At 37.0% G+C, this 121896-nt stretch overlaps 10 protein-coding genes and 1 long non-coding RNA gene across 12 annotated transcripts; 10 read left to right on the forward strand and 1 right to left on the reverse strand.

Moving 5' to 3' along the window:
- Positions 1-10614: 10614 nt before the first annotated feature.
- LOC143465304 (Golgi phosphoprotein 3-like) lies at positions 10615-18106 on the forward strand. Its single transcript, XM_076963529.1, has 4 exons — positions 10615-10787; positions 12622-12832; positions 13403-13495; positions 16627-18106. Exons 1-4 carry the CDS (start codon positions 10666-10668, stop codon positions 17071-17073), a joined length of 873 nt encoding a protein of 290 aa, XP_076819644.1. The 5' UTR covers positions 10615-10665; the 3' UTR covers positions 17074-18106.
- An 8331-nt stretch (positions 18107-26437) lies between these two features.
- LOC143465618 (H(+)/Cl(-) exchange transporter 6-like) lies at positions 26438-48260 on the forward strand. The gene is made up of 21 exons (XM_076964006.1): positions 26438-26640; positions 27166-27228; positions 28159-28239; positions 30880-30946; positions 32653-32762; positions 33394-33520; positions 36853-36979; positions 38374-38506; positions 39906-40019; positions 40536-40702; positions 41291-41375; positions 42541-42685; positions 43903-44056; positions 45036-45195; positions 45471-45577; positions 45745-45943; positions 46093-46223; positions 46453-46579; positions 46932-47039; positions 47194-47319; positions 47618-48260. The coding sequence occupies exons 1-21, from the start codon at positions 26515-26517 to the stop codon at positions 47732-47734; spliced, it is 2574 nt and encodes an 857-aa protein (XP_076820121.1). The 5' UTR covers positions 26438-26514; the 3' UTR covers positions 47735-48260.
- A 1564-nt stretch (positions 48261-49824) lies between these two features.
- Positions 49825-74041, reverse strand: LOC143466109 (complement receptor type 1-like). 2 transcript variants are annotated; one of them, XM_076964724.1, is made up of 16 exons: positions 73893-74041; positions 70210-70401; positions 68923-69105; positions 68654-68836; positions 65653-65697; positions 63035-63079; positions 61953-62146; positions 61163-61391; positions 60467-60625; positions 60150-60341; positions 58870-59061; positions 57517-57711; positions 54294-54514; positions 51456-51678; positions 50845-50997; positions 49825-50492 (listed from the first exon to the last, which is right to left on the reverse strand). In XM_076964724.1, the coding sequence occupies exons 1-16, from the start codon at positions 73942-73944 to the stop codon at positions 50413-50415; spliced, it is 2538 nt and encodes an 845-aa protein (XP_076820839.1). In that variant the 5' UTR covers positions 73945-74041; the 3' UTR covers positions 49825-50412. The 2 variants fall into 2 exon arrangements, with proteins under 2 accessions (XP_076820839.1, XP_076820840.1); XM_076964725.1 differs by having other exon boundaries at positions 50822-50997.
- A 3592-nt stretch (positions 74042-77633) lies between these two features.
- Positions 77634-78702, forward strand: LOC143465821 (uncharacterized). The gene is made up of 3 exons (XR_013118665.1): positions 77634-77944; positions 78049-78437; positions 78546-78702. It is a non-coding gene; the product is annotated as an uncharacterized LOC143465821 (long non-coding RNA).
- A 7234-nt stretch (positions 78703-85936) lies between these two features.
- LOC143465226 (uncharacterized) lies at positions 85937-87160 on the forward strand. Its single transcript, XM_076963416.1, has 5 exons — positions 85937-85973; positions 86123-86303; positions 86428-86654; positions 86802-86967; positions 87064-87160. Exons 1-5 carry the CDS (start codon positions 85937-85939, stop codon positions 87158-87160), a joined length of 708 nt encoding a protein of 235 aa, XP_076819531.1.
- Positions 87161-90064: 2904 nt separating this feature from the next.
- LOC143465228 (uncharacterized) lies at positions 90065-91288 on the forward strand. The gene is made up of 5 exons (XM_076963417.1): positions 90065-90101; positions 90251-90431; positions 90556-90782; positions 90930-91095; positions 91192-91288. The coding sequence occupies exons 1-5, from the start codon at positions 90065-90067 to the stop codon at positions 91286-91288; spliced, it is 708 nt and encodes a 235-aa protein (XP_076819532.1).
- Positions 91289-94192: 2904 nt separating this feature from the next.
- Positions 94193-95416, forward strand: LOC143465230 (uncharacterized). The gene is made up of 5 exons (XM_076963421.1): positions 94193-94229; positions 94379-94559; positions 94684-94910; positions 95058-95223; positions 95320-95416. Exons 1-5 carry the CDS (start codon positions 94193-94195, stop codon positions 95414-95416), a joined length of 708 nt encoding a protein of 235 aa, XP_076819536.1.
- A 2904-nt stretch (positions 95417-98320) lies between these two features.
- LOC143465231 (uncharacterized) lies at positions 98321-99544 on the forward strand. The gene is made up of 5 exons (XM_076963422.1): positions 98321-98357; positions 98507-98687; positions 98812-99038; positions 99186-99351; positions 99448-99544. The coding sequence occupies exons 1-5, from the start codon at positions 98321-98323 to the stop codon at positions 99542-99544; spliced, it is 708 nt and encodes a 235-aa protein (XP_076819537.1).
- A 2904-nt stretch (positions 99545-102448) lies between these two features.
- On the forward strand, positions 102449-103672 carry LOC143465232 (uncharacterized). The gene is made up of 5 exons (XM_076963423.1): positions 102449-102485; positions 102635-102815; positions 102940-103166; positions 103314-103479; positions 103576-103672. The coding sequence occupies exons 1-5, from the start codon at positions 102449-102451 to the stop codon at positions 103670-103672; spliced, it is 708 nt and encodes a 235-aa protein (XP_076819538.1).
- A 2904-nt stretch (positions 103673-106576) lies between these two features.
- LOC143465234 (uncharacterized) lies at positions 106577-107800 on the forward strand. Its single transcript, XM_076963424.1, has 5 exons — positions 106577-106613; positions 106763-106943; positions 107068-107294; positions 107442-107607; positions 107704-107800. The coding sequence occupies exons 1-5, from the start codon at positions 106577-106579 to the stop codon at positions 107798-107800; spliced, it is 708 nt and encodes a 235-aa protein (XP_076819539.1).
- A 7032-nt stretch (positions 107801-114832) lies between these two features.
- Positions 114833-116056, forward strand: LOC143465236 (uncharacterized). The gene is made up of 5 exons (XM_076963428.1): positions 114833-114869; positions 115019-115199; positions 115324-115550; positions 115698-115863; positions 115960-116056. The coding sequence occupies exons 1-5, from the start codon at positions 114833-114835 to the stop codon at positions 116054-116056; spliced, it is 708 nt and encodes a 235-aa protein (XP_076819543.1).
- Positions 116057-121896: the final 5840 nt, after the last annotated feature.

A 121896-nucleotide genomic window follows, 5' to 3' on the forward strand; every position in this document is an offset into this window, starting at 1 on the left:
GCAAATTATTTGGGACTTATGTGAAAATTTGCAAACATAAGCGAAGCCGAGATATCTTTCATCATACAAAACGTACACTTGATTTACTTTGTTGACATATTACTTCAGAAAATCCTGTTTGTAGCAGTAAAATAACGGGCACATAATCACGAAAAACTTGAAAGTGCGTTATGAAAGATATACTTAAACATAAGTATATTGCAGTTTTAAGTTGAATACAGTATATTGAAATATTGCCATCTTGATACTTAATAAATAACTTAAAGTTAGTAAAATAGCTAAAACAAATACACGCAACCCAAGGAGATAATGTTTATGTAAAAATATGGACACCTCTATCACATTAAAGAATAAAATGAAATGCAGACAAAATCACAGAAATTAAAAAGCGAAACTGGTATAATTAAATATCAGTTTAATGCAGCAACCACTTATATTCTATATACTTATTACATAAAAGCTCAAAGTTATTGAATTAGAAAATGGAAATTTTTGCTATACTTGCGACTCTAAATATTTTTTTAAACTATTAAACTAATGCTGTCTTCGCAAACCAACCCGAAGCTATAAAGTTGAATATGACATTGAACTTTGGATGTCCGACATATTATTTAAAAACTGAGAAGAACTCTGTATTGTACATCACCAAAACAGAAACAGAATTAAGAAACTGGAAAGTATAATTACCAAATGCTATTTACCAACCACAACAATGCAAAGCTGTATTTTACTTTAATGGAAAATACGATGTTGAAAAAGGTAAAAATGGAAATCCAAAACAATATTTACACGGATACAGAATCAGGGTGAGAAGCTCCTAAACATTTTCTATGAGCGCCACTTAGTAAAGGCTTTCTCACAATACTCGCATAATTATGTGATCGTGACCAAGGTTTTCAGGAAAGTAAGCCTAATCTAAATGATTTTTCAGAAAATGGAGCTTTATGCTCATATTGCATTTCATCTCTTGCATGCTGGACAACATTTCTTTTACGAGGTCTCGATAGTTCTCTGCCTTTCTGTTGCCAAAGAAGTTACTAACAACTAAAGAAAAAGCATTCCATGCCCTTGCTTCTAATGTGTTCATTGATGCAGCAAAATTTGGATCTCTGAGCAACTGCCTTATTTGTGGGCCGTTAAAAACTCCAGCCTTTTTTTTTCTTCACTAAGACTTGGGAAGGCTTGGCATATGTACTTAAAGCAATCTCCATTGTGATCAAGGGCTTTAACATACTGTTTCATTGCGCCAAGTTTGATGTGAAGTGGCGGCAGGATGATCTTCTTGGTATCCACTAACGGGTTATGAATGATACTTTTTTCTCCAGGTGTTATACTGCTCCTTTCTGGCCACTTATCTTTTATCCAATGCTCATCTTTGGCTCTGCTATCCCAGTATCAAAGAAAACAAGGGTATTTGGTGTAACCACCTTGCTGTCCTAACAGAAAGTTCATCATTTTTATGTCTACACATAATCTCCAGCCATGATCACTGTACTTCAGTGTTTCCAGCACATTCTCAATGTTTTCATACGTCTCTTTGAGTGTCACATAATGTCCTCCTGGAATCGATGCATAATTATTTTCATTGTGAAGTAACACACACTTCAGGCTTCGTTTTGAGCTGTCAATAAACAGTCTCCACTCCTCTGGTTGATATTTGGCTATTCCTTATTGCAATAGAAGACCTTCAATATCATGGCAATAAACCAAAGATCTTTTAGAGGAAAAATAGTTCAGAAATAGCTTTTCTCGATTCCGGTAAAACGTGACAGAACATCCAAGCTGGAGAAGGTTTTTTTCCTGGAGCCGTGAAGCTAGCAGTTCTGAGGCTTGTTTGGAAAGATTTAAATCACGGATTAAATCGTTCAGTTCCGACTGATTGAACAATAAGAGTTGCTCAGAAAAGGAGCTCAAGGGTTGAAAATCTAAATCTGAAACTTCTTTATCAGTTTGTGAAGAATCAGAGGATAACCTAAGCTCTTCTTCACTACTTTCGGGCAGATGAGTAAAGGTAGGCACAGGTATTTCGTCACTGTGTGCAATAGGACGCAAAGCAAAGGCAAGATTTGGATATTGCAGCTTGTGCTTGTTCCTCTTGTTGTAACCTTTCACACTGACACGACAAAAGTAGCAATCATCGAGATGATTTTTTTGTTCTCGCCAGACCATTGGTATACCAAACTTCAGATGTTTGTCCTTGCCCTGAGACCAAGATCTCAAACTCTCCAAGCAACTTCTGCATACTTTATGAGGGGCCCAACTTTTATCTTGGTCCCCTAACTTCACCTTAAAGTAAGCGAAATAAGACCTTTTCACAAAATCGGTAATTTCATGTCGTTGAGAAGAGACAGTGAAGCAACCATAAATGTAGCAAAAAATATTGGGGTCATTGGCGCATGTACGCTTTTTGACAGCTAGATGACATAGTATTTAATACAATCCAAAATTACAGCTCAATAACACAAACTGACTCCATAAAGTCAATGAAAGTATACTGCGAAAATTACACCCTGTCTTTCGTTTGGTTTCAAGTTAGCAGGGTAAGCAGAATTAGCACGATATGCACATTAAGCATAAGCAGATTAAGCATGATAAGCACGATAAGCAATTTGGTTCTTTGGATAAGCAGACATCCTGTGTCTTTTAATGTTTCAAAACAAGCTTATATGATCACACATTTAGGTTATTTGCCAAAGCGCATAATTTTATGTTGTACCTTCTGTACTACCTTGTAAGAACAATGTTATGTTTATTGTTTACAATGTTCATGTTTTACTAAAGAGCAAGGTGCTGTCATAAAAAGCATTTATAAAGCCGATTAAGTCTGCATGGCAGATGTATAAAGATAAAGATGGTAACTAAGTAATGAACTACCAAAGAAAAATGAATGCGTCCGCATATATTTTCGAAATACGAAAAGAGGTCCGTGATTGAAAAAGATTGAGAACCATTGGATTAAAGTTAATCGAAATCTCTGTCATTCAGTACTGCAACAAAACTTTCAGCCGAGGTTTCATTATAGGTGATTTCAATAACAATATTTGATCTGTTGCTGTTATACGCTCACCGTACCGTCGCTAATGAAAGTCAAAATTTGATCAATTTATGAAATTGGGGAAAATGCGCTGCGAAAAAACCTGACGTGATAGAGCAATTCTGAGCTCAGAATTGGATTCAACAACCAAAACTTATCCTAAATCAATCATCAAAGTTCATGCAACTAAAAATTGTTTTGTTTTTGTAGACCAGTGCAATCAATGAGCGAGTAAATGCGGCAAAGCCCTGAGGGCTTATGAAATGCAAAATGTTTATTAGAGTGGTGCTACAAGGATGGAAGGTGAGCAAGGCAACCAAAATCAAAATGATATTATGTTAAAATATACCAAAACTAAATCAAAACCAAAAAACACATTTCTGTCTGTAAAACTGTTGAGATACGATGAAAGAAACGAGAGTTTGTTTTCAACGGCAGGCAGCATCTGATTTCGGTTATCGGATGTCTATGAACATGTAAACGGGTACCCACGTAGCTAGGATTGTTTTATTGTTTGATTCGTTGTTGTTCTGGAGGTCTGAAGTATTTACCGTACGTTTGGTATAGATCTGTAGATTCAAGCTGATGATAGTTGATGCATACAGTAGATACGTTAACGTGTGCTATCGTAGTTTACGTTAAGCCAGCAATGTCGCTCTTTACGTCGTAACACCAGATTTGATGTGTGAAATGGATCTAGTGCTGAAGTATGGAACCGCAGACATAGCCTATAGACAGGATGCATTTTGAATTTACAGTACTGTACCCCAGTTGCTCAATTCATTACGTCATTTGGTTGTGCACTTGTGCGCTAGACCCAAATAACTTTTTACTTTTGATGTGGGAAAGTTGATAGTGGCCACTCCCAGTGCTTTCGAGCAATTTTGCACACCCGCGCTTGTCAGTTTTGGCACACGCAGGATCTTGCTGAAATTTATACTCTGCATTTCGAGCTACCAGTAGGCTTTTCATCTACCATTCCCAAAGCAAATTGTGTCGCTGTTGAGAATAGTGTGGTGCAACTTGCTCATCAACGTTCATGCCATATTATAATAGATAAACCAAGCAAATTTGTTTGCTTGAATGCCGATATAAAAGGAATAAAAAAGAATTAAGGCTTCAGTGCACACCGTCATCCCGAAAATTGTGTCTTTTCACAATTGTATGCACGATTTGTTAATGAAAACTACAACACTTGGGCCTTTGCGTGGTTAAAGTTTTTAGGGCCATGCAACTTGTTATCAGCAAGTTAATACCATTAATATTATGTTGCATGTTTTAAGCGTTTCTGGTTTTGTAACTATTTTCTCGAGCAATAGCACATGCTAATAGCAACTAGCTTTGTGTTTGGTCCCCACCGTGGTAATGACAAAAACTAAAAATGACGATGAATTTTAGCATCATGTCCGGGAATTGTATGGATGTTATTAACCATGGTCTATGCAACAAATTTATTTTTTATGCATGATGCTACATAACTGGGTGGTTTTCAATAGTAGTTGGTGCGATGCTTTCACAATTATCTGATCTGGTTTAGACAATGTTTGTAGAAATTTAAGCGTATAAGAAAAAAATTGGATAATTAAAATGTTATATAGTCTATTAAAGAGATAAAACAATTCTGGGTCTAGTGCAAAAGTGCTTAACCAAATGATGTCACAATTTGTGTAGCTGGGGTCTAGTATACAAAGGCATTCTGTGGTTGTGCACTTCTGCACTAGACCCACCATTCAAAGGATGCCAGTCTGGTTGCACCCTGTTTACCTGTTAGAGATAGAGAAAAAAGCATGCCACCACGGCATTGTGCTAACCGCTCTGTCATAGTTACTAACACTTTACGATCGTACAAAGTTTTGGATATTTTAACAACAACAAAGCAATTACATTAAACACAAGTTTTTTCTTTGAACTAATGTTTATTTAGTTTGGTACGACCATACTGATACAACCAGCTGGCATCCTTTTTCGACATGAAGCCATCTCAAAATTTTAAGATGCAGTATAAATTTTAGTTTTTAACAATGAACTGCAAACTGAAACCGAACTGAACAAACTGAAATTCGAGTGGATAAGCAAATATGCTGGATAATTGAATTCTTATGTGTATTTAAGAGATAAAGCAAGTTTTTAGCATTTCAATTTGCTGTTAGAGTATGAAGTCATGTCGAGTTTTTTAGATACAGTATAGGATTTAGTTTTTAACAATGAACTGCAAGTACAATGACATTAAAGGGAATTGGCTATATCAGACACACCGTGTAGTCATAGCTGCTGGAAGGTTCACAGTTTTCTTTGGTTTATACTGTATTGTTGCATTAAAAAGCTGCTTCATCAGGTGACTGGATAATTGAATGCCGGGTAAATGAGGTACAGATAATCGAGGAAGCACTGTAGTAGGATGAAGTTACATATCCTGGATCTTTTTTTTAGGGTTATGCAATGCTTTCGTGTTATTAAGATCACTCCATATTGTGTTACTTTTCGTTAATAAAATTTAATCCCACTGTGTAATTGTAGTGTGTATAAGTGACGCCATAAATTACAGTTTGACGTCACAGCTAAGTGATCTTTAATTACTCAGGTCTGACGAGACCAAGCAAATTTGTTTCATCCCTATTGGTAATCCCATAAAGGCCTTCTTTTCAAACTTGTATCTTTTCAAGCTTAACTGACATTTAATGCTTAGCAGAAATGTGGCTGTTCTGTTCTTCGGAAGAGAACAATTCCGCTAAAAGATATCATAAATGAGCAGTTTTTGTTTGTATCAATCAATCTTGTCTTGTTAAAACAAAAATACCATTTGCTACACTTTTTATTTCTTTCTCTTGTATCACAAGCAAAGCTGCAAATGATGTATGGTGAAATTTTTTACACATCTTGGATAGAATGTGTTTGGAGCATTATAGAAAGAGAAACAAATAAGTTTTAGTGTGTTTGTGAAGCCATGTGCTAAACCAGAGGTAACGAACACGCGGCTCGCTTACTCAGCTGTAACTGAGAAAGTGACCTGCAACAGCGAATAGGTTCGTTACCCCTGTACTAAACATTGGAAAAAGCATTTGCAAGGGAACATTTCACAACCAGCCAAAATATTAAACTTTCTGCAGTCATTTCAGTGTTAAGAATCAATGAAAGTCAGACTTGCGTACCTATTTTTAATGGTTTGTTATTTGATCTTTTTCCCACATAGCACTATGCATTCAGTCATGTTTACACCCACTTCCGCTTATGGTTTTCATCTCTTCATTATTTGTTTAATAAAGATTTATCCTTTCGTATGTATTGACTTTGCTTGTTTTGTGCTTGCCGAGAAGAATATGCAACTCTCATGTAGCAATCACATACTTCTAACACTAGTTGACATCTGTTAGTCCATCTGTTAGCTTCTCAAACTGTGGGCCGCAGCCCTGTTTGAAGTTTGCAAAATGTAATTTTGGGTTGTGAAACAAATTAAATTGTAATAGGTTGCATTATTTTTTTGTTGATTCTTTATTCACTTTGCTGTTTCCATTATGTGGTTCTTTTATTACTGTAGGTTACAGCTTCTGTACTTTGTTGGATTGTGTAAATTTGTATGATTTTGCCAGAGATAAAAATACCACTTGAGGTTTGTAATTAGACGTTTATTGTTTTATTATCTCATACAACGTTTAGGCTACTCATCAAGGGGTCGCGTAGCTTTTTGTTTCTAAAATGGGATCGCAGAACTAAAAAGTTTTAGAAGCCCTGTGTGAATCATTTGTCCAATACCTCATGTGATGCTGGTGTCAAAAATCTACTTGTAGACATTCACCACTGCAGACATAGCCACATGGTTAATCTTCATGGACTCATACAGACTCATTATTAAAAGAATATGATACCTATTATGTATTTGTGGTACTGTATAATATTCCATTACGATACAACTTGTGAATCCCCTCATCCACTGCATGCTTTAAGTTTTTCGATACAGTAAAGTTTGAATGTGAAGTAATCTTGGATCAGGTTTTTAGACTGCAACTAAGTTACTGCAACACGATACTGATTATATTATTATTTGAAAGTTTCTTGAACTGTTTACCATTTATAGGTATTTTAAACATTGTTCGATTTAGACACAATGTGTATTTTTGGAGCACATGCACGTTTGGAAAAATGCTGTGCTTGTGACAGGCCTATATATACCAAAATGAGTTAGGTTTGTTTTGCTTTCGCACTCAAACAAAAAACATAGTTTGAAAGCTCTTGTCATCATAGGGATAGTCATAGGATTGTCATAATGTCAACATAATTACGCTTACATCTTCTGGCAATACTCTAGCACTGTAAGCAGCCTACTTTGAAGCCATAAACAATATGGTTTTAAATAGTGTATTGCAAGAGTAAAAGTGACCACTAAAGCACAGGCTTTTCCTTTTTCCTTTTCCTTTTACTTTCTGAAGGCGGAAAAGGGCCAAGATGCCGTCCATTTGTAGAAATTTGATAAAAATATTTTATATTCATAGTGAATAAGTGGCTCTTTTTGGGATACTTTTGTATTGTGTTGTTTTGCTTAAAAGTCCACTTACGTTTTTTACTGTGGAATGGAATAATAGTTTGCCCAATATTGTGCGAACATAACATTCTAACTTAAGGCTTTGTGTACACAAATACTTAGCACAACAGTATGACATCATTACTTTATTTTTGCAGTGAATTATGTTAATGATCAATGTTGAAATGCCTTGTCATAAAAACTTATTTTTGAATTAAGTGATGCTGTTCTTTGTTTGAATGTGTATGTGTAACACCCATCATCGTTTATTCTCCAAATACCGTCATGGTGTATGTTGGTTTTAAAATAGAGAGTTAAACTTATCTTCCTTCAGCCAAGTTTACTGAACCGTGAAACCACTTACTTTTAACTTACCATCATTTTCTTTCAAGTATGCAAATTGAAGTATACCTAAATGTTTGGTAGTCCATTAAAATTCAGTGTTTATATTTTATCATACTGAAAATAATGTTTGGAATACTACAAACACCCACTTTTAAGGTAGGCTGTTGTTTTAACCATATGCTTGTTTAACTTGCTTGTCTTTGTAAGAACTTGTTTGACAGGTCGTTAGGTTGAACTTGTTTTTGTTCTTTCTTATGTCATAAAACAAGTTGTCTAGCGCACTGCAAATTCTCAGATATTTAATGCTAAGCCTATTGAATCATGCTATTTGGTAACTTTTGGTTATTCCATATTATGCCACAGTCTTTTTAACATGCCAGTTATTGAAACTAAGAGTTGTAGCAATTTCACATCATTATTTGTGCACCTTGGTTTTTATATGTTTTTAAAGATGTTTCACTAGTCAAAAAGCGTTCAATTCACAAGTTACTTACAATTATGCAATTCAAATTCGACACTCAGCAGTGCTTTATTATCTTTGTAACTCGTTTGTGCAAGGTATCAACGACACCTGACCTTGTTTTAATGGTTCAACAGGGTCAAATATGGCCAAGATCAAACAAAAACTAAAAAATCAAACAGAATTTGCATTTTTTGTCTCCATTGGAAAACTGGAAATATGTTTGAAAAATCTCATTTTCCTTTACAGTTAAGATACCCAAGTTAACCAGAACTTCAGTATCTTGCACATGAAATGAAATATATTAGTATATGTAGTGGGCATTTAATGTGAACATTTTAAAATTGAGACTTGGAAGTTGGAATGCTCCGTCTTTTCGAAACATAATTACATTTTGTAAAAATAGTTATATTTTAAGCTGAAGGAACCCATTAACTTACTTTCAGTTAACAAAGTTTGAAATTGCTATTTAGCAATTTTGCTTGGGCGGCTTGACCTGTTTACAGCTGCTTTGAGTTATCTATTTTTAATTAAGCAGAGTTGAGTTAGCGACCTTCTACTCAATCTGCTGCTTATACTAAAGGTAACCAAGAATAGGCTACTAAATTAAACGAGAAACTAAAAAGTTAGAGCCTTGTCATTCAGCACGGATAAAAACACATGTTAAGCGGACAGAAATGTCGCATAAATTCACTAAATTGATTGCCATCAAAATGATAGTTTATAGGATATGTTTTTAAAAAACTTTTCAGTACAACTTTGTAATAGGGGTAATTCAGTTGAGATTAAACCATGAGTAATCTGTTCAAAACTTCTGTATTGTGTGATGTATGACAGTATCATATAATTATGTCAACAGAAATTGGAAAGGTTTCCTGAATAATGTGTGTGTTGATATTGAGCACACGTGCAAGTGAAATAAACGTTTTACATTAACTTTAACACTTCATGCCTGAGTCATGCTGAAAAGTTCTATTTTGCCTCAGGCAATTTTTTCATTTGTAAGAAACCAGTGTGACATGTTTGACTGCTCAATGTTCGCCATTTTTTCTTTTCCTTAAAAAACAAAGCATGACTTATATGATAAAGTACTTGAATATCAATTAGTTTTGAAGTTATCTTCTTTTTATAAAGAAAAATTGCTTGATTTGTGTATGAGTAAAAACTTGTAACAGGGCATGACTGTATTGTATTAATCATTGTCAATATACTTCTGCATATCTAGGTCAAGTATATAATTTTAACACATTTACTGTAACGATTCATGCAATTGCACTTTTGCATATTTTTGTAGGATTTTGTAGTTACTCTATTTAGCAATTAGTAATGTGCAAATGCATTGACTAGCTATCTTGCTCTGAATTGACAAATTACAATACTGCATTTTACTTTGGTGGTTTATCTGAAATCATGTTTATTTTTTGTTAACACCAATACAGAGGTTTAAAAAGTTTTGTCGTTAGCTACATGTAGCTATATTTTACAGTGCAAAGTTGGTATTTGTATTAAAATCAAATATGTTACTATACACCATCCACATGGTTTACTGTTTTGTGTCTATTTTTCTCAGTGAAAGTCGTTGGTAAAGTCTTAAAGTTTACATTGATAAAATTCATGCTCTGTACTGTGGCCCAACTGCTAAACTATATATATCATTGTCAACAGTACCACCTTCTTGGCCTCATCTCAATAATATAATATTACAGATCTTTACCAACGCCAAGTATCATATTTTGTTTTGTAGTTTACCCAGCAGTGCTAATCAATTAACGATCGGATTCATATACAGGTTAGGTTACTGGTAACAAAATTGACTGTGAATATGTCACATCAGATGACTTTTGTTTGCAATAAATCGCTTCAAACTTCATAAAATCAGTTTGTAGTTGCTGATATATCATAAAATGCAGCATGGGATATTTTTGTGCTAGTAATGTACAGTATTAGATGTAACAATAGTTTTCTCATATTGTGCTTTCATCACTCTGTAATGGTAATGGATAATTTTACAGAAGTTATAACGTTCATTTAAGTTTGAAATAAACTTAACGCTTGCGTGTTGGAGTACTTCCAGATCACAAAAAAAACATTTTTTACCCAATTTTTGTTCATACAACACTAAGAGCAGACACATTTTTGCACGCCTGTGCTAACTTATAATCAACAGTAAATAATGGACTAACAGGTCTGAATATTCCCGTGCTTGCCTGACTGATTATTTTCACCAAGATGTGAAAGCAAGTTTACATTACACTCAATCTATGGTTTTCTCTTTTAGGTTGTGTGCTTCTAGGGGTTTAATTTAGTAGAATGTCGTTGTACAGAAATAGCACTTCTGGTTTAACTCAACGCCGAACAGAAGCTACTATTGCTGCTGCATCACACTCTAAAAATAAGAGTGATGTTGAAAACAGCAGTGATGATGATCACCTGTAAGTAGCTTAACTGAAATTCGTATTTTTAGAAGCATGTTCTGTATGTTAGTGTATTATTTAGATATCAAATTGGGTTTAAACCAATTCATTGGTATGTATGAAATGTGCTATGTAAGCCCTATCAACATTGTATATCGACTTGTTATATCTGGTGACTCGTATCGACTGTTTTTCATTCAGAGTTGTTTATACTCCGTTTGATAATCCAATAATTTGATTACTTTTAATTTGTTTTAGTTGCACAATGCACAGTTATGGCGGTCATTAATAATCCTTACACAGTAATTTTTTATTGTTACCATTGAAGAAATTAGGCTTTTTCAAACATTTTTGTTGCAACCACCTTTCAATTGAAATTTCAGTGCAGCTGGCTGAAATTTTATGTGATCTTTCCATCGGGTATAAATAAATAAAAGTGTAATATATTCCATACAAGCAAAAATGTTGCATAACCACTTATTTCAATAAAATTGCAGTGTAATTGATTTGCTTTTTACGCGAATCTTTCAATCTTGATAATGCAAGATAAAGGACATTTGTTATATTCTTAAAAAAAATAGACAACTGGTATTATGGGTTAGTGCAAAAGTTGTTAGATTTTTTTGTTCTTATCCTGATCATAGAAAGATTCAATCAGTAAAAATTTCGTGGTAAATTCTAATGTCAAGTAATTCATACCAAGGGAGCAGTGGGTATTTAACATTTTTTGTTGAGTTATGTACTTGAGCTTTTTATCTGTTATGCATTTAGTTAAAAAAAGTTACTCAAAATGGTTTAATTCTTACACGATAAAGTCAATGGACGAAATGAAAAATTAACAACTGCCTCACGAAGTTAAGGATAAGAAGCTTTTCTGCAGCTCTGAAATTAAGCTTTGGAATTCTATTTTCTTTGAGGTGGGAACCTCTTCTAGAAAAGTAGCAGCACTACTACCATGGCTATACAATGAAAACCTATCAAACTTTTTTGCTACTAGCCCTACTTTCGTCTTACTGGTTTCGGTTGTGGCAAAGCGGATGATGCAAATGTTTGTTTAAAATAATTTAATGCTACTTCATTGGAGTTTGATTGAGTGCAGGTTTTATAAGTTCCTTAAAACTCTTTAAGGCATAAATTATAACTATTCATCTATCTTAGGAACAATAGAATTGCTGAAATTGGAGTTGTATAACTTGTATTAATGGAAGTAATTGCCATTCACACCATCTCGTTATTATGTTGTTAATGATATGTCATAGAAAAGCTTCTGTGCTATATAAGTTGCCCTAATACATTAAATGGTCCCAGTCTCACTCTTACCAGTAGGATATATAACAACTGGCAATTAATTTCTGACTGACACCCACTATTAGGTATTTGCAGTTGCAACTATTATCATCTGGACAGTGAGAGTTATCTTCATTGATGCCCTGTATGTGAAAAAGCTAATTAATATAATTGATAAAAGTAGTTATATGCCATTGTGTCCACAAGTCTTTTTGGTTTGCTTGGACATTTTGTGCAAATTCATGTTACTATGCTGTCCATTGAGTGACCTCAATATGAATACACAAATACACAGTCACATTGTGAGGTATCCCTGATTTCTTAAGCCAACCAAGAAATTTTCATGGCATGCACTTGATATACAAACCGTCCTTTAATCATATCAATATCTGCATAGGATGTATTGTTTTTCAACCATTGCTTGCAATGTCTACCTTTTCTGAATAAAGTTGAAAATAGTAGTATAGTGAAAACCCTATTAGTAGAAATTATACACTATGCAGTAAGAACTCACTTATTTTTGCCTCAAGTAATAGCAATGTTTACGTTTTTCTTTCTGTTGCAGCCAAGCTGACTCGTCGGATAAGGATATGAGACTAACTTTGATGGAGGAAGTTCTTTTGCTTGGGTTAAAAGATCGGGAAGGTTATACTTCGTTTTGGAATGACTGCATTTCTTCAGGTCTGCGAGGCTGCATTCTTGTTGAGTTAACGTTGAGAGGTCGCATTCAATTAGAGAAACAACCGGCTCGCCGCAAATCTCTTCTTCTACGAAAGGTGCATCTTATTTATATAATTCTTTGAGTCTTTGAATTATTTTAGATGCACGTGGGTAAGGCTGATTGCCAACATTTGATATATATATATGTATTTTGCGAATTTACTGCATAATCTGTGATTTTGTGTTTGTTCATGTTACTGAATTCTTAGATTTCTCATTTACTTGTAGTGAGATAAGTCAGCCTTAAACTTATTATTTAGTACAGTAGAAGCTGTTCAACATAATTTCGGATAGTGTGACCACCTGGCTGCCTTTTGTGATCATTTTAATATGGCCCTAATTTCTTCGTTCGACAAGACCTTACTTAGATATATATTAACCACCTTTTCTATTTCTCCCACATTTTCTTCTTAAACAAATTGCATTGTTTAACTTGGGGTTATTGACTTATCATGTACTAACAGATTGAAATACTATTTTTGGAGGTTTTAAAATGTTCCAAACTTGTGGCACATTTGTACTTTTTTGTCTACGTTACCCAGCTGCCAATCACAAAAAGTGATTAAAATATGTTAATTTTGTATTGCATGTTACAGCTTGTCATAGTTTAAACATTTATATGATAGGTTCGCTGTAAGAATGAGGCACCTACTGGAGATGTTTTGCTCGACGAGGCTCTAAATCATATTCGTCGCATTGGTACAGATGAAAGTGTCCAGGTAAAGACATCTTTGGTTTGGTTGTACTGCTGTAGCATCTTAATAACAATATCAGTGAAGGGTCAATCCGCATCAGAGCAACCAAAAATTAAGTTTTAACCCCAAGTTTTATATTTTGCTGAAAATAAGCTTAAAGAAAGAGAATTTGATACTGAACAAATTGAATTTTTTATCACAATCGGAAAAGTGATAGCAGAGTTAGAGCATTTTTACAAGTTTTAACAACTTTTGCTCTATCACTATCAGACAATAATTTTGCAATGATTTGCTGCTGTTTCACTGACTTTGCTTAGGAGAGGAGATCAACCGTAAAACCAAGCTCTATGTTTAGCTTAAGCTGTGACAACAGGACAATGAGCAGAAGCCCAAAGCATTTAAACACATTCAAAGTAGAAGAAACAATATTCATGCTTTTAATGAATCGTTTATTGATTAATCAATTAAAAAAATTCTGTTGAACACTGAACATACGAAAAACAACATGTATTTGAATAATTTTCTTAGTTTCTGTTGTGTCCTTCTTACACGAACAAGCTAATATTACTTATAAAACTAATCTAAATAAATTCTATCTAAAAAAAGCCTTTATAATGATACCTTGCTTGAAAAAAATAAACTACTGTATCTGTATAAACTTAAGTTATTTGAAGTTCTGTTATGCTTGACTGATTGTGAAAAGTTGATGTTGTTTTGCTGCCATATGTAATCTTAGATCCCGGAAAGTAATGGACAAAAGTTTAATTTTAGGTGAAGATTAACCGATATAAGCTCGTCAAAGACCTTGGTTCCAACTTCCAGGTCATATCTGCCTCACCATTAGCAAAGTTGTGCCTGTTTTAATGCAACTTGCGTCAAAACATCACTGCGTGTCATAGTTGAACGAGTACAAACAGTGCTGTTTTGAAAAACACTTTACTCTGTAATTGTTTGTCCGATGTAGACGTAACAACTCAAAAATAGATATTCTTTAAAGCGTAATTTCAAGAAATCTGAGACTCTTAGAGTTAAGAGGCCTTGTTGATTTGACAAAGAATGGCTCAAAACGTTTAGCACAAATCCTTCAGACAGCCTACATTTAAAGATTTAAGCTTGTAACTTGCTAGCATGCTTTTGAGGTTTATGCAGACTGTATATTGGTTTTGCACTAGAATTGAAACACTGTGCTCTGTTATCATTATGTGCTACATGTCACAGTGTAGCTTTTGTCTTGATAATTATGTCTTTAGTTAAATCATGAAATAATACATTCTGCCTGTCTGTGAATTCGCAAACATCAGGCAAGACCCCCTATGACGCTATATTGCTATTTACAACCACTATTTCATCAAATCACAGTAGGGGACGACAGTAGCACTTGTTATTTCCTTCTGCTGCAGCCATTTAGGCCTACCCTTAGCCTCGCCTACGGCCCACAGTAGATTATAAAGTATTGCAACATTTTAAGAACCATACTAACTGCTTTTATCTTGGTTTAGTTGGTTTATTTGTTCACGTTACACTTGTTACACTTACAGGCTTGTGACAGCCTTGGCTTGTTTTTTTTTCAAGTTTTATAAGCAAGAGTTGTTATGAGAGGTAACCATGGCAACAAAGGTTACCTAGTTGCCTATACTTTCACCAGCACAGTGGACTGCATGGTGTGCTGTTACATATTGCACCATACCATTGGGACTCAATTTGATGAGTCGACACTGCTATGCATTTCTTCAAACCTGGAACATGTATTTATTTCTATTTATTGTCAAACCGAGTAGGTTGAGTGCTTGATACAATCAACAGCTTTGTTTTCAAACAATACTGACGATTCTTCCCTGTCATACACAATATAAAGCATTGGTTGTTATCAGCATTGTCGGAAGAGAGGGTTGTAGTTGAATAACTTATTTTCCAGAGAAGTACAATCAAATATAACCTAGAGTGTTCAACTGTTGCAGCACAATGAATAAACATTGTAACAAGTCATCATTAGGGCAACCAGTTTTTTGACCTAAAAAGTTTAAATTTTGACCTTAAAATTTGCAAATTTTGACCTTATTTTGACCTAAAAAGTTTAAATTCTGACCTTATTTTGAAAAACGCTATACTGATAGTCTCTACATTGTCTACGGCAACTTTCTAATCTAAAGCTGCATTTAAAATTGATAAAACGCTTTTCTAGTGTTGACTTTTTTTCGTTTCTGCGTATTAAGATTGACAACTTGCAGTTTCAAATGCAATGCATTCACATCGTGACGTCACCAGACGCGCTGCAAGGCCTTCCCTCTCTTTGTGGCTTTGGTTCTAAGTATAATTTGGGGCACTGGAATTGTTTGCGGTACAAGAAAAGAGAAAAGCGGAAGAATAATATTATAAAATTACAAGTTTAATAGATTTTGACCTAAAAAGAAGACCTAAAGAAACAATTTGACCGTATTTTGACCTAACGTAACATTTTGACTTTATTTGACCTAATAACTTCTATACCACACGTTGTACAAAGCTGAAATTTGTTTTGTGCTTGTTTCATAGCATTCTGAGCAGGTTAAAAAAAATTGACCATATTGACTTTTGGTTGCCCTAGTCATCATATAATTATGACCTGACCTAGAATGTTAAACTGATGAAACGATATTTCGATAAACTGTAGTATTCCTAAAGACTGACAAAAGGTATAGAGCAGGCAGGGCTGCCCAAAGTGCGGCCCTCAACCATTTTCACAACTAGGCTTGATGTAATTGTGTGGAACGGTTCGCGGCTAGTTCCATCAGGCTTCCCGGTTTAAACTGTAAAACAGCAAGGAAATAAGTAATATTACCAATTTGATAAGTCATTAGCTTAAGCCAAGGCTTTTAATAGGAAATTTTAAGATGTAAAATTTGAACAATAATTGTTTGCGGTCCCCCAAGGCATAAGAATAATGTGAGGTGGCAAACACACTTAAAATTTTGGGAACTCCTGGAATCCTGGTATAGGATATAGGAAAACTTTCTTCCTGTCCATGGTCGCAAAATGATGAAAACCGACATTGCAACATTACAAATGCCACAGTTGTACTACAGCACTAATAAGTTTGCGAATTCAATGATCTTCCAAAAAATGACAATTTTCAGTTGTCGATAGTTATATTGATTAATTTTGTTTTCTCTTGTTAGGTTTGGATCGATCTTTTGTCTGGTGAAACTTGGAATCCACTTAAACTTCAGTATCAACTCCGAAATGTTAGAGAGAGAATTGCTAAGAATCTTGTAGAAAAAGGAGTTTTAACTACTGGAAAGCAGAACTTTGTGCTGTTTGACATGACTACTCATCCTTTGTGTGACGAGAATATCAAGTCACGACTGGTAAAGCGTGTTCAAGACGCCGTGCTTTCAAAATGGCCCAATGATGTTACGAAAATGGAACCCCGCACTTTAGCTTTGATATACCTAGCCCACGCTAGCGATGTTTTAGAAAATGCCTTTCAACCACTATCAGATGAAGATTATGACATTGCCATGCGTAGGGTGCGATACCTTCTCGACATAGACGTGGATGAGCAAGTATCACAAACTAACACAATGGAACTGCTTTGGGCAGTGATTTCTGTGTACCTGAAGTAAGATACACATTTTTCAATTGCGAGTCAGTTGTATGTATGTATATTTAACTCTTGTTCCATATGCTACGTTGATACTTACATATATCTAAGCAAGTTGCGTCAACTGTCGTGTGGCCAGATAACTGACCGATATTACACGGATCGGTGATTTTAGATATTATACCTTTGGTCAGTTTTACTTTGCTCAAATGATAGATATTCCCTCCAGCCTTTCTATTCAGCAATGCAATAACAACTACATATAAACCTGTTACAAGCAGCACTGTAGCGGTAAACAGCCTTAGTGCTCAACATTCCCACGTTGAAGTGTGATATGTTCTTATGAAATATCTTGATTGATCTGTGTTGTAAATAGTCACCGTTTCTATTGCTTTACACTTACAGCTGTAGATCTGGCTTACTGCTTCATGTAATGTGCACAACAGTTTGTGAAAGCTTAAGTGTGCACATTTAGAATATACCTGTCTTTCTCTGTAAGATGTTAAAACATTTCAAAGTGCTTGTTTAGTGTCCGGCAGTGGTGTTCTAATCAAGGTTTAAATGATACATATTTTGTGTTTTTTTGGTTTGAAATTGTGTAGTTTACATACATATACTAGATGAGGCAAAGAACAGTTATTTTTAGTACGGACCTTCACATGCTGGTCAGTGCCATTTGGTGTGAGAAAAAAAATATTGTGACCATTTAGGACATCAATCATATGATATAGTAATAGTATCACACTGTTTCGACACATACTTTAACGACATGCTGATTGTTAACATAACAATATGTGACATAATATTCCCTGCAGATTGTTGCTGTATTTTAAGGGTAACAAAAGCAGTGAGAACTGCTGGAATTGAAGCATAATGTAACAGTACTTGCTTTTGATTTGTTTCAATGCTGTGTGATTTGAGAACCTCATGAAGAGCGACCAACGACGTAATGGATCGTAGGGAATGGTTAACTGCATTTTTGGTAGCTATTACATTTTTATGTAGCGCATTTATCATTAAAGTGGAAACAAAATAAACAGTTTGTGTGCAGTGGTCAGCTTGATAATGCTATTGTACGCCACTCCATATTAAGAACTAGCAATGCTGAGAAGTACTAGCAAACAGTTTGCATCTCTCGGTGGCACAGACACGTTTTTCTCAAGATAGCTCTAGTTAGTTGGAATTAAGTGGTGAAACTTTTTTGTCATAGCCAACGATAAAGCAAGTCACCAATGATATTGACGAAGCCATGTTTTTCCTTACAGCTCACTTCAGTTGAATTTTATCTAATCCATTTTGTAATCGGATAATTGCAAATTCGTTTGATCATGAAATCTTGTAACTTGCATCTGTCAAGAACGTGACGATAGTTACTTTACTGCTGCTGCGGTCCTTGCCGTGTTATTCGAAGTTACACCAACAGAGCCTGGATAGCAACAATGCATGTACTTGCTGTTTTATTTAAGTAATTAAAAATTGTTGTTGGTAAGTGGCCCATGGGGACCGGTAGCCTTGAATATATTTTGTCGTGTTGTTTTTCTTTTTTAGTTGCGATGTGTGCAAGTACCCTGCAAATTATTCACATACATTTACAATGCTTTTAACTCAACAACGCAACAAGATCCATCGGAATTTAAACTGAACAATTCAACAATGCAGGTTTTGTAAGCTGTTTCCGTTCTAGTTATATTGTCGATAATAATAGCTTGTGCGGTCTATCGACACCGGCAAATTTACAAAGCATTACGTATGGTTCGTTGAAAATCAGTAACATTGACAACCAAATTTTCTGCTGAAGTGCGTAACATTGCCTGCTTTAAAACGTCGCCTTCTGTAGCAAGGACAATTGCATGTACTGGGCCAACTAGTGTTGAGGTAACAAAATTCACGAAACACTTTTGACCATTCGGTTCAAAGAATAGTTCTTAAAAACCGCCCCGCACGAAAACACCGCCTGCGTCTTCCTATAATAATAAGGGGTTAATACGAAGTAGGGATAAAGAAATTCGAATAGCTTTACTGCGTAAGCGTAACAAAAGGTTTCATTTTTTCTGTGTCAACCGGTTCGTTTGCCTCGTAACACTGCGATGCTGATTTTCATAACCCATTGTTTCATTTCAAAGTTGCATCTGTGTAGTTAAAGTAGCCCGTAGGTCACCGTTTATCTTGGTGTGAGATAATGCATTAATGTACGTAATACGCAAAGCGCATTCCCAAAATGCCAAAATTTTAACGTTTGTGAAGCTACAGCTGCTACACACCCCTGTACAATGCTTCCTTAACACGATTTTACTCCATTTATGATTCGGTTGTTTATCCCCCAATGTGATGAGCCTTGGGCTGTACCACAGAACTGCGCAGTGCAAGTCGATGATGGCCTTTCAAGAGATGTGATGATTGTAGCGTTCACCACCCTGTCCGCTAGGTGGCGACAGGACACCACGGTCATTTGCCCAAAGAATTGTAATTAATCTTTATACTCGGACTGAAGAAAGTCTTTGCACGACTTAAACCCGGTTACCAAGCTAGTATTGGTATTATTATATTGATCGTAATGCTTGAATTTAGAACTGTCTATCCACTCTATCGTAGGCCTACCATATTTTCAACACCCAAAAAGAGGACAATTTTTGACGGCAAGTACAGTAGAATTCGCACGATTTTTAACAAGATCAAGAAAGTAGGGCTGGTAGGGCAATTTGTTGGAAAACCTTTTTTCAAACAGCAATTCAGCATGTTTCATGGCTACAGTAGGCCTAATGTTTTGGAAATAAATACAACGTCTCGCCTAAAAGTCCTGTTGAAAGTATAAGCAACTAACTCGAAATGCGAAAAAAGAGGACATTTGGGCATTTTTGAGCGTCCTCGGAGGACCATTTACTTTTCTTGAGAAAAGAGGACAAATCCTCTTAAAAGAGGACGTATGGTAGGCCTACTCTATCGGATCCACTGAACAGGAACCTTGCCTTGCGCAAGGTCATTTCGACGGTATAGCGTGACTGGGTATCGAACGCAGGCCGCTTTTTTGCAGTTGAACGAATTTGTCAAATATCAGTGAAAAGCTTTCTACTTTCTTGAACTAGTAAAAACCGGATTGATAAAGTAGTCCATCAAGATTTAATAAATAGCGGCAAACACTATGTTTTTTCGAAAGTTTAGTGGAAATTTGTGGCAGGCAACCAATTAAGCAACAGGATCTATTGATCAATATATGCTTAAATCCGCAATCCCTGGAAAACTTAGAATTTAAAGTATAAAATTAAGCCGTCCTTGGAGCAAATTAAAAAAGCGCCTATTTGTCAAATGAAAACCAACTAAAGAATTTTACCAATTCACAAGCTAAAAGATATAAAATCAAATGTGAAGCTATAGAAGCTGTAGAGTGTAGAGTGTAGAAGTTAGGAAAAATAGGAAAACGTTTTAGAAATTTCCATAACAGAATCCTTTTAAACGGCTTTGTATGTTGACAATTGCATTTTTACAGTGGAAACAAAATTAAAAGCCTTGCGAACATTGTTCGACGTAAAGAGCGTTAAAAAATTAAAAACTAAAAAATTTCTTCACTGTTTCTGCTAGGTTGATAATGACAGATGCGTTTTGTCACAAGTCACGCCCTGAAACGTCGATGTGTTTGTTTAATATCACATTCATCAAATATCCTTGTTTTTTCAAAAATTATGTAAATGTTCCTGTTGTTGTCTATTAAGTTTACGTTTATAATATTATTTATTACTGTCTCCATCGTAACTAACTTCTGTTGCACATTTTCCTGGAAAAAAATTTTCAAATTGTTTAAAATTTAAACTGACCAATTACACAGGTCAACACGGTTTTTGCGGCAGATTGTGTTTGGGTCTTTTTTATCTAATTTGAGGGCACTGAATCCGAATCTGGCATTATTTTGTTTCTATCACATCACGTTTTTGAGATAATATATATGTTCATTATAAAATAATACTGCAAATCAGAAACCGCATTGAAATGTAGAGATTGTTTTAATCAGAACTGCTGGAACGTTTAATCATGCAAAACACGAACACAGCTTCGAAATCATTTAAAAATCATCACTAGAAACTAACTGTTCAACGATCAATGTAATCATATCATCATCAAATCATCAAATATATCAAATATCATCAAATCATAGAAACTAACCGTTGAACAATCAATGTAATGATACAGAAATGCCACAATCTTTAAGAACTAAAAAATTTTCGTTTTAATAGCTTTCGTTTGTGGGTAGTGGTGTAACTTTCTTTCTTCAAGTTGCAGCAGTAATCTGCCATCATGTGACAGTCCCATCGGCCCTGGTAGCGCTCTTCCATAACTCTAATGTCTTGGTGAAAGCGCTCACCTTATTTTTCACTGATGTCCCCAAGGTTTTCAGAAAAGTAATCTAAATGATTTTTTAGAAAATGTAGCTTTATGGTCATATTGCATTTCATCTCTTGCATGCTGGGCAACATTTCTTTTACGAGATCTCGATAGTTCTCTGCCTTTCTGTTGCCAAAGAATTTACTGACAACTAAAGAAAAAGTATTCCAATCCCTTGCTTCAACTGTGTTCATTGATGCTGCAAAGTTTGGATCTTTGAGCAGCTTCCTTATTTGTGGGCCACTAAATACTCCAGCCTTTTTCTTTCTTTTCTTCACTGAGACTTGGAAGGCTTAGCAGATGTACTTAAAGCAATCTCCATTGTGATCAATTAAGGGCCTTAACATACCATTTCATTGCCCCAAGTTTGATGGGAAGTAGCAGCAGGATGATCTTCTTGGTATCTACTAACGGGTTATGAATGATATTTTTCTATCCAGGTGCTAAAGTGCTCCTGTCTGGCCACTTATCTTTTATACAATGCTCATCTTTGGCTCTGCTATCCAAGTAGTAGAGAAAACAAGGGTATTTGGTGTAACCACCTTGCTGTCCTAACAGAAAGTTCATTGTTTTTATTTCTACACATAATTCCCAGCCATGATCACTGTAGCCTACTTCAGTGTTGCCAGCACATCCTTAATGTTTTCATACGTTTCTTTGAGTGTCACAGAATGTCCTACTGGAATCGATGCATATTTATTTCCATTGTGAAGTAACACGCACTTCAGTCTTCGTTTTGAGCTGTCAATTTTCTTTTACATTATACGAACAATGTTATGTTCATCGTTGACAATGTTTACGTTTTACTAAAGCGCAGGGTGCTGTCACAAAAAGCATTGGCCTTTTAAGTCTGCAGGGCAGATGTATAAAGATAAAGATGGTAACTAAGTAATGAGCTACCAAATGCGATGTATAAACCAAGTGCGATGTATAAAGATGGTAACTAAGTAATGAGCTACCAAAGAAAAAATAAGTGTGTCCACATATATTTTCGAAATTCGAAAAGAGGTCCGTGATTGAAAAAAGATTGAGAACCACTGGATTAAAGTTAACCGAAAACTCTGTCATTCTGTGCTACAACAAAACTTTCAGCCGAGGTTTCATCATAGGTGATTTCTATAACAGTATTTGATCTGTTGCTGGTATACGCTCACCCTACCGTCACTAACGAAAGTCAAAATTTAAGCAGTTTATGAAATTGGGGAAAATGCACAGCGAAAAAACCTGACGTGATAGAGCAATTCTGAGCTCAGAAGTGGATTGAGCAACCAAAACCCAAGCCTAAATCAATCATCAAAGTTCATGTCGCAAAATGTTTTTTTGTTTTTGTAGACCAGTGTTATTTTTTCTCTTATATTTATACGCTATTTATACGCTATTACGTTTTTATATTATACCGATATATCACATCTTTCTTGGTCTTTACATATGAGGGCTTTATTTTCTGTAGTTTATGGCTGAATTTAACCTTATGGCCTTGTTGTAAAGTCATTCGCCCGTTATGTTTTAGCTGGCATGAATACTTAGTCAGAGTCCATACTTTTTGGAAGGTTTGAAAATTATTCAATTGTATTTTTATGCAGAAGCTGTAGGCAACTAGATTAAAATTATATACAGTTAGGTCTAAACCGAAATTAAGCAAAACAAGCCCACGCTTTACTGCAAGTTTCTATTAGTATTACGTTTATCTCCGATACTAAACAAACGAATTATTAAAAAAGAAAAAAGAAAAAAAGAAGAAAGAAGAAAAGAAAGTAAACCTATAGAGAGGCATTTTGAGAAGTGGTCGACACAGTAACTGTAACTAATAGCGTGTCAATATGCTGCAATGCATGCCCCTGCTATGTCACCTATGCGCTTACTACATCGGAGTGTTCTTTTGGCTTACTTCAAAGGTTTGCTTCAAAATTTAATTGCGATAAAATTTGATTTTTCAAAATATATGCAATCGATTTTAGTTACAAAATGTACGTAGTTTACAAGTACAAGGGAAACACTCACAAAACCCATTTTTGCAGCCATATAAGCGTTTTTACGTCTTTATTTCTTTTCGTTCAATGTATTTTCGTGGTTGCCACCTTTACGAAAGCTCCAAACAGTAAGCTATTGTTATGATTTATCAGGAACATATATCACTGAGCTACGCTTGCAAGTTGTTTGTCGTTCTGATTGTCAAGAATTAAGAGAAAGTTTTCGATGGCTTACTTTCCAGAAAGGAAATTGCGCATTGCAGTCTTTGATACGGAGACATTTAGTTACAAAACTCATTATGACGTGTGTACGGATACTGTCCTTACGGAATACAAACTTTAACAGTTAACCTCAAGACTAATTTTAACAAAAATTGTAGGCTATAAGTTACGTCTTTTCAAAATTTCACTCCATAATAATTTGCCTCCTACTGATCACTGTACGTATAAACATGACAATATATTTCGTTTCAATAGGTTTTGTGGCTAGCGTTGATTCATCGGACGTAGAGCATAATCTTAAATGCGCTTTTGTCGACAACAATTGGTTAAATGTGTTATATTGTGTACTGTGGTCCTGCATCTCCTAGCTACATGATTATGTAATGAGTACTAATGACTCATTGTCTGTAAATTAGTAAGTTGGTTGGTGATATTCAGTCTTTTCGGTGCTTGCCTTATTCCTTTTCTGATCTGCAATTCGATGCGTGTCAACTGTCAATCCTTCAAGGCATATGTGGCCAGTACTACGGTACTATAGTACCGAATTACTGTACCGCGGTACTTTTTCAGTACCAATACTGGTACCATGGGTACTTTTTGAAAAAAAGTATCGAATCTGCGTACCGAGTTACTTTTTTCAAGAAATTTCAGTCAGTCCCGGTACTCGGTACTTTTCGTGTGATTAGTTCAAAATTTCAGCAAGTATGTGTGTGACGATTACGTCACGAATCACGAGTTGTTTTCCAAGATGTTTGAAATTTAATTTAGAATCCTATAATTCAGTTGTTTATCAGACTTGCGTTTTCCTTAATGACGTCAGTAAGGAAAACGCAAGTCTGATAAACAACTGAATTATAGGATTCTAAATTAAATTTCAAACATCTTGGAAAACAACTCGTGATTCGTGACGTAATCGTCACATGTGTTCAAAAACACATGTTAATTAATCCTTAATATCGATTGTAGCATCTGTTGATCTTTTTAAATCTAGGAATGTCAAGTAAAGTTGCGAACGAGTAACGTCTCTTATGTTTTGACCTCGAGTAATCTGTACCGGGGGCACAATAACGGGAAATATTGCATTTGCTACAGCATCTTTTACACAAAAAATACCGGTACCGAGTACCGAACTACTTTCTTAAAACTGTACCGAATACCGGAACCGTCGGTACATTTTGTGCCAAGTACCGGTACCCTTACCGACTGTATTTTCAAAGTACCGACTACCCACCTCTGTCCTCTGCCAAGGTGCTCGTTTCCTTAAGTTCAGGGAACTTTTTCTGAAGTTGCTCCAAGCAAGTCAATATATATAAGATATCTATATACACAACAATTCCCTTTTTGATTTAGGGACTTTCCCACATTGGATTTCCTATTTTATCCGCTGATTTCAATAAAAAGTGTTTGCAATATAGACCAGTAGCTTTACTGTCGTACATGTAAAATCATAACAAGTGATTGTTTGATTTGCGTAGCCGACATCCTTAAATTTTGAAAGCAATAATTAATTAGCTAATAGCCCACCGCTCATTTTGATTAACGTTGCAGCACTGATGGAAACAAGTCTTAATGGTCGTGACCCAACTTAAGTCAAGTCGAGTCAGTTAATTACATTCCCAATTTGAGTCAGTAACGTTAATCAAGTCAAGTCACCTTCACTCACCATTTACGATTTATTTTTCGTTTTACGTCGATAATAAACAGCTTTTTGAATATTCGTAACCTAAATACAAGTATAAAATCTGATTTTATTTGTCTCTGACACTTTTACACATTCAATAAAATGTCAGAATGTATTGTGTAGTGATTTTGGAAAAAATTCTTCCACAGATATAAAAACTGATTTTACAACGATTTGAAAAAATTTGTTTTACAACTCAGTCGTCAAGGACTGAGTCAAATCAATCGAAATTTCCACATTAACACGAGTCAAGTCGAGTTTTTTAAGTACTAAAACACAAGTCAAGTTTTTCAAAATATCTGATTCGAGTCTTTCCATGATAAAACGATGAAAAACCCCAACTCCAGAAAAATACCAAATATTGATCCAACTACTTTGCTGATTATGATACCTGTTTTTGCTACAATCCAAGTCTTATCAAATAGGCAATAACGGTTGAGCATTCTTAGTTATGGAATGTATTGACTGTTTTTTCGAAGCGTGCGTGTAGACGTAACAAAAGTTTAAGTTTACATTGAATGCAATGAAAGCAAACTTTAATACCCCATACACATAGCAAACTTCTCAATCTGGGTCTTAGTTTTCAGCCCTGGACGACCTGCGAACTTTTTGATCAGAAACCAGAAGCTAGCTGATATAATTTGTTCAGGCTTATTGCTTCTTACAATGCAGAAGATTTAAACAATTTTTACAAGAAGATCCACCACTCAGGGAAGACAAATCGTTCAGGAAGACAAACTTCAGAGAAGATAGACCATTTAGAGAAGATAAATTGTTCAGGAAAACAGACTTTAGGGAAGACAGATCATTTAGGCCGAAGACTAATTCCCCTTCCGTAATAGATGACATGATAACTGGTTCGAATTTGCCAAGGTGGGCTGGTACAACAAACTTTAGAAGGTCAACACAAAACATGCTATTCATCTGAAGTCAATAGCCTGACAAAATCACTTCTGAAACTGCGTGCAGTAAGCTTATCTTTATGGTTTTATTAGATGAAAGATAGGGCAAGAAAAGTAAATAATGTTCTTGTTTATTTTTTTATAATGACGGACCATACAGATTTTTACACGCAAATTTGTGTTAAGAAAAAAGACCCCGGCTAACTATGCGGATTGATTTTTCTCATTTCAGCTTAATTATTGGTTGAAGTAAGCAGTTTTTGAAATATTAGACTAAAAATTTGGCTTGCCTTTGTTTAGCTTTAACCTGCAGTATGTCTGAAAGAAATGCATTGTGTTGTATGCCACACTCATCATGCTGTAGAAGAAGACAATCTGACAGCTTAATTCAGCCACTAACTCACTTTCGGCGTCATGCACCATGTGGTAAGGATTATGAGGTAGGTAAATTTTGCAGTTTGTAACAGTTGAGTAACAGAACAAATGTAAAATTTTAGCGTAAAATAGTATTTCTTAACCCTTGTCAGTCGCAACCTAGCCACCTAAAATTAAAAAAAAACATTGACGACCTCACCATACTGATTGTTAAACAATTGCATTTGTAACATTTCAGAAGTATATATGTTACCATACCATACCAACTTTTTATCTTTATCAAATAACTATACAATGTTTACGCCTGAAATGAGACTAGCAAACCTTAGCCCTCCTGACCCTGCATAGCAGTTAGTCTTGTGAATCTTGGGTGAATATGGACTTGAGAAGCACTAGTGTAAAAATGCATTACCATTTGCTACTAAATCACATTCTAAATTCATTTTCGTAAGCACTCTTGATAACGCTAACTCCAAAATAGCTAAAAATAAACTAAAATAGCAGTCATACAATTTTGTTACAACTTTGGTTTGTAACTTTGTCTAACTAACTTTGTTTCTCCAAACTGGGGAATGTTTTTGTTTCAATAGAGTTTGGATTATGACCAGTGCTACAACAAACCTTATCGAAAAATGACTGAAGATTTGATTCAGGTAAAGCTCTATGTTCTTATTACTTTACACGCAGTAAAAGATGCTGAATGTGACTACATTGGGATTGGGCCATTTTTATCAAAATACTTGATTGGTCACTAAAACCCAAGTCGCTACAATCAGATCTGGGTCGACACAGTTAGCAAAAAAGGACCAGAAAACCACGTTTATTGTTCATCTGCAGCTTAGCTTCATATTTTATGCCAGGAATTTAAATTCAAACTTAAAAGTAGCTTCACAAGAAAAAACAGTTGACTTTGTTAAATATCACCATCAACTGTCGCTCTCAGAGAAACTTGCTTATAAATGCAGCATGCAGGTATAGCAGTCAAGTCGCAGGAAATGCACCTGGCTGACAGGTATAGACATCAAGCATGTAGAAAAGGCGAAGTAAGGATTGGAGAGGAATGAACCTGAAAATTACCACTAAAGTGGATAACACCCAAACATAACAAGACAGTGCATGTCGATAAGGAATTAGCTTGAGCGAAAAGTGAAGAAACAGTCACAATTTTCAAAATTTGACCATAATTAATGGATTTCTATATGGAAGAAATTGAAATTTTACGAAAATGGTTAAAAAGTGGCTGGTCATATAATTTGATGGTATTTGGAAAATTATATTACCATATAATTTGAGTTATATTAAACTGCTTTTACCAAACTTGGTTTGGAAATCCACATAACAAGCGATAAAAACTGCAATAGAATAATATTTTCTTTTTTGTCCACCTGTAATATTACACATATTTATTCAACTTTGTTGCTTTAATGGTAAGCTATTTCTATTTAAAAAAGATCAGCACAAGTGGAATTATTACTTTATGTGTAACAGTGATTTTAAAATGTTTATTGCGCTGAGTTTTAGTTAGATTTATTTTTATATAATTCATTTTTGTAATGATAGTTTATATCTTGTATGCTCATTAGCAAGGGTCCAAGTGGTACAGCATGAAAAAAGAAGCTTTGTCTTGGCTTTCCATATTTTTCGTCGGATTCTTTACTGCTCTTGTAAGTGTCTGTCAGCATTAAAATGTAAGAAACTTTATACATTAATGCAGATTTATTCTGGATGAGCCAATTAAAGCCTTGTTAAAATATTTTACAATTTTTTTTGCTGTTTCACAACTTTGTATCGCACTGAACCTTTGTGATATCTTTTGAAATTGGACAGTCGCCTTTGGACTTTAAGCACACTTATAGTTTGATACATGGTCCCGAGGTTTTATTTGAAAAAGTTTTATCAAGTCATTCTCCTCGCAAATTTGTCAAATATAAACCATTCGAGAGGTAACAGCAATAGCCTTTGGATCTCTGCACATAGCAAAATGCAGATAGCAAAAAATGATTTAAGGTAAAAAGTACAATACATATTACGTAGGCACAACTAGCAGGACCAATAGGCACAATGACTTGTATTATAGCTAACTTTGTGGATTTAGTTTTGTCGTTACGAATGTGAGATGCTGGGGTCATTGAATTCCTAAATCACTCCACAACTGTATGCATCATGGCTTGGCATATGTAAATATGGTACGATTTTACGGCACATCGACACGATTTTACCACGATCTTTACACATTATTCATATTTCAATAATTTGTATAGGAAATAATATACATGATAAGTCGATAAGCACTATAGCGGGACAAATTTCAAAAACCAGATCAAGCTACTCATAAAATGTTATTTATGCAGCAGCAAGCTTTAAGCAGAAATTTGAGTTTGCTTTTTGCCTTTTCTGTCGCGAATCAAATTAAAAATTACTACGTAACATTGTCTATTTGATTCCAAAATATTATGAATATTTTAATCATTAATTTAAGAAAAGACACTAAAATTGGTATAGTAGCTGCTATACAACACATCTTTCATCTAAACATGGTGTGACAATTTGAGTGTTAAATTTCAGTTATTTTAAACAATTATTCAATACTGAATTTTTCAAATCTAGTGCTGTATATCAGAACCACATTTTCAGGAAAAATCATGACCAATAGTATTTATTTCCAGCTGGCACATCTGTGAGATTGGCGTGTTTGTACAAATTATGCTGTATTATTATATATCACTGGCAGGCTACGTATATGTATAGAAATTATCTTATTTATGTAAATGTGTTTATCAATTTTGTAAAATAATTTAGTTGATGTATGTGTGAAACCTGTGTGAAACCATGTTGAGCCAGTCTATTTTTGTGTGAAATCTTGTAGTGTTTTAATTTTAAAGACTATGTAATTATTTCACCAGAAGAATTTGTTTGTTCGAAACTGTTTTTGTCATTTATATGTTAATCTCACGTGAAAGTTATCAAACATGGTACTAATCTAAGGTTTATCAATCCATCTTTTGTACTAAATTTATTTACAGTTCCATTTTAAAGAGAATAACTTAAACAACTTAAAGATTCTCCCAAGTAACCCAGATGTATTTGATAATTAATTATTAATTAAATGGGTTCCAGGATTTATAATAAAATGGTTTCTTTATAAGTTGCCACTATTTCAACGGAAAAATTCATGCCTTCAAAGCTATTTTCACTTTTTCTTGTCAACTTAAATTAAATGTTATAAAATGGTTACCTAAACCTGATCTAAATATACCTTTCAATCTAAATTTAACTATAATAAAACCTTAAATAGCTAAAATTAATTTCTTGCGTATCAATTCTCCTAACCTATCTTTAACAACAGGCTGCGTGACCTAAATACGGTGAAATAGTCACTTCGATTTTTAATTAATTTCCTAATCCAAGCATTCAGTGTCCTGCTCAAGAATTGCAATAAACAACAGTATAATTAAAATTTTATTATTTACAAGGAATCTAATTTGAGGTTTCAATCAAACTAAGAGTGGAGTAGGTTAAGCATAAAATGATTCTTTCAAACATCAATCTTGCATATTTAAACCCAATCATGTGTGTAATTAATTAATTTCATTAAATAGTATTTTTCTGGACAATATTTTGTATTATAATCAAAACTGTCTGCATATCTGCAACTGTCAAAAATTGTGCTGCTTTTCTAGAACGAATGAACTTTTCCTGCAAACCTTATTTATCCCCTCGTACAACCATTATCAAGTTGAATTAAAAAAGAAAAAAGATAACAATTACGAAAAATCAGAGCCTTAACTTTGCTGAGTATTTTGCAATTGACACAGATCATCTTATTTTACGCCTTGAGATGACGCAGAATGTCATTTGGTTTATCAGTTTATTCTTGTTATTTTTATCAGTGATAGCTTGTGAAAAATAATTTTCTAGGACAGCATCACTTCAATTTTATTTCCATTATGATATTACTTGCAACTAAATACAGTACAATTTACGTAATTTTACCACTGATAATATGAATAGCTGATTTTTGTGACTATTTTATTGATCACCAATTTTTTCGATACAAAAATCATCGTTAATCCATACAACCTTGTATGTATTTTTTTCTAAATTAAAATAAACTGGTTGAAGATTTATTGGCAGGTTATTTTTAGGTTTTATGGCAGGTTTTTTCTAACTGAATGTTTTTTGAGGTTGTATTAAAATGCAATCTATTTAGAATTTGTGTTTGTATTAATACATTATCACAGCAGAGAACGTTTTATCTTTATAGATTTTAAGAACAAAAACAGACTTGATTTATTTATTTTCAGGTTGCTTTCTTCATAGATGCGATCACACGCTTATTGACTGAATGGAAATTGTCTACTGTTACAAACAGTGAGTTATCCATTTTGCATAAATACATGTTAACATTGAGAAAGAAGTAGTTTTTAATGGCCCATTTTTTCAGCGTTTGTGACCGTTATGTTCAATTACCAATTGTTTTATGTAATGTACTTTGTAGAAATGTTTCGAAACAATTATTCTCAGTTCCTAACCGAGAATATAACAATATTAAAGAAAATAACGTTAATAAACAAAGTAAATATTCTGCAGACGTTGTGTTAAGCAGTTATTGCCGTAAATCTGTCTATTACTATTTTTGTACTATCTGCTGAACCACTACATATTATTAAAAATCCTTTCACCGGGATGTGGCAACTACTCTATGATTTAAAGCAGACTTGTATTCGAACTTGATTCACTTTAAATCTATTTTCTTTCACTTGATAAAGATGAATGCAAAAGTAACTAAACTGCTTTATGGTTGACTTGATTTGATGGGGTCATTAAGTCAACCAAGTGCTATATGCAGCATTTTGAGAGCGCATACGATACACACACATTTGTATTTTAAGTTCAAAAGAGAAAAAGTTGAAAAGAAGTTCAAAAGAGAAGTTCATTCTTTGCTTTGTCTTTTAAAAATAACTACTAATGCCATTATTTAAAAGGAGTTAATGGCAGTTAAATTAACTTGTGCACATTGCGAAGAAAGTGCACAGAGCAATGGATCTTATCAAATATAAGGGATGGGCCGATACGAACCCAAACCCGAATAGATTCGCCGAATGTCGTTTTCATGGAAGATTCGGGCGAACACGAATATCAGCAATGGTGAACCCGAATACAATATTACTTATGAATTTACTGACTTTTGTTAAAAATTATGATCTAGTTTCCCGACAATGCTAAACTAGAGTCAGCAGTACTTACAATGAAGGTTGTTTTCCTAACGATTTTGCTTTTTCAATCGTTTTTTAAACACTATTTTTCGAAAGAAAGCGATTTGCCTATCGATTACGTCATTTTAAAAGCAAGACTTGACAACTTTTGGAGGAAATTTTATTGTTTGGTTCTAATACGACTAGATTCGGCGTTTGTTCGTGTCGACCTTCATGATAATTTTCCTCGCGGCACATCCCTAGTAAATATATGACTTATGAAGATACAGACACTAACTCAAATGCTATGCTTTGTTCTATTATTTGCCTTCAGCTTATATATAAGTTGCCCTGTACCCCCAAGTTGTCTTTGCTTTTTCTTAGTTATAGAATTGTGACTTGAAACTTAATTGTATGTGATACTAAATGGACAAACTTTATTCAATATTAAAATTATACCAAATCTGTAGGAATCACACCAGATTCGTTAAAATCTAAACAAAATCAATATAGAGTTATATTTACAGTGCCTTTGAAACCTTTGGCAGATGACACCTTTGCTATAAGGCAATAATATACTAATATTTTTTCTGGTTTTAACCCAATTGCTTATTTTGATCTAAATCCTGTGAATGTTTTAATCCTGCTGTAGCTATTTTTTTTTGTTTTTTTTTTGAAGGCATTTGCATGAAACAATGAACTGGTATCTTTTTTTCATAATAATAATTAATCAATGTTGCATAACGCTTTCATTTTTCTTGTACAATACAATCAAGTCTGAAACATTTAGTTAAGGAAAAGTAGTCAGAAGGATATAAATGTTACTTGTGTATACCTGCTTGTGTTCTATTGTTAAATGTAATACAATTGCTTATGTTTTAGCTATGGAAACTTGCAGTCACTGGGGATGCTTGTCAAATTCGTTAGGAATTCTCATCCTTTTCAATGCTTCATTTGTTTTGGTTGCTGCTGCCTTGGTAGTTTTTGGCGAGGTAAATCACATAATTTACTAGTGCATTGTTACGAAGTTTGACAAAATGTCTGGCAAGTGATATATACTTAAAATGGCATTACAGACATTCCCAGCCCAATTATTTTTGTGAGTTTTTTCTGTGAGTTATCTTGTCTGTGGTTATTCATATCTCGAAATTGTTTTAATGTCCTTATAATTTATTTTTAGAGTGCAGTATGGCACATTTGCACTATTATTTTGCGTGTATATATAACACATAGCTGTCAGACATTCTTACTTATATTGAGAAGTATCTTTACTTTATATCACATAATGGATATATCAGTTTTTGCAATATGCTTAAAAGTAATGCGCATAAAAAGTATAAAATACGTATAACTCCTTCCTGTGTAACATTGGCATTGTATTGTACATTGTATTTTCTAAAACAATTTTTGATGTTTGCAAAATAAAAAAATAAAAATTGGACAAATCTGCTCTGAAATAGTTTGCCAATTAAATAAAAATTGATATTTTCTGAAAAAGTATTATCTTTTATGTGAGAAGTTGATTATTCGTTTAAAGTTTATTTCTTGTTGTGGCATGTATGGCAAACTTAAGCATACTGTATAGGCAACGTGTTAGAAGTTATGTCAACATGTCACTTTTAGCCACTTGCTGCTGGGTCAGGAATTCCAGAAATCAAATGCTATTTGAATGGCGTAAAAGTTCAACATGTCATAAGGCTTTGGACACTCTTTTGTAAAGCTGTTGGTGTCCTGTTCAGTGTTTCCGGAGGTAAGTCATGAGCTAGCTATATTCACATATATCTGGAATATGCATGTTTTTGTATGGATATTTAAACAAGTATATTTATATGTTCACCATACTGTTTTCTTTAGTCTTTTCTGTACTTTTACGTCTCAAGTAAATAGCTTAGGGTCACATAATTTCCATTAATTATTGTTTTTGTTGCATATATCTCGATTTTTTTAATTTTAAAGTTTGATGAAACTAATTTATCAATTGATGAAATTTTTGTTGTTCTACGTAACTGTAATATAATGTCTGTTGTATGGAACTGTACCAAATAGCCAGAGGTGTGCTGATACAAAAAATGAAAAAGATCAGACTTCCACGAACAGATATCCAAGTACCAGCTCATTGTCTTTATGAAAATGGATCTTGAGTGAATCTATTTGTATCTCTGCATAATGATCAGATCTTTTCATAAGATAACTCTATTTGTGCTTTTACATGTTGTAGTTGCTTAATTATTTTTTTTAACAAATCATTCCATTCCCCAATGAGTACTCTTGTCACTTGTAATCACTGTTTTAATTGCTTTGTTTTCCTTTATCTTTTACAACACGTTTTTTGTACCCACTTAATTTACTACTCTTGTTCCAGCTGGACACAGCTGTTTAGTTAACTAATGGAGAATAGTGCAGTTTATTTATAGCTTTGGCTTTACCTATTTATTGATTCTAGTTTTTATAATTTTTAGTTATGGACGTGTTTTATGTTATTTTATTTATTTTAACAGATTGATGATGCTTATAGCCATTTCTTTCAGTTTTCACATTTTTTTCTCAAAAATATGTTTAAAAAGCAAAATCAAAGCTACTGTATAAGTAAATTTGTCATAATATAAAGTATGTTATACATACTGTAATTATACATGTATTTCACCCCTGTCAAGCTTTGTATTTAAATTAACATCCCTCATATAACTGAAGAATATATTTTCCTTGTTAACTCACAACATGCACAGTTAAAAAAGTATTTTAAACATGGAATTTTTCACTCTCCAACTACTTTGTATGATAAATAATTTTAACATCAAGCCATTCAAGATACTTTCTCATGCAAATAATACAATGACTTCTACCCTTTTTGCTATAAAGGCCATTTGTAACGGTACTATGACACTTTATCGAAAGACACTTTATCGAAGGACACTTTATCGAACGACAGCTGATCGAAACGACAGATGATCGAACGACTCTTTATCGAACGACAGTTAATCGAACCGACAGTTGATCGAACGACACTTTATCGAACCGACAGCTGATCGAACGACACTTTATCGAACCGACAGTTGATCGAACGACACTTTATCGAACCGACAGTTCAAGCAAGATTTTTGCGTGTTTCTCAAACATTGAGACAATAAGCCATTGTGATGTGCGGTCTTTGTAATGGTGTACATTAATGAATTGTGATGTATATACCGCTGGTGCTCTCCCTAAAGCAACATCATTAAAGCGGATGATACAGCGAAAGCACGTATGTCCAGAAGGAAACGGCTTGATGGATGAAATCCGCGTGACACCGATGGGAGAAGCCTTCGTTGTCGAGGAAGACGATGAGAACGAATTCTATATGTTTGCGTCTCAAAAGAATCTGGATATACTGAGCAACTGCGCTAATTGGTTTTGTGACGGTACATTTGATGTTGCCCCACTTGGATACCAGCTGTACACGATACACGCGCTGGTCGATGAAAATCGCACGGTGCCACTCGTATACACCGTTACCGAGAACTTCGCATAAAATGCTTCCAGGCACTGGCATTCGTTCCGCCTGAAGACGTTGTACAACGGTTCGAGGACTTCCTGGCCACGTTCAGTGACGACGATGAGCAGCACTTGTCTGAATACATTGACTATTTCGAAACTACTTGGATTGGACGATTGTGTCGCAGGAATCGTCGTCAACCTCTATTTCCTATCCGGTGTTGGAATGTCTTCCACCGGGTTCAAGATGACCTTCCACGAACGAATAATAGTATTGAAGGATGGCACAATGCGTTCAGCAAGCGTGTCTCATTATCCCATCCGACGCTTCGCAGACTCGTCAAAAAAATTAAGCGGGAACAAGGTTCCAACGAAATGTTAATTGAGCAATTTAGTGTTGGAATTGATGGCCCACCTCGGAAGAAGCACTACGACGCTGTCAACCAACGGCTGAAGAGCATAGTCGAAAATTATGACTCAACAAATATTGACATAAAAAGTTATCTTCGAGCAATTGCACACAACTTGTAATTAAATGAATGCGATTGAAATGTGCACTTCGTCAGTTGTTGTGCTTTTAACAGTGCATATCGTCAGTTGTTTCGATAAATTGTGGATCTTTTAACCCTATCCTAACCAGGCTCGCGAGTTTACTAAAAAAACTAGGTGTGGCCAACCCCGCACACACATTTGCAATCGTTATCGTCATACTAGAAAACTATGCGTCGTAGACTGATGAGATTTTTACAGGTTAGTAGAAACATCATCTGGCTTCCTGTATACATCATAATTGTAAAACTAAAGAAAGTGAATTTAGTGTAAATTAGGTATTTCTAAAAGTGACACATTTCTAGAAATTCTTCTTGTTACGCCGCGCCCCCGCTGTGAGAAGAGAACGAAAGAGAATAGTTAGTCAAGTTATTGGTGCGTAAATGAGTAAACGAAAACGTTACGCTTCAATGCGGAGAGAGCAAAATTATATAAATATCACAATATCTCAAAAATTACAAAATCCAACTTTATCAAACAAACATGGACAGATAGCTGAACATTTTTTATGAAAAGTCACCAAATTTTAATTTTCTACAGCAAACAATGCAACTGTACGCCACGTTTTGCTATGACTGTGTGCGGGAGAAGCAACAGTCGATTCGATCAACTGTCGCTTTGATCAGCTGTCGGTTCGATAAAGTGTCGTTTGATCAACTGTCGGTTCGATAAAGTGTCGTTCGATCAACTGTCGTTTCGATCAGCTGTCGTTCGATTAAGTGTCGTTCGATAAACTGTCGTTCGATTAAGTGTCGTTCGATAAAGTGTCTTTCGATCAGGTGTCGCGTCACGATTTGTAACATGTAATAACAATAAAGGTCTATGGTAAAGGGTACTTGCTAGTAAATCACAGATAGTTTAAAAAACAAGCGGAATTTCACTTATGTGTTGCCACTGGCGATGGAATAATTTAACAGCTACCTTGATGTAGAGCCCAAAGTATGCTTCTTGCCAGGACTTGCTATAGTTATATTGTCGGATAGTACTGTAATAGCTGAAGGGCTTTGAAATCATCATATTCATAGTTATTGCACTGGTGTAATTATAAACTCTTGATTACAGGGCTATTAGTTGGCAAAGAAGGTCCTATGATCCATAGTGGTGGAGTGATTGGTGCTGGTGTGCCACAATTTGAAAGTCTTTCCTTCAGGAAATTTAAGTTAAAGATTCCATTTTTTCGATCTGATAGGTAGGTTGTGTTCCAACTTTACTAATTTCGCTTCATCTATATACTTCACAAGCAAGGAAGTCTTGTTAAAACCCGCCACCTTGTTGGCGAATAAGAGTATTCGACTTGTTTTTGGTTGATACGAAATTATTAAGAATACTTGCATCTATTCCACTGTCCTTGCTGTTTATCACAGGGGTGTGCTGAATGAAAAAAATATTTGGATTTGCGAAAATACAAATAATTGATTTTGATATTTTCGCAAATCTAGGTTGAATCCCAATCTGCCAGCTATTACATGGCTTCGTATTTTCTTTCGTTCTTTCTGAGTCTTGAGTGTCACATGTTCAAATACAATTTGTCCCGCATGTATAAGGTGGCTTTCATTTGTGACCCATGGTAAATTTAACTTCGACCATCCTGGATGTGGATAATATACCTTTAACAATAAAAAACTTCAACTGCCAATACACTAGTTCGAAATTTTTTTAGCAAGACAACTATTAATCTGATGCTCAAGACACAGTATAACAGCGATGTCAAACAAACACTTCAATTGTTTGTGCTGTTGCATTGTGTTCATTTTCAGCATTTGCTCCCAATTATGCAAATGGTCTCAGTCTAAATGAAATGCCTTGACGAAATGCATCTATGTCTCAAAAAAACTTTATGTCATAGAATAACTCTCCTGAAAATTTGTTGCCTTTATCACTAAGTACACAATCATTTTTCCTATCCGATCTACAAATGATGTATGCAGCATTTGACACTCATATATGTGATCGGATTTATCTTAAATGTCGTCTAAATTCATTTTCACGTGAGCGGGTCAATTTTCCAGGGTGGACTTTTGTTGTGTTACTGTTAGGGCTATACATTGCTAGGTGTCTTTAAAACCATGATTTAACATATGGTATGGTATGGTACGGTTTTGTATGATAATACTTTTTTTTCGGACTGAGGAAAATCTTTGCACGGCTAGCAGCCTTTGTGCAAGTTTCTATTTTCACAAATTTCTGTTTTCTGTTTTTTATGTAGTGTTTTCCTAAATTAGAACTGTCCACCAGGTTCAGGCAAGTGTCATTAATGCCTTGCCCAAGGTCATTACAACGGTATAGCACCACTTGGTATCAAATATGGAACACAACCCACATTTATTGTTAGGTCAGCGCACGAACCTCTCGGCTACGGACTCGACAATGTACAGTAAAATACCAATGGCATAATGGTTGTAAAAAGCAGATAGTTGAATATTCTAGTTGCTTTCTAAGTGATATCGTGGTTGGCTAATTTACAAAACCTAGCTTCGCCAATGACGGTGATTTGTTATTGTAAATGTTTTTTTTGTTTAAAAGTTCCTTGTCAAAGGTCATGTTTTAAGATTTTTTGCATGCTTTGTAATTTTGTTTCTGAAGAGAAAAGAGAGATTTTGTATCTGCCGGTGCTGCTGCGGGCGTGGCGGCTGCCTTTGGCGCACCTATTGGAGGAGTTCTTTTCAGTTTGGAAGAAGGTTCATCTTTCTGGAACCAATCATTAACTTGGAAAACTGTAAGTTTTTGTTGTAAATAACCAGGTTGGTTGGTTGGTTGGTTGGTTGGTTGTCTTACCTAGACATAGAAAAATTTTATATATTGCACTTTGATTTTTTTCCTCATCAATTTACCATCATGAAGACACAAGTTCCAAAACTTGATATTGAAGCACCAGATGAGTTTTAGATTTTCATTCCCATGACAGTCCTAATTTCAAAATAAGTTAAAACCCATTTATGTATTTCATTTTTTATTTTACTTTTCAATAATTTGGCCTTTCATTTTTGTGCAAATCTCAATCCTAAATTACTCAATTGATGTTATATGCTAATCTATATCCTCGGATAAAGAAAAGAATAAGACAAAATTTTATGGTACAGCCCTCCTTGATTATCCGGTCTATGTTTTTAGAAATCTGAGCAAATAAACAAAAATGCGGATAAATAATTGAATTTGTATATTTAAGAGAAGAAACCATTGTTGTTACTTTGCCTTTCGAATATAAGTCATCTCAAAAATTTAAGATACAGTATAAATTTTAGTTTTTAACAATGAACTGCAAGTACAGTGACATTAACGAGAATGGGCTATATCAGACACACTGTGTAGCAGGAAGCCACAGGAAGGCTTTACACTTTTTTGTTTTACTGTATTGTTACATCATAAACATAAACCAAATAATCAAATGCTGGTTAAATGAGATACGGATAATCGAAAAAGCTTTGTATGTCGCCACTGGGTATTGAACACAGAACAAGATTATATTATTACATTATTGCGAGAACAAGATTACATTATTGCGAGGCCAGGATAAACAAGCATGTCGTTACATTGGCATTTAATTTGGTCCTGAAATCCCAAGTTTACTGCCAATTCTTGGGAGAAAACTGGCTTCCACTGCCAACTATGTATCTTCTAGTTATGGTAGTCTTGTTAGCTAATCTGTACTGTTGCTACAAATTTACGGGCTGTTTTTTGTGTGAATTAGCTTAACCTCACCTCTGGGAGAGCATGTCGAATTCATATTGTCAACTGAAGTTACTACGTATTTTGTTTTTTAAATCAACTTTATTTAAGATTCACTAAGCACGTGTAACATTGTGCAATTGAAACTAGTTCCACTGAAAGCTTCAGCTTCGGTGTGAAGCTTTTTAAACCATGTAAGCATGCATTGGAATTGCTTTTCCACCCAATTGTACAAACATGTCATGTTTTAAAATACCTTCAAACTGTTTAAGTTTTCACAAAATGCCATCACCTAAAGTTGACATCTGAAGCTAAACTTCACAGAATACCTGTGGCAGTCAACGTGTTAATATATTTGGACTTGAGTCTTCACCTTAAAATTTACTGTCAACATGAAATAAGCCATCAAGTATATTGATACTTCTTCTGAAATATTTTTTCATTTACAGCTTTTCTGCACCATGACATCTACCTTCACCCTCAACTTTTTCCTTTCTGGAACTGAATATAGTTCATGGGGTTCCTTTTATCAAAATGGCCTTTTAACATTTGGTTTGTTTCAGGTAATGCTAAATAGTGTTTATATTAGGCAAGTGTATCCTTTTACGTGTGATTTTATTCGTCAGTTTGATGTGTCTGATATGACATAGAAAACAGGGCATTGTTAATGAAGATAATATTTGTGGAGGAAACTGAGTCATAAAATGAGTCGGTCAACTTAACTGTTATCTATGAATGTAATAAGCTATGAACATCCCAAAGTTGTTGTTGTTGATGCAGGATTTTCAAATTTTTTAGTGACAAGATAAAAGCTAGTTTTCCTCTGTAATGTAATAACAGCAGAGATACCGTTGGTTTACATATCTACCAACCAATTTATTTTGGATCTTAGATATGTCTCTGTTAATGGACCAAGAAGGACCACATTTTAGCAATACTAATTCACTAAGAAAAAATACGTTTAAATCCAACCAAATGTATTTGCTGTAGGTGATGGAAACGTTGATGACATGAAACCAGTCATTGTATAAAAAATAATTTAAAAGTTTATATTGATGTTTTACTTGTAACGTTTACAGTGCCCACCGGATAACAAGAAGTGTCATTTGTGGACAGCTGGTGATCTTCTTATTTTTATTCTCATTGGTTGTGGAGGAGGATTTTTCGGAATGGTCTTTAATTTCATCAACACCAAGTTAACCCTGTTTCGTTTGAAGTATATCGTGAAAATGCACAAATTTGTTAGGTTAGCAAGAGATATATTTCAGATATTGTTATATTTATCTTTATTTCAATGTTTACTACTTCGATTTTTGCTGCCAAAACAAATTTTTTTTCGTAATAACAGTTCAAAAGCTGTAAACAGGTCACACTTTTGAGGTTAACTGAGTTTGATTTATTTCGAATGTTATATTAATTATTTGTTTAAAATGAGTACCTGCAGTAGATGGAGTAAACGATACACTAGGATTGGTGTTTGAATTTCAATGGGTATTATGAGCGTCACTCGTTACTGAAATATATTAATACCATTTCATTGGAATAAATAAACAATTGCAGTACAAGCCCTATCCCAAAATAATCTCTAGAACACTTTTTGTCGTCAAAAATACAAGACTTTGTTTCATTTTAGGAAAAACATGGTAGCCTAGACATGTGATGTTATTGTATGTTGTTGTTACTCTAATTTTATGACCTGTGATAAGTAATTACAATTTTTTCACTTACAGACATTCTTTGATATAAGTCATTAAAAGTTTTCACTTGCAAACATTATTACTTGTTTTCTGATCCATAGCTGGTTTTTAATGTTGTGTTTGATTTTTCTCGGCAGAATATTTGAAGCTTTGCTGATTGGTGTGGTCACAACACTTGTGCTTTTTCTCACACCTGCTTTCATTGGAGAATGCAAGGACATTGTAAGAACGAGTTTAAGATTAACCAATATTTTCTTCCAATTTTTCATTTGTTAACCTGCCGTAACCCATCTGTGCGGAGGCTCTGGAAACACATTAATAGGTTAAACTTTGGAACCCTGGGTGACATGATTAGACCATCAGCTTAAGTTTTTATTTTAAGCAACTACCGTCCCATAATCAGTGGTGTATGACATATAGGAATCTTTTATTTCCTGAAAAGAAGCAAAAGCAGGGCTTCAAAAAGATCATTCTTCAAAATATTGTTTCATTTGTGAGACCATTTTTTAGTTCATAATTTGTGAGGAATTTCTGATATAAAATGCTGGTTTTACTTCAGCAACTGTTTAAAAAGGAAAACTGATAATATAACAAACTTTAAACCTTTAAACAACACAGTATCACAGATAAACACACTGTAGTTGCAATTCTCAAACAATTCTGAATTTTAAATACTCTTGAAATACTTAAAAATTCCAAGTTTTATATTAAATTGATTGTTCTTGACTCAGCAAAGAAATGTGCACATGTTGATTTGCGGCACGTTGGTATGGTATCTTTCGATTCACTGTCCAAGCGAACCTAGGCCAAACTTTACAAGCCGTGCTTGTGCTGACAGGCAAATAGCATCATGACTAACTGAAAAATGTCTAGCAAAATAGGTTTTTTTACAGGCTGTGTCAAGGTATCTGGCTATACTTCTGACAGCACAATAGATTGGAACTATTGTAAATCATTTTACCACAAGTTATCACGGTCCAAGTATAATTAATTAATGTGTTGCTAAAAGTACTGAGTTGTGTTGAATTTGGTTTTGAAGCGCGCAGGCACGTATTAATTCTTTCCCTTGCTCGTCATTTTCAATACCGTATCATATAGCATATGATAAGAATTTAACCGGTAGAACACAAGGAATAAAAGCAATTTTACCACACAAACAACCATCCTGACCACAAGCATGGTCAAACTTGAAAAAATACTGATAGAATTGACTGAATATTTATTAATTTCCGTTACACGCTGTATTTTAGTAAAATGCTAAATTGCATTAGATATTTTATACTGATATCGCAGATATTCTAATACAACTTTCAGATGTGTTTAAATGATTAATTACTAGAATTTAAGCATGTTGCAATGTATTGCACTTTACCGCCTCATTGCGCAGGTTCCGCCGCAAAACTCATCGTTCGGTGTGACAGGGAATAGTGACGTACAACGTTTTCTATGTCAGAATGGAACATACAACGACATGGCTTCTTTATTTTTTAATACACAGGAGGAGGCGATTAAACAACTCTTTCATAACTCAGGTATAATAGTATGTTTATTAAAATAAGGCTGTGCAACATATTTATAAGCATGCTGTCAAATATTATACGGTAGGCGTTATGTAGCTATTATATTAGTTTAGCAATTATATTATTTTAGTTATTGTAGTAAACAATTTGCCATGAACATCACGATAATATTTTTCGCTGACATTTGCAACTTATATCAATGCTAAAGGACTTAGGACAGTAATAGTAATAGCTAAAGGACAGTAATAGTAAATGCATACGTTCAACAGTTTTATGAAAGCACCGAGATCAAACGTGAAAGCGTCGACATCATACGTGAAAGCGAACGAAAAAACGAAAGCGAAAAACTGATGTTAACTTTAAGGGATCTATAGATGGCAGTAGCATGGAGGCCTTCATGAAAAGTTAGTGGCTGACAAAGACAGATGATTTTTTTCTCGGTTAGTAGCACCTGTCAATTTTTGAAGTTATATACCAGCACAAAAGTCTTCAGAAGTGTTAAGTTTTATGAGCATGCACTAAATCTAATTTTACACCTAGCGTAAATTCAACTCAGTGCAGTCGGACAAATTAATCTGTGATTAATTCGACATGGTGACGGCTTGGTTCATACCTGAAGAGTGGAGTTAATTTGGAGTTCCAAAATGGTATCTACTGACATGTCATTCGACAATGAATTCTGCTTGTAACAGTGTTTTTGCTGAAGCATATCTGGTTTAAAATAATGTTACGCGCAGGTCATTTAACAGGTTAACAATATCTCTGCACTAGATCATAATGGTTTTAATGTGAGGTGTCTGAATTGGGTTTCATATGCACCTTGTAAACATTTTTCGAAAAATAATTGCAGCATATGTAACATAGTTCAGTGTCTTTCAGTTTTTATTATGATGTCACATTACAGCATTTGACTAACCACAGAACCATTTTCACCACAATACAATGAATGTATGTGATGTCATAATAAACACCAGAGTTTATTATTGACGTTTGATTTTGGGCTCTCTGGTTGTGTTGCTTTACATGATGCCAGTGTCATAATTCGATTAAACATTGTGTCAATGTGTTAAAACTTAATTTAATGTAACATAAACATTAACTAAGTGTATAAACGTCGGCTGAATTGCTGCCATAACTTAAATGCTTTTGGTACCATAGTGTGTTGTAGTGTTCGTAGCTGCTATTATGGCATAACACAGAACTATGACTTTTATGATATGTTTTATTAGGGGAATACTCCCTTTTGACTCTCGGACTATTTTTTCTGCTATTTTACCTTCTTTGTTGTTGGACTTATGGATCAAGTGTTCCTAGCGGTCTATTTGTTCCTTGCATTTTATGTGGAGCCGCATATGGACGATTTGTAGCAACTGTTTTGCAGAAGTAAGACACAAATCGAATCAGGCTTTAATTAATTCTACTTACTTTTTTGTAAAACTTAGCTGTTACTAAGTGCTAACTGTGGTTTTGACATTGAGTTTGATGAATCAACTTTATTTTCATAAACAAAGTCATTTTTGAAATAATTAATGTTGGTCTTTATTTGTAAGCCAAGTACTTTTGCAAAAAATGTCTAGTTATCAACTTTATTACGTGTGAAATGGTGAGACAATTGTATCGCTTAATAATTCATATTATTGTACAGTAGCCATCCAGCATTTCTCCTCTTAAATATTCTCTAGCATTAACAAAAATGTACAAGTATAAATGAGTGTCACAACCTGTGATAAGGATAACATTGAAAATTCCATTTAGAAAAACTCCAGTTTGAAGTTTTTTGTCAGAATTTTTTGGTAACAGGAGTAATGGATGTTATGTGATGTTTAGTGTTATGGATATGAGTTATGGTTTATGGTTCCAGAAAGTATTATGTATCAATATTTTGAGATCAGCAAAGACTTGGCAACATTTTGCATTAAAAATATTTTCCATTTTTCTTTTATCAGGTTTGCGTGTTAGAACCACACCCACTTTTTTAACTTTCGTTTGTCAGTTTTGTATTATCTGTGGTATTGACTCTAAATATCCATGATTCACGCCAAGTATTTGGGACACCCACATTAGGGTTACCGAAGAGTATGGCAAGCTTGAATTAAGGATTACTGTATCCAATTTTATTGCCTGAAAAGGCATATTGTTAAAAAATCTTAGATATAGTTTACTTAATCATAATTAAATAGTTTTTTTGGTGTTTTCCAAATTTTAAGAAACCGTTATGATTGCAATTGCAAACTGTTGTTAAGTATGTAGTTAGACAAATTTGACACAGTGCATATATGACTTTTTGCCGAAGTTGATTTTGCGGTTTGACACTGACAAAAGGCGGAGAACTTATACATAGTTTAAACAGAATATATTACAGGTTTTTCGGAATGGAACATATATATCTTGGAACATTCTCTCTAATTGGAGCTGCTGCTTTCTTGGGTGGTGTGGTTCGAATGACAATTAGCTTAACAGTTATTCTGATAGAATGCACTAATGAAATAAGTTTGTCTCTTCCAATAATGGTTACCTTGATGGTGAGATTGAGATCTGCTTTGCTATTTTGCTTAGTTGTGCTTGTGCTGATATTATTAGACAAAATCAGATATTTCAAAGTATGTCCGTAAAATGTAATATGACCTCATATTCATTATTTTTTTATGGTGTGCAACATTTAATGTGATAACATAAAAATGAAAAATATTTCATAGCACTCTAGTTCTAATTTCATTCGTCAGGTGTACTTAAGAGATGACAAAATTTTTTTTCAAGTTATTTTCCAGTTTAATCTGATGTTAACGGATTGCTTCAGGTAGCAAAGTGGATTGGTGACTTAGGAAATGTTGGTCTTTACGATATTCATATAAATTTAAAACATGTGCCTTTGTTGGAATGGGAGGCGCCACATCTTGCGCTTAAGTAACTAAAATTCTACAATACCATGTTATAATAATGATTACCATTTTATGTGAACATAAATGTAACCCGTCTTTTCCTCCATTATGTCAAGTTTTATGTTTATTAGCAATGTTTTCAATAGAACTGTGTATAGGCCACGGATAGTATATTTGCTTTTTTGTTTCTAGTTACACAGCCGCAGATATCATGAACACACGACTGAGTTTTGTTTATCCTTACACTCGCGTGCGATCAATTTTTAATTTGCTAAGCACAACGGCTCATAATGCATTTCCTGTGGTTACCTTAAACTACGGCAAGTCATTGAAAAAGGTTACGAATGAACTGCAAAGTGACACAGTGACTTCCACCAATTTGAGATATCGGGTAAATAATCATTAGCAGACGAACGCATATTTTAAAAAAGTACAGATATTTTAATAATAATCGACTTAGATTTACTTCGTCATCTTCTGTCAACGTTTTCGGAAAACTGATGAACGGAAGTTTGTTTTAATATCTATTTACTTTTGCAGTCGAGCAGCCACGTGAGTCGGAAACAAATCGAGAGTGAAAGGGCTAAACTACACAACAGTGACTCTGAGTTGTTTTTGGTGGACAGACCAAATGAGAACATGATCAAGGAAGAGCCTCAAAATATAACGAGGTATGATAATGTTTATTCTCAAACTGAGGAAAGTCTTTGCGCAACTTAAACCCGGCAATAATTTCTCATCGCTCGGGTTCTGCACGTGTTCGGATTTGTGTTATGAGAGATCAGTCAGTTACTGGCATATGTATTTGTCCTGTGATAACATTTTCATGCTATTGTTACGATTGCATTTGTTTGATCAACAATTAAACGTAAGATCTATTAAAACCTTTCACTTTAATAGTGGGGTGTACGATGGATTTAACTCCCTTGAAGATAATCTGTGTCCTATGACCTTTCATGGAATGGTTTTACGATCCCACTTAATCGCGTTGCTTAAACAGAATGTGTCATATTCTGAAAACGATGAGGTAAGAATCAGAAAGTTAGTATATATGGACAGGCAGATCTTACTTCTTGATCTTTCTTCCTAGGCCTAAACTCTTAACCTCTTAAAACTCTCTCTCTCTCTCTCAAGTTCTCTCTGCTTTAAAGCTCTCTCTACCTAAGTTCTTCCTAAGCCCTATGAATCCATGGTATACTGAATCGAGATGTACTGAATCAATATTGTTCCAAACATACAGTAGTTGCAATATGATTACCTTTTATTGTTTGTACACTCCTTACTGAACTCTTGTGTGTGCTAATGTTTTCTAGCACTGCTTTGAAACAATTTATTGCACATATCGCAAGCATTATGGTGCTGTTCACTTTACTTTTCAGCCGACTGCTCAAAATAATATTTCATATGAATCACTTAACGCCGATTATCCTCGCTTTCCAAGTATACACGATTTAGACCTGGAGAATATAGACATGGATCAAATAATGGTATATTCTGCTGTACTTGCAAGTTTTGCTTGTTTAATATACATTTTAAAACGTTGTTTGTTAATGTAACATCTACAACACTGACGCTATCATAGCACTGTTTAACTTCATGAGATTTGGACGCATCGTTCACTTAAAAAAGATCTTTTCACAGGACGTTTCACCCTACATGCATCCTTGTCCTTATGTTGTCCACCCAGACTCGCCCGTTCCGCAAGTATTCAACTTGTTTAGGACCATGGGATTACGTCATTTACCTGTTATCAATAGTTCGGGGGAGGTTCGTTGAGCATAAATTAGGCTTTGTTTATTCTGGTGCTGTCTGGCGTACTTGCCTTTAAGTTGTGCCTGATAATAACTAGAAATCCTACGGCTATGTCTTAAGCATATTTTCTGGTTAAAAGCAGATAACTTAATTGCGTTATAGTCGTAACTCGAGCTCTGATTTTATGTGTGAGCTTTTCAACGTAACTGCCAAACTTTTCACGAGGTACTCTGTGTGAAACGTGTCGGTGAAATCATTTTTCGCTGTTTACGGATAAGCTACTATCACAGAAACTGATCAAGTGTTTACGCAGGTGATTGGTCTGATCACGCGCCACAATTTGACTCATGAATATTTGTCGAAGATTACGAAGCACGCAGCAGTCGGCAATGAATTCAGCCTCAATCTTACTTCCGTCGCACGAGACTAGCATGTAGCAAAAGTGATTAATAAACTTTGAGTGGATTATTTCGACACCACAAATTTGCGCAGCAACGTTGTTATGGTTGTTTTTTAATTTGCTCTTTAATCTCGTTTTAAGTCACGTGCATTATTTTTCTCTTTCGTGCAATGGGCCACGATACTGCTAGCACCAGCCCTAGTTAGGTAAAACCGTTTCTTAAAATCATGTATTTATGTATCGGCCTTAATATGTTTCATCAGCATAGGCTATGACTATACCCGACTTATCATTCTTGTGAAATTTCCAACATTTTTTTGATTGCTCTGCTGTGATTAAACCGTTTTTTGTTAACGTCGTGCTCTGGTAAAAATTAGTTCCAGGATATTCACTACGTAGACGTGATCTTTACCAATCATATTTGTTTTCGTAATTATGTTCGCTTTTTCTTGATTTCATATTTCAAATTCTTTTTTTTTCGCCAAGTAATTTTAGAAATGTGTTTCTACCATCACCATGTATTTCCATATTTCAAACGCATAAATACATTTCCATATGTCGTGCCACGTATAAGCCGGGAAGCCAGGAAAGGTCGTTGCCAGTGATACCGATAAACTGGTTCAGGAATGTTGGGCTACGCTGCCGTTTCTCAAGCAGGTCAATGTAAGTTCATGATTGGCTCCGTATCTTGTAACGTTTCACTCAACGCTTGGCAATTTCAAGTCTCAGAGGTAAGGAAGTGAATGTATAAAAAGGCTTAGTCTACATCAGTGTTTCTCAAACTTTTTGCGATCGCGTACCACTCATTCGTTTTTTTTGCTACACTGCGTACCACCTGGCTCCTGAATGACTTATTTTACTCAAATGTACCGGTATTTATTAGTTATTACCGTTATTACTATACCATAACACTAATGAATAGCAAGAAAACACAATTTAATTTGATAGATGCAACTGTTTCTTCTGCACAAGCTTGTCTATCCGGGGCAACACATTACTCACAGCACATCGAAAATCATGTTCAGCGGTACGCGGTACCACTTAAAAAGCTCTCGCGTACCACAGTTTGAGAACCACTGGTCTACATGAAAACGTCCTAAGAAGAATAACTTTTGTGCAACTTCTGATTGTCAGTTCACACATTTTAAACCTTAAAAGCTTCCATTCAAGCTTAAAATAATTCGCAGATAAAAAATGTCTGAGAAAACCGACAGAATTTTTTTTCTACGCCAAACTAATTACAGCAGCAAAATTACGTAGAGTTTAAATTTTGAGCTCCTATCCACTTCGATTAAGATGTTGTTTAAAGCACGTCCGGTAAAGAGTAGCAATGTCTTAGCGCAACGAAAGAGATAACGTCATATAACTTAGGCCTATAGATAATTAATTTAAAAAAATCAACTATTTCTTTTCGCTTATAGGCGTACAGTAAGTTATACCTATACGCATTTTCCATCGTGTAGTAGGCCTAACTGCGTGTTAAATTTCCAGTAGGCTAACCGCCACCCTTCGAATGAGGGTCGAGAGTTACCGCAGAGTGATCGGGTTTCACGCTAGAATAATATCTGCCTGGGTAACTGTTGTTAGTGGCGGACTTGATGTAAAAATTCAGGCAGGTGGCTGTGTAAGATCTGGATTGCAGCCGAGTAGTCTATGTCGTTTTGCTTGCCCGTTCCATCGCTAATCCTTCACAAAAGTTATAAGTCTATTTTCGCTTTGTTGATACACAGTTGAATCTTTTTTTCTGAAAATCGAAGTGGTGCAGTAGGCTACATTTATTTTCAGTGTTCAGAAGTAATTTGCTGGTCCTACACAGATTTTAAAAATATTTCCATATGGAAGCTTTATCCTGGTAATAAACGATGTAGTAAGTAAACTGAAATGAGATTGCGCCTACACGCCCAGCAGGAACGTGTCTGACCGATGGTTATAGTTTTAATTGGGACGCAATTAATCAAAATATGACCGCGAAACCTCTGCTATCTAATAATGGTTGTTGCGAGCTCTCGGAATATTTAATTTCTTTCGTAAAATACACGTTTAAAGTAGCAAAAACACTAAGACCTGTGGCTATGAGGATCGGTCTCGCCTACTGACAAAGATACACATTAACGAGGCAAGATTTATATTGTGTCGAACTTGACAAATTAGATTGCAGATAAAGAAGAAAATATTCAAAGACGTGAATATCAGTTGCAAAAGCAAAAAGCACGCAGGTTCCTTTAAATCTTTGTAAATGTTGTCTACTCTTTTAATTTCGGAAACGTTTAACTTACAAATTTTAAAATAATTCAGTATTTTTCGCTTTTCAGCGTAGGTGAATATGTGAAAACAGCAAATTTAAATCAGCATGGGATAAAATCTTCAAATAATTGTTTATTTGCGATTACAATAACCACTCTTTAATCACACCGACGAGCATAACTTGTCATATGTTAATTCTTTTAACTGGTTTATTTATAGAATTATTATCATTATAAACTTGATTATTATTAAGAATCAAAAGAAAGTTTTTAATCGAGTGTGCGTGTGAACTCCACAATTCCAAGCAAACCGTTATTCACCGGATTGGGATAAATGCGGCACGAAAACAATCTAATGCTCGCAAAGTAAACTATCCGCAAAAATAAGAAGGATCCTGTTGCCGCTGAGCTGAAAGGTAGCAAAATAGCAGAACAAAACGCCATAAATAATTGCTTAACGCTGTTTCACATGCACATTAAAACAAAAAATAACGGGAAGAAAAAGCTTTTCCCGGTCCAAGTTTTAATGTTCGCTGAATTTCTGTCTGAAATATAACACATAAACAAGTAAAACGATAAACATACATCCTAAAAGAAACATTTTTTCCAAACAGGCTACGCTATACCGTAATATCGTTTTGAAAATCATCTCACTGTTAAGCTTGTTAATACCTTGTTAATATTTATCATTAAATCTAATAATTATCTTTATTTGTTATTCTAATTAGTATATTATTTATCAATTTCCTAATAAGCTAGCCAAGTATCTTTAAAAGTCATTCTTAAGTCTTGCATTTGTAGGACATAAGCATTGAATCAACATCAACCTGTCACTCCACAGCACCAAAGGTTCGCGGTTATTTGAAATATTTACCAATTCTAATAACTATCACATACTGAAAGATCCCTCTTCTAACAAAGTATCCAGAAAATATTTGAAATAAGGATAATTAGTTGCAATCCTTTCATTTGTTGCACTTGTGTCTCTAGAGAGTTTTCCCACTCCAACAAAACCATCGGCTTTCATCTTAAGTGTTACAACTCCCACATCTGTATGAAAGTAACACAGGTTCTTTACCAAAGAAATCCTAACAACATTACTACATTATCACCAAAGAAGCTTCAACAGTTTAATCACGAAAAATACACTAAATTCAAATTTGCTACTTATTGACATTTCGCAGTTTGTAATTTTCTATACAAAGAATCAATTCTTAATCATATTTACACGAAAATAAAAACGTTCTCCACCTAAAAAGTTTTTAAATTGCAATCGTTGAAATCGTACAAGACCATTAAAAATACTGCACAATATAAAAACACTGCAAAGTAACAAGCTAAGTCATAAATTTATGCCACTCATTACCAATTTCTTTTTTTTACCAGCTGCAGTCCAAGCAACTTCAACGATTTAGGTGAATATTTAATTAACTACTTAACATCGGATAACTAGAAGTGATACATCGATACACTTTCAACTATTATATTCAGTCTTTTTGATAAAATACCTTGCTCTTCAGCGTACAAAATAGTTTCTTCGGCTGGGTGATTGCTATCGTCTTTAGTAAGCAACAATAGCACACGCTGAACATCACTTCTACCAACAGTTGCAAAGTAGGCAACAGATTTTTTCAGTGAATATGTGGTATCGGAACAACTATTCAATACTTCTATTTCTCTCAGATGATTCAAAACGTCTGACATTTCAGTAGAAGACAATCCCAGAACAATCTAATATATACATTTGCTTATATATATATATATATATAATATATTATGCATTATGCAGCAAAGAACACCATAATTATACATTGATTTCTTTTGTTACAACACATTGCACATTGAGTTGTGCAAAGGGTTTCATCAGTCCGAGGGTAAAAATTATTTATCAAACCAAATTGCGAGTTGTAACTGATATCAAAAACAAGACAAAAACACTATTCAGCAACAGATCACTTGAAACTAATTACTGTGCAGTATTTATTTGAACATAAGTCGTGATACTTATATTCATTCAGTTTATTTTGAGTGATTACTTACATTTGCAGGGCACAGGGCGATTTACATATTTGTACTTATAGCTTACGCCTTACAACATAAGCTTAAAACCTTACACGAACATCAAACTTAATTTACTCTCAGTTTGTTCTTACAACTGTTCTGTGTGTGTTTGCAATGAAGTAAATGGCCTAATTTCAGTTAAAAATGATTTTTTTCAAAGCTTATCTTCAGCTTAAATTAACTATTTTTCAAACGACGCATAAAGAAAAAAATTCGGCGTCAAACTAGACAACATATATTCATGTTTTACTGTAGTAAGGCAAAGTTGGGCATGTTGTAACGACTATTTTTTCCTGCTTTCACTGACTGCTTCAACATTACATTTGCTTTGCTGTTATCTTTTCCCTTCATCTTCATTCTGAGATTAGGCAGACAGAGAAAAGCATACAAACAACTTCATGTTAACTTTAAATATCATCATAAATTTTGTACTCGATAAATATTTAGATTCCTGTTTAATGTTGAATTGTGACTAGGTAAATGCCTGACAGGTAAGATATGATCGATTCGCTCTTTTATTTAAGTGTTTTTCTAGTGTAATTTTATAATTCTATTTATTTGTAAAAATATAGAAATCGTGTGTATTTGTAATAGCAAAACAAATAGAGCGTTCTATATAGTATCGCAATAGCTGCTGTGAGGAAAAATATTCCCAGTTAATTTTAAACTAGATAAAGCAAAAAATTCTAAAAAGGCTATCTAAATATTTTAAGGCAAAGTACATGTATTAAGAAAACTGGCTTGGAAAACTTGACCTGTAGTTGCAAAGAATGTGCGAGTGATCTATAATTTTGTATCTTGTCACAAAATTTTAAGTTTTTATAAATTTGATTTCCTTAGTCTCGTTAGAGTAAAGAAATTATTCTGGTGTTAACACAAAAGGTACATGGGCACCATTAAAAGGTTGATCACTGCTGTTGCATCCATTAAAAATACAATTCAAAAAATCCTAAAATTATGACAACATGCTCCCCCTTGCCTTATATATTCCATTGAGCACATGCTCGTAATGAAGTTGGAATGAATATATAGAATAAAGAAAATCATTTGAGCACAGGCATCAAGTTAAAAATATTTTTAGGTCTGTCAAACTTGAAAACCTAGATTTCGAAATAAGGCAATTCCCCTAATTTGTGACTTAAACTACAGTTTTTATGGTGTAATACTGCATAATGGGTTCTTATCTAATTAAGGTTGGATAGATACCCTATAGCTCATACATATGAACTATGTTATAATAATTATTATTTATCTCACTATTTTTAGTATTAATTCAATTCTTGTCATATTGTTCTATGTAACTTACAACCTGTCACCTCGAATTGTGTTGTAAACTTACTGTCAATACCATTATAACGCCTACTGTGTAATCATTTTCATACCTATTGTGCTGGTAAAGATCCGCAGTCTGCACGCTCATAACTGTTTTCCCTTTTTCTCAAATAAACTTAAAGTCATTTCGCATTTACCATGATACATTATATATCATTCTGAAGAAAAACGATGTCAGTCCAAAATTAATCAATGTTTTTGTTTGCTTTTTTTCTGCAAATAAATGAGTTATATAAACCTTTCCGCTTTAATTGTATTATTGGCCACTAATTGGTACTTTAAGTCAATTTTGTCTCAACCTAAACTATAAAATTCTAGGGCTCTTTTTTCAATGTGAACAACCGTTATTTGCTAGTAATTTCTACGGAATAAAACTCGAGTAGTCAATAAAACGTCATAGTGAAATCGTTTGCAACTTGTATTATTCTGATGCAATGTGTGCCTAAAGGCACTGTAGTTGCAGTTTTACGATTAGCAGGTGGGAAATAACATGCATTATTTGATACCATCTGTTTGTCGATTGCTAACACAGATAATTGTGGATTGCAGCAGCATTCATTGATTAAATGTTACAGTGCATGAACAAAGCGGCATCAGATGAAAATAGGATGATTGCAAGTGTCGTAAATGCGATTAATGGCATAGATAATACAGTAGGTTTTTTTAATACCGCTTTAAATGTTTCATTTTTTTGCAAAACACTAGCTACAAGTTGGAAGTCATAAACCTGTGTCAGCAGCAAAGTTGATATGTTATGTTAACTTATGTTATGCGATTATTTGCATAAAATTTCAATTATTGACCTGCCATGTGTTGGTAAAAATATCTGAGTGAAAAATAATTTATTGCAAAGTTGCATCTGCGTAACTGCGAGACCTGAATCTGACAACACAGGTTGTATCGTTTTTCAAGCTCATTGTAACAACACAGTTTGAAAGTTTAATTTTATTTACCTTTATTTCCTTTTTAGTGTAACCGGTGTGGCATGCAAGGTTTGCTTGACCCGTCATCTGCATAACCCCGATATTGGTACGACCCTGTGCAACCGAACGGTTTAAACTTTTAACAAAGGACGAAGTCCAATTCAGTGCTTTATTGAACACATCATTCGTGTCAAAACCACCGCCATCAAGAGTTATCAAAATATCTTTTTTGCATGATAAGACATTGCATACTGGATAAACAAAAAATGGCAATTAAAGGCTTGTTCTAAACTCAAACATAAGGTTTGTAAAAGCCTAATAAAAAAACTTGGATTTTCAGTACTATTAGTAGTAGTAATACTATAAGTTTAGTATCACTACTACTATTAATAGTATTGAATTTTGAGTAATTTTCAGTACAAATAACTTAATACTGTCATTGACACAATACAAAAGGAAATTAAGTGCTGCAATTAAAGTGTAAAATGATAGAATTGTCTTATGTCTATCATTATGATAAAGATATTCGCATACACAGATTAGAGATTATATCACAATAAGTAAAAGATTTTCCAAACAGGCCATACCATAATGCCGTTTAAAAAACATCACACTTTCTAATCTTGTTAATAAGTTATCTCAATACGCCCTGCTCTGATGCTATGCAAGCAAAAATATTGTCATTACATTATAAACGAATTTTGGAAATACAGTAGATTCCGCTTATTATATATAACCACCTTGGGACCAGGCCATTTTGGTCTTAATTTTTGGTCCGAATGGTTGCAATAATCGAAACTGCTACTGCGCCGTTTAACCTCACCAGGATTGATACAGTTAAGAGTGAAATTGCAAAAAAACAACAAAGTCATCATTTATTTCATTAACACGAAACAGCAACATCAAAGGGAACGCCAGATAAATAAATAACAATAATATATATAATAATAATATAAATAATAGATAAATTAATAATACACGTGGCACAATTGCCACTGTCAAGTTGCATAAATGACAGAAAAAACTGATGAAAAGAGCCTGAGTGGTCATAATATCCAAAAATTGGCCATAATAATAAATGGAGAATTTTGTATGGCAAAGGTCGAGAACATACCAAAATGGTGGTCATATTAAGCGGACTCTACTGTATAAGACTATAAATTTCTGCTATTGTTCACATTTGTTACAGCAGAATAATTCAGCAACTCTCAATGTTTGTAGGGCAAGAGTCGGCAACCTACGGCCCGCCATGCGAAATCGTCCGGCCCGAGACATATTAATTAGTTATCACAAGAACACGGCCCGCCCTTTCTTATTGAGTTTCAAACTGCAGTGTTAGCACTGTTTGAAAAAATTGTGGTATTGTTACGCCATAAGTACGTCGTACTAGTCTACTGTTACGCCATAAAACTGGTGCGAAGGCGGTAGCAAGTAGTAGTACTAAGTACGAGATTGTTTGTAGAGTAGACTAGACTAGTGGTTATAGATACAAAGAGAGATCCGATATTCATTCTCTACAAAATAAATTCAGGCTATTCAGTACTCCGTTTGATATGGACGCCAATACCATTCCCGAAAAATTTCAAATGGACCTTATTGAAATGCAATGCAGTGACGAATTGAAGGCAAAATTTCATACAAAGGGCATATTGCTGCTTGACTTTAACAAAAAGTACCTTCTTGAAAGTGGTCTTTATCCCAGCTTGACCAACAATGTAAAAGAAATGGTATTGATGGTTGGTAGCACGTACACATGTCAACAAATGTTTTCAACAATGAAATTCACGAAGAGCAAGCTAAGATCATGTATTTCCGACGCCCATTTAGAAAATGTTCTGGTTCTTGCTTTATCTGACTTGACACCAGATGTTGAAAAACTTTCACAAAGCAAGCAGCATCAAGTGTCACATTAATGCTGTGTTGTTGAAGTGTGAATACATATATTTTGCTCTTTTTGTGATTGGTATGATTGAGATTGCAGCAATGTAGCTTAATATACTGAAGTGAGTGTGAATTATAGTATTAATGAATATTCTGGCCCGCCAAAGAGTTGTACACTCGACATTTGGCCCGTGACTAGCAAAAGGTTGCCGACCCCTGTTATAAGGTGTCCATCATTGACATTCTTATTCATCGGGTGAAGATTTGTAGTTTCAAAAATTCTCAACAGGCTCGTTGTATGCTAAAGTAATGTTTTATACGGTAACAAAATATTTGAAAAAAAAACGATTGGTAGGAGTTTATTTTGTTTCAGTGAGAATCTTAGAGATATCCTTGTTGAAAATTCCCCTTCACTTGTGATGATAATAGGTGCTGGGCTCTTATGAGGGTCTAGGCAGTGCAAACATATCTTAACACTTTACTTGCATCCTTTCTAAACCCTCAAGCCATATCAAAGCAACACTGTACTTTTGAGTTTATGGATCACTACCGAAGGCAAGAAAATAAAAAGAAAGATTTGCCCTAGTGACTAATTCACAACAGAACTCTGTCATAATTATCGAAATGCGTTACATGTGTGTGTGTGTGTGCCTTTTCACAGTAAATGAAATAAAGTAAAGCAGTTCAATATAGTGCCCTAAGAAGTGATTGATGAGTATCAGCCAGTAGCACATCAAAGAAAAGTAATAAAAAACCTAAAATTCTGATTACTTTAACTTGACTATTGTTGAAGTGCACCAGAGTTGTAACAGTTTTGTTCTCCGTCAGGTAGTGAATCTAAACGCTAAAGAAACACATTTTTGGTTTTTTAATTTAAGTATTTCTCAAAACAGACCTTAAACAACCACCAGAGTTGTGAAGCAGAGCTATATAAGTTGATGCCTGACTTTATGAAGAATTACTAAAGTGAATTGACTTGCTGTTTTGTGAGTTAGTTCAACTTAAACTGTGTCACAAGCAGAGTGAAAAACTGAAAATTACCATCGAGAAAATTACTCAAATGAATCACTATAGTTATGTGATGCTTATATACAAGTTTTGTCTTGTTGTATCTTACCTAATTTTGCATTTCACAGATGACAGCTATGATTATACTGATGAAAAAAACAAGTTGGGTTATTAGCACTAGGAATAGGTCACATAAAAAGCTTATGAGATGATAGTTTTTACAACGGTCAAGTTAAATCTAAGCTTTTTATAGGATCTTTTTTAACAATGCAGCACGTATTGTGGGATAAAAATCATGACAAAAAAGGAAAAACTAGAAAAGAAATTCTAAAAAAGGCTATATAGAAAAAAAAGCTTTACTTACATTTACAAGAGGGGGACTTTGAACTCCATCTAGCATCACCATTGGGCCGTGGTACACTGCATTTAACTTCCATTTCACCTTCCAATGCATACTCATCATTACAGTTAAAAGTACACAAGGAGTTAAAGCGGTTTCCATCAAGACAGGATAAAACACCATTCTCTGGTGTTAGCAGAGGTGGCTGACAAAAAAGATCTGTAACCATCCAAAATAATTACGATATGAAATTTTGTATTATTGGTAGTGATTTTAAATGGAATAAATAAAACATAATCTGTAAAAGTTTGAGGTAGAATTTTTTTTTAAACATACCCCATGAAGTAAAATATTAACCAAAATTAAAAATTTTTCAATGTCTTCTTATTTCAAGTTGTGTATCCCAGTTAAATGTATAACGACTTAAATCGGATTTTTATGAATAGTTCATGGCGTACCAGTAAAGAAAACTATCAAGCCTTCAAACTTGTGATATCTATGATTTTGTTGGACTTCAACGTTGCACTTTAAAAAAAATATTACACCGATCACCACGTAGAGTTGTGTTCGCTTTTACTTCTTCAAAAATTTTGTTTGCTAACTTTTAAAAGGTAAACCGTTAAACTAAGTGTCACAACATTATCACAGACTTAACCCTGTAGGGATTGGGTTTCTATCTGGTTGAATTACCAGATGTGGTTTACAGCTTCTGGTTTAACCCTCTTTTAGGAAACTCCTTAGGTTTCTGCCCCTCTGACTCTCCTTATAAAATTTTATTAGGTTCTGGAGAAAGAAGAAAAAAGAACAGAACGCTCAAACTAGCAGAATTCTAAGGTTTTTGTGAATGCTGGTGTTGAGCCTGCAATAGGTCCTGCTCCTTTAACCTAAAACACGGTCAACACCTTTTTAGGTCAACCTCAAATATAATTGCACAAATACAATTATCTAAAACGCACAAAAATTTGAATTATGTTATGCAATTGTGCAGAGTCTGCTCAATAACAGACCAAATGCATTTGACAATTATATAATATTGGTTAGAAAAAAAAATTGAACAAATTGCAACATGAATTATGGTTTCTGATAAGACGACTATCCCTGCCGCAAATATCCCCAAATGTCAATTCGGCATATTCTATATTGGATACTTGTGTGTATTATTTAGCCGTTGGGAGTATAGTATAGTACATACTGTACTAGAAAGATTACCTTGTCACACCTGATGAGCCTCCGAGGGGAAGAGCAGCATTAAAGAGAAAAGAAAAAAAATGGATGAAGCAAAAAACACTTCTGAATTTTTTTTAAGCACGATTCAAAATCCAGTTTTTACTAAACATCAAGTTAAACAATCCATGTCATTTCTGTATTATTCTGTACCTTGCAGGCATGCTGGCGTTGCATCTGACCACTTTGCGACACCTCTGACATCAACGTAACAAAATGAACTATCTGCACCTCTCCGAAAGTAAGCTTGGTTGCAACGAAAAGCACATTTAGATCCAACTTCATTGTTGCTTGTGCAAGTAACGGTGCCATGTTCCAGAGTAGTTAGTGCAGGGCATTGTGTCTCTGAAACAACAGTGAAGTGAACTTAAAAATAATTACTTAAAATAAACAAATATGTATTTAACATCCAACAAATTATGCTTCACTTTTCTGTACAAGTAGATGTTGCCCGGTAAAAATATAAAAACTTTCCAGGAAAAATTTACAACAATTTATTTTCATAACAGCATATTTTGAATCATGAAGTCAATATTATTCATCGGATAAAAGTAAGTTAACTAATGAGTGAAATTAAAAGAGTTTTTAATTCATTAAATGCCAAGTTTTTGAATTTGGTATTGGGTTTCTGTCAAGCTTTCCAACAATTGCTTTATGAAAATTATCTGAGGCAAAGTTCAAAAGTAATGCAATCTTAGTGGTTTTGTTTTACTTTATCGTTGTCATATTAATTCATGTATAAATCATGTTTGTAGTGTTAATTAATTAATCATGTTAATCAAATAGTATTAAGTGTGAGTAAAACAAAGAACTCTGACAGAACGACTCTCTAGGCGAGTAAATATTGAAAGTGGTGCTTCTTCAAATGAAACCTGCCAAAAGAGTTTGTACTATTTCTTGAGCCTAAGCATAGAAAAGCAACTTATACAAGCAGATGAACTATACACAAATATATAGTGGCTGTGATGAAAATTATCAGAGAATTACAGTTTCTTATTCAACTGAATGTGTTATTTGTTTGCACTAATTCAAGGACAACTTTTGCTTAAAGTTGCACAGAAGATGAAAATGAACGCAAGTTAAAGAAAAAAAGTGACAAAGGAAAAAAGCATAAAAATGATAGTGGCATTAAACCTGCTGATGACATCAAACACAGCCACTACACACAAAATACTTCAGCACCATTAATTTTGTTTTGTGTAGTTTCGGTTGTCTGTATGCCATTTGAAGTTTTTCATTTAATGAGGACTTTTGTGAGCCACACAAAAAAGTTACATGGCAACATACACCTGATTGAGCAATCCTGATTTACGCTTCTTGGTAGCGCAAAGTGTTATGCTAATTTCAAACTGAAATGCGTAAAAATGTCATATTTTGACACTGTGTTATACAACCACAACCAAGTTTTACACTAATAGGCTTCCTTTACTTACCTGTACAAACTGGTGGGGTTGAAGACCAACCTTCATTGACTAAATCTACCTTTACACATCTAATAAGCTTTTTTCCTTTTAACTGCAATCCTGTATCACACTCAAATTCACAAACATTGCCGTAATTCTCTATATAAGAACATGAGTACTTTCCATTTTCAAAATCTGGAAAATCTCTTGTACATCCGTTTTCTGAAATCCACAATAAAACACTGTATTTTTGTCTTAAACAGAAATGTATACTGTCGACAAAAAAGCATTTAATTAGGTAAAGATCGCAAATTAGTTAATACATTTTAACAAATTATGGACCTTACCTGAACATTTTATGATCTTAATAAAATCTACAATGTTATCAGTTTCATCCACCAACCCTGCAGTGCTGTTTCTCACAAATACATGGTTCTTATTGTCAGCAAGGTTTTCGAGTTGTGTTTTGTCAGCGGCACCAGTCCCCAGCATTAAAACCTCAATTCCTAAAGCATGATGTAAAATAACAAAATGAAAAGGCTGTACTTTTTTCATACATATGTTTTTTAACAGGCAACAACTTTGTCCAGCAAATGTTTCTGCAATAAAGATTTCTGAATATTGAAATTCATGCTTTGTTTTTCTTTTATTGAATATTAAAAGCAACTATTTATCTGCGAAAACAATCTTTTCAAACAACTATGAAAAAGCAGTTAGCCTAGGATGTGTATTAAAATTTTAAAAACAATTTTTTGCAAAAGTTTGTAAACCATAGGTAAGCTGAGTTCATGCACTTGACAGAGTTTGATGAGAATGCCCCCATGATAAAGTCTTTAGTCTTTAGCAAATAAGCAGGAGCATGTACTATGTATATGCTTCATACAATCTAATCTTAGAGTCTCCATTTTTCATCGAAAATGTTTTAGTGACAAAGTTGCAAGGCCTTAAAGACTTTTACACGTTAAAGGACCCTTGTGACAAGGTGGCAAACGACCTATGAAGCATCAATGAGATACCTGACCTTGTTCAATTTCTTTACGTACCTTTGCCTTGTAATTCATCAAGTTCTTCGGTAGCTTCAAACTCCAAAGTTTCCGAGATAAAAAACACAATTACTGGCACCGATGTGCTTCTGCCTTTACCGTCCACGTATTTACCACTCAATTGAAATGTATCAGCATAATTTGAACAACCCTTACCGCTTAAACTAAAATTGCGTAAGTGATCATCAAGCAGTGAAATGTCTTCCCACTTGCCAAGTTTTACGATGTCCTGCAACAAAAAAAAATACCAGATTTAAAATATATTATTAAAAAAGGCTGATAGAACACAACATAAACATGTTACAACAACAATAATACATAAGTATAAAGGAAAAAAAATCTTGAGGGTACTAGGCTGAAGTAGTTGCATGCATTTGTAATAAGAAAACAGTATCGAAAAACTAAAACAAAATCAAACAGGACCCAGACCAATCCATTCATTCATCTTGCATCAAGCAAGCAAGGACATGAAAAAATCTCTATCAAAGTTTAAATAATGATTTCATGTGGTCGTGATATGATGAAAAACGAACTTTTGGAGTAGAACTTGTCACTGAAAAATCACTTCTAACCTCATTAGTATAATGTCTTTACAAAGGTTATATGTTTCTGATAAAATACTGGCAAGGCATTACTTTCAGTGCCAGTGTCTGTCAGAGTTTTGTAAAACTTTATTTTATTAACACGGCATAGACAAGCTCATCAGTAAGCCTTGATACAAGTAACAACTACATCAGCCATTAACAAATTTAGTTCATCAGGACTTATCAAAAGACATCAAACAACTAACAACAAATTCATTCTTCGTCGTTGATGTGCACGTTGAATCAGGTAGAATAACTCCCAACCAGACATAACCAAACCAAATTAGGTCACTTAAGCCATTTACAACAGATCGCACCAAAGATATACTCAAAGTAAATTCATCATCCGGCAACAAACTGTCCATAACAAATAGTAAATCCAAATTAGATTGCTGGCAACCTAGAAACATAGCAAACATAATAATGTAGTGAAATTGGTAATTTCATAAATAATAAACAAAAACATTTCTTTACAATTTTGTTATTAATTAAAATGTACACAGTCTGGCATTGACCGTAACGGCTAATAAATAAATTACATTGCAATAAATTGCAAAAACATAGTGTCATGCTTGAAAGGCAAAATAAAATTTACTGACTCCTTAAAATTTTGTTCATTTTTGTTTTCAGAAAGTTGACACAATTACAAATCTTTGTAACCCAACTTCACTTTAACTAATTTCTTGATTTGTTCTAGAATCTAGATGTTGATTACAGGGGTATAAGCCACCAAAAGTCTTTATGCTCAGCACATTTGTTTTTCCTCAAAAGTTTTGAACGAAAAATGTTACAGCGTTTAATAGCTGTACAATGCTGTCTTACTGCCTTGAAAGGTTAACGCAATGAGCCAGAAATAATCACATTAACTGAATCAAGATCGCTCAATCGAATTGGCCCATCCCTATGTTACCCATAGCATTAATACTCGAGTTTTACAAAAATAAAATTGGATTGACGCGTTTAGTTTCATTAATCCATGCTGAATTGTTGTAAAAGAATTCTTAAGGTTAAGTTCAACAAAAAAAGCCTTGCTCACGACTTATTTCTTCATTTTTCAATTATGGTATTTTTCATTTTTGCAATTAAGTTTAAGTTTGGTAATATTGATCAGAAATGCACAGAAGGAGCTACGATAATTAGTGTTAGGTTTTTCATAGCTTAACACAATTTCAGCCAAAAAGATGGACTTTCTTTGCAGCTTGAGACAAATGCATTTATCAATCACCATGATATACAACAAGACATCCAACTGCAAATGACAATGTATGATAGTTGTTACCTTAGTTACCTGTTGCAATAACTTCTGAATTATTGATTCTTGCAACTTCGTCACCTAGATAAAAAGTACAAAGAAATATTTTAACAAAAAATAAAAGCAGCTATAATATTAAATACTATATGTGATACATTACAAACTGTTTCAAAAACCAGAGAACATATTCACGCCAGATTTTGTAAATTCATTGAAACATTTTGTGCACATTTTAAACTGAAAAATCAACACATTAAATAGCACCTCTGGTCCGGCTAAATTATATCACTACCGATCATTAATGCATCACTATTGAAAATATTTCCTTACAATTTTCTTGCCAATTGAAATGCACACAGTCTGGCATTGACAATCTTAAAACTTAGTAAGAGTTTTTAAGAACGGCGATACACTCAAACTACAGTTATCTTTATGACGTGCTATGCGTATTAACGTAATAAGCACTCTTAGAGGATTTACCCCATTCTAATTTTGAGCTTAAAACTATGTTTTAAAATATGTAGATTTAGTAATGGCATTTAAGCCTTCCCATGCTTTTCTATTGCAACCAACTTGTTATATAAAAAAAGAGCCTGGAAATAATCAAAATAAAAATGCATATGACACTGTATGTCTAATTTTACTACTGTACTGTTTTTTAAGGTTTATTATACAGTCGAATCTGCTTAATTCGGACATCGGATAACCCGGACAACCGCTTTATTCGGCCAAAATGCTCGGAAACAAAAAAAAGAAAAAATTGAACGTAAGAAACTCCCGTTAATTCGGACAATTCTCCGCTTAATTCGGACACAGGTTCGCAATTCCTATCGTTAGGTTACGACACAATAAATAGTACTTCGTTCGTTTTAACACAAGATGCAATTGCATTATGAGTGATTATGGTGAAACAATGACGATTGATGCGGTAACAATCGACAATGAACTCATATAAGGCCGTGCCAGCTTCATAGTCGCTTTTACTTCAGTATAATTGCGTCCATCTTGTAGAACAGAATGGTACAGAAAAGTTTAGCAGAAAAAGTGAAATTGCTCACTAAAGTAAACGAAGACGTTTTATGCCATCAGTGCCAATTACTGCAGTATAGCGCAGCTGCAATTCATTTATTACACAACAGAACAGTATTTTAAATGCGTTGTCTGCCTTTACGCATGACTATGAAACGAACAATCGATTTTCCACTTAATTCGGACAAAGCCATTTCTCCGCTTAATTCGGCCAAGTGAGCGGAACCAATGTGTCCGAATTAAGCGGAGTCGACTATAGTTAATAAAATCAAGCAGATGATGATGATGGTGTTAATAAACTGATGATGGCTGTAACAGACAAGTATTTCAATAAATATTGAAATAACACAAGACATTGAAAATGTTTAAAAATTAAAAAATGTTGTCATATGAAAAATGCATAAGATATGTCTAATTTTAAGTCATTGCTCTAATAATATCTACAAGCTGACAATTACTTTAGCACACAAGTCTCTTATATTAACACTATAGCTATCGTGTGAAGCTGAAAAAGGCAAATTAATTTTTCCCCCTATATTGGAAAATGGTATTCAGCACCAGTCAATCAAGTGTAGAGCTCATGTCTTAAAACAATTAAATTGTAATTGGCAAAAACACAGCATCATAATTATAAATGTTAACAAATACTGGTGTGGAGCAAAATAACATTTATCAACTCCTTTTAATTTCCTCATTTTTGTTTTAAGTGAGTTGACACAATTGCAAATCTTTGTGGCCCAATTTCACTTTAACTAATTTCTTGATTTGTTCTAGATGTTGATTACAGGGGTATAAGCCTCCTAAAGTTTCTGTGCTCTGTGAATTCAAGTAGAGCATTTTTTTTTCCTCAAAAGTTTTAAGCAAAAAATGATTTAGTTTAATAGCTGCACAAAATGTTGTCGGTCTTGTACGGGAAAAGAATAACTGCCTTACTGCATTGAAAGGTTAACGCAAGTATTCCAAAATAATTGCGTTAATTGAAGCATTATTTATTTATAACAAGATGATTATTTTGAACAAGATTGAAATAGTCGATGTGAATTGGCCCATCCCTACATGATCCATGACACAAACACTCGAGTTTTACTCGAGTTTACAAATAATTTGAATTGAAACCTTCAGTTTTATTAATCTACGCTGAATTGTCGTAAAAGTATTTTTACTTTTAAGTTCATCAAATAAAACTTTGTGTTTCTGCTTCAATGTTAAGATTGAATAGACCTGTCGCGTAAAGAATTCATATCATAATTGAAACACATTATCTCCAAACTGAAGAGAAACGTTAAATTGAATGATGTTACAGCGCTCAAGTTGAGATGAGTTAAGCAAAGCTGAGTTATAAACATTAAGTTTTCACTCTATATTTCATAGACTTGAGAAAAATCTTTGCAAAACTTCCGTTTGGAGAGAGATTCAACTATCTCTTCATTTTTCAATTACAGTATTATTCATTTTTGCAATAATGTTTAAGTTTGGTATTGTTGATCAGAAATGCACAGAAGGAGTTAAGATAATTACTGTTAGGTTTTTTATAGCTTGACGCAAATGCATTTATTAATCACCATGATATACCACAAAACGTCCAACTGCAAATGACAATGTATGATAGTTGTTAACTTAGTTACCTGTTGTATTAACTTCTCGATTATTGTTAGTTGCAGTTCCGCTACCTAGATAAAAAGTACAAAAAAATATTTTAACAAAAAATAAAAGCAGCTACAATATTAAATAGTATATGTCGGGTGTGTTCAAATGGCGGATCTCGATCCGGATCCGGATCTTTTCAACTTTTTCTGTGGATCTTCCAATGTAGTCTTGAAACAATCTTGCAGCTGTAGCACACTTCACTTTGGACTTTTACAAAGTTATAAATAAGTTGTAGGCCCTACAATGTAGGGTACATTTACATAAATAAAGCACCATAAAAATTAAAGTATGTCCAACATGTTTACTATTCGTATTTAGTGGATCATCACGTTGTCAGGTTTGGCTGTGGTGGATTATGGCAGAAATCATTTGAACACCCCTGGTGTATGTGATACATTGAAAACTGTTTCAAAAATCAAACAACATATCAGTGCCAGATTTTGTAAACTCATTGAAAAATTTTGCCCACATTTTAAACTGAAATATCGAAGCATTAAATATCGCCTCTAATCTGGCTAAATTGTTAGGTGTTTATTAAATCTTGTTTTTTGGATTTGGTTCGATATTATTTTGATTGAATCACATACAAACTAGAAAGTGCAAGTACTCCTATCTGGTCCCAGGTTCCAAGCAATATCTGCCTAGATTGAAATAGTATATTATGATGGATGGGATGAGACAAACCCGAGTACTTGGCTGAGTTTTGGCATATTTCAAAACTTAAACTAGCTGCATGGGAAAGACTGTGTTGTCAAGAACCAAACTGATTACACATCGGTAAAAAAATAGGAATTTGCTGGAAGCATGCAAAGCATACCCGCGACCGAACTTCTATGGATGTAACAAATACACAACACCAACAAAAACAACGCTGAAACTAAAAAAGTTAAGGAAACGTAGGCATAGAATCAAATTTAATTTAGTGCAAGTGAAAACAAATCTAAAATTGGAGGATATGCCACAAAGTTATGCAAAAGTTACTAAGCACTGACAGAAGTGAAAGACTTAGACCAGCGTGTCCAACCCGTTGTTCTTCTCGACGCCTATGAAAATTTGTGTACGTTCATTCACAACTTATGTTTTCATTACATTCATATATTTTATGCCAATAAAACCAAATGCAACAACTTTCTTGGCACCTCTGGCAAAGTCTTGTGGCTTCCAGTTTGAGAACCAATGACTTAGACAAAGATTGGTGTATTTTAAAAGAAGTTTTTACATCAGCTGCAAAAAAGAACATACCTCAACTAAATAAGATCAAACAGTATCTGACATGAGAAATTAAACCAGGAGTTACAAAGAATGAGCAAGGAAGCCAAAGAAAACAAAAGGTGAAAAACATTAAAACTCCCCAAACTGAATCAGATTTGCACGGTCCAGATCTGAAGATATCGCATGGGAGAGTGAAAGAGCTACGTGGCAAAAAACATTTCAGTGTTCTGAATGCATCCAGTCAAAAAGTGGAAAATCATATTTGAAAAGAGAAGATAAAGAAAGTCGGACAGAAAACAACCAGGACCTGTATAACAGTAACAGGAGCGAAGGTCTTGGATGTGTCATGTAGGAAGTTAAAAGACAACTTGGCATTGTTATTGGGAGACACTTCAACAACAACTTGCGCTATGCTGATAACACAGTGCTCATAGCAACATACTTCCAACAGCCCTTAGGTACCATCAATAAAATCGTGAAGCACTGGGATTAAACCTTAACACCAACAAGACTGTCACCATAGTTGTTTCCAAGAAATAAATTGCCCTACCACGCAGTAACATGTTGAAAGAATTCACACCACAGCAAGTGAACAGCTTTACGATGGATTGGGAAATCAACATACGTAGCAATGGAAAATCAAACCCAAAAAATGCTGTACTCTTACATACGGATGTTATTGTGATTATTTCGTAACACAGACAACCGCCTCATTTGCCCTTACGGAAGTAATTCTGCAATAGTCTGTTTTCCACATGTACACGGTAAAGCAATAGGTATCTGCTAATGTAGTAACCACAACATTTGTTGCCAGTACTTTGCCTCAGAAGAAGCAGGAAAATCCATCAGCAGTTCTATTGTGCATTGAACATGATATAATACAATTGAACTGCTCGGTAATTTAAAATATCTGTAATGTTGAGTTGTTTAGGGTGCTGTAAGGATTCACAAGTTTTCAAACGGTGCTAAGAGAAAGGAAAGTTTAGGAGCTGCTGGCTAGGTCCAAAAGTCTCATTAAATACAGAAATTCTTTCTAGCAATTTTTAACCCTTTTCACCAAGTGCACTTCCTTACAAGTTATCTCCGGCTTTACTATGTTAATGTTGTATGGGTTTATCTTTACCAGTGTAGGGAAGTACAAAAATATGATGAACTGAAAAACTAATTATCAATAATAAAATATCAGTAATAAACAATAATGAAATGACAGTTAAATTCTTGTAATATAATAAGATTGTGTTTTCATTTATAAAAAGGTGGTTTTTTATAACAATTGCTACTATACACTACCATCTTTTGTATTTACAGAGAGATTACTTTTTAAGCTTCAGGTAAAACAAGTTTGGTTTTATCTGTCAATTAAATACATGCAAAGCACATGAGCCTTAAGTCAACGACTGTTTTTGCTTATCAACATAGGCTTAATATGGTACAAAGAATAGTAGTAGCAATAACAAGATGATGTTTTCTAGCATTATAGGATGCTGTTACGCATTTTAAAAGGGCACAAAATGTTTTGCTACAGTTTATTGAGAAAATACAACACACTGCGTGTCTGCAGTAGCATCATTGATGATATTCATTGTGAGGCCATATCCAAGCACTTGAAACTTATTCAAGAAGCAACTTTGATTAACGTACTCAAACTCAATGACTACGGTAATTTAATTTTTGTTCCATTCCTACTTCGAGTTTACAAGCTTCCATTGCACTGACTCCATTTACACTGTAACACCCAATAACAATAAAGATTATATTATGCTTTACATGAATGCTCAGTTCTATTCCATACTCCAGAAGCTTCATTTGAACCAACACATGTAAATGTTGTTTTTCCATCGACATCAAATTCCCGACACTCAACATCGCAAATCGATCCCAAGTTATTTCCATCGCTACACACAACTCCGCTTGAAAAAATGGACGTCATTGGTGGTTCACATTTCAGGACTGGAAATAATTCAATTCATGTCTTTAGAAATAATAAATATGGTGCCGTATTGTAATTTCAAAAAATTAACTCAATCACAACATACCTTTCTTAAGGCACGTTGGTGAATCATTATTCCATTGCTGGCGTGCAACACATTGCAAATGAGATGTCCCTTGAAGTACAAAACTTGAATTGCATTGAAAAGTGCATTGTGAGTTCAAATAATTTTTGTTTGTGCACGAGACCACACCATTGGTCAGGTTGTTGATTGCTGGACATGACGTATCTAAATGTGAATACTTTATGGATGTATTCTGTAATTAGTTAATATAAATTTAAAACCATACAACAACCACAACTGCTTACTTTGGGGATCAAATGCATTTGAATGTCAAAGAAATAAAGTGCATGTTTCTAGAAATTTCTTACGTTGATTTCGAAAATATAATTTTTTAACAATGTCAACAAACACGAATCATCACATTGAAACTAAACTGTCTTAATTGTCTGCTTAAAAAAAATCTGTTTTGGGTATGAAGTCAAGGCATAAACAACCACATTTCATCCGTGGTTTTTGATTTGACAAGGAGCAGTATGTTTTTAATGTTTAGACCAGTTTGTGCATAAGTTGTGTTTTTGTAAGATATATTATTATCCAGTATTGTATTGATTCCAGTCATCGACTTATCTTGAGTCAAAGTCCAAAATGAAACCACTGAAATTAAAGTCAAAAACCTAGCTCTGAGTGAATAACAATTTAAATTAACCGGAAGAAAGTCAAAAAAATAACTCGGTTACAATCCTGAAATTCACATTGTAATTTGTATGTATTCCAAAGCCTTTGCAACAACCTACGGTGCTTTCATACTTCGTTGCTTGAAAGTAGTTGTAGTAGTACTTGAACTTGTATCAATGAACTAAAATATTATTACAGTCTGTCAATACCAGTGTTTTGTTTTTGATTTTGTGGTTATTACTGGTTTTTGTGTTGAAATTTTATTTAAAAAAAAACTATATATTGAATTTTTTGGAAAAAGTGTTTAAGTGTGGTTTTGAAAACTAATATTACAAGTCAAAAAACTATACCAGTAACTGAGTAAATCTTCTTTTACACAAAACCAATTAAAATATAATTTATGTTCACAAAACAGTTTAAAACTTCCTTCAAGAAAATAGGACCACCCCCTTTTCCAGCGCTACATCTGTAATCTTGATCAAAATTAATCTCATTTTATTCATTATCTCACTCACCTGATATTGCAGATGTCGTAAAGACTAATATGAAAACAAAGCTGCCAGACAAAATAAAAGAACTACAATAAATGTACTGTAGATTAATTTCAACAGCTGGTACTAACATCAAAAACTTATTAGACAGCAAGACACATACTTATGCAATATGGAAAAATTCCCTCCCATAGATTGCTTTGGCAAGTTACGGAAGGGTTTCCAGACAATGTAAACCCGCCATTGCAAGAATAAGTACACACAGATGACTCATAGTGCTGATTTGTGCAAACCACCTCACCATTGTCTATGTCAGCGACACTAGCGGGATTACAGGACGCTGTTGCTTCAAAATCTGAAAAATAACGCATTATTAGCTTTACAAGTTTTAGTACTGCAAGTACCGTTTTTTCGGCACGCTTTTCGCTATTTTTGCAACCCAAAACCTTGGTTTTAAACTGTAAAAACCCAAGTTGTTTTATGTCTAAGAAGTAAAAAGGCCACAGTAGACTATGCCAATCAAATTCAACATATCAATAGTAAAGAATGGCTGGATGATACAAAACAAAAACCTTTGCCTTATTTTTATCTTGTGCTGACTCTTTCCATGTTGTGTCTGCAGCCCTGTTTTCTGTCACAGGTATCTGAAAACCGGCTTTTAAAAGTTTGTCCCGATTTTGAAACCATAAATGCAAGACCACTCGCTTGCTATTGAAATTCAAGAAATTCCTAACCCTGTTTCAACCTGTTTTACCATTCTTGTTTTTGAGAAATTTTTCACAAAATCCTAGGATTTTGTAAAACACCAGTTGAGTTGAAGTAGTAAATCAACACCACATCCAGCAGCATAGTAGCCACATGTGTTTTTCTACAAAGCCAATTATGTTTTCAGAAAATCGAAGAATGTTGTTTGCTTTGGTTTTCTAAGAATTTCTCAACCAATTATGACTAATGAGCATTTTTATACAGACATTTGAGCCCAAGTACAGAAATGTGGAGTCACTGTAATCATAGTGGTCTTACAACTTATTCAAAGTCATTTCCATGTAAAGTATTATATACGAATACGAAAGGTATTGGGATGCCAAACTCACACAGAAAGTGCACTCCAATACCAGACAGCAAATGACGCACTTCGATCGACTTCCACTTAGCAGTGCCCAGAGTTAATACAGAAGCGATTAGCAGTAACAATTGCAACGTGACAAACCAATAAGAAACCTAAATATTATTGGACTTTTAATGATTACTCCATATTGGTTGGGTCTATTTCAACAATTAAAAGATTTTTAATGCTGTAAACATTTCCGAGTCATTTCACTTCTAACTATGCAATCCTTCTTGTGCGAATCAAAGCGACAAAGAAAAAAATTAAACATCTGTTTCAACTCACACCCGAGCAGAAGCATAATTGTTACCCAGAATTTAAATGGCACAATTAAATTCTGATGTCCTGACTGTAATTCTGATGTGTCGGCAATAACTTAGTTCCTTTTCATAACCGTATTTTGGCTTCCTTGCTACGTAATAATAGAAAAAGTATTTGCAAATTGCAATGCTTAATAAGTCATCATTATCACAATCTGTCACATCGCATTCAGTATTGTTTCATCTGTTTTACTTCACTTTTAATAACATGATAATTTGGCATCGTTACAAATCTTTACGCTGTACAGATTGCACCTTGATGTCGCCCAAGTCTGATAGATTTCTACACACATGCTCCAAAGGTGTAAGCAATCCATTAGCATTATGCATTGCATGAAGTTTACTTTTTCCCAAGTTTTTACCAAAACGACAATGCTCCCCACACTCAATGACGAAAAATAAACAATACGACGTTTTGTAGAAACACCACTAACAAAAACACTTTACATGGAGAAAAATTCAGCTGCTTCCGGCTGAGTTATTGTTTATACCTAAGCGATTGTTTCAAAACAAGGTTGAAGAACTAACCAAGCGGGATATTTCAATTGTCAGAATGGATTATTATAAATCATAAGGATTCAATATAATTCAATTGCCATGTCATTCTATCCTAATTTTTTGTGAAGGACTTTGGTCAAAAGTAGTTGCAATAACTTTCATCATCACTTACAGCAAACAAAACCTAAACATTAATAGGCTTGGAATGCTACAAGCATCTTAATCACATCGATGGCCATGGATTTCTCAGAACATTTCAAACAGACTTGAATGATTAATTTGCTTGTAACTTTCTTTGATTTTGTTACTTTAAGCGGAAAGACATGTGCACTATTTGTCACAAATGAAGAAGTGAAGGCGGCTTAAAGTTAAGTTTATAATAAAAACATTTTTGGCGAGAAAAACTGGAACAAATGCGCCGGTATATTTGGTATTCAAGGTGATTTTGATGAATCATAATGGTTAAAACATTCTCAAAATGGCTAAAATTCCTTTTTCAAACTACGATATAGTTTCAATTTATGGTTCATTCCATACTATATCAACCAGCCTTGTACTCAAACTCTCAGATTTTGGCCAAACTTGGTTTAAAAGAAAGATATTGTAAGTTAATTTGCCATGTGCTGCAATTTTCTCTGTGTTGCTTCTTACATAAACTCAATTATTTTTTAATAATAGATAATTTTGAAGTTATTTCTCTTGTAATCTTTTTATGAAGGTTATAAATATCAGTTAATATCACTTACAAATGTGATTTTTGCAGGCATGCTAAATCAGGAATGTCAAGCAGATGGTCATGTTTTACAAGTAGATTTTGGACAGATCCAAAGCTGACCATGAGAGCATGGTAACAAATAAATGTTTTTATGTGCAACTGTATCCTGAGCAGAGGCAATTACCAAGATTATTACTACCAAGTAATCTAGCAAACGCTAAGTTAAATAGTTTTATCCAATTTTAAAACTTACGGCTTTTGTGGATTAGTGTCACTCATTTTTAAAACTTTTTGCATGACTTAATCGAACAATTGCTTGAAACTAACGAATTGTTTGGGATGATAATTACTGCTCATGTGATTTCCTTTGGGGTTTTGAGCATGTTTTCATCCGTTCAAGTTATGCGTTTAAAGTTATCTGCGCAAAGTTCATTGTGATAGCACAATTAATTTTATGTTTTAGGTTGCTATATGATTGTGTTGTAACGTTCGGGATTAGGAAGACAGAAATATAAACAAAAGAAGTGATGTGTGTTCATTTGCGACACTGGATTTGCTAACACTGAATTGATAAACCGGAGGTTGGGCACCCCTGTTCTACATAAAAAGACCTCTGGTTTACTGAATGATAAAACTTTCATTGAAATCTTTTATTGTTAAAATCCGGTTTGACCAAAAACTACCCAGCATTCTTTTAAACAATAAGTTAACATAATTTTTTATCCTCAAGTCAGGTTATAATTTCAACTGAATAAACACCAAAAGCTAACGTTATGATTAACTTTTTAAAGATAATATCGTATTTTGCTTTTGTTATAACATTGCGATTAACAGGTTCTGCCACCTGTTACTTTTCATGTTGTTCTTGAAACGACTTACTCAATTGCAATGTTCTGGGAAATGTTTTTTACATTTTTTATAAGTTTACACTTCATTAAACTTTAATGTCGAATTTTAATGTTATTCTTTTGCCATGTGCATAAGTTGTACATACACTTGTTTCTTAAATTAGAGGAATCCCCAATTTCTGTAAAGACTGACACTGGGATTTAGAAAGCTTAATTCCAGGATCTATGTTTGATTGACGTGTCGGACAATCGTGACGTGTATATCCAAAACAAATTCCAGTAGAATTATTACGTTACCAGATAAAGTTAAGATTTTCACAGTTAATATATCACTTGTTCCATTATAAAGAGACTCACCTTTTAATGGTGCCAAAGCTAAGCAGACAAAGAAAAAGTATAAAGGCTCCATTTATTGATGAATTTCAAATTTTATGTCAAGCAACAGGGTTAAAATAAAATCAGTTAAAATCTTCTTGTCCTAAATACAAAATAAATATACTGACCTAAATACCTTGGCAATAAAAAGTGACAGATGGTTACTGCATAGCAAAGTAAAAGAAAAACAAAAAACAGCCACATAATTTCCAACATCAGTTGTAAAAGAAAATTTTTATATAAAAAAAAGTCCGATAAGCTTCATCTAGAAGAAGCTACACTGAAATGGAAGTCAAATTCTGTTTTTAGTATTCTGGTTTATTTCTAACTGGAGAAAAATTAAGAAAATCATAAATATGACATCCATTGTAAGGTGGTTTGTGTTTTGCCATCAGCATCAGTATAATTTTTTTGTGCACTTGCACTCTGGAAAGAATGTTAAGAGGCTTTATGATATCATTTGAGTGATATCAGCTTTATGATATGCTTTTACATATCACTGAATGGCATAGACTTTGCGTTTGTGGTATCTATTAGTGTTAATTAAGATAACTTGATATTATCTGATTATCGGGCAGCATAATTGCAAGTCCAGCACGCTAACCACTTGGACACCAAGTCGACAGCCTTCGGCGTGGCACAAAGTAAATACACATTTTGGCAGCACAAATGTATTGAAACCATGCTGGCAACTGTAAATTCATTTTACTCCCACGGTGCATTCCACATGAGTTACGCTGAAAGATCGGCGATAACTCAGTTAACTTCGGCATGACACGGAGCCAATTAAACCATGGTAACTTTGTTCTTTTGTATTTTTGTTTGTTTTGTTAAAATGAAAAAAGCACAGTGTCCATTTTTAGTTTTAGAAATTGTGCTCATTTCAACTGCTCCAAGACATAAATTGGCTTTGTGTCACACCGTGATTACGTTGATTGACAGTACTCACGTACAATGAAACCTGGCTATTAACATATGCATCGAACAGAATGCATCCTGGAATTTCGTCTTAAATTAAATTATTGTAAATCAATCTTTAAAAGAAAATCAATATGTTTTTGTTTTATTTTGTTTGTAAACTATTTGTTCTTTCTTTCCATTAAGTTGACTTAATTCAGCATGAGAAATACTAGCCTACCTTACTAACTCACAGTCACCATGGTTGGTCACTTCAGTGCTCGACAACGGTACTCAATACAGCCTATGACCTATATAAGCTGTTATTGATACTTGATAGAATGAACTAAGCTATCCTACTGGCGTTGTTGATGAATAAAGTCGCATGATTTAGAAGTCATAAAACCGTCCCGATTTCCGCAACTTCCCAGAAAAGGGTCATTCAACTCTCCACATCTGGACAAAACCCTACAAAGCAAAAACGACCACTGCCTGGTCTAACGTCTAACACAGGTCTAACCGTCTAACGCGACATACGCCTAGTGGACCTATAGATGTCAACGACATTATAGAACGCGCCAATTACATACGATGTCTATGATATTTATGGCCAATATAAACATCCTTATCTTACAATAGTTGTTTTTTATAAGAAGCTAAAATTACCAGAAAACAAGAAGTTAAGAAAAACGACATATACTCTGGACTTTCTAGGTTTTCGTTTACTTTCCTAAGTAGTTACTTTTTTCAAAGATACTTTTTGTCTGCTAGGTTGTTCGATCTATGGCCTCACGATAAAAACGGCTAATGTTCCTTGTTCAATACCCAGCGGCAATATACCGTTGTAATGACCTTGGACAAAAGATAATACATTTATATACGAATAATCTACTATTGGACAGGGCATTATAACAACATTTGCCCCTGGTCAGTCGATCTGGAGGACAATTGTGTATTCGTGCAATACGAAACAAAAAATTAAAAAATAGAGTAAAAAATGTAGAAAATTGGAACTTACACAAAGGTTAGCTCGGTAACCGAGACTCGAGCAATGAGGAATCACCGTCGGGTTTAAGTCGTGCAAAGACTTTCCTCAGTCCGAGGATGAAGATTATCACACCGTACCACATTTTTTAATTTGTAAATTCAACAACTACCCTCAATTTATAAAGCATTCGTAATCGTAAAATTTTGAGACTGTGTTAGATTAATTATTTGAGCCATGGTTGTGCGCCACTCACTCAAAACATTTTGAGCCAAAAACGTTACTCACAACCCTGGTTCAAACGAGTACCGTCGGTAGCGGTACCGGTAATTGCCAAACTATGTACCAACGGTTTCTTTAATTGGTGCTATTTCAAAAAAATAGTTCGGTACTTTGTCGGTACTCGGAAATTTTTGTGTGAAAGATGCTGCTGCAAAAGCAATGTTTACCGTTGTTATTCTCCTGATAAAGATTGTTCCCGGTCAAAACATATGCGATATGAAATCGCTTGCAAGTTTACTTGATATTTCTAGATTAAAAAAGTTCAACTGATGCCAAAATTAGCACTAAGGATTAATTAACATGTAGTTTTGAAAACTTATTTGGTAAAATTTTGAAATAATCACGTTAAAAGTACCAAGAACCGGGATTTAGAGAAATTTCTTAAAAAAGGTACCGACGGTACCGGTACTGAAAAAGTACCGCGGTACAGTAAATCGGTAACTATAATACCGCGGTACTGCCCACCTATGGTCGTAATCAAATATGCTAGGGTTGCACCCTGCTATTGCTTGCTTGTCAGCGCCTTTGTGGCGCTGCTGTTGGTGATGTAACCAAAAGCAGCTTAGCTTTCGGAAAACTTAGCCGTTGATGTGGGCTTTTCTTACAAAACTAGCAAATTGCTTATCAAACTTGTTTAGAAGCTTTTGCGAGAAAAGTTGTTCTTTTATGAGAGAGACAGAGATGTTATAAGTTATATACAGAAAACTTTTGCATGGTCGTCTACTTCAACGTGGAGTGCTGAGCAACACATTAGAAATTTACTTAACAAACAGTTTGATTCATTTTTTGTTTGTCTGAAGAAGTTCTTCGGTTTTCGCAAGAGCACAATTGCGACGTCATCATTCTGCTCGTTTCGGTCACACGTTAAGTTTTACCGAAAGTTTCCGAAACTTCCTATTGAACTGAAACTCGTTTATGTCGTTGCTTTATACTTTTCCATTGAAAAAATGACCCACTGCAAATGAAAAAAGTGGTTTTGCAAGTTGGATTGCTCATTCTCCATCTTTCACTTTCACGTTTAAGGTGGAAGATAGTGGAATGTGAGGTGGGTTAATATTTTCCACCTACTTCTACCACTTAACAGGTGATTACATCGTGTGTAAAAACATGTTTCCACATTTTAAAACGACTTTTTACCTCTTTCAGTTAAGGTATTTCGATATGTCTTTATATCGGGAAATTTTTGATTTATACCCACCTTTGTGAAATATTAATATTACTTTACCAAAATTGCCATAAATGTGATTTAAAGTGCACGTATAGAAAGCTTAATCTTTTTGATAGGATGTGTGTTGTATAAACTTAAGGTGTTTTCGGAAATTCTGTTTGCTCCCTCGGGCACTTGTGTTTTCTAATAACGCGAACACGCCTCTAATAGTAATTACTAATTAGCGTTTTTTTGTGAGGCATTTGTCCATTGCGCAAGCAGCGTGTCTGAGTTGTAATTGTGTGAGTTGTGATTTGTTGTTCCAGATTGGTTTTAGTTTTTCTATGTTGGCGATAACATTGTTTTACAGTCTTCTGAAACAGTGATAATACAGCACTTTTTTAGGTTTTAATTACATTCTATTACAGTATTAGTTAAATTTTAGGGAAGATTTGTCAAATGGATGTTACAAACACTTACTGATGCAAAGCTTATCATGATTTTGATGTTCATTTTCAACAATTGACCTGAAGTACATCCGAATTTCCGCCTCCGCATTTCTTTTGGCACGAGGTCTGTGAGTTAGCGATTGTTGCAGACGAAGTGTTTTTGTGAGTGCGAATATTGTGCTTTACCGGTGCTTGAGGTTTAATGTATCCTAACTTAGACAATTTTTTCCGGTGATGCAGTTGTGCTGAAATGGAAGACGAAGACATGTGTACGGTAAAAAAATTTTCTGTTAAAAATTAAGACAACGGTATTCGTTTATTATTGCAACTTAATTTAGTAAACTAATATTTAAAATTGTTACGTTTACTTGATTTTAGGTGGTTTCAGGGAATTGTCCATTCGGCTGCATTTTGTTCCTACTTACTCGGATAGAGTGAGCTTCGGTCGAACTACGATCTACCTCCGTTCTTTAGATTATTTCCAATATTAAGTTATTATGTTGTTTTTTAGATGTTATTTGAATAAATGGTCTGTCTTCAACGTATTGACGTAAATGTTATTTGAAAACAGATATCACGACGAGGGTCTATGCGAGCTCGGACCGGACTGTCCCCTGGTCCACGAAGAAAAGACGAAATACTTCTCGTCGCCTGACCCCAACGCCCCCGAGTTTTTTCCCCGTTCTGCGCGAAAACATTTTACGGCGTCCGAAATCTTCGAACGGTCCACGAATGTTGCTGAAGTGGACATATTGGATCTCTGCATGGTGTATAATCTGCCCGTGCTTATATTTTTGAAAGTTAATTCTAACGATGCTGATTCAATAAACATTAGCTTATTTAAAGGAAATTTTATGCTAATTTTACATTTTCAGATTCGGGCGAACGCAGCAAAAAGTCCAAAACTAGACGCCCCTGCGCATTTTTGCAAGCAACCGGGAGATGTCGCTATCGGTCGAAGTGTATTTTTGTGCATGACGAAAAAGAAAAACGACCTGATATTTCCGCCGTGTATAGATACAAAACGAAGATATGTGAACGGTAAGCAAATTTTTCTGTTAAGATCTAAGACAACGCTACTCGTTTATGATTGCAACTTAGTTTAGTAAAATAATTGTTACGTTTACTTGATTTTAGGTGGTCCCGAGGAATTGCCCACTCGGCGGCATCATGTACCTTCGCACACGGATCGAGCGAGCTTCGGTCGAATTATGATCTACCGCCTTTTCTTTAGTAGAATTATTTCTTTTTTTAAGTTATTCCGTTTTGTTTTTTAATGTTACTCCAATAAAAGATCTTCCGTGAACTGCACGATCTGATCTATTGTGATGCCGTCAAACAGGGTAAAACTAACATCTCTATGATTATGTCTGACGTTTTACCAAAGCATTTAAATAGCCGGCCATAGTTATGATTTCGATTAAAATTTGCCAAGATTCGGTCAGAAGCAGCAGCGAGCACATGGATACAGTTTGACTGAAACCCGGTGCACAAGGTCCAAGCAAGCTCGTGCGATAAAAGCAATTGTTCTGCCATCGTTACCCAATAGTTCGACGTGACATGACAATACTATGACAACACTTCGTGCCGAACCTAAGTGGCTGGCTAGCTACCGTAAAACTGTTTCAAACAAATTTAATAAACATATCGAGCAACGTTGAACTGCCAAAACGTCAAATCCGAAATCCCGGGGAAACGGAATTTGAATTTCCCGGGGTCCCGACCGTAGTTCGAAGCTGAGGATTTTTGAAGGCTTGTTTTGCTAATGGAAGGAAAATATTTTTTTTTAAAGTTTAACCGTCTGATGTGAAAATTCCACGCACGTGCCAGCATTAGCTCAAATTACGGCGTTAAGGCATCATGACCCAATTTAGAAAGACAGGCTTCTCAATGTGAAGTACAATAAATGAAGAAGTTAATATCGCAAAACCAAATCATGAACCTCCCTAATTTTGGCTTGCAATGAGATCGAGGCTAAGGACTGTCTATACAGTCTTAGTTTGGACAGAATCGTTGCACTAAAATTTCTGAAGGGCCTGTAGTACCGTTTTGAGCAGTTTTGAAACGGCAACACGGCGGTTGTGACGAAGGTCGCATGCAAGACGTCACTATAGAAAAACTTGGAATGGTTCCGGTCCAGTGCGTATGTGACCTTAATTTGTTATGGTCGTTTTGTGTTGGTTCAAAATTAGGGCTTTTTGGCTGACTATTTTTGGAAAAATGTAAGGAAAAAAGTTGTTTAAAAGTTGAAGTATTTGGTGTGAGAAATCCAGATACGAGAATTTGCTCAAAATTCTGCATTAAGCCCTTTTATCCTACATCTCGGCGGATACAAAAACTCAGCGAGGTGACCGGGCTTGTTCAGAAACAAATTCAAATTGAAAAATGTTACTTTGCATTGTTTAAGATAGAGTTTCGGATGGGCCTACAGTCCCTGAAACAACTACCTATCTTAACTTTACAGCAAGTCATGAGCTTAAAATTTTAGGACAGATACTCCAGAAAACTAAAATTTGCAACCCCACCAAATTCACGACTCAGCCTGTACCTGCAACCAGCTATCGCCAAAAAAAACCATAACAAACCAGCTCACCTCGACGTCACATGCGCATTGGACCGAAAAATTTCTTACTTTCTTTTTTATGACGCTTTGAGTTCGACATTGTCATAAACGCACGGTTGCTCGCTTGAGATCGTTTTCCTAAACGGAATTGACCCCTTTAGCGTCCTACTGTAGGCTACGACTTGGTGGATACAGAACCTCGGCCAGGTGACGACCGGGCTCCTTTATTAGTAAATACAAATCGAAAAATCAACACCGCGTACAGCACGACATGCCCAAGTGCAAGTTCTGTATACACGCTCTTCTTCTTCTACGAGGAATGCTGGGCAACGTAGTCGAAATTTAGCCAACAAACAGTCTGCTTATTTAAAAACATGTTGTACCGCGAATAATGTGAGTTACAATGTTATCGATAAAACACCGCCGAATTTTACCTTCCCAATTGATTCTCCGAATACCGCCGCCGTTATGAACAAACAAATGCGTTGGCTTTAATGCTTTATTAGACAATCGGAACATTTTTGGTGTAAATTATGGAATGTGTCGATTAACTCATTATTTTTCCTACGTATTACTTTAACTCAGATTAATTTTTGTTAAGGGATTTTTCACCAAACAACGGCGACGTATTGACCGTTCGGTGTCTAAAACTGATTTAACAGACTAAAGCCAGTCGAACAGAAACAATTTAAATTGATTTCAGGTGATTTCTATGATAAACCTTATAGCGAATCCTCAAGCCGAAATACTTTTCATCTCTGGACCCTTGCAAACTGATTTTTATAAAGTGAGTAGAATCGGTGAGTGACAAGCACGTGGCATGCACGCGTATTGACCAAGACGCAATATTCCATACATAATTCCACCATTTTAAAACTTTCTCTTTCAGTTGGTTGTTACTGTAAGTTGAAGCGATCAGTTTTGAAAAGACGCTGAATAGAGTCAACGAGGCTCAATGTCACGATCACTCCGGTTGGTATGTGTCGTTTGCTGAGCTATAACGCTCGATGGTATCACGATAAGCGACAGTAACCACTCGATTTCTATTTTGTTGTGGAATACGTTTCGATTTGAAATGGGACATTCATACAGAGGTCACAATCGGGTTTCTAAAACAATTTTTGCCAAAATTAATCTCGGAGCGGGGCTAACCTTTGAAACTTGATCAGAGAATACTGGAAGCAACTCCGTATCAAAACTTGCAGTGCGGAATTCGCTTTGTTGGAAGCATCTGAGAACAGTCTCCCTCGAAAAAAACTTCAAAACAAGCGCCGTGAGCAACCTGCTTTGTATAAACTTGAGCATAAAGCTAAGAGGTTGATCTCTTGCAAGCGAGCATCGAAGTTAGCTGGATAATAATTTAATCGAAGCACAGATTGTCTATCTCTTGCCCGATGCTAGGTCGTTGATATAAACTCGTTTCGGCGATGTGATTTGAGTGAAAATTTATCGCTTACCCTGTTTACCGATCGCAACTCGGGCGGTCTTATCACACGCCGATTTGGTATAAAACCGACCGTGTATTTGTTGCCGCACTGTCATTATACTGTAGATGAGCTTGACCGACCACACAGAATGGATCAGCACAGAAATACTTGGACACTTTTTGGAAGTAAGTCGTCGATTGTCTGAAGAAGCTCTTCGCCTTTTGCAAGAGCGCAGTTGTATAACGTCACGATTCTGCTCGTTTCGGTAAAACGTTAAGTTTCAAGGAAAGTGTTTGTTGAACTCGAATGATGTCGTTGCTTTATATTTTTCCAGGCAAGTCGTTTGAGATGACAGCACTGATACTTCCCACTTCTCGAGACCAGGATTTCTCATCGCCGTTCGATGACGATCGCGTCCCGGCGCAAACGACATTTTTCTCTCCCGTGGAAGCCGGGATCGAACCGAAACTGTCGATCTCTGAATATGGCGCGCAAAAGAGCGGACTGTGTCCAAAGTACGTGGTTGTGACCTCATGTACTGTAGTTACTAAAACTTGTTACGACTGTTGTGTGAGTTCAAACACACCGTCAATCACGTAGGCAATACAACGTATTGACGTAAATGTTATTTCTAAACAGGTATCACGACGAGGGTCTATGCGAGCTCGGACCGGACTGTCTCCTGGTCCACGAAGAAAAGACGAAATACTTCTCGTCGCTTGACCCCAACGCCCCCGAGTTTTTTCCCCGCTCAGCGCGAAAATCCTTTACGGCGTCGGCAAGCTTCGAACGGTCCGGGAATAATGCTGAAGTGGACATCTTGGGACGTCGCTTGCCTTGTGCTGCAATACATCACAGATACCTAGGTAAGTTCATTGGCCGTCATTCAAACTGGTCTCTGCATGGTTTATGATCTGCCCCGGCTTGTATTTATGAAAGTTAATTCTAACGATGCCGATCCAATCAACCTCAGCTTATTTAAAGGAAATTTTATGCTATTTTTTTATTTTCAGATTCGGGCGAACGCAGCGAAATGTCCAAAACTAGACGCCCCTGCGCATTTTTGCAAGCAACCGGGAGATGTCGCTATCGGTCGAAGTGTATTTTTGTGCATGACGAAAAAGAAAAACGACCTGATATTTCCGCCGTGTATAGATACAAAACGAAGATATGTGAACGGTAAGCAAATTTTTCTGTTAAGATCTAAGACAACGCTACTCGTTTATGATTGCAACTTAGTTTAGTAAAATAATTGTTACGTTTACTTGATTTTAGGTGGTCCCGAGGAATTGCCCACTCGGCGGCATCATGTACCTTCGCACACGGATCGAGCGAGCTTCGGTCGAATTATGATCTACCGCCTTTTCTTTAGTAGAATTATTTCTTTTTTTAAGTTATTCCGTTTTGTTTTTTAATGTTACTCCAATAAAAGATCTTCCGTGAACTGCACGATCTGATCTATTGTGATGCCGTCAAACAGGGTAAAACTAACATCTCTATGATTATGTCTGACGTTTTACCAAAGCATTTAAATAGCCGGCCATAGTTATGATTTCGATTGAAATTTGCCAAGATTCGGTCAGAAGCAGCAGCGAGCACATGGATACAGTTTGACTGAAACCCGGTGCACAAGGTCCAAGCAAGCTCGTGCGATAAAAGCAATTGTTCTGCCATCGTTACCCAATAGTTCGACGTGACATGACAATACTATGACAACACTTCGTGCCGAACCTAAGTGGCTGGCTAGCTACCGTAAAACTGTTTCAAACAAATTTAATAAACATATCGAGCAACGTTGAACTGCCAAAACGTCAAATCCGAAATCCCGGGGAAACGGAATTTGAATTTCCCGGGGTCCCGACCGTAGTTCGAAGCTGAGGATTTTTGAAGGCTTGTTTTGCTAATGGAAGGAAAATATTTTTTTTTAAAGTTTAACCGTCTGATGTGAAAATTCCACGCACGTGCCAGCATTAGCTCAAATTACGGCGTTAAGGCATCATGACCCAATTTAGAAAGACAGGCTTCTCAATGTGAAGTACAATAAATGAAGAAGTTAATATCGCAAAACCAAATCATGAACCTCCCTAATTTTGGCTTGCAATGAGATCGAGGCTAAGGACTGTCTATACAGTCTTAGTTTGGACAGAATCGTTGCACTAAAATTTCTGAAGGGCCTGTAGTACCGTTTTGAGCAGTTTTGAAACGGCAACACGGCGGTTGTGACGAAGGTCGCATGCAAGACGTCACTATAGAAAAACTTGGAATGGTTCCGGTCCAGTGCGTATGTGACCTTAATTTGTTATGGTCGTTTTGTGTTGGTTCAAAATTAGGGCTTTTTGGCTGACTATTTTTGGAAAAATGTAAGGAAAAAAGTTGTTTAAAAGTTGAAGTATTTGGTGTGAGAAATCCAGATACGAGAATTTGCTCAAAATTCTGCATTAAGCCCTTTTATCCTACATCTCGGCGGATACAAAAACTCAGCGAGGTGACCGGGCTTGTTCAGAAACAAATTCAAATTGAAAAATGTTACTTTGCATTGTTTAAGATAGAGTTTCGGATGGGCCTACAGTCCCTGAAACAACTACCTATCTTAACTTTACAGCAAGTCATGAGCTTAAAATTTTAGGACAGATACTCCAGAAAACTAAAATTTGCAACCCCACCAAATTCACGACTCAGCCTGTACCTGCAACCAGCTATCGCCAAAAAAAACCATAACAAACCAGCTCACCTCGACGTCACATGCGCATTGGACCGAAAAATTTCTTACTTTCTTTTTTATGACGCTTTGAGTTCGACATTGTCATAAACGCACGGTTGCTCGCTTGAGATCGTTTTCCTAAACGGAATTGACCCCTTTAGCGTCCTACTGTAGGCTACGACTTGGTGGATACAGAACCTCGGCCAGGTGACGACCGGGCTCCTTTATTAGTAAATACAAATCGAAAAATCAACACCGCGTACAGCACGACATGCCCAAGTGCAAGTTCTGTATACACGCTCTTCTTCTTCTACGAGGAATGCTGGGCAACGTAGTCGAAATTTAGCCAACAAACAGTCTGCTTATTTAAAAACATGTTGTACCGCGAATAATGTGAGTTACAATGTTATCGATAAAACACCGCCGAATTTTACCTTCCCAATTGATTCTCCGAATACCGCCGCCGTTATGAACAAACAAATGCGTTGGCTTTAATGCTTTATTAGACAATCGGAACATTTTTGGTGTAAATTATGGAATGTGTCGATTAACTCATTATTTTTCCTACGTATTACTTTAACTCAGATTAATTTTTGTTAAGGGATTTTTCACCAAACAACGGCGACGTATTGACCGTTCGGTGTCTAAAACTGATTTAACAGACTAAAGCCAGTCGAACAGAAACAATTTAAATTGATTTCAGGTGATTTCTATGATAAACCTTATAGCGAATCCTCAAGCCGAAATACTTTTCATCTCTGGACCCTTGCAAACTGATTTTTATAAAGTGAGTAGAATCGGTGAGTGACAAGCACGTGGCATGCACGCGTATTGACCAAGACGCAATATTCCATACATAATTCCACCATTTTAAAACTTTCTCTTTCAGTTGGTTGTTACTGTAAGTTGAAGCGATCAGTTTTGAAAAGACGCTGAATAGAGTCAACGAGGCTCAATGTCACGATCACTCCGGTTGGTATGTGTCGTTTGCTGAGCTATAACGCTCGATGGTATCACGATAAGCGACAGTAACCACTCGATTTCTATTTTGTTGTGGAATACGTTTCGATTTGAAATGGGACATTCATACAGAGGTCACAATCGGGTTTCTAAAACAATTTTTGCCAAAATTAATCTCGGAGCGGGGCTAACCTTTGAAACTTGATCAGAGAATACTGGAAGCAACTCCGTATCAAAACTTGCAGTGCGGAATTCGCTTTGTTGGAAGCATCTGAGAACAGTCTCCCTCGAAAAAAACTTCAAAACAAGCGCCGTGAGCAACCTGCTTTGTATAAACTTGAGCATAAAGCTAAGAGGTTGATCTCTTGCAAGCGAGCATCGAAGTTAGCTGGATAATAATTTAATCGAAGCACAGATTGTCTATCTCTTGCCCGATGCTAGGTCGTTGATATAAACTCGTTTCGGCGATGTGATTTGAGTGAAAATTTATCGCTTACCCTGTTTACCGATCGCAACTCGGGCGGTCTTATCACACGCCGATTTGGTATAAAACCGACCGTGTATTTGTTGCCGCACTGTCATTATACTGTAGATGAGCTTGACCGACCACACAGAATGGATCAGCACAGAAATACTTGGACACTTTTTGGAAGTAAGTCGTCGATTGTCTGAAGAAGCTCTTCGCCTTTTGCAAGAGCGCAGTTGTATAACGTCACGATTCTGCTCGTTTCGGTAAAACGTTAAGTTTCAAGGAAAGTGTTTGTTGAACTCGAATGATGTCGTTGCTTTATATTTTTCCAGGCAAGTCGTTTGAGATGACAGCACTGATACTTCCCACTTCTCGAGACCAGGATTTCTCATCGCCGTTCGATGACGATCGCGTCCCGGCGCAAACGACATTTTTCTCTCCCGTGGAAGCCGGGATCGAACCGAAACCGTCGATCTCTGAATATGGCGCGCAAAAGAGCGGACTGTGTCCAAAGTACGTGGTTGTGACCTCATGTACTGTAGTTACTAAAACTTGTTACGACTGTTGTGTGAGTTCAAACACACCGTCAATCACGTAGGCAATACAACGTATTGACGTAAATGTTATTTCTAAACAGGTATCACGACGAGGGTCTATGCGAGCTCGGACCGGACTGTCTCCTGGTCCACGAAGAAAAGACGAAATACTTCTCGTCGCTTGACCCCAACGCCCCCGAGTTTTTTCCCCGCTCAGCGCGAAAATCCTTTACGGCGTCGGCAAGCTTCGAACGGTCCGGGAATAATGCTGAAGTGGACATCTTGGGACGTCGCTTGCCTTGTGCTGCAATACATCACAGATACCTAGGTAAGTTCATTGGCCGTCATTCAAACTGGTCTCTGCATGGTTTATGATCTGCCCCGGCTTGTATTTATGAAAGTTAATTCTAACGATGCCGATCCAATCAACCTCAGCTTATTTAAAGGAAATTTTATGCTATTTTTTTATTTTCAGATTCGGGCGAACGCAGCGAAATGTCCAAAACTAGACGCCCCTGCGCATTTTTGCAAGCAACCGGGAGATGTCGCTATCGGTCGAAGTGTATTTTTGTGCATGACGAAAAAGAAAAACGACCTGATATTTCCGCCGTGTATAGATACAAAACGAAGATATGTGAACGGTAAGCAAATTTTTCTGTTAAGATCTAAGACAACGCTACTCGTTTATGATTGCAACTTAGTTTAGTAAAATAATTGTTACGTTTACTTGATTTTAGGTGGTCCCGAGGAATTGCCCACTCGGCGGCATCATGTACCTTCGCACACGGATCGAGCGAGCTTCGGTCGAATTATGATCTACCGCCTTTTCTTTAGTAGAATTATTTCTTTTTTTAAGTTATTCCGTTTTGTTTTTTAATGTTACTCCAATAAAAGATCTTCCGTGAACTGCACGATCTGATCTATTGTGATGCCGTCAAACAGGGTAAAACTAACATCTCTATGATTATGTCTGACGTTTTACCAAAGCATTTAAATAGCCGGCCATAGTTATGATTTCGATTAAAATTTGCCAAGATTCGGTCAGAAGCAGCAGCGAGCACATGGATACAGTTTGACTGAAACCCGGTGCACAAGGTCCAAGCAAGCTCGTGCGATAAAAGCAATTGTTCTGCCATCGTTACCCAATAGTTCGACGTGACATGACAATACTATGACAACACTTCGTGCCGAACCTAAGTGGCTGGCTAGCTACCGTAAAACTGTTTCAAACAAATTTAATAAACATATCGAGCAACGTTGAACTGCCAAAACGTCAAATCCGAAATCCCGGGGAAACGGAATTTGAATTTCCCGGGGTCCCGACCGTAGTTCGAAGCTGAGGATTTTTGAAGGCTTGTTTTGCTAATGGAAGGAAAATATTTTTTTTTAAAGTTTAACCGTCTGATGTGAAAATTCCACGCACGTGCCAGCATTAGCTCAAATTACGGCGTTAAGGCATCATGACCCAATTTAGAAAGACAGGCTTCTCAATGTGAAGTACAATAAATGAAGAAGTTAATATCGCAAAACCAAATCATGAACCTCCCTAATTTTGGCTTGCAATGAGATCGAGGCTAAGGACTGTCTATACAGTCTTAGTTTGGACAGAATCGTTGCACTAAAATTTCTGAAGGGCCTGTAGTACCGTTTTGAGCAGTTTTGAAACGGCAACACGGCGGTTGTGACGAAGGTCGCATGCAAGACGTCACTATAGAAAAACTTGGAATGGTTCCGGTCCAGTGCGTATGTGACCTTAATTTGTTATGGTCGTTTTGTGTTGGTTCAAAATTAGGGCTTTTTGGCTGACTATTTTTGGAAAAATGTAAGGAAAAAAGTTGTTTAAAAGTTGAAGTATTTGGTGTGAGAAATCCAGATACGAGAATTTGCTCAAAATTCTGCATTAAGCCCTTTTATCCTACATCTCGGCGGATACAAAAACTCAGCGAGGTGACCGGGCTTGTTCAGAAACAAATTCAAATTGAAAAATGTTACTTTGCATTGTTTAAGATAGAGTTTCGGATGGGCCTACAGTCCCTGAAACAACTACCTATCTTAACTTTACAGCAAGTCATGAGCTTAAAATTTTAGGACAGATACTCCAGAAAACTAAAATTTGCAACCCCACCAAATTCACGACTCAGCCTGTACCTGCAACCAGCTATCGCCAAAAAAAACCATAACAAACCAGCTCACCTCGACGTCACATGCGCATTGGACCGAAAAATTTCTTACTTTCTTTTTTATGACGCTTTGAGTTCGACATTGTCATAAACGCACGGTTGCTCGCTTGAGATCGTTTTCCTAAACGGAATTGACCCCTTTAGCGTCCTACTGTAGGCTACGACTTGGTGGATACAGAACCTCGGCCAGGTGACGACCGGGCTCCTTTATTAGTAAATACAAATCGAAAAATCAACACCGCGTACAGCACGACATGCCCAAGTGCAAGTTCTGTATACACGCTCTTCTTCTTCTACGAGGAATGCTGGGCAACGTAGTCGAAATTTAGCCAACAAACAGTCTGCTTATTTAAAAACATGTTGTACCGCGAATAATGTGAGTTACAATGTTATCGATAAAACACCGCCGAATTTTACCTTCCCAATTGATTCTCCGAATACCGCCGCCGTTATGAACAAACAAATGCGTTGGCTTTAATGCTTTATTAGACAATCGGAACATTTTTGGTGTAAATTATGGAATGTGTCGATTAACTCATTATTTTTCCTACGTATTACTTTAACTCAGATTAATTTTTGTTAAGGGATTTTTCACCAAACAACGGCGACGTATTGACCGTTCGGTGTCTAAAACTGATTTAACAGACTAAAGCCAGTCGAACAGAAACAATTTAAATTGATTTCAGGTGATTTCTATGATAAACCTTATAGCGAATCCTCAAGCCGAAATACTTTTCATCTCTGGACCCTTGCAAACTGATTTTTATAAAGTGAGTAGAATCGGTGAGTGACAAGCACGTGGCATGCACGCGTATTGACCAAGACGCAATATTCCATACATAATTCCACCATTTTAAAACTTTCTCTTTCAGTTGGTTGTTACTGTAAGTTGAAGCGATCAGTTTTGAAAAGACGCTGAATAGAGTCAACGAGGCTCAATGTCACGATCACTCCGGTTGGTATGTGTCGTTTGCTGAGCTATAACGCTCGATGGTATCACGATAAGCGACAGTAACCACTCGATTTCTATTTTGTTGTGGAATACGTTTCGATTTGAAATGGGACATTCATACAGAGGTCACAATCGGGTTTCTAAAACAATTTTTGCCAAAATTAATCTCGGAGCGGGGCTAACCTTTGAAACTTGATCAGAGAATACTGGAAGCAACTCCGTATCAAAACTTGCAGTGCGGAATTCGCTTTGTTGGAAGCATCTGAGAACAGTCTCCCTCGAAAAAAACTTCAAAACAAGCGCCGTGAGCAACCTGCTTTGTATAAACTTGAGCATAAAGCTAAGAGGTTGATCTCTTGCAAGCGAGCATCGAAGTTAGCTGGATAATAATTTAATCGAAGCACAGATTGTCTATCTCTTGCCCGATGCTAGGTCGTTGATATAAACTCGTTTCGGCGATGTGATTTGAGTGAAAATTTATCGCTTACCCTGTTTACCGATCGCAACTCGGGCGGTCTTATCACACGCCGATTTGGTATAAAACCGACCGTGTATTTGTTGCCGCACTGTCATTATACTGTAGATGAGCTTGACCGACCACACAGAATGGATCAGCACAGAAATACTTGGACACTTTTTGGAAGTAAGTCGTCGATTGTCTGAAGAAGCTCTTCGCCTTTTGCAAGAGCGCAGTTGTATAACGTCACGATTCTGCTCGTTTCGGTAAAACGTTAAGTTTCAAGGAAAGTGTTTGTTGAACTCGAATGATGTCGTTGCTTTATATTTTTCCAGGCAAGTCGTTTGAGATGACAGCACTGATACTTCCCACTTCTCGAGACCAGGATTTCTCATCGCCGTTCGATGACGATCGCGTCCCGGCGCAAACGACATTTTTCTCTCCCGTGGAAGCCGGGATCGAACCGAAACCGTCGATCTCTGAATATGGCGCGCAAAAGAGCGGACTGTGTCCAAAGTACGTGGTTGTGACCTCATGTACTGTAGTTACTAAAACTTGTTACGACTGTTGTGTGAGTTCAAACACACCGTCAATCACGTAGGCAATACAACGTATTGACGTAAATGTTATTTCTAAACAGGTATCACGACGAGGGTCTATGCGAGCTCGGACCGGACTGTCTCCTGGTCCACGAAGAAAAGACGAAATACTTCTCGTCGCTTGACCCCAACGCCCCCGAGTTTTTTCCCCGCTCAGCGCGAAAATCCTTTACGGCGTCGGCAAGCTTCGAACGGTCCGGGAATAATGCTGAAGTGGACATCTTGGGACGTCGCTTGCCTTGTGCTGCAATACATCACAGATACCTAGGTAAGTTCATTGGCCGTCATTCAAACTGGTCTCTGCATGGTTTATGATCTGCCCCGGCTTGTATTTATGAAAGTTAATTCTAACGATGCCGATCCAATCAACCTCAGCTTATTTAAAGGAAATTTTATGCTATTTTTTTATTTTCAGATTCGGGCGAACGCAGCGAAATGTCCAAAACTAGACGCCCCTGCGCATTTTTGCAAGCAACCGGGAGATGTCGCTATCGGTCGAAGTGTATTTTTGTGCATGACGAAAAAGAAAAACGACCTGATATTTCCGCCGTGTATAGATACAAAACGAAGATATGTGAACGGTAAGCAAATTTTTCTGTTAAGATCTAAGACAACGCTACTCGTTTATGATTGCAACTTAGTTTAGTAAAATAATTGTTACGTTTACTTGATTTTAGGTGGTCCCGAGGAATTGCCCACTCGGCGGCATCATGTACCTTCGCACACGGATCGAGCGAGCTTCGGTCGAATTATGATCTACCGCCTTTTCTTTAGTAGAATTATTTCTTTTTTTAAGTTATTCCGTTTTGTTTTTTAATGTTACTCCAATAAAAGATCTTCCGTGAACTGCACGATCTGATCTATTGTGATGCCGTCAAACAGGGTAAAACTAACATCTCTATGATTATGTCTGACGTTTTACCAAAGCATTTAAATAGCCGGCCATAGTTATGATTTCGATTAAAATTTGCCAAGATTCGGTCAGAAGCAGCAGCGAGCACATGGATACAGTTTGACTGAAACCCGGTGCACAAGGTCCAAGCAAGCTCGTGCGATAAAAGCAATTGTTCTGCCATCGTTACCCAATAGTTCGACGTGACATGACAATACTATGACAACACTTCGTGCCGAACCTAAGTGGCTGGCTAGCTACCGTAAAACTGTTTCAAACAAATTTAATAAACATATCGAGCAACGTTGAACTGCCAAAACGTCAAATCCGAAATCCCGGGGAAACGGAATTTGAATTTCCCGGGGTCCCGACCGTAGTTCGAAGCTGAGGATTTTTGAAGGCTTGTTTTGCTAATGGAAGGAAAATATTTTTTTTTAAAGTTTAACCGTCTGATGTGAAAATTCCACGCACGTGCCAGCATTAGCTCAAATTACGGCGTTAAGGCATCATGACCCAATTTAGAAAGACAGGCTTCTCAATGTGAAGTACAATAAATGAAGAAGTTAATATCGCAAAACCAAATCATGAACCTCCCTAATTTTGGCTTGCAATGAGATCGAGGCTAAGGACTGTCTATACAGTCTTAGTTTGGACAGAATCGTTGCACTAAAATTTCTGAAGGGCCTGTAGTACCGTTTTGAGCAGTTTTGAAACGGCAACACGGCGGTTGTGACGAAGGTCGCATGCAAGACGTCACTATAGAAAAACTTGGAATGGTTCCGGTCCAGTGCGTATGTGACCTTAATTTGTTATGGTCGTTTTGTGTTGGTTCAAAATTAGGGCTTTTTGGCTGACTATTTTTGGAAAAATGTAAGGAAAAAAGTTGTTTAAAAGTTGAAGTATTTGGTGTGAGAAATCCAGATACGAGAATTTGCTCAAAATTCTGCATTAAGCCCTTTTATCCTACATCTCGGCGGATACAAAAACTCAGCGAGGTGACCGGGCTTGTTCAGAAACAAATTCAAATTGAAAAATGTTACTTTGCATTGTTTAAGATAGAGTTTCGGATGGGCCTACAGTCCCTGAAACAACTACCTATCTTAACTTTACAGCAAGTCATGAGCTTAAAATTTTAGGACAGATACTCCAGAAAACTAAAATTTGCAACCCCACCAAATTCACGACTCAGCCTGTACCTGCAACCAGCTATCGCCAAAAAAAACCATAACAAACCAGCTCACCTCGACGTCACATGCGCATTGGACCGAAAAATTTCTTACTTTCTTTTTTATGACGCTTTGAGTTCGACATTGTCATAAACGCACGGTTGCTCGCTTGAGATCGTTTTCCTAAACGGAATTGACCCCTTTAGCGTCCTACTGTAGGCTACGACTTGGTGGATACAGAACCTCGGCCAGGTGACGACCGGGCTCCTTTATTAGTAAATACAAATCGAAAAATCAACACCGCGTACAGCACGACATGCCCAAGTGCAAGTTCTGTATACACGCTCTTCTTCTTCTACGAGGAATGCTGGGCAACGTAGTCGAAATTTAGCCAACAAACAGTCTGCTTATTTAAAAACATGTTGTACCGCGAATAATGTGAGTTACAATGTTATCGATAAAACACCGCCGAATTTTACCTTCCCAATTGATTCTCCGAATACCGCCGCCGTTATGAACAAACAAATGCGTTGGCTTTAATGCTTTATTAGACAATCGGAACATTTTTGGTGTAAATTATGGAATGTGTCGATTAACTCATTATTTTTCCTACGTATTACTTTAACTCAGATTAATTTTTGTTAAGGGATTTTTCACCAAACAACGGCGACGTATTGACCGTTCGGTGTCTAAAACTGATTTAACAGACTAAAGCCAGTCGAACAGAAACAATTTAAATTGATTTCAGGTGATTTCTATGATAAACCTTATAGCGAATCCTCAAGCCGAAATACTTTTCATCTCTGGACCCTTGCAAACTGATTTTTATAAAGTGAGTAGAATCGGTGAGTGACAAGCACGTGGCATGCACGCGTATTGACCAAGACGCAATATTCCATACATAATTCCACCATTTTAAAACTTTCTCTTTCAGTTGGTTGTTACTGTAAGTTGAAGCGATCAGTTTTGAAAAGACGCTGAATAGAGTCAACGAGGCTCAATGTCACGATCACTCCGGTTGGTATGTGTCGTTTGCTGAGCTATAACGCTCGATGGTATCACGATAAGCGACAGTAACCACTCGATTTCTATTTTGTTGTGGAATACGTTTCGATTTGAAATGGGACATTCATACAGAGGTCACAATCGGGTTTCTAAAACAATTTTTGCCAAAATTAATCTCGGAGCGGGGCTAACCTTTGAAACTTGATCAGAGAATACTGGAAGCAACTCCGTATCAAAACTTGCAGTGCGGAATTCGCTTTGTTGGAAGCATCTGAGAACAGTCTCCCTCGAAAAAAACTTCAAAACAAGCGCCGTGAGCAACCTGCTTTGTATAAACTTGAGCATAAAGCTAAGAGGTTGATCTCTTGCAAGCGAGCATCGAAGTTAGCTGGATAATAATTTAATCGAAGCACAGATTGTCTATCTCTTGCCCGATGCTAGGTCGTTGATATAAACTCGTTTCGGCGATGTGATTTGAGTGAAAATTTATCGCTTACCCTGTTTACCGATCGCAACTCGGGCGGTCTTATCACACGCCGATTTGGTATAAAACCGACCGTGTATTTGTTGCCGCACTGTCATTATACTGTAGATGAGCTTGACCGACCACACAGAATGGATCAGCACAGAAATACTTGGACACTTTTTGGAAGTAAGTCGTCGATTGTCTGAAGAAGCTCTTCGCCTTTTGCAAGAGCGCAGTTGTATGACGTCACGATTCTGCTCGTTTCGGTAAAACGTTAAGTTTCAAGGAAAGTGTTTGTTGAACTCGAATGATGTCGTTGCTTGATATTTTTCCAGGCAAGTCGTTTGAGATGACAGCACTGATACTTCCCACTTCTCGAGACCAGGATTTCTCATCGCCGTTCGATGACGATCGCGTCCCGGCGCAAACGACATTTTTCTCTCCCGTGGAAGCCGGGATCGAACCGAAACCGTCGATCTCTGAATATGGCGCGCAAAAGAGCGGACTGTGTCCAAAGTACGTGGTTGTGACCTCATGTACTGTAGTTACTAAAACTTGTTACGACTGTTGTGTGAGTTCAAACACACCGTCAATCACGTAGGCAATACAACGTATTGACGTAAATGTTATTTCTAAACAGGTATCACGACGAGGGTCTATGCGAGCTCGGACCGGACTGTCTCCTGGTCCACGAAGAAAAGACGAAATACTTCTCGTCGCTTGACCCCAACGCCCCCGAGTTTTTTCCCCGCTCAGCGCGAAAATCCTTTACGGCGTCGGCAAGCTTCGAACGGTCCGGGAATAATGCTGAAGTGGACATCTTGGGACGTCGCTTGCCTTGTGCTGCAATACATCACAGATACCTAGGTAAGTTCATTGGCCGTCATTCAAACTGGTCTCTGCATGGTTTATGATCTGCCCCGGCTTGTATTTATGAAAGTTAATTCTAACGATGCCGATCCAATCAACCTCAGCTTATTTAAAGGAAATTTTATGCTATTTTTTTATTTTCAGATTCGGGCGAACGCAGCGAAATGTCCAAAACTAGACGCCCCTGCGCATTTTTGCAAGCAACCGGGAGATGTCGCTATCGGTCGAAGTGTATTTTTGTGCATGACGAAAAAGAAAAACGACCTGATATTTCCGCCGTGTATAGATACAAAACGAAGATATGTGAACGGTAAGCAAATTTTTCTGTTAAGATCTAAGACAACGCTACTCGTTTATGATTGCAACTTAGTTTAGTAAAATAATTGTTACGTTTACTTGATTTTAGGTGGTCCCGAGGAATTGCCCACTCGGCGGCATCATGTACCTTCGCACACGGATCGAGCGAGCTTCGGTCGAATTATGATCTACCGCCTTTTCTTTAGTAGAATTATTTCTTTTTTTAAGTTATTCCGTTTTGTTTTTTAATGTTACTCCAATAAAAGATCTTCCGTGAACTGCACGATCTGATCTATTGTGATGCCGTCAAACAGGGTAAAACTAACATCTCTATGATTATGTCTGACGTTTTACCAAAGCATTTAAATAGCCGGCCATAGTTATGATTTCGATTAAAATTTGCCAAGATTCGGTCAGAAGCAGCAGCGAGCACATGGATACAGTTTGACTGAAACCCGGTGCACAAGGTCCAAGCAAGCTCGTGCGATAAAAGCAATTGTTCTGCCATCGTTACCCAATAGTTCGACGTGACATGACAATACTATGACAACACTTCGTGCCGAACCTAAGTGGCTGGCTAGCTACCGTAAAACTGTTTCAAACAAATTTAATAAACATATCGAGCAACGTTGAACTGCCAAAACGTCAAATCCGAAATCCCGGGGAAACGGAATTTGAATTTCCCGGGGTCCCGACCGTAGTTCGAAGCTGAGGATTTTTGAAGGCTTGTTTTGCTAATGGAAGGAAAATATTTTTTTTTAAAGTTTAACCGTCTGATGTGAAAATTCCACGCACGTGCCAGCATTAGCTCAAATTACGGCGTTAAGGCATCATGACCCAATTTAGAAAGACAGGCTTCTCAATGTGAAGTACAATAAATGAAGAAGTTAATATCGCAAAACCAAATCATGAACCTCCCTAATTTTGGCTTGCAATGAGATCGAGGCTAAGGACTGTCTATACAGTCTTAGTTTGGACAGAATCGTTGCACTAAAATTTCTGAAGGGCCTGTAGTACCGTTTTGAGCAGTTTTGAAACGGCAACACGGCGGTTGTGACGAAGGTCGCATGCAAGACGTCACTATAGAAAAACTTGGAATGGTTCCGGTCCAGTGCGTATGTGACCTTAATTTGTTATGGTCGTTTTGTGTTGGTTCAAAATTAGGGCTTTTTGGCTGACTATTTTTGGAAAAATGTAAGGAAAAAAGTTGTTTAAAAGTTGAAGTATTTGGTGTGAGAAATCCAGATACGAGAATTTGCTCAAAATTCTGCATTAAGCCCTTTTATCCTACATCTCGGCGGATACAAAAACTCAGCGAGGTGACCGGGCTTGTTCAGAAACAAATTCAAATTGAAAAATGTTACTTTGCATTGTTTAAGATAGAGTTTCGGATGGGCCTACAGTCCCTGAAACAACTACCTATCTTAACTTTACAGCAAGTCATGAGCTTAAAATTTTAGGACAGATACTCCAGAAAACTAAAATTTGCAACCCCACCAAATTCACGACTCAGCCTGTACCTGCAACCAGCTATCGCCAAAAAAAACCATAACAAACCAGCTCACCTCGACGTCACATGCGCATTGGACCGAAAAATTTCTTACTTTCTTTTTTATGACGCTTTGAGTTCGACATTGTCATAAACGCACGGTTGCTCGCTTGAGATCGTTTTCCTAAACGGAATTGACCCCTTTAGCGTCCTACTGTAGGCTACGACTTGGTGGATACAGAACCTCGGCCAGGTGACGACCGGGCTCCTTTATTAGTAAATACAAATCGAAAAATCAACACCGCGTACAGCACGACATGCCCAAGTGCAAGTTCTGTATACACGCTCTTCTTCTTCTACGAGGAATGCTGGGCAACGTAGTCGAAATTTAGTCAACAAACAGTCTGCTTATTTAAAAACATGTTGTACCGCGAATAATGTGAGTTACAATGTTATCGATAAAACACCGCCGAATTTTACCTTCCCAATTGATTCTCCGAATACCGCCGCCGTTATGAACAAACAAATGCGTTGGCTTTAATGCTTTATTAGACAATCGGAACATTTTTGGTGTAAATTATGGAATGTGTCGATTAACTCATTATTTTTCCTACGTATTACTTTAACTCAGATTAATTTTTGTTAAGGGATTTTTCACCAAACAACGGCGACGTATTGACCGTTCGGTGTCTAAAACTGATTTAACAGACTAAAGCCAGTCGAACAGAAACAATTTAAATTGATTTCAGGTGATTTCTATGATAAACCTTATAGCGAATCCTCAAGCCGAAATACTTTTCATCTCTGGACCCTTGCAAACTGATTTTTATAAAGTGAGTAGAATCGGTGAGTGACAAGCACGTGGCATGCACGCGTATTGACCAAGACGCAATATTCCATACATAATTCCACCATTTTAAAACTTTCTCTTTCAGTTGGTTGTTACTGTAAGTTGAAGCGATCAGTTTTGAAAAGACGCTGAATAGAGTCAACGAGGCTCAATGTCACGATCACTCCGGTTGGTATGTGTCGTTTGCTGAGCTATAACGCTCGATGGTATCACGATAAGCGACAGTAACCACTCGATTTCTATTTTGTTGTGGAATACGTTTCGATTTGAAATGGGACATTCATACAGAGGTCACAATCGGGTTTCTAAAACAATTTTTGCCAAAATTAATCTCGGAGCGGGGCTAACCTTTGAAACTTGATCAGAGAATACTGGAAGCAACTCCGTATCAAAACTTGCAGTGCGGAATTCGCTTTGTTGGAAGCATCTGAGAACAGTCTCCCTCGAAAAAAACTTCAAAACAAGCGCCGTGAGCAACCTGCTTTGTATAAACTTGAGCATAAAGCTAAGAGGTTGATCTCTTGCAAGCGAGCATCGAAGTTAGCTGGATAATAATTTAATCGAAGCACAGATTGTCTATCTCTTGCCCGATGCTAGGTCGTTGATATAAACTCGTTTCGGCGATGTGATTTGAGTGAAAATTTATCGCTTACCCTGTTTACCGATCGCAACTCGGGCGGTCTTATCACACGCCGATTTGGTATAAAACCGACCGTGTATTTGTTGCCGCACTGTCATTATACTGTAGATGAGCTTGACCGACCACACAGAATGGATCAGCACAGAAATACTTGGACACTTTTTGGAAGTAAGTCGTCGATTGTCTGAAGAAGCTCTTCGCCTTTTGCAAGAGCGCAGTTGTATAACGTCACGATTCTGCTCGTTTCGGTAAAACGTTAAGTTTCAAGGAAAGTGTTTGTTGAACTCGAATGATGTCGTTGCTTTATATTTTTCCAGGCAAGTCGTTTGAGATGACAGCACTGATACTTCCCACTTCTCGAGACCAGGATTTCTCATCGCCGTTCGATGACGATCGCGTCCCGGCGCAAACGACATTTTTCTCTCCCGTGGAAGCCGGGATCGAACCGAAACCGTCGATCTCTGAATATGGCGCGCAAAAGAGCGGACTGTGTCCAAAGTACGTGGTTGTGACCTCATGTACTGTAGTTACTAAAACTTGTTACGACTGTTGTGTGAGTTCAAACACACCGTCAATCACGTAGGCAATACAACGTATTGACGTAAATGTTATTTCTAAACAGGTATCACGACGAGGGTCTATGCGAGCTCGGACCGGACTGTCTCCTGGTCCACGAAGAAAAGACGAAATACTTCTCGTCGCTTGACCCCAACGCCCCCGAGTTTTTTCCCCGCTCAGCGCGAAAATCCTTTACGGCGTCGGCAAGCTTCGAACGGTCCGGGAATAATGCTGAAGTGGACATCTTGGGACGTCGCTTGCCTTGTGCTGCAATACATCACAGATACCTAGGTAAGTTCATTGGCCGTCATTCAAACTGGTCTCTGCATGGTTTATGATCTGCCCCGGCTTGTATTTATGAAAGTTAATTCTAACGATGCCGATCCAATCAACCTCAGCTTATTTAAAGGAAATTTTATGCTATTTTTTTATTTTCAGATTCGGGCGAACGCAGCGAAATGTCCAAAACTAGACGCCCCTGCGCATTTTTGCAAGCAACCGGGAGATGTCGCTATCGGTCGAAGTGTATTTTTGTGCATGACGAAAAAGAAAAACGACCTGATATTTCCGCCGTGTATAGATACAAAACGAAGATATGTGAACGGTAAGCAAATTTTTCTGTTAAGATCTAAGACAACGCTACTCGTTTATGATTGCAACTTAGTTTAGTAAAATAATTGTTACGTTTACTTGATTTTAGGTGGTCCCGAGGAATTGCCCACTCGGCGGCATCATGTACCTTCGCACACGGATCGAGCGAGCTTCGGTCGAATTATGATCTACCGCCTTTTCTTTAGTAGAATTATTTCTTTTTTTAAGTTATTCCGTTTTGTTTTTTAATGTTACTCCAATAAAAGATCTTCCGTGAACTGCACGATCTGATCTATTGTGATGCCGTCAAACAGGGTAAAACTAACATCTCTATGATTATGTCTGACGTTTTACCAAAGCATTTAAATAGCCGGCCATAGTTATGATTTCGATTAAAATTTGCCAAGATTCGGTCAGAAGCAGCAGCGAGCACATGGATACAGTTTGACTGAAACCCGGTGCACAAGGTCCAAGCAAGCTCGTGCGATAAAAGCAATTGTTCTGCCATCGTTACCCAATAGTTCGACGTGACATGACAATACTATGACAACACTTCGTGCCGAACCTAAGTGGCTGGCTAGCTACCGTAAAACTGTTTCAAACAAATTTAATAAACATATCGAGCAACGTTGAACTGCCAAAACGTCAAATCCGAAATCCCGGGGAAACGGAATTTGAATTTCCCGGGGTCCCGACCGTAGTTCGAAGCTGAGGATTTTTGAAGGCTTGTTTTGCTAATGGAAGGAAAATATTTTTTTTTAAAGTTTAACCGTCTGATGTGAAAATTCCACGCACGTGCCAGCATTAGCTCAAATTACGGCGTTAAGGCATCATGACCCAATTTAGAAAGACAGGCTTCTCAATGTGAAGTACAATAAATGAAGAAGTTAATATCGCAAAACCAAATCATGAACCTCCCTAATTTTGGCTTGCAATGAGATCGAGGCTAAGGACTGTCTATACAGTCTTAGTTTGGACAGAATCGTTGCACTAAAATTTCTGAAGGGCCTGTAGTACCGTTTTGAGCAGTTTTGAAACGGCAACACGGCGGTTGTGACGAAGGTCGCATGCAAGACGTCACTATAGAAAAACTTGGAATGGTTCCGGTCCAGTGCGTATGTGACCTTAATTTGTTATGGTCGTTTTGTGTTGGTTCAAAATTAGGGCTTTTTGGCTGACTATTTTTGGAAAAATGTAAGGAAAAAAGTTGTTTAAAAGTTGAAGTATTTGGTGTGAGAAATCCAGATACGAGAATTTGCTCAAAATTCTGCATTAAGCCCTTTTATCCTACATCTCGGCGGATACAAAAACTCAGCGAGGTGACCGGGCTTGTTCAGAAACAAATTCAAATTGAAAAATGTTACTTTGCATTGTTTAAGATAGAGTTTCGGATGGGCCTACAGTCCCTGAAACAACTACCTATCTTAACTTTACAGCAAGTCATGAGCTTAAAATTTTAGGACAGATACTCCAGAAAACTAAAATTTGCAACCCCACCAAATTCACGACTCAGCCTGTACCTGCAACCAGCTATCGCCAAAAAAAACCATAACAAACCAGCTCACCTCGACGTCACATGCGCATTGGACCGAAAAATTTCTTACTTTCTTTTTTATGACGCTTTGAGTTCGACATTGTCATAAACGCACGGTTGCTCGCTTGAGATCGTTTTCCTAAACGGAATTGACCCCTTTAGCGTCCTACTGTAGGCTACGACTTGGTGGATACAGAACCTCGGCCAGGTGACGACCGGGCTCCTTTATTAGTAAATACAAATCGAAAAATCAACACCGCGTACAGCACGACATGCCCAAGTGCAAGTTCTGTATACACGCTCTTCTTCTTCTACGAGGAATGCTGGGCAACGTAGTCGAAATTTAGCCAACAAACAGTCTGCTTATTTAAAAACATGTTGTACCGCGAATAATGTGAGTTACAATGTTATCGATAAAACACCGCCGAATTTTACCTTCCCAATTGATTCTCCGAATACCGCCGCCGTTATGAACAAACAAATGCGTTGGCTTTAATGCTTTATTAGACAATCGGAACATTTTTGGTGTAAATTATGGAATGTGTCGATTAACTCATTATTTTTCCTACGTATTACTTTAACTCAGATTAATTTTTGTTAAGGGATTTTTCACCAAACAACGGCGACGTATTGACCGTTCGGTGTCTAAAACTGATTTAACAGACTAAAGCCAGTCGAACAGAAACAATTTAAATTGATTTCAGGTGATTTCTATGATAAACCTTATAGCGAATCCTCAAGCCGAAATACTTTTCATCTCTGGACCCTTGCAAACTGATTTTTATAAAGTGAGTAGAATCGGTGAGTGACAAGCACGTGGCATGCACGCGTATTGACCAAGACGCAATATTCCATACATAATTCCACCATTTTAAAACTTTCTCTTTCAGTTGGTTGTTACTGTAAGTTGAAGCGATCAGTTTTGAAAAGACGCTGAATAGAGTCAACGAGGCTCAATGTCACGATCACTCCGGTTGGTATGTGTCGTTTGCTGAGCTATAACGCTCGATGGTATCACGATAAGCGACAGTAACCACTCGATTTCTATTTTGTTGTGGAATACGTTTCGATTTGAAATGGGACATTCATACAGAGGTCACAATCGGGTTTCTAAAACAATTTTTGCCAAAATTAATCTCGGAGCGGGGCTAACCTTTGAAACTTGATCAGAGAATACTGGAAGCAACTCCGTATCAAAACTTGCAGTGCGGAATTCGCTTTGTTGGAAGCATCTGAGAACAGTCTCCCTCGAAAAAAACTTCAAAACAAGCGCCGTGAGCAACCTGCTTTGTATAAACTTGAGCATAAAGCTAAGAGGTTGATCTCTTGCAAGCGAGCATCGAAGTTAGCTGGATAATAATTTAATCGAAGCACAGATTGTCTATCTCTTGCCCGATGCTAGGTCGTTGATATAAACTCGTTTCGGCGATGTGATTTGAGTGAAAATTTATCGCTTACCCTGTTTACCGATCGCAACTCGGGCGGTCTTATCACACGCCGATTTGGTATAAAACCGACCGTGTATTTGTTGCCGCACTGTCATTATACTGTAGATGAGCTTGACCGACCACACAGAATGGATCAGCACAGAAATACTTGGACACTTTTTGGAAGTAAGTCGTCGATTGTCTGAAGAAGCTCTTCGCCTTTTGCAAGAGCGCAGTTGTATAACGTCACGATTCTGCTCGTTTCGGTAAAACGTTAAGTTTCAAGGAAAGTGTTTGTTGAACTCGAATGATGTCGTTGCTTTATATTTTTCCAGGCAAGTCGTTTGAGATGACAGCACTGATACTTCCCACTTCTCGAGACCAGGATTTCTCATCGCCGTTCGATGACGATCGCGTCCCGGCGCAAACGACATTTTTCTCTCCCGTGGAAGCCGGGATCGAACCGAAACCGTCGATCTCTGAATATGGCGCGCAAAAGAGCGGACTGTGTCCAAAGTACGTGGTTGTGACCTCATGTACTGTAGTTACTAAAACTTGTTACGACTGTTGTGTGAGTTCAAACACACCGTCAATCACGTAGGCAATACAACGTATTGACGTAAATGTTATTTCTAAACAGGTATCACGACGAGGGTCTATGCGAGCTCGGACCGGACTGTCTCCTGGTCCACGAAGAAAAGACGAAATACTTCTCGTCGCTTGACCCCAACGCCCCCGAGTTTTTTCCCCGCTCAGCGCGAAAATCCTTTACGGCGTCGGCAAGCTTCGAACGGTCCGGAAATAATGCTGAAGTGGACATCTTGGGACGTCGCTTGCCTTGTGCTGCAATACATCACAGATACCTAGGTAAGTTCATTGGCCGTCATTCAAACTGGTCTCTGCATGGTTTATGATCTGCCCCGGCTTGTATTTATGAAAGTTAATTCTAACGATGCCGATCCAATCAACCTCAGCTTATTTAAAGGAAATTTTATGCTATTTTTTTATTTTCAGATTCGGGCGAACGCAGCGAAATGTCCAAAACTAGACGCCCCTGCGCATTTTTGCAAGCAACCGGGAGATGTCGCTATCGGTCGAAGTGTATTTTTGTGCATGACGAAAAAGAAAAACGACCTGATATTTCCGCCGTGTATAGATACAAAACGAAGATATGTGAACGGTAAGCAAATTTTTCTGTTAAGATCTAAGACAACGCTACTCGTTTATGATTGCAACTTAGTTTAGTAAAATAATTGTTACGTTTACTTGATTTTAGGTGGTCCCGAGGAATTGCCCACTCGGCGGCATCATGTACCTTCGCACACGGATCGAGCGAGCTTCGGTCGAATTATGATCTACCGCCTTTTCTTTAGTAGAATTATTTCTTTTTTTAAGTTATTCCGTTTTGTTTTTTAATGTTACTCCAATAAAAGATCTTCCGTGAACTGCACGATCTGATCTATTGTGATGCCGTCAAACAGGGTAAAACTAACATCTCTATGATTATGTCTGACGTTTTACCAAAGCATTTAAATAGCCGGCCATAGTTATGATTTCGATTAAAATTTGCCAAGATTCGGTCAGAAGCAGCAGCGAGCACATGGATACAGTTTGACTGAAACCCGGTGCACAAGGTCCAAGCAAGCTCGTGCGATAAAAGCAATTGTTCTGCCATCGTTACCCAATAGTTCGACGTGACATGACAATACTATGACAACACTTCGTGCCGAACCTAAGTGGCTGGCTAGCTACCGTAAAACTGTTTCAAACAAATTTAATAAACATATCGAGCAACGTTGAACTGCCAAAACGTCAAATCCGAAATCCCGGGGAAACGGAATTTGAATTTCCCGGGGTCCCGACCGTAGTTCGAAGCTGAGGATTTTTGAAGGCTTGTTTTGCTAATGGAAGGAAAATATTTTTTTTTAAAGTTTAACCGTCTGATGTGAAAATTCCACGCACGTGCCAGCATTAGCTCAAATTACGGCGTTAAGGCATCATGACCCAATTTAGAAAGACAGGCTTCTCAATGTGAAGTACAATAAATGAAGAAGTTAATATCGCAAAACCAAATCATGAACCTCCCTAATTTTGGCTTGCAATGAGATCGAGGCTAAGGACTGTCTATACAGTCTTAGTTTGGACAGAATCGTTGCACTAAAATTTCTGAAGGGCCTGTAGTACCGTTTTGAGCAGTTTTGAAACGGCAACACGGCGGTTGTGACGAAGGTCGCATGCAAGACGTCACTATAGAAAAACTTGGAATGGTTCCGGTCCAGTGCGTATGTGACCTTAATTTGTTATGGTCGTTTTGTGTTGGTTCAAAATTAGGGCTTTTTGGCTGACTATTTTTGGAAAAATGTAAGGAAAAAAGTTGTTTAAAAGTTGAAGTATTTGGTGTGAGAAATCCAGATACGAGAATTTGCTCAAAATTCTGCATTAAGCCCTTTTATCCTACATCTCGGCGGATACAAAAACTCAGCGAGGTGACCGGGCTTGTTCAGAAACAAATTCAAATTGAAAAATGTTACTTTGCATTGTTTAAGATAGAGTTTCGGATGGGCCTACAGTCCCTGAAACAACTACCTATCTTAACTTTACAGCAAGTCATGAGCTTAAAATTTTAGGACAGATACTCCAGAAAACTAAAATTTGCAACCCCACCAAATTCACGACTCAGCCTGTACCTGCAACCAGCTATCGCCAAAAAAAACCATAACAAACCAGCTCACCTCGACGTCACATGCGCATTGGACCGAAAAATTTCTTACTTTCTTTTTTATGACGCTTTGAGTTCGACATTGTCATAAACGCACGGTTGCTCGCTTGAGATCGTTTTCCTAAACGGAATTGACCCCTTTAGCGTCCTACTGTAGGCTACGACTTGGTGGATACAGAACCTCGGCCAGGTGACGACCGGGCTCCTTTATTAGTAAATACAAATCGAAAAATCAACACCGCGTACAGCACGACATGCCCAAGTGCAAGTTCTGTATACACGCTCTTCTTCTTCTACGAGGAATGCTGGGCAACGTAGTCGAAATTTAGCCAACAAACAGTCTGCTTATTTAAAAACATGTTGTACCGCGAATAATGTGAGTTACAATGTTATCGATAAAACACCGCCGAATTTTACCTTCCCAATTGATTCTCCGAATACCGCCGCCGTTATGAACAAACAAATGCGTTGGCTTTAATGCTTTATTAGACAATCGGAACATTTTTGGTGTAAATTATGGAATGTGTCGATTAACTCATTATTTTTCCTACGTATTACTTTAACTCAGATTAATTTTTGTTAAGGGATTTTTCACCAAACAACGGCGACGTATTGACCGTTCGGTGTCTAAAACTGATTTAACAGACTAAAGCCAGTCGAACAGAAACAATTTAAATTGATTTCAGGTGATTTCTATGATAAACCTTATAGCGAATCCTCAAGCCGAAATACTTTTCATCTCTGGACCCTTGCAAACTGATTTTTATAAAGTGAGTAGAATCGGTGAGTGACAAGCACGTGGCATGCACGCGTATTGACCAAGACGCAATATTCCATACATAATTCCACCATTTTAAAACTTTCTCTTTCAGTTGGTTGTTACTGTAAGTTGAAGCGATCAGTTTTGAAAAGACGCTGAATAGAGTCAACGAGGCTCAATGTCACGATCACTCCGGTTGGTATGTGTCGTTTGCTGAGCTATAACGCTCGATGGTATCACGATAAGCGACAGTAACCACTCGATTTCTATTTTGTTGTGGAATACGTTTCGATTTGAAATGGGACATTCATACAGAGGTCACAATCGGGTTTCTAAAACAATTTTTGCCAAAATTAATCTCGGAGCGGGGCTAACCTTTGAAACTTGATCAGAGAATACTGGAAGCAACTCCGTATCAAAACTTGCAGTGCGGAATTCGCTTTGTTGGAAGCATCTGAGAACAGTCTCCCTCGAAAAAAACTTCAAAACAAGCGCCGTGAGCAACCTGCTTTGTATAAACTTGAGCATAAAGCTAAGAGGTTGATCTCTTGCAAGCGAGCATCGAAGTTAGCTGGATAATAATTTAATCGAAGCACAGATTGTCTATCTCTTGCCCGATGCTAGGTCGTTGATATAAACTCGTTTCGGCGATGTGATTTGAGTGAAAATTTATCGCTTACCCTGTTTACCGATCGCAACTCGGGCGGTCTTATCACACGCCGATTTGGTATAAAACCGACCGTGTATTTGTTGCCGCACTGTCATTATACTGTAGATGAGCTTGACCGACCACACAGAATGGATCAGCACAGAAATACTTGGACACTTTTTGGAAGTAAGTCGTCGATTGTCTGAAGAAGCTCTTCGCCTTTTGCAAGAGCGCAGTTGTATAACGTCACGATTCTGCTCGTTTCGGTAAAACGTTAAGTTTCAAGGAAAGTGTTTGTTGAACTCGAATGATGTCGTTGCTTTATATTTTTCCAGGCAAGTCGTTTGAGATGACAGCACTGATACTTCCCACTTCTCGAGACCAGGATTTCTCATCGCCGTTCGATGACGATCGCGTCCCGGCGCAAACGACATTTTTCTCTCCCGTGGAAGCCGGGATCGAACCGAAACCGTCGATCTCTGAATATGGCGCGCAAAAGAGCGGACTGTGTCCAAAGTACGTGGTTGTGACCTCATGTACTGTAGTTACTAAAACTTGTTACGACTGTTGTGTGAGTTCAAACACACCGTCAATCACGTAGGCAATACAACGTATTGACGTAAATGTTATTTCTAAACAGGTATCACGACGAGGGTCTATGCGAGCTCGGACCGGACTGTCTCCTGGTCCACGAAGAAAAGACGAAATACTTCTCGTCGCTTGACCCCAACGCCCCCGAGTTTTTTCCCCGCTCAGCGCGAAAATCCTTTACGGCGTCGGCAAGCTTCGAACGGTCCGGAAATAATGCTGAAGTGGACATCTTGGGACGTCGCTTGCCTTGTGCTGCAATACATCACAGATACCTAGGTAAGTTCATTGGCCGTCATTCAAACTGGTCTCTGCATGGTTTATGATCTGCCCCGGCTTGTATTTATGAAAGTTAATTCTAACGATGCCGATCCAATCAACCTCAGCTTATTTAAAGGAAATTTTATGCTATTTTTTTATTTTCAGATTCGGGCGAACGCAGCGAAATGTCCAAAACTAGACGCCCCTGCGCATTTTTGCAAGCAACCGGGAGATGTCGCTATCGGTCGAAGTGTATTTTTGTGCATGACGAAAAAGAAAAACGACCTGATATTTCCGCCGTGTATAGATACAAAACGAAGATATGTGAACGGTAAGCAAATTTTTCTGTTAAGATCTAAGACAACGCTACTCGTTTATGATTGCAACTTAGTTTAGTAAAATAATTGTTACGTTTACTTGATTTTAGGTGGTCCCGAGGAATTGCCCACTCGGCGGCATCATGTACCTTCGCACACGGATCGAGCGAGCTTCGGTCGAATTATGATCTACCGCCTTTTCTTTAGTAGAATTATTTCTTTTTTTAAGTTATTCCGTTTTGTTTTTTAATGTTACTCCAATAAAAGATCTTCCGTGAACTGCACGATCTGATCTATTGTGATGCCGTCAAACAGGGTAAAACTAACATCTCTATGATTATGTCTGACGTTTTACCAAAGCATTTAAATAGCCGGCCATAGTTATGATTTCGATTAAAATTTGCCAAGATTCGGTCAGAAGCAGCAGCGAGCACATGGATACAGTTTGACTGAAACCCGGTGCACAAGGTCCAAGCAAGCTCGTGCGATAAAAGCAATTGTTCTGCCATCGTTACCCAATAGTTCGACGTGACATGACAATACTATGACAACACTTCGTGCCGAACCTAAGTGGCTGGCTAGCTACCGTAAAACTGTTTCAAACAAATTTAATAAACATATCGAGCAACGTTGAACTGCCAAAACGTCAAATCCGAAATCCCGGGGAAACGGAATTTGAATTTCCCGGGGTCCCGACCGTAGTTCGAAGCTGAGGATTTTTGAAGGCTTGTTTTGCTAATGGAAGGAAAATATTTTTTTTTAAAGTTTAACCGTCTGATGTGAAAATTCCACGCACGTGCCAGCATTAGCTCAAATTACGGCGTTAAGGCATCATGACCCAATTTAGAAAGACAGGCTTCTCAATGTGAAGTACAATAAATGAAGAAGTTAATATCGCAAAACCAAATCATGAACCTCCCTAATTTTGGCTTGCAATGAGATCGAGGCTAAGGACTGTCTATACAGTCTTAGTTTGGACAGAATCGTTGCACTAAAATTTCTGAAGGGCCTGTAGTACCGTTTTGAGCAGTTTTGAAACGGCAACACGGCGGTTGTGACGAAGGTCGCATGCAAGACGTCACTATAGAAAAACTTGGAATGGTTCCGGTCCAGTGCGTATGTGACCTTAATTTGTTATGGTCGTTTTGTGTTGGTTCAAAATTAGGGCTTTTTGGCTGACTATTTTTGGAAAAATGTAAGGAAAAAAGTTGTTTAAAAGTTGAAGTATTTGGTGTGAGAAATCCAGATACGAGAATTTGCTCAAAATTCTGCATTAAGCCCTTTTATCCTACATCTCGGCGGATACAAAAACTCAGCGAGGTGACCGGGCTTGTTTAGAAACAAATTCAAATTGAAAAATGTTACTTTGCATTGTTTAAGATAGAGTTTCGGATGGGCCTACAGTCCCTGAAACAACTACCTATCTTAACTTTACAGCAAGTCATGAGCTTAAAATTTTAGGACAGATACTCCAGAAAACTAAAATTTGCAACCCCACCAAATTCACGACTCAGCCTGTACCTGCAACCAGCTATCGCCAAAAAAAACCATAACAAACCAGCTCACCTCGACGTCACATGCGCATTGGACCGAAAAATTTCTTACTTTCTTTTTTATGACGCTTTGAGTTCGACATTGTCATAAACGCACGGTTGCTCGCTTGAGATCGTTTTCCTAAACGGAATTGACCCCTTTAGCGTCCTACTGTAGGCTACGACTTGGTGGATACAGAACCTCGGCCAGGTGACGACCGGGCTCCTTTATTAGTAAATACAAATCGAAAAATCAACACCGCGTACAGCACGACATGCCCAAGTGCAAGTTCTGTATACACGCTCTTCTTCTTCTACGAGGAATGCTGGGCAACGTAGTCGAAATTTAGCCAACAAACAGTCTGCTTATTTAAAAACATGTTGTACCGCGAATAATGTGAGTTACAATGTTATCGATAAAACACCGCCGAATTTTACCTTCCCAATTGATTCTCCGAATACCGCCGCCGTTATGAACAAACAAATGCGTTGGCTTTAATGCTTTATTAGACAATCGGAACATTTTTGGTGTAAATTATGGAACGTGTCGATTAACTCATTATTTTTCCTACGTATTACTTTAACTCAGATTAATTTTTGTTAAGGGATTTTTCACCAAACAACGGCGACGTATTGACCGTTCGGTGTCTAAAACTGATTTACCAGACTAAAGCCAGTCGAACAGAAACAATTTAAATTGATTTCAGGTGATTTCTATGATAAACCTTATAGCGAATCCTCAAGCCAAAATACTTTTCATCTCTGGACCCTTGCAAACTGATTTTTATAAAGTGAGTAGAATCGGTGAGTGACAAGCACGTGGCATGCACGCGTATTGACCAAGACGCAATATTCCATACATAATTACACCATTTTAAAACTTTCTCTTTCAGTTGGTTGTTACTGTAAGTTAAAGCGATCAGTTTTGAAAAGACGCTGAATAGAGTCAACGAGGCTCAATGTCACGATTACACCGGTCGGTATGTGTCGTTTGCTGAGCTACAACGCTCGATGGTATCACGACAAGCGACAGTAACCATTCAATTTCTATTTTGTTGTGGAATACGTTTCGATTTGAAATGGGACATTCATACAGAGGTCACAATCGGGTTTCTAAAACAATTTTTGCCAAAATTAATCTCGGAGCGGGACTAACCTTTGAAACTTGATCAGAGAATACTGGAAGCAACTCCGTATCAAAACTTGCAGTGCGGAATTCGCTTTGTTGGAAGCATCTGAGAACAGTCTCCCTCGAAAAAAACTTCAAAACAAGCGCCGTGAGCAACCTGCTTTGTATAAACTTGAGCATAAAGCTAAGAGGTTGATCTCTTGCAAGCGAGCATCGAAGTTAGCTGGATAATAATTTAATCGAAGCACAGATTGTCTATCTCTTGCCCGATGCTAGGTCGTTGATATAAACTCGTTTCGGCGATGCGATTTGAGTGAAAATTTATCGCTTACCCTGTTTACCGATCGCAACTCGGGCGGTCTTATCACACGCCGATTTGGTATAAAACCGACCGTGTATTTGTTGCCGCACTGTCATTATACTGTAGATGAGCTTGACCGACCACACAGAATGGATCAGCACAGAAATACTTGGACACTTTTTGGAAGTAAGTCGTCGATTGTCTGAAGAAGCTCTTCGCCTTTTGCAAGAGCGCAGTTGTATGACGTCACGATTGTGCTCGTTTCGGTAAAACGTTAAGTTTCAAGGAAAGTGTTTGTTGAACTCGAATGATGTCGTTGCTTGATATTTTTCCAGGCAAGTCGTTTGAGATGACAGCACTGATACTTCCCACTTCTCGAGACCAGGATTTCTCATCGCCGTTCGATGACGATCGCGTCCCGGCGCAAACGACATTTTTCTCTCCCGTGGAAGCCGGGATCGAACCGAAACCGTCGATCTTTGAATATGGCGCGCAAAAGAGCGGACTGTATCCAAAGTACGTGGTTGTGACCTCATGTACTGTAGTTACTAAAACTTGTTACGACTGTTGTGTGAGTTCAAACACACCGTCAATCACGTAGCCAATACAACGTATTGACGTAAATGTTATTTCTAAACAGGTATCACGACGAGGGTCTATGCGAGCTCGGACCGGACTGTCCCCTGGTCCACGAAGAAAAGACGAAATACTTCTCGTCGCTTGACCCCAACGCCCCCGAGTTTTTTTCCCGCTCAGCGCGAAAATCCTTTACGGCGTCGGCAAGCTTCGAACGGTCCGGGAATAATGCTGAAGTGGACATCTTGGGACGTCGCTTGCCTTGTGCTGCAATACAGCACAGATACCTAGGTAAGTTCATTGGCCGTCATTCAAACTGGTCTCTGCATGGTTTATGATCTGCCCCGGCTTGTATTTATGAAAGTTAATTCTAACGATGCCGATCCAATCAACCTCAGCTTATTTAAAGGAAATTTTATGCTATTTTTTTATTTTCAGATTCGGGCGAACGCAGCGAAATGTCCAAAACTAGACGCCCCTGCGCATTTTTGCAAGCAACCGGGAGATGTCGCTATCGGTCGAAGTGTATTTTTGTGCATGACGAAAAAGAAAAACGACCTGATATTTCCGCCGTGTATAGATACAAAACGAAGATATGTGAACGGTAAGCAAATTTTTCTGTTAAGATCTAAGACAACGCTACTCGTTTATGATTGCAACTTAGTTTAGTAAAATAATTGTTACGTTTACTTGATTTTAGGTGGTCCCGAGGAATTGCCCACTCGGCGGCATCATGTACCTTCGCACACGGATCGAGCGAGCTTCGGTCGAATTATGATCTACCGCCTTTTCTTTAGTAGAATTATTTCTTTTTTTAAGTTATTCCGTTTTGTTTTTTAATGTTACTCCAATAAAAGATCTTCCGTGAACTGCACGATCTGATCTATTGTGATGCCGTCAAACAGGGTAAAACTAACATCTCTATGATTATGTCTGACGTTTTACCAAAGCATTTAAATAGCCGGCCATAGTTATGATTTCGATTAAAATTTGCCAAGATTCGGTGAGAACCAGCAGCGAGCACATGGATACAGTTTGACTGAAACCCGGTGCACAAGGTCCAAGTAAGCTCGTGCGATAAAAGCAATTGTTCAGCCATCGTTACCCAATAGTTCGACGTGACATGACAATACTATGACAACACTTCGTGCCGAACCTAAGTGGCTGGCTAGCTACCGTAAAACTGTTTCAAACAAATTTAATAAACATATCGAGCAACGTTGAACTGCCAAAACGTCAAATCCGAAATCCCGGGGAAACGGAATTTGAATTTCCCGGGGTCCCGACCGTAGTTCGAAGCTGAGGATTTTTGAAGGCTTGTTTTGCTAATGGAAGGAAAATATTTTTTTTTAAAGTTTAACCGTCTGATGTGAAAATTCCACGCACGTGCCAGCATTAGCTCAAATTACGGCGTTAAGGCATCATGACCCAATTTAGAAAGACAGGCTTCTCAATGTGAAGTACAATAAATGAAGAAGTTAATATCGCAAAACCAAATCATGAACCTCCCTAATTTTGGCTTGCAATGAGATCGAGGCTAAAGACTGTCTATACAGTCTTAGTTTGGACAGAATCGTTGCACTAAAATTTCTGAAGGGCCTGTAGTACCGTTTTGAGCAGTTTTGAAACGGCAACACGGCGGTTGTGACGAAGGTCGCATGCAAGACGTCACTATAGAAAAACTTGGAATGGTTCCGGTCCAGTGCGTATGTGACCTTAATTTGTTATGGTCGTTTTGTGTTGGTTCAAAATTAGGGCTTTTTGGCTGACTATTTTTGGAAAAATGTAAGGAAAAAAGTTGTTTAAAAGTTGAAGTATTTGGTGTGAGAAATCCAGATACGAGAATTTGCTCAAAATTCTGCATTAAGCCCTTTTATCCTACATCTCGGCGGATACAAAAACTCAGCGAGGTGACCGGGCTTGTTCAGAAACAAATTCAAATTGAAAAATGTTACTTTGCATTGTTTAAGATAGAGTTTCGGATGGGCCTACAGTCCCTGAAACAACTACCTATCTTAACTTTACAGCAAGTCATGAGCTTAAAATTTTAGGACAGATACTCCAGAAAACTAAAATTTGCAACCCCACCAAATTCACGACTCAGCCTGTACCTGCAACCAGCTATCGCCAAAAAAAACCATAACAAACCAGCTCACCTCGACGTCACATGCGCATTGGACCGAAAAATTTCTTACTTTCTTTTTTATGACGCTTTGAGTTCGACATTGTCATAAACGCACGGTTGCTCGCTTGAGATCGTTTTCCTAAACGGAATTGACCCCTTTAGCGTCCTACTGTAGGCTACGACTTGGTGGATACAGAACCTCGGCCAGGTGACGACCGGGCTCCTTTATTAGTAAATACAAATCGAAAAATCAACACCGCGTACAGCACGACATGCCCAAGTGCAAGTTCTGTATACACGCTCTTCTTCTTCTACGAGGAATGCTGGGCAACGTAGTCGAAATTTAGCCAACAAACAGTCTGCTTATTTAAAAACATGTTGTACCGCGAATAATGTGAGTTACAATGTTATCGATAAAACACCGCCGAATTTTACCTTCCCAATTGATTCTCCGAATACCGCCGCCGTTATGAACAAACAAATGCGTTGGCTTTAATGCTTTATTAGACAATCGGAACATTTTTGGTGTAAATTATGGAATGTGTCGATTAACTCATTATTTTTCCTACGTATTACTTTAACTCAGATTAATTTTTGTTAAGGGATTTTTCACCAAACAACGGCGACGTATTGACCGTTCGGTGTCTAAAACTGATTTAACAGACTAAAGCCAGTCGAACAGAAACAATTTAAATTGATTTCAGGTGATTTCTATGATAAACCTTATAGCGAATCCTCAAGCCGAAATACTTTTCATCTCTGGACCCTTGCAAACTGATTTTTATAAAGTGAGTAGAATCGGTGAGTGACAAGCACGTGGCATGCACGCGTATTGACCAAGACGCAATATTCCATACATAATTCCACCATTTTAAAACTTTCTCTTTCAGTTGGTTGTTACTGTAAGTTGAAGCGATCAGTTTTGAAAAGACGCTGAATAGAGTCAACGAGGCTCAATGTCACGATCACTCCGGTTGGTATGTGTCGTTTGCTGAGCTATAACGCTCGATGGTATCACGATAAGCGACAGTAACCACTCGATTTCTATTTTGTTGTGGAATACGTTTCGATTTGAAATGGGACATTCATACAGAGGTCACAATCGGGTTTCTAAAACAATTTTTGCCAAAATTAATCTCGGAGCGGGGCTAACCTTTGAAACTTGATCAGAGAATACTGGAAGCAACTCCGTATCAAAACTTGCAGTGCGGAATTCGCTTTGTTGGAAGCATCTGAGAACAGTCTCCCTCGAAAAAAACTTCAAAACAAGCGCCGTGAGCAACCTGCTTTGTATAAACTTGAGCATAAAGCTAAGAGGTTGATCTCTTGCAAGCGAGCATCGAAGTTAGCTGGATAATAATTTAATCGAAGCACAGATTGTCTATCTCTTGCCCGATGCTAGGTCGTTGATATAAACTCGTTTCGGCGATGTGATTTGAGTGAAAATTTATCGCTTACCCTGTTTACCGATCGCAACTCGGGCGGTCTTATCACACGCCGATTTGGTATAAAACCGACCGTGTATTTGTTGCCGCACTGTCATTATACTGTAGATGAGCTTGACCGACCACACAGAATGGATCAGCACAGAAATACTTGGACACTTTTTGGAAGTAAGTCGTCGATTGCCTGAAGAAGCTCTTCGCCTTTTGCAAGAGCGCAGTTGTATAACGTCACGATTCTGCTCGTTTCGGTAAAACGTTAAGTTTCAAGGAAAGTGTTTGTTGAACTCGAATGATGTCGTTGCTTTATATTTTTCCAGGCAAGTCGTTTGAGATGACAGCACTGATACTTCCCACTTCTCGAGACCAGGATTTCTCATCGCCGTTCGATGACGATCGCGTCCCGGCGCAAACGACATTTTTCTCTCCCGTGGAAGCCGGGATCGAACCGAAACCGTCGATCTCTGAATATGGCGCGCAAAAGAGCGGACTGTGTCCAAAGTACGTGGTTGTGACCTCATGTACTGTAGTTACTAAAACTTGTTACGACTGTTGTGTGAGTTCAAACACACCGTCAATCACGTAGGCAATACAACGTATTGACGTAAATGTTATTTCTAAACAGGTATCACGACGAGGGTCTATGCGAGCTCGGACCGGACTGTCTCCTGGTCCACGAAGAAAAGACGAAATACTTCTCGTCGCTTGACCCCAACGCCCCCGAGTTTTTTCCCCGCTCAGCGCGAAAATCCTTTACGGCGTCGGCAAGCTTCGAACGGTCCGGAAATAATGCTGAAGTGGACATCTTGGGACGTCGCTTGCCTTGTGCTGCAATACATCACAGATACCTAGGTAAGTTCATTGGCCGTCATTCAAACTGGTCTCTGCATGGTTTATGATCTGCCCCGGCTTGTATTTATGAAAGTTAATTCTAACGATGCCGATCCAATCAACCTCAGCTTATTTAAAGGAAATTTTATGCTATTTTTTTATTTTCAGATTCGGGCGAACGCAGCGAAATGTCCAAAACTAGACGCCCCTGCGCATTTTTGCAAGCAACCGGGAGATGTCGCTATCGGTCGAAGTGTATTTTTGTGCATGACGAAAAAGAAAAACGACCTGATATTTCCGCCGTGTATAGATACAAAACGAAGATATGTGAACGGTAAGCAAATTTTTCTGTTAAGATCTAAGACAACGCTACTCGTTTATGATTGCAACTTAGTTTAGTAAAATAATTGTTACGTTTACTTGATTTTAGGTGGTCCCGAGGAATTGCCCACTCGGCGGCATCATGTACCTTCGCACACGGATCGAGCGAGCTTCGGTCGAATTATGATCTACCGCCTTTTCTTTAGTAGAATTATTTCTTTTTTTAAGTTATTCCGTTTTGTTTTTTAATGTTACTCCAATAAAAGATCTTCCGTGAACTGCACGATCTGATCTATTGTGATGCCGTCAAACAGGGTAAAACTAACATCTCTATGATTATGTCTGACGTTTTACCAAAGCATTTAAATAGCCGGCCATAGTTATGATTTCGATTAAAATTTGCCAAGATTCGGTCAGAAGCAGCAGCGAGCACATGGATACAGTTTGACTGAAACCCGGTGCACAAGGTCCAAGCAAGCTCGTGCGATAAAAGCAATTGTTCTGCCATCGTTACCCAATAGTTCGACGTGACATGACAATACTATGACAACACTTCGTGCCGAACCTAAGTGGCTGGCTAGCTACCGTAAAACTGTTTCAAACAAATTTAATAAACATATCGAGCAACGTTGAACTGCCAAAACGTCAAATCCGAAATCCCGGGGAAACGGAATTTGAATTTCCCGGGGTCCCGACCGTAGTTCGAAGCTGAGGATTTTTGAAGGCTTGTTTTGCTAATGGAAGGAAAATATTTTTTTTTAAAGTTTAACCGTCTGATGTGAAAATTCCACGCACGTGCCAGCATTAGCTCAAATTACGGCGTTAAGGCATCATGACCCAATTTAGAAAGACAGGCTTCTCAATGTGAAGTACAATAAATGAAGAAGTTAATATCGCAAAACCAAATCATGAACCTCCCTAATTTTGGCTTGCAATGAGATCGAGGCTAAGGACTGTCTATACAGTCTTAGTTTGGACAGAATCGTTGCACTAAAATTTCTGAAGGGCCTGTAGTACCGTTTTGAGCAGTTTTGAAACGGCAACACGGCGGTTGTGACGAAGGTCGCATGCAAGACGTCACTATAGAAAAACTTGGAATGGTTCCGGTCCAGTGCGTATGTGACCTTAATTTGTTATGGTCGTTTTGTGTTGGTTCAAAATTAGGGCTTTTTGGCTGACTATTTTTGGAAAAATGTAAGGAAAAAAGTTGTTTAAAAGTTGAAGTATTTGGTGTGAGAAATCCAGATACGAGAATTTGCTCAAAATTCTGCATTAAGCCCTTTTATCCTACATCTCGGCGGATACAAAAACTCAGCGAGGTGACCGGGCTTGTTTAGAAACAAATTCAAATTGAAAAATGTTACTTTGCATTGTTTAAGATAGAGTTTCGGATGGGCCTACAGTCCCTGAAACAACTACCTATCTTAACTTTACAGCAAGTCATGAGCTTAAAATTTTAGGACAGATACTCCAGAAAACTAAAATTTGCAACCCCACCAAATTCACGACTCAGCCTGTACCTGCAACCAGCTATCGCCAAAAAAAACCATAACAAACCAGCTCACCTCGACGTCACATGCGCATTGGACCGAAAAATTTCTTACTTTCTTTTTTATGACGCTTTGAGTTCGACATTGTCATAAACGCACGGTTGCTCGCTTGAGATCGTTTTCCTAAACGGAATTGACCCCTTTAGCGTCCTACTGTAGGCTACGACTTGGTGGATACAGAACCTCGGCCAGGTGACGACCGGGCTCCTTTATTAGTAAATACAAATCGAAAAATCAACACCGCGTACAGCACGACATGCCCAAGTGCAAGTTCTGTATACACGCTCTTCTTCTTCTACGAGGAATGCTGGGCAACGTAGTCGAAATTTAGCCAACAAACAGTCTGCTTATTTAAAAACATGTTGTACCGCGAATAATGTGAGTTACAATGTTATCGATAAAACACCGCCGAATTTTACCTTCCCAATTGATTCTCCGAATACCGCCGCCGTTATGAACAAACAAATGCGTTGGCTTTAATGCTTTATTAGACAATCGGAACATTTTTGGTGTAAATTATGGAACGTGTCGATTAACTCATTATTTTTCCTACGTATTACTTTAACTCAGATTAATTTTTGTTAAGGGATTTTTCACCAAACAACGGCGACGTATTGACCGTTCGGTGTCTAAAACTGATTTACCAGACTAAAGCCAGTCGAACAGAAACAATTTAAATTGATTTCAGGTGATTTCTATGATAAACCTTATAGCGAATCCTCAAGCCAAAATACTTTTCATCTCTGGACCCTTGCAAACTGATTTTTATAAAGTGAGTAGAATCGGTGAGTGACAAGCACGTGGCATGCACGCGTATTGACCAAGACGCAATATTCCATACATAATTACACCATTTTAAAACTTTCTCTTTCAGTTGGTTGTTACTGTAAGTTAAAGCGATCAGTTTTGAAAAGACGCTGAATAGAGTCAACGAGGCTCAATGTCACGATTACACCGGTCGGTATGTGTCGTTTGCTGAGCTATAACGCTCGATGGTATCACGACAAGCGACAGTAACCATTCAATTTCTATTTTGTTGTGGAATACGTTTCGATTTGAAATGGGACATTCATACAGAGGTCACAATCGGGTTTCTAAAACAATTTTTGCCAAAATTAATCTCGGAGCGGGACTAACCTTTGAAACTTGATCAGAGAATACTGGAAGCAACTCCGTATCAAAACTTGCAGTGCGGAATTCGCTTTGTTGGAAGCATCTGAGAACAGTCTCCCTCGAAAAAAACTTCAAAACAAGCGCCGTGAGCAACCTGCTTTGTATAAACTTGAGCATAAAGCTAAGAGGTTGATCTCTTGCAAGCGAGCATCGAAGTTAGCTGGATAATAATTTAATCGAAGCACAGATTGTCTATCTCTTGCCCGATGCTAGGTCGTTGATATAAACTCGTTTCGGCGATGCGATTTGAGTGAAAATTTATCGCTTACCCTGTTTACCGATCGCAACTCGGGCGGTCTTATCACACGCCGATTTGGTATAAAACCGACCGTGTATTTGTTGCCGCACTGTCATTATACTGTAGATGAGCTTGACCGACCACACAGAATGGATCAGCACAGAAATACTTGGACACTTTTTGGAAGTAAGTCGTCGATTGTCTGAAGAAGCTCTTCGCCTTTTGCAAGAGCGCAGTTGTATGACGTCACGATTGTGCTCGTTTCGGTAAAACGTTAAGTTTCAAGGAAAGTGTTTGTTGAACTCGAATGATGTCGTTGCTTGATATTTTTCCAGGCAAGTCGTTTGAGATGACAGCACTGATACTTCCCACTTCTCGAGACCAGGATTTCTCATCGCCGTTCGATGACGATCGCGTCCCGGCGCAAACGACATTTTTCTCTCCCGTGGAAGCCGGGATCGAACCGAAACCGTCGATCTTTGAATATGGCGCGCAAAAGAGCGGACTGTATCCAAAGTACGTGGTTGTGACCTCATGTACTGTAGTTACTAAAACTTGTTACGACTGTTGTGTGAGTTCAAACACACCGTCAATCACGTAGCCAATACAACGTATTGACGTAAATGTTATTTCTAAACAGGTATCACGACGAGGGTCTATGCGAGCTCGGACCGGACTGTCCCCTGGTCCACGAAGAAAAGACGAAATACTTCTCGTCGCTTGACCCCAACGCCCCCGAGTTTTTTTCCCGCTCAGCGCGAAAATCCTTTACGGCGTCGGCAAGCTTCGAACGGTCCGGGAATAATGCTGAAGTGGACATCTTGGGACGTCGCTTGCCTTGTGCTGCAATACAGCACAGATACCTAGGTAAGTTCATTGGCCGTCATTCAAACTGGTCTCTGCATGGTTTATGATCTGCCCCGGCTTGTATTTATGAAAGTTAATTCTAACGATGCCGATCCAATCAACCTCAGCTTATTTAAAGGAAATTTTATGCTATTTTTTTATTTTCAGATTCGGGCGAACGCAGCGAAATGTCCAAAACTAGACGCCCCTGCGCATTTTTGCAAGCAACCGGGAGATGTCGCTATCGGTCGAAGTGTATTTTTGTGCATGACGAAAAAGAAAAACGACCTGATATTTCCGCCGTGTATAGATACAAAACGAAGATATGTGAACGGTAAGCAAATTTTTCTGTTAAGATCTAAGACAACGCTACTCGTTTATGATTGCAACTTAGTTTAGTAAAATAATTGTTACGTTTACTTGATTTTAGGTGGTCCCGAGGAATTGCCCACTCGGCGGCATCATGTACCTTCGCACACGGATCGAGCGAGCTTCGGTCGAATTATGATCTACCGCCTTTTCTTTAGTAGAATTATTTCTTTTTTTAAGTTATTCCGTTTTGTTTTTTAATGTTACTCCAATAAAAGATCTTCCGTGAACTGCACGATCTGATCTATTGTGATGCCGTCAAACAGGGTAAAACTAACATCTCTATGATTATGTCTGACGTTTTACCAAAGCATTTAAATAGCCGGCCATAGTTATGATTTCGATTAAAATTTGCCAAGATTCGGTGAGAACCAGCAGCGAGCACATGGATACAGTTTGACTGAAACCCGGTGCACAAGGTCCAAGTAAGCTCGTGCGATAAAAGCAATTGTTCAGCCATCGTTACCCAATAGTTCGACGTGACATGACAATACTATGACAACACTTCGTGCCGAACCTAAGTGGCTGGCTAGCTACCGTAAAACTGTTTCAAACAAATTTAATAAACATATCGAGCAACGTTGAACTGCCAAAACGTCAAATCCGAAATCCCGGGGAAACGGAATTTGAATTTCCCGGGGTCCCGACCGTAGTTCGAAGCTGAGGATTTTTGAAGGCTTGTTTTGCTAATGGAAGGAAAATATTTTTTTTTAAAGTTTAACCGTCTGATGTGAAAATTCCACGCACGTGCCAGCATTAGCTCAAATTACGGCGTTAAGGCATCATGACCCAATTTAGAAAGACAGGCTTCTCAATGTGAAGTACAATAAATGAAGAAGTTAATATCGCAAAACCAAATCATGAACCTCCCTAATTTTGGCTTGCAATGAGATCGAGGCTAAGGACTGTCTATACAGTCTTAGTTTGGACAGAATCGTTGCACTAAAATTTCTGAAGGGCCTGTAGTACCGTTTTGAGCAGTTTTGAAACGGCAACACGGCGGTTGTGACGAAGGTCGCATGCAAGACGTCACTATAGAAAAACTTGGAATGGTTCCGGTCCAGTGCGTATGTGACCTTAATTTGTTATGGTCGTTTTGTGTTGGTTCAAAATTAGGGCTTTTTGGCTGACTATTTTTGGAAAAATGTAAGGAAAAAAGTTGTTTAAAAGTTGAAGTATTTGGTGTGAGAAATCCAGATACGAGAATTTGCTCAAAATTCTGCATTAAGCCCTTTTATCCTACATCTCGGCGGATACAAAAACTCAGCGAGGTGACCGGGCTTGTTTAGAAACAAATTCAAATTGAAAAATGTTACTTTGCATTGTTTAAGATAGAGTTTCGGATGGGCCTACAGTCCCTGAAACAACTACCTATCTTAACTTTACAGCAAGTCATGAGCTTAAAATTTTAGGACAGATACTCCAGAAAACTAAAATTTGCAACCCCACCAAATTCACGACTCAGCCTGTACCTGCAACCAGCTATCGCCAAAAAAAACCATAACAAACCAGCTCACCTCGACGTCACATGCGCATTGGACCGAAAAATTTCTTACTTTCTTTTTTATGACGCTTTGAGTTCGACATTGTCATAAACGCACGGTTGCTCGCTTGAGATCGTTTTCCTAAACGGAATTGACCCCTTTAGCGTCCTACTGTAGGCTACGACTTGGTGGATACAGAACCTCGGCCAGGTGACGACCGGGCTCCTTTATTAGTAAATACAAATCGAAAAATCAACACCGCGTACAGCACGACATGCCCAAGTGCAAGTTCTGTATACACGCTCTTCTTCTTCTACGAGGAATGCTGGGCAACGTAGTCGAAATTTAGCCAACAAACAGTCTGCTTATTTAAAAACATGTTGTAC

This window comes from Clavelina lepadiformis, chromosome 7 (genome assembly GCF_947623445.1).
Source record: "Clavelina lepadiformis chromosome 7, kaClaLepa1.1, whole genome shotgun sequence".
In the NCBI taxonomy this organism is placed as follows: Eukaryota; Metazoa; Chordata; class Ascidiacea; order Aplousobranchia; family Clavelinidae; genus Clavelina; species Clavelina lepadiformis.

What these genes read in the sequence shown, in the direction of transcription:
- LOC143465231 (XM_076963422.1), top strand. Translation starts at nt 98,321, where the DNA reads ATGGATCAGCACAGAAATACTTGGACACTTTTTGGAA. An exon ending in TACTTGGACACTTTTTGGAA is followed by an intron (nt 98,358 to 98,506) that starts GTAAGTCGTCGA and finishes ATATTTTTCCAG; the next exon opens with GCAAGTCGTTTGAGATGACA. An exon ending in AAAACGAAGATATGTGAACG is followed by an intron (nt 99,352 to 99,447) that starts GTAAGCAAATTT and finishes ACTTGATTTTAG; the next exon opens with GTGGTCCCGAGGAATTGCCC.
- LOC143465618 (XM_076964006.1), top strand. Translation starts at nt 26,515, where the DNA reads ATGTCTGAAAGAAATGCATTGTGTTGTATGCCACACTCATCATGCTGT. An exon ending in AATCATTAACTTGGAAAACT is followed by an intron (nt 38,507 to 39,905) that starts GTAAGTTTTTGT and finishes TTTCATTTACAG; the next exon opens with CTTTTCTGCACCATGACATC. An exon ending in CCACCAATTTGAGATATCGG is followed by an intron (nt 45,944 to 46,092) that starts GTAAATAATCAT and finishes TTACTTTTGCAG; the next exon opens with TCGAGCAGCCACGTGAGTCG.
- LOC143465230 (XM_076963421.1), top strand. Translation starts at nt 94,193, where the DNA reads ATGGATCAGCACAGAAATACTTGGACACTTTTTGGAA. An exon ending in TACTTGGACACTTTTTGGAA is followed by an intron (nt 94,230 to 94,378) that starts GTAAGTCGTCGA and finishes ATATTTTTCCAG; the next exon opens with GCAAGTCGTTTGAGATGACA. An exon ending in AATACATCACAGATACCTAG is followed by an intron (nt 94,911 to 95,057) that starts GTAAGTTCATTG and finishes TTTTATTTTCAG; the next exon opens with ATTCGGGCGAACGCAGCGAA.
- LOC143466109 (XM_076964724.1), bottom strand. Translation starts at nt 73,944, where the DNA reads ATGGAGCCTTTATACTTTTTCTTTGTCTGCTTAGCTTTGGCACCATTA. An exon ending in AGCTTTGGCACCATTAAAAG is followed by an intron (nt 70,402 to 73,892) that starts GTGAGTCTCTTT and finishes GTTATTTTTCAG; the next exon opens with ATTTTGAAGCAACAGCGTCC. An exon ending in TGATGAATTACAAGGCAAAG is followed by an intron (nt 60,626 to 61,162) that starts GTACGTAAAGAA and finishes ATCATGCTTTAG; the next exon opens with GAATTGAGGTTTTAATGCTG.
- LOC143465232 (XM_076963423.1), top strand. Translation starts at nt 102,449, where the DNA reads ATGGATCAGCACAGAAATACTTGGACACTTTTTGGAA. An exon ending in AAGAGCGGACTGTGTCCAAA is followed by an intron (nt 102,816 to 102,939) that starts GTACGTGGTTGT and finishes ATTTCTAAACAG; the next exon opens with GTATCACGACGAGGGTCTAT. An exon ending in AATACATCACAGATACCTAG is followed by an intron (nt 103,167 to 103,313) that starts GTAAGTTCATTG and finishes TTTTATTTTCAG; the next exon opens with ATTCGGGCGAACGCAGCGAA.
- LOC143465236 (XM_076963428.1), top strand. Translation starts at nt 114,833, where the DNA reads ATGGATCAGCACAGAAATACTTGGACACTTTTTGGAA. An exon ending in TACTTGGACACTTTTTGGAA is followed by an intron (nt 114,870 to 115,018) that starts GTAAGTCGTCGA and finishes ATATTTTTCCAG; the next exon opens with GCAAGTCGTTTGAGATGACA. An exon ending in AAAACGAAGATATGTGAACG is followed by an intron (nt 115,864 to 115,959) that starts GTAAGCAAATTT and finishes ACTTGATTTTAG; the next exon opens with GTGGTCCCGAGGAATTGCCC.
- LOC143465228 (XM_076963417.1), top strand. Translation starts at nt 90,065, where the DNA reads ATGGATCAGCACAGAAATACTTGGACACTTTTTGGAA. An exon ending in TACTTGGACACTTTTTGGAA is followed by an intron (nt 90,102 to 90,250) that starts GTAAGTCGTCGA and finishes ATATTTTTCCAG; the next exon opens with GCAAGTCGTTTGAGATGACA. An exon ending in AAAACGAAGATATGTGAACG is followed by an intron (nt 91,096 to 91,191) that starts GTAAGCAAATTT and finishes ACTTGATTTTAG; the next exon opens with GTGGTCCCGAGGAATTGCCC.
- LOC143465226 (XM_076963416.1), top strand. Translation starts at nt 85,937, where the DNA reads ATGGATCAGCACAGAAATACTTGGACACTTTTTGGAA. An exon ending in AATACATCACAGATACCTAG is followed by an intron (nt 86,655 to 86,801) that starts GTAAGTTCATTG and finishes TTTTATTTTCAG; the next exon opens with ATTCGGGCGAACGCAGCGAA. An exon ending in AAAACGAAGATATGTGAACG is followed by an intron (nt 86,968 to 87,063) that starts GTAAGCAAATTT and finishes ACTTGATTTTAG; the next exon opens with GTGGTCCCGAGGAATTGCCC.
- LOC143465304 (XM_076963529.1), top strand. Translation starts at nt 10,666, where the DNA reads ATGTCGTTGTACAGAAATAGCACTTCTGGTTTAACTCAACGCCGAACA. An exon ending in AGCAGTGATGATGATCACCT is followed by an intron (nt 10,788 to 12,621) that starts GTAAGTAGCTTA and finishes TTTCTGTTGCAG; the next exon opens with CCAAGCTGACTCGTCGGATA. An exon ending in GTACAGATGAAAGTGTCCAG is followed by an intron (nt 13,496 to 16,626) that starts GTAAAGACATCT and finishes TTCTCTTGTTAG; the next exon opens with GTTTGGATCGATCTTTTGTC.
- LOC143465234 (XM_076963424.1), top strand. Translation starts at nt 106,577, where the DNA reads ATGGATCAGCACAGAAATACTTGGACACTTTTTGGAA. An exon ending in AATACATCACAGATACCTAG is followed by an intron (nt 107,295 to 107,441) that starts GTAAGTTCATTG and finishes TTTTATTTTCAG; the next exon opens with ATTCGGGCGAACGCAGCGAA. An exon ending in AAAACGAAGATATGTGAACG is followed by an intron (nt 107,608 to 107,703) that starts GTAAGCAAATTT and finishes ACTTGATTTTAG; the next exon opens with GTGGTCCCGAGGAATTGCCC.